The 144,179-nt window shown below is 42.6% G+C and overlaps 1 protein-coding gene across 1 annotated transcript; it reads left to right on the top strand.

Annotated features, from left to right (window-relative positions):
- The first annotated feature begins 67,509 nt into the window (after nt 1-67,509).
- Nucleotides 67,510-137,852, top strand: casq1b (calsequestrin 1b). Its single transcript, XM_060915932.1, has 11 exons — nt 67,510-67,892; nt 107,182-107,275; nt 122,426-122,526; nt 126,590-126,701; nt 126,853-126,926; nt 129,018-129,148; nt 133,839-133,884; nt 134,039-134,093; nt 135,273-135,373; nt 135,932-136,006; nt 136,710-137,852. Exons 1-11 carry the CDS (start codon nt 67,656-67,658, stop codon nt 137,058-137,060), a joined length of 1,377 nt encoding a protein of 458 aa, XP_060771915.1. The 5' UTR covers nt 67,510-67,655; the 3' UTR covers nt 137,061-137,852.
- The last annotated feature ends 6,327 nt before the right edge of the window (nt 137,853-144,179 follow it).

The following is a 144,179-nucleotide window of genomic DNA, read 5'->3' as shown; positions in this document are numbered from 1 at the left end:
CACTTCATAACCTAGCACTTTTGTATCTCTTCAATCTCATTCTCATCTGCCCACCTTCTCATACTCTTAGATCTTCTTCTGTTAATCTCATTACACCTCCTGCTTGTTTGAGTACTATGAGGTTTAGAGCCTTGAACCATGTTGCCCCTCATCTCTGGAACTCTCTTCCACATGACATCCATATGTAACAGTTCTACCAAGGGGCGGAGCACAGAGGACGGCAGGACAGAGATCAGGTTCGTAAAGCTCGGGTTTTTATTGCCACACTTTTCAGTGAACATAAAGTCAATACGACAGACACACACACAATCAGCGTCTGGTTCGGGGATGAGCTCCTCTGCTCTATGCTCTCCCTCCTTAAGTAGGGCGCGGTCACTGTGAAGACACACACAAACACAGGTTAATTGACATCAGGTGTAGTGATTCTGCCACTTACCTTCCCTGACTCCACCCTCCTGTCACAGACCGGCGCTTGACCACACACGCGCTGCCACATACCCCCACCACCTGACTCAGGCCGGGCGGCCATCCGGCCTGCAGCCAACTCCCCCCCTCCTTGACGGGAGAGGAAGTCCGCCACGACCATCTGCGCCCCCGGCCTGTGGACCACCTTGAATTTAAAGGGTTGGAGTGCCAGATACCAACGGGTGATCTGCACATTGGCATCCTTCATGTGGTGGAGCCACTGGAGGGGCGCGTAGTCTGAACAGAGGGTGAAAGGGCGCCCCAGCAGGTAGTAACGGAGGGCGAGGACTGCCCACTTGATTGCCAGGCACTCTTTTTCGATTGAGCTGTAGCGCCCCTCACGCACTGACAGCTTCCTGCTGATGTACAAGACTGGGCGGTCCTCCCCCTCCACCTCCTGGGACAAAGCCGCCCCCAGCCCTCTGTCCAACGCATCCGTCTGCAACATAAAGGGGAGAGAAAAGTCAGGGGAGTGTAAAAGTGGCCCCCCACACAGTGCGGCCTTTACCTCAGAAAAAGCCCACTGGCATTGCTCCGTCCACTGGACCGGATCTGGTGCCCCCTTTTTAGTGAGATCAGTCAGCGGGCTGGTGACGTCCGAATAATTAGGTATAAACCTACGATAATAGCCAGCCAGCCCCAGGAACTGTCTCATCCCCTTTTTGGTCTTGGGCCTCGGGCAGGCCGCAATTGCTGCGGTCTTGTTAATTTGGGGATGCACCTGCCCGTTGCCCAAGTGGAAGCCCAGATACCATACTTCCACCCGCCCAATCGCACACTTCTATGGGTTGGCTGTGAGACCCGCTCACCTCAGCAACCTAATGATGGCCCTCAGATGTTCGAGATGCCTCGGCCAGTCATTACTATAGATGATAATATTGTCGAGGTAGGAGGCCGCATAGGTGGCGTGGGGGTGGAGGACCCTGTCCATCAGCCGCTGAAACGTAGCGGGCGCCCCAAACAGCCCAAACGGAAGTGTGACGAATTGGTGTAAATCGAACGGTGTGGAAAAGGCTGTTTTTTCTCGGGATAGTGGAGTCAAGGGGATCTGCCAATATCCCTTCGTTAAATCCAGTGTCGAATAAAAGCGAGCCGTGCCTAGTCGATCGAGCAACTCATCAACACGAGGCATTGGGTATGCGTCAAATTTAGACACCGTGTTGACTTTTCTATCGTTCACACAGAACCGGGCCGACCCGTCGGCCTTGGGTACCAAGACCACCGGGCTGCTCCAGTCACTGTGGGACTCCTCGACGATGCCCATTTCGAGCATGGCCTCAAGTTCTTCCCAAACCACTTTTTTCTTGTGTTCGGGTAGCCTGTAAGGGCGGCTACGCACTACCACCCCCGGGGGCGTCTCAATGTGGTGCTCTATGAGGTTGGTGTGGCCGGGCAGGGGCGAGAACACGTCCGAAAATTCGGTCTGCAACTGGGCAACCTCCGTGAGTTGGGTCGGGGAGAGGTGGTCTCCACAGGGGACCGGAAAGGTATGCGATGTCAATGCACCTTTTTGAACCTCCGGCCCCAGCTCCGCCTTCTTCGGAACCACCGACACCAATGCTACGGGGACCTCCTCATTCCAGAGTTTGAGAAGATTGAGGTGGTAAATCTGTAGTGCCCCGCCTCTGTCTGTTCACCTCACCTCATAGTCGATGTCACTGACTCGCCGTGTGACCTCAAAGGGTTCTTTCCACTTGGCGACTAATTTAGAGCTCAATGTGGGCAACAGTACGAGTACTTTATCTCCCGGTGCAAACTCTCTAAGACGCGTACCCTTGTCGTACAGGCGGGTTTGCCGTTCTTGGGCCTGCCGCAAATTCTCCTGGGTTAGGTGCATGAGTGTGTGGAGTTTTGCATGCAGGTCAATAACGTATTGAATTTCGTTTTTACTTGGTGAAGGTCCCTCCTCCCAATTTTCTCGCAGCACATCTAAAATGCCGCGTGGCTTACGCCCATATAATAATTCAAATGGGGAGAACCCCGTGGAGGCTTGGGGGACCTCTCGCACTGCAAACAACAAGGGTTCGAGCCATTTATCCCAGTTATGTGCGTCCTCACTTAGGAATTTTTTAATTATGTTCTTGAGGGTGCGATTAAACTGTTCAACTAAACCGTCCATTTGTGGGTGATACACGCTGGTGCGGATTGGCTTAATACCTAATAACCCATACAATTCGTTCAGTGTTCGTGACATAAACGAGGTGCCTTGATCAGTCAGAATCTCTTTCGGGATTCCAACTCGGGAGATGACGCGGAAGAGCGCCTCCGCAATACTGCGTGCTGAGATATTGCGAAGAGGCACCGCTTCCGGGTATCGCGTTGCATAGTCCACCAGAACTAATATAAAGTGGTACCCTCGTGTTGACCGATCTAATGGCCCGACGAGATCCATCCCAATTCTTTCGAACGGGGTCTCGATTAACGGTAGAGGGCTCAAAGGTGCTTTTGGAATGGCTGCTGGATTTACTAACTGACATTCGCGGCACGCCGTACACCACCTATGGACATCGCCGCGAATCCCCGGCCAATAGAATCGGGCCATTATTCGGGCTAGTGTCTTATCCTGCCCTAGGTGTCCAGCCATGGGATTAAAGTTAGCCGCCTGGAATACCAATTCCCGGCGACTCTTCGGAATTAAAAGCTGTGTGACTCGCTCTTTAGTTTGATTGTCCTGCGTCACTCAGTATAATCTATCCTTCATAATCGCGAAGTAGGGGAAGGACGGGGTGGCGTTCGGCGGGAGCATTTGACCATCGATTACTCTCACTTGGTCAAACGCATGCCGCAGAGTCTCGTCTTGCCACTGCTCTAATGGGAAATCTGCGAGGGATTCCCCAACAGAGAGAGGAGGGGCCGGCGGCTCCTCACTCTGACACGGAGGTGACGTAGATGGCTCTGTGACAGCTGCTCCCGCCAAAGTGACACCGGGATCTCCCCCTGTTAAATGGCAGGACCCACTCTTTACTAGGTGTGTCATTAAATCCCGAAATCCCGGCCAATCAGTCCCCAAAATTATAGAGTGGGTAAGGCGAGGATTAACCGCCGGGTTCACTATAAATTTTTCCCCTCGGAAAAAAATGTGGACCGACACCAAAGGGTAGCTGTGAACATCCCCGTGCACACACAACACCTTCACCTCCTGTGCTCCCCCCAATGCCTCGTTTTGCACCAGGCTTTGGTGAATTGAGGTCTGATTACAACCAGAATCCACCAATGCCTGATATGTATCCCCTTGAATACTCACTGGTATGCGATATGCTCCGGCCCGATCGAGGGCGGCTCCTGGCGCGTCGGGGATCCGAACCACTGCGCCCACCTCCATTACCGTGCACTGTTGTTGGAGGTGGCCCAGCTCCCCGCAGCGCCAGCAAACCGGCCTGGGCTTCCTCTCCGCACAGGTGTTCTGGGGCTCACTCACCTGAGGGGGGGAGAGACAGACACAGAAGGGAGAAATGGGAGGGCACCGCGGGTGCGGTGGGCCGGCACAGGTGGCGCCGGCCCTCACCTCCGCGGTGGAGGAATGGGGCGAGGACGAGACACAGGAGGAGAGGGGGAGAGAGAGAGAGAAGAGGAGAGGAGAGAAGAGGCTGTCTGCTGTCCTGCCGCCGGAACAGCCACCATATGGTCCTCCGCCAGCTCGATTGCCTGATCCAGCAACGCCGGGCAGTGGCACTGGACCCACTCCATGGTTCCTGCTGGCAAGCGTGCGATGAATTGCTCCAGTACCACCTGGTCGATGATCCCCTCGGCGTCGCGGTTGTCGGCCCTCAACCACTGCCAGCAGGCGTCCCAGAGTTGCTGGCCAAACGTGAACGGCTGGCCGACTTCCTCCAAGCGCAAAGCGTGGAAGCGCTGGCGCTGCTGCTCAGAGGTGCGCCCCACGCGCTGGAGGATGGCCTGGCGAAGGTCCGCGTAGGCCAGATGGAGGTTGGCAGGGAGCTGTAGTGCAGCCAGCTGCGCTTCTCCCGTTAGCAGGGGGAGGAGGCGCGCCGCACGCCGCTCCATCGGCCACCCCGAGGTCTCCGCGACTTGCTTGAAGAGCATGATGAATGCCTCGGGGTCGTCCTGCGGGCCCATCTTTGTTAGGGTGAGGGGGGACGGGCCCACGGTGGGAGCATCGGTGGACCCCGCCAACACAAGGAGGTGCCGGAACGCCTGACGATCTTCTTGCTGGGCCAACACCAGGGCCTCGAACCGCTGTTCCTGCTCCTTTTGGAGGGTGACTAGTGCCTGATGCTGGCTTTGCTGGGCCGTGGCGAGGGCGTGGACCAGTTCGGTGAACGGGGAGGACTCCATGGAGCTGTTAGGCTTCTGCGCTCCAGATGTCCCGGGTTTCAGCACCACTATAACAGTTCTACCAAGGGGCGGAGCACAGAGGACGGCAGGACAGAGATCAGGTTCGTAAAGCTCGGGTTTTTATTGCCACACTTTTCAGTGAACATAAAGTCAATATGACAGACACACACACAATCGGCGTCTGGTTTGGGGATGAGCTCCTCTGCTCTACGCTCTCCCTCCTTAAGTAGGGCGCGGTCACTGGGAAGACACACACAAACACAGGTTAATTGACATCAGGTGTAGTGATTCTGCCACTTACCTTCCCTGACTCCGCCCTCCTGTCACAGACCGGTGCTTGACCACGCCCCCGCTGCCACACCATAATATGGACTTTCTTCCAATCTTCAAATCCTGCATTAAAACAGTCCTCTTCAAACTTGCCTATTCTATCTGACTCTAATGCTAATGGCTTTGATGTCAATGTAACAAGACAATGTCTTGTTACATTCCCGATTACTCCTGTATGATTGATTTTTTACTGTGTTTTGTAAGGTGTCCTTGAGTGCCTTCAAAAATGTGTAAATAAAATGCATGATTATTATTACTACTAGTGCATCTTAAACAATTAGAATATCATGAAAACATGAAATAATTTCTATCAGTTATTTAAGAAAGTGAAATTTTAATACATCGTAGACTTATTACATTTAAACTAAAATGTTTCTACCATTTTTCTATTTTAATTTTGATAATTATGACCTACTGTGCAAAAGTATTAAAAAAGATCCACAAGCAAAAGGGATGACCACAGCCTTGAGAAAATTGTCAAGAAAAGTTGATTCAAGAACTTGGGTGAGCTTCATAAGGAGTGGACTGAAGCTGGTGTCAGTGCACCAAGAGCCACCAGACACAGATGTCTTCATGAAAGGGGCTACAACTGTTACATTCCTAATATCAAGTCACTCCTGAACCAGAGACAACATCAGAAGTGTCTTACCTGGGCTAAGGAGAGAAAGAACTGGACTGTTGCTCATTGGTCCAAAGTCCTCTTTTCAAATGAAAGTAAATTTTGCATTTCATTTGGAAATTAAGGTCCTAGAGTCTGGAGGAAGAGTGGAGAGGCACAGAATCCAAGGTGTTTGAAGTCCAGTATGAAGTTTCCACAGTCTGTAATGATTTATCGTGCCATGTCATCTGCTGGTGTTGGTCCACTGTGTTTTATCAAGTCCAAAGTCAACACAATCGTCTACCAGGAGAGTTTAGAGCACTTCATGCTTCCATCTGCTGACAAGCTTTATGGAGATGCTGATTTCCTTTTCCAGCAGGACTTAACACCTGCCCACAGTGCCAAAACTACAACCAAATGGTTTGCTGACCATGATATTACTGTGCTTGATTGACCAGCCAACTTACCTGACCTGAATCCCATGGAGAATCTATGGGATATTGTCAAGAGGAAGATGAGAAACACCTAACCCAAAATACAGATGAGCTGAAGGCTGCTATCAAAGCAACCTGGGCTTCAATAATGCCTCAGCAGTGCCACAGGCTGATCACCTCCATGCCACACCTCATTGATGCAGTAATTCATGGTAAAGGAGCCCCAACTAAGTACTGAGTGTATAAATGAAGATACTTTTCAGAAGTTGGACATTTCTGTATTGTAAAACCTTTTTTGACTGATCTTAGGAAATATTCTAATTTAAAATACTGGATTTCCTGTTTTCATGAGCTATAAATCATAATCATCAAAATTAAAAAAAGGCTTGAAATATTTCACTTCACATCTAATGAATATAGAATATATAAAAATTTATCTTTTTTAACTAAATTATGAAAAAATTAACTTTTTCATGATATTCTAATTGTTTGAGATGCATTATTATTATTATTATTATTATTATTATTATTATTTTTTTTTTTATTATTATACACCACGACTCAGCTGAGAGTTATAGGAAATATAGTTGTGGCAGTGGGGGTGTGATCAAGCTTCAGCTGTGGGTGGCGAGGAGTCAGGTAGAACCAGCGAGTAGCACAAGATGAGTTTCACCTGTGCTCGATTACTGGCAATCTATTTATGTGTCTTTTGTGTTCCTTCAGAGAGAAGCCAGTAACCAGAGAGAGAGAGAGAAAGAGAGAGAGAGAGAGAGCTGAGCCATTCAATGCTGTGTGTGTGTGTGTGTGTGTGTGTGTGTGTGTGTGTGTGTGTGTGTGTGTGTGTGTGTGTGTGTGTGCATAGAGCAGAGTGAATCACTGAAATTGAAGTTTAAAAAATGCACTTTGAGTTGTCAAACCTGTCATTCATTCTCGAAGAGATTTAGACTGTTACACTGGTACCAAAACCCAGGAATTGAGGAAAAAATGCTGTCGTGGAGTCCCCACCAGTCGCCGAGTTCCTCTGGACCCTCGTCAGCAACCACAACATCAGGCCCTCATCATGCTATGTGCAGAGCAGGAACAATGCTTCTGGGCTCTGCTCCAGGCCCAGGCAGTGGACCGGCAGGTGCTCTGTGCTCTGGAGCCTGGTCCAGCTAGCAGGGTACTCCAGCAGCCACTCCCATGGATCCAAACCTCCCATTCTACTTCCCCCAACTTCCCCATTCCAGAGGAGTCCTCAGGATAAACTGGCTTTTGTGGAGCTGAAGTGAGCTTATGGCCAACCTTGCAGTGGGTGTTCTGTCTATTGCTGCTGCTGTCAGGGGAAGTCCAGCTCACAGCTCAACAGCTCCCAGCCGCCAACCTGCTGGAGTATCCAGACCTGAAGTGGGCTGTTTTGCATTGGGTTGGCCGCAACCTGGAACAGCATCATCTGTGCTTCCACATGCTGGCATACAGTCAGGTCAGCCACCCGTTCACCTTCATTCAACAGCTCCAAGATGCCTGCCAATTATGGTTGCTGACAGAAGAGTGTGATGCTGATGAATGACTGAACGGCACTGGAGCAGTTCATCATTCATCTGCCTCAAGGAACATTGTCCTGGGTTCAGTGCCACCGCACGGCATCACTGGAAGCATTTTGGCTGGCTGAAGACCATCTGGCAGCGTTTCCAGGAGCAGGCACCCTCGCCCCTTCTCTCTCTTTCTCATACTCCCTTTGTGTCTCATCACCCCTCCCTTGTCCCTGCACCACAGAAGCGGGGTCCAGTTCCCCCGAACCCTCCCCCTTTTCCCCTCACCCACTCCCCTTTTTCCCCTCACCCACTTGTGCCTCCGTGCCAATGCTGCTACTAGCTTCCTCATGTGGAACCAACTGTGCTCACCAAGAGCAGGACAAATCCCAGACAGGTCTGCAGGTATGGCAGGAAAGCTGGGCATTTCTGGGATCATTGTCCCCTTGAGGAGACAGGGATTCTGATTCACATTCCTGATGTGCCTCATGCTTCCCCTGATCGAGCAGGAGCATACTGAGTGGCAGTGAGTATTCAAGGGGGTATATATGAGGCCTTGGTGGACTTGGTCTGTAACTAGATCACAGTTCATTAAAGTCTGATTCAATGCGGAGCATTAGGAAATGTACAATTGGTGAAGGTAAGGTATGTACATGGGGACATTCATAAGTATACACTGGTGCCCATCACTATCCAATTCAGCAGCAAAAAATATAGTGTGGAGGTGGCAGTTAGTCCTCGCCTCACCCATGCACTGATTTTGGGAACCAACTGGCTAGGGTTTCAAGCTTTAGTAAAGTACTTATTTGTGGGTGGCTCCTGCTATAGCAAAACAAAGGGGGGGGGGGTTCTAGTGCAGCATTACCTGGGGAGGCAGTCCCAGGGCTCCAAGTCAGGGAGGCATGAAGGGTGGGGAGGGCTTCGCCCTTCCACTCTCCACAAGGATTTTTCTTTAGGATTTCCTGTTGGAGCAGCCACAAGACAAAACTCTGAGGCATGCTTTTGACCAAGTGAGAGTAATCGATGTTCAAAACCTCCAGCCAAACTTTGCACCCCCCTACCCCTATTTTTGGTCATTAAAGATTAATAATCTTTATATTGAGTAATGCAGGATACTTAAACAGGAAAGAAAATGACCCAGTTGTTGGTTCTGAAGAGCTACAGAGAACTTTTATTCCCTGTGGATCATCATAATCCCATGGCAGAACATTTAAGTCAGGATAAAACACAGAACCAACTCATGGTCTACTTCTATTGACCAGGCATCCGCGGCGATGTTCGCGGGTGGTGTGCAACATGTTGTGAATGTCAGCTGGTGGTGGCCATCCCAAAAGCATCATTGCACCTGTTTAACATTGATTGAGATCCCCTTTGAAAGAACTCTTCCACATTATCTCCTGAGTCAGGATTCTGAAAGAAATCCTGACTGATTTAAGTCATGCACACTTCGGTAACTGTATGAATTACTAGGGATTAAATCAATTTGTTCCAGTGTTTACCATTTGGAAATGGATGGCCTTGTCGAATGGTTTAATCAAACAATGAAAAGCATAAATTGTAAATTTGTGCAAGAGGACACTAAAAATTGGTACAGTTAGGTAGAACCCATCTTGTTTGCTGTACGAGAGGTCCCACAAGACTTCACCGGGTTTTCCCCATTTGAATTATTGTATGGTCGCAAGCCTGGTGTTGTCTTGGACGTCATTAGGGAAAATTGGAGGAGGGACCTTCTACTAGTAAAAATGAAATTCAGTACATTCTTGACCTGAGAGTAAAATTGCACATGCTGAGTCACCTAACCCAGAAGAATCTCAACAATCCCAGCTGTATAATAGGGCATAAAGTGCTCATTTTACTACCCACATCAAGCACTAAATTACTCGCAAAGTGGCAAAGACTCTTTGAGGTCAAACAAATGATTAGAGGTGATGCACTTCAGATTTATCACTTTAATCTCCTGAAACCATGGAGATTAAGGTGGTAAATTTAATGCAAATGAAATGTAAACACTGTTCATCACTGCATTCACAAAGGCAAGTTATATATAAACAATATATAAACAATCTCCAGAAACACTGCCACCTTTTTTGGGCTAAAGAGGAGAGGGAGCATCCAGCTTGTTATTAGCACACGGTTCAAAAGCCAGCATCAATGATGGTATGCGGGGGTGCTAGTGCACATGGCATGGGTAGCTTGCACATTTGGGAAAGCACCATTAATTTTGAAAGATATATACAGGTTTTGGAGCAACATGCTGTCATCCAGATGACATCTTTTTCACGGAAGGCCTTGTTTATTTCATCAAAACAATGCCAAACCACATTCTGTATGTATTACAACTGCATGGCTCCATAGTAAAAGAGTCCCAGTGCTAAACTGGCCTGCCTGTAGTCCATACCTGTCTCCCATTGAAAACATTTATAGCATTATGAAGCACAAACTATGACAGAGGAGACCCTGAACTGTTGAGCAACTGAAATTGTATATTAGGCAAGAATGGGATAATATTTCACTTTCAAAACTACAGCAACTGGTCTCCTCAGTTCCCAAACATTTACAAAGTGTTGTTAAAAGTAGTGGTTATGCAACACAGTGGTAAACATGCCCCTGTCCCAAATTATTTGAAACATATTGCTGACATCAAATTCAAAATGAAGATATCATCTCTCTCTCATTATCTCTAGCCGCTTTATCCTTCTACAGGGTCGCAGGCAAGCTGGAGCCTATCCCAGCTGACTATGGGCGAGAGGCGGGGTACACCCTGGACAAGTCGCCAGGTCATCACAGGGCTGACACATAGACACAGACAACCATTCACACTCACATTCACACCTACGGTCAATTTAGAGTCACCAGTTAACCTAACCTGCATGTCTTTGGACTGTGGGGGAAACCGGAGCACCCGGAGGAAACCCACGCGGACACGGGGAGAACATGCAAACTCCGCACAGAAAGGCCCTCGCCGGCCCCGGGGCTCGAACCCAGGACCTTCTTGCTGTGAGGCGACAGCGCTAACCACTACACCACCGTGCCGCCCCAAAATGAAGATATATTTTTCAGAAAACAATAAATTTTCTCAGTTTCAACATTTGATATGTTGTCTTTGCACTATTTTGAATGAAATATCAGATTTCCATGATTTGCAAATCATTGCATTCTGTTTCTATTTATGTTTTCAAGATTCAAGATTCATTTATTGTCATTCCTTATGCACTAGAGTACACAAATGAGTGAAATAACGTCCCCCTAACTTGGTCAATACTACACATAAATCATAAGTAATCTAAGCTTAAAAGAAGTTATACACAATAAATAACAATTAAAAACACAAGGACAAATAGGGTTAAAATGACAAAATGTAATGGGCAAATCCAGTGCCGTGCCAGAATAAAGTGCAGGTGTAATCAGTCCATAATAATAAATAGAACATGTACAGTATGTTTTCAAAGTGGCAATGGAAGGGGGCATAAACCATTCACTATTGTCAATGCTTGTGGGAAAAAAACTGTTGAGCATCCTACTGGTTCTAGAGGGGAGGCTCTTATACCTTTTCCCAGATGGCAAAAGAGTAAAGAGGTGATGGGAAGGGTGATGGAGGTCTCTGATGATACTGGTGGCCCTCCGGGCACACCGCAGCTTGTAGATCTCTAGCAAAGAGGGAAGAGGGGCATTGATGATTTTACTTGCCGTCTTCACAGTCCTGCTCAACTGTTTTTCTTCCTAAGCCTTACAGCTGCCAAACCATGAAATAAGGCCATATGACAGGACAGATTCTACTGTACCTCTGTAGAAAGTAATAAGATGGGTGGTAGAAAGGCCTGCCTTTTTCAGCTGGCAGAGAGAATGGAGCTGCTGGTGGGCTTTTTAATGATGGTGGAGGTGTTGGTTGAGAAGGTCAGGTCATCTGCCAGGTGACCACCCAGGAACCTCATCTTCTCAACTCTTTCTACAACAACACCATCAATGATCAGAGGTGTGTGGTGATGTGATGTCCTCCTGAAGTCTATCACCATCTCCCATGTTTTACTGACATTCAAATGTAGATTATGTGAGCTGCACCATGATGTTAATTCCTCCACCTCCTTCCTATATGCAGACTCATCATCACCTCTGACCAGGCCTACCACGGTCATGTCATCGGCAAACTTGATGATGTGATTGGTATCTGAACGCGCAACACAGTCATGGATGAGCAGGCTGAACAACAGGGGGCTCAAGACACAGCCTTGAGGGGAGCCTGTGCTCACATTGATGGTTTTTGAGATGTAGCTGCCCACCCTGACTCTCTGCTGTCTCTGCGAAAGGAAGTTGAGAACCCAATTACATATGCCAGAAACTAACCCCAGTGACCTCAGCTTCTCCACCAACTGTTGGGGGATGATAGTATTAAACGCAGAGCTGAAGTCAATGAAGAGTAGCCTGGCATATGAGTTTCTCTCCTCAAGGTGCGACAAGGTGAGGTGGAGAGCCATAGAAATAGCATCTTCTGTGGAGCGATTAGCCCTATACGCAAACTGCAAGGGATCTAGGTCTGCTAGCAGATGGTGTTTAATATGCTGTAGGACGAGCCACTCAAAACATTTCATAACTAATGGTGTCAGCACCACAGGACAGTAGTCATTTAGACAGACTGGATTTGACTTTTTAGGCACAGGGATGATGATGGCACTCTTATATGATGATAACATTCTTATATAATGATAACATTCCTGGTCGTGTCCTGAGAGACTGTGCCGAGGAGCTCACAAATGTCTTTACAGACATCTTCAACATCTCGTTGAGCCAGGCTGTTGTCCCCATGTGCCTCAAAACCACCACAATCATCCCGGTCCCGAAGAAGCTGTCTCCCTCCTGCTTCAATGACTACCGCCCTGTCGCACTCACTCCCATCCTCATGAAGTGCTTCAAATGGCTAGTCATGCGGCATATCAAGTCTGCCCTCCCCCCCACCCTGGACCCTTTCCAGTTTGGATATCAGTCCAACTGTTCGACCGATGACACCATCTCCACTGCTCTCCACTCAGCCCTCACCCACCTGGAGACAAAAGACTCGTATGTCAGAATGCCTTTCATAGACTTTAGCTCAGCATTCAACACAATCATTCCTCAGCAGCTCATTCATAAACTGGACCAGCTGGGACTCAACACCTCCCTGTGCAACTGGCTGCTGGATTTCCTGATGGGGAGACCACAGATTGTATCGGTCGGCAGCAACTCCTCCAGCACCATCACATTGAACATGGGGGCCCCCCCAAGGATGTGTGCTAAGCCCCCTCCTCTTCACTCTGCTGACCCACGACTGCACACCAACATCCAGCTCAAATCTCAACAAGTTTGCGGATGACACGACTGTGGTGGGTCTCATCAACAATGGCGATGAGACAATCTATAGGAGTGAGGTGAGCCGCTTGGCCATGTGGTGCAAGGACAACAATCTCTGCCTGAATGTGGAGAAGACGAAGGAGATTGTTGTGGACTTCAGGAGAGAGCACACCCAGCATGCTCCACTATCTATTGATGGTGCTGCAGTGGAGAGGGTGAGCAGCACCAAGTTTCTGGGTGTACACATCTCTGAAGACCTGTCCTGGAGCAACAACACCGCATCACTGGCCAAAAAAGCCCAACAGCATCTGTACTTCCTCCGCAAACTGAGGAGAGCAAGAGCCCTGGCCCCCATCATGCACACTTTCTACAGAGGCACCATCGAGAACATCCTGACCAGCTGCATCACCGTGTGGTATGGCACCTGCACCGTGTCCTGCTGCAAGTCTCTGCAGCGCATCGTGAGAGCAGCTGAGAGAATCATTGGTGTCTCTCTCCCTTCTCTAATGGATATTTATAACTCCCGCCTCACCCGTAAAGCCATCAGGATTGCAGGTGACCCCACCCACCCATCTCACAGCCTCTTCCGTCTGCTGCCATCGGGGAGGAGACTGCGGAGTCTCCGGGCCAAAACCAGCAGGCTCAAGGACAGTTTCTTTCACCAGGCGGTCAGGAGGCTCAACTCCCTCCCTGTTCTGCCCCTCCTCCCCCCTCTGCCCCCTGCCACAGATTCTGCTCGCACACCCCCCTGCCCCCCCTTCAGCATCTGACATGTCATCCTCACAGTTCCCCCCCCCCAAACACACACACACACACACACACACACACACACACACACACACACACACACACACATCCATCTCATCGTTCATTAACACACTGAACTCAGGGACCGCACATCTCACTTTACCTCGCTCATTTGCACTATTCCGCACTACCTCACCTTAACAGCTGCTAGTTTGTTTATACTGCTTATTTCATGTTTACCTGCTATACCTCAAGTGCCCTTGACTGTTTGTTTATTTGCACCAATTTACGTGTGTGTGTGTATATATACGGTATATATATATATATATATATATATATATATATATATATATATATATATATATATATATATATATATATATCAGTGGCGGCTGCTGGTTTTTAAAACAGGGGAAGCCCATTTTACGCATTCATCGTAAAACCTGTAGGCCGGATATCAAAGCATAGAAAGGTGTTGCCCATTAGCATAGTGAACTAGACAACCCTACCTAGTGGCAGAAAGTATTTTTGCTTGTACATTTCATGTTATAGTCTGGCTTGCCAGGCTAGTGCCTCATATCCTTAATCAAAAATATCAAACATCCAAAAATCACTGGCTATTCAATGAAGAGCCTTGAACATCATACCCTGATATGCAACACAGACTCTTTAACACAACACCCAGCTGTGCAACACATCCTTGAACATCTTCTGCAACACAGTCTGGAAATTCATAACCAGGTAGGCTATGCAACACACAGAACCTTGAATATTATACCCAGGTATAACCTATAACACAGAGCCCACCATTCTCTTAACATTACTGAACAATATACACACTTCAGATTCATGAACATTATATGATGCACACTATTTATACACAAATTCTGCCCTCTGCTCCTTTTCCAGAAAATGGTTTGTGACCCTGTCATACTAGCTGGTTGTGCTTTCCAGAGACTTCACCAATTTCTGTTAGCACCTAGCACTGCAGATCCAAATAAGGCTCAAGCTAGCCTACAACCAGATTGAACTACAAATGAAATAAACGAGTGAATTCACGAATGATCAAACTGATAGAATGGATGAAAGTTAACGGAGCACAACGAGTAATATTTACATTTATTTACAGAGTAATGTACAGAGACATCAATGAGAAGAAACGTTTATATGAAAAGTGTAATGACTACACTTTCTCGACATCCGCTAGGGACTGACTGATCATGCGCTTACCGTGTTCCTCGCTGACGCCGAAGTACAGAGCCCGCCCTCCTCATGTCTTTCAACACTACCTCCAATAATCCTTCATCAGCCTGGCTTCTTGTCCCTCCCACTGTCTCATTAGTCTCAGAGAAGCCCGGCTTCCCTGGAAGTGACGATTTTGTTGATTTTAACCAATAACAACTAGCCGAAATTGGCTGTTCAGAGCCCTCTCATAGACTGCAACGGATACCCGGCTGCCAGCCATAGAGCCCATTGAAATAAGAAAGGTTACAGCCAGTGTTGCCAGATTGGGCGGTTTTAAGTGCATTTTGGCAGGTTTTGAACATATTTTGGCTGGAAAACGTCAGCAGTATCTGGCAACGCTGGTTACAGCCTGGCAGCAAAGGTGATTCTCATAGCGAACTGCAAGTTCGTCAGACATCACTCAAATAAGTTACAGGATAGTTATGAACGTAAATACAATCTTGGGCATATATTATGTTATGCAAGTTATTGTTTTAATGAGAATTCAACGTCATAGATGCCGCAGTTTGGGGAGAGAATTTTAGGGGAAGCTCGGCTTCCCTTGTTGTCTCTGAGAAATCACCCCGATATATATATATATATATATATATATATAAAATCTCATTATCTCTAGCCGCTTTATCCTTCTACAGGGTCACAGGCAAGCTGGAGCCTATCCCAGCTGACTATGGGCGAAAGGCGGGGTACACCCTGGACAAGTTGCCAGGTCATCACAGGGCTGACACAGACACAGACAACCATTCACACCTACGGTCAATTTAGAGTCACCAGTTAACCTAACCTGCATGTCTTTGGACTGTGGGGGAAACCGGAGCACACCCATGCGGACACGGGGAGAACATGCAAACTCCGCACAGAAAGGCCCTCGCCGGCCACGGGGCTTGAACCTGGACCTTCTTGCTGTGAGGCAACAGCGCTAACCACTACACCACCGTGCCGCCATATATATATATATACTATGTATATATGTATGTATATACGAGTGTTTAGTCTACGCCTAGTTCTTATCTAGAGTGTTTATACTGTTTATATTGTCTGTTTATAAGTGTTTAGTCTTTGTCTAGTTCTTATCTAGTGTTTACACTGTTTATATTGTCTGAGTGTTTAGTCTATGTCTAGTTCTTATCTAGTGTTTATACTGTTTATTTATACTGTTTATATTGTTTGTCTGAGTGTTTAGTTCTTATCTAGAGTGTTATCTAGTTCTTATCTAGAGTGTTTATACTGTTTATATTGTTTTTTTTTCAATTATTCTATTTTTATTTTTATTTATTGCACTGCCTTTTTGCACTGTGGGTCAGAGAGGATTGAAATTTCATCTGTGCTATATGTCGAGCATGTATAGCATATTTGACAATAAAGTTGACTTGACTTGACTTGAGGCAGGTGGGTACAACCCCTTGACTCAGGGAAATGTTAAAAATGTCTGTAAAGACATCTTTAAGCTGCTCAGCGCATCCCTTCACCACCCGCCCAAATATGTTATCAGGCCCTACCGCCTTATGTGGGTTAGCGTGGGTGAAGACTTTTTCTACCTGGGAAGCTGTCATCTGGAGTGCTTGCTCATTGACAGTTGGTAGCTGGTAGTTCTGTAACTTACTACTATTCACCTCAAAGCATGCATAAAAATTGTTAAGTCTGTCCGGTAATGATGGATCATCATGATCAATTTGTGGGGGGATAGAGTAGTAGTCAGTGATCGTATTAAACCCTTGCCACAAACGTCGTACATCCTTATTGTCCGTAAAGTGACTACTGAGCCTCTGCCCATACAGCCTCTTCGCCTCCCTTATGCCCCAGGACAAATTTTGTCTTGCCTGTCTATATGCAGTTTCATCCCCAGACTTATAGGCAGCGTTTCGGGCCCACAATAGTGAGCGGATGTCACCAGTCAACCAAGGTTTTTGGTTAACACACTGCCTGATGAGTTTCATTTCTGTAACATCATCTGTACATTTATTTATATAGCCAATTACAGAGTCTGTGTATTCTTGTAAGTCAGCTATGTCATCCTTCATTGCTGCCTCCCTGAATATCTTTTTACATAGCTTCCCAATTTTTCTGGAATTGGGGTTGTATGTCCTATGTAGGATTCATTTGATTGCAACCAACTAAATTTCCCTCCATTACCCCTCCCTTTCTAAGCATGTATTAGAATGTACGGTGGCCGTCAAGTGCCTGTGGCGTACTTCCAATACTTACATTCACAGTCCATTGCTTTTTCTTATACTAAATAATAAGTATAATCCTCCATTTTTCAAAATTTGGGTTCTCAAACTTGTTCACTAGCACCAGCAGACACCAAGTTATCTTATTTCTTCTTCTTCTTCTTCTTCTTCTTCTTCTTCTTCTTCTTCTTCTTCCTTCCAGTGCTTACTTCCAAATTCATGCTGTCACTTGTAAAAATGTGAAATGCAGAAGGTGCTCTCTAGGTTTGTCTGTTTCTTGCCTAGTGTAGCAGAACAACTCTGTGGAAATCGACCAGTGCCCTGTTTAGATGTCAGGAATGCATGCGACAGATGGATGTAAAAGCAGCAGAGAGTATTATTAAAGGCAAGGCTGGCAGACAAATCCAACTCGTAGATCAAAGGCAGTGTCAATAAACAGGCAATGGTCAGGCAAGGCACAAACAGAATACCATAGGTGAAGACAGAGAGGGTTAACCAAAATACAAACTAAGTCAGTAACCAGATAAACAGCATGAGTACTAAGGCTTGGTAAAGTCAGGCAAGGGAACACTGAGCATTTACTTCACGTGGCAGATGTGAACTGAGAGTCTTTATATACACCGGAGTAATGAGACTGTGATTCGGAAAATGTATGAGTATTGATTAGTACTCCAGAGATTGAAAGTGGTGTGGTGCAATGTGGTTGCTGTAGTCCGTGGCGGTCATATTTGAAGGCTGCTATGAACTCTGAACAGGTGAAGACATGACATTAGATATAAAGGGCTCATTCTAAGGTTATGAAAATATAAGAATTCATAGTTACAGGCAATCATACAGAAATGAAAATATTCCATGTCTGCTAATCCCTAAGCCCCTTCCCATGCCAGGACCTGATCTTCCCAGGCAGTCTCCTGTCCCAGTACTAATCAGGCCCTTGAGGCGCATTGGGCAGTGCCGATCTCCATTTCAGTAGCCCTTGGCCTCTTGCCTATTACATAGCTGGGGTTACAGCGTGGGGCCAGTCCTCTGGTAACCATGAGGGTTTGACTCCCTACTCGCATCTGGATTGCGACATGCCTCACCAGATAGCAATAGGTACCATTTTACCATTTTGATGATGGTCTTTGGTATGACCCAACTGCAAGGAGAACTCATGATCTTCCGGTTGAGAGGTGGACATGCTAACCACTAGGCCAAGTCATGGTGATTTCTGCTAATAGAGTCCCCTAAATCCTACATAGTGGACCTTTAGCAGTATATATATATATATATATATATATATATATATATATATATATATATATATATATATATATATAAACCTGAATTATATGCCCATTTAAAACCCTCTACAAAATACAACAAAATTATTCCAGTTATTAAGTATGTCAGGGATTATTATTAGGTATGTCAGCAGTTGTTATTAAGTTATTATTACAATGCTAAATATTATTTGCTCATGCCTTTTGTGATGAGCAGTCAAGAAACAATGGGATCAGGAAAACAGCCACCAGAACAGATGCGCAGCTTGTGAACAGGCAAGGCAGGCAACTGCTTGGGGCCCCCTGGCCCAGGGGCCCCCCAAAAGTCGGGGCCTGAGAGCTTATTTATTTTGTTTTATATTGTTTTTATTGTTCTTTACCATTGTATTTTCACATTTGGAATTTAAAAAACTTTGGTTTCATACATTTTTTGTTGGTGTCAGATTATTTATAACATATTGGTGATGAACACTGGTCAGAAGGACCCCCTGGAAATTTTTGCTTGGGGCCACAACAGACTCTAGAATCGCCTCTGCACCAGAAGGCCTGAAACAGAAAGTACTGACATTTCACAGAACTGGAGAAGGGGATGAAAATAAGAATGTGCTTAGGGATTGAGCACCAAAAAAAAAAAAAAATTCCAGAACCAGATCTTGAAGTCTTTAGAGACAGGTGGGGGGAAATCACATTTATAGCATATTCAGAAATATTTGATTGCTTTATTATGCAAGGAAGTGAAGCAATCAAAGTTTGCTCTCATTTGTAGTTACAAGACCAAAGAAGAGTAACCTAAGCCCAAATATACATACAGCGCAAAGGTTTACCTACCTTGAAATTAGGAACCCTCCAGTAAGAAAATAACAGACGAGAAATTCAGGAGAGATTATCGCTACGTTCACACTGCAAGGCTTAATGCTCAATTCTGATTTTTTTGTGAAATCCGATTTTTTTGTGAGGTCGTTCACATTAACAAATATATGCGACTTGTATGTGATCCTCAGTATGAACGAAAAGCGACCTAAAAGTGTTCCGCATGCGCATTGCAGGATACGACGACGTCACACGCAGTGAGCATGGCCAGTGTTTACGGAAGTAAAACCGCCCGGTTGTGGTATGACCCATCCAATCTAGCTTGAATAGCTGTATCCCCCCAAATGGAAATCAGCTCCCTAACCTCTGCGTCCTTCCATTGAGGAGATTCAGAACCTTCACAGCCCGAAGCGTCCCTCGCATTGATGTCATGCGCAGGGGCGCAGATACGTTTTTTGAACTGGGGGGGACAAAGCTGCCAGCAAACCAACCCCAACCCCGATATGCCTGTCAGACTTGTTGTGGGTTACCATAGCAACCAAGCTCGAGCTCGCAACCTGTGCAGTCTGCGCAGCTCAACCAACCGAATATCAGTCTTTGTTTTATGTGAGTTGTTGCAACTATGTATACACTGCTGTGCACCTCAATAAACCGAATGGTAATTAGTCTTTTGATTTTTCCGTGAGGTTTGCCTTATGCAAAGAAAGACAGCATAGACGTTTTTTCCTCCCTATAAGTGGGGGGGACCGAACGAGGTGAATTTAAATCTGGGGTCTGCGCCCGTGATTATGCGCCATGTTGTTGTAACTTTTTTTGAGAGACCCGCCACCTACTTCAGCGCAGAATAGTGACGTTTGTGGCTTGTTGATGACGTGTAAGTCGGATGAATGCGACCTGGCGGTTCAGACTGAAGTCGCATATGAAAAGAGCGGATAGGAATCGGAATTAGGACCACATATCCAAACGGCCTGGGTCGGATTTGAAAAAATCGGATCTGTGTCGTTCATATTGTCAATAAAAGATCGGATACAGGTCACATATGGGCGAAAAGATCGGATTTGAGTCACTTCAGCCTGCAGTGTGAACATAGCCTATGAGAGATTTTGGTAAAGGGAAGTCAGGTCTTCTCCATCACACGATCATTTAATTGGCAGAAAGTAGAAGAAAGAACTTAAGACAATGCTGACAAGGAGATAGAAAACATGAAAAAGAGCATTCATATTCCTAGCTGAGAATATCTTAAAAGATAAAATAGGAATTTTTTTTATTTTTGGTGTGTATGTTTATTCACAATTTATGAGAAAGAAAAAAAAAGAAATTGGGGATGGGGCAAAAGACAGAGAGCATGAGAGCACATGCCTGTGTGTCATCTGATGTTCTGGAATGTTCCTCACACAGTCTGTGATGTCTCTTTCTCTGAAAGAACTGCTTGTTGTGTGCAGGCACGAATCTCTCTCTCTCTCCTAAAAATATGTCCATGGTGAAAGGATTACATGGAAATTGAAATTGGTGCTGTTTCAAAATTCTAAGCTTTAAATGGCTGAAATTTGTGTGCAGATTTTAGGTTAATCACAACATTAAAAACAACTTGTATACCTTATATTAAATGTCCCCACAAGGATAGAAATATCTGACAGTTTTGACCTTATAGGGACATGTGGTTGGTCCCCATAAGACTACACCATAAGACTTGGTTCCCTAAAAAAAATGCAGATTTTCTCTTTTCTTTTTGTTTTAAAGTACCAAAAGGTTTCCTTTTGGTTATTGAGGTTAAAGTTAGGCACAGCACTGATTAGCTACATTAATAGTTAGATATTAAAGTGGAAGGTGCTCATATGGATCGTAAGACAATTGTTTGTGTGTGTGTGTGTGTGTGTGTGTGTGTTTCTGAATGGGGAGTGAATCAACTGAAAAAGTAACAAAGAAAATGCAGAGTCATTTCAAACCCCCTTTGTCAGCTGCTAGTACAGCTTTCACTTCCTGACACCCAAGGGATTTGATGCAAAGAAGCGGAGTCACATGATGAATGTGATTTAGCACCATGTTTGTTTTCACACTTTTGGGTGTTTAATAGTTGTTACAGCATGAATCTTTTGTTTCAATTTAAATAACTAATAAAACACATCCACGACTTGTCCAAACTTTGATTTATATTTGACATCAATATGGAAACACTAATATCAGGCTAAACTTTAGCTGTAATCAGAAATGAGCTGTCACAAATATCACCATTTTGTGAATTTTAGTCATTTGTTCTTTCCTGTCAACTTCCTATTTCATTTACAGGACCCTCTGAAAGTTTTGGAATGGCAAGGTCAGTTTGTTGATTTTGCTACAGAAGCTTTGCACTATCATGTGACCCCATAGCAACAGTAACTAGGGCGCCATGACAGGAGGCACACTTGTAGTGTTTTATTCAGATGAGTTAGTTGTTATTGATCAGTATGGGAAGGTTTTGCTGTGTTTTTGGATGTGCAAATAATTTTGAACGAAACACTAGAGAGATTTCTAAACATAGAAGGGAAAAATGGAAAAAAAAACACTTGGTGGGACTCAGTTTTGAAAGGAGAGGTCAAAAACCATATATGGCCCTTTTCCACTACCCTTTTTCAGCTCACTTCAGCTCGCTTCAGCTCACTTCAGCCCGACACGGCTCGCGTTTCGACTACCAAAAACCAGCACGACTCAGCTCGTTTCAGCCCTGCTTAGCCCCTAAAACTCGCACCGTTTTGGAGTGGGGCTGAAGCGAGCCAAACCGTGCCGACTGAGGTTGGGGGCGTGAGCAGACACTCCCCTGTGCACTGATTGGTGAGGAGGAGTGTCCTCACATGCCCACACACGCCCCGCGAGCGCGCTGGGATCTGTAAACACCGCAAACCCGGAAGAAGAATAATTATGAATTACGAGAATTTCTGAAGCCTTATGCGCCTCGCCTCATCTATACGCTCTTGCCAGTATCTGTCCGCGTTGTCGGTGACAACAAGCCACAGAACCAAGACCAGCAACACTAACGACTCCATGTCCTCCATGTTTATTGTTTACTATTCGGGTCGTGAGACTACCGCTTAAAAGACCACTGAATCAGTGACATACAGAGCATCGTGGACGAGTTCGCGGAGCGCAAGGCTCGTCGTATGCCCTTCAAATAATGCGCGCAGTAGGCTATTGATGTTTTATTATGAGCCATGTACAGTATGTCGCCTAATGTTTTTTTTGTTTCTGAGTTACATGTTCGTTTGAAGGACTTAATGTACAAACTAACATAGTTGCACCCCGTAGTGTTGAAATTGGTAAACACAGTGCATTCAGTGAGGTTTGCACCGCCCTCCTTTTATTTCTGACTCTTCCTGTCAGCGTTGCAACCTCTGAGCGCTCATTCGTATGCCCTTCAAATAATGTGCGCAGTATAGGCTATTGATGTTTTATTATGAGCCATGTACAGTCTCCTAATGTTTTTTGTTTCTGAGTTACATGTTCGTTTGAAGGACTTGATGTACTAAATAACATAGTTGCACCCGGTAGTGTTGAAATTGGTAAACACCGCAGTTGCGGACATTTTGTAGCCTAAAATGATGTTATGATGAGCTTTAATAAAGGGCCCGGTCATTTGCCCCGCCCCCGGTCCGGCTCTGACTTGTTCCGCCACTGTCACTGATGTCACTGTTTGCGCTGCTTAACGGCATCACATGACGTCCACCCACTTTCGCTAACTCCACCCAATGTGTCCACCCACTTCCAGCCAGCACGGTTCAGCGCGGTTGTAGTCGAAATGCAACTCCAACAGCCCCGCTCAGCTCGACTCAGCTCGACTCGGCACGGCATGGCTCAGCCGCGTTTGTAGTGGAAAAGCGGCATTAGTATGCTCACTTCATTTCCACAAAGGTAAGAATAAAAAAATAATAATTTCACAACTGCAGCAAGGTGTTCATTCTTATACAGTGAAGTGTATATGAGCAGCACAGTGGCTCTACAGAGCCTCACCTTCACCAAGACTTAAAAAGTACAGTTACATTTGGGGATCCTTCAGAGTGCCAGTATTTTTCACTCAGACTTAAGTATTCATTTCTCCATGTAATTTACTTAGTTACCTTTAAAATCAACATTGACAACTACACACAACAGAGCCACCTGGCAGCCTGCCACTAATCCCATGCAAAATCCTTTGCCCTGTTGGTTTTTTGGTGTGTCTGGCTAAGTTTTGGCTGAGCTTAAGTCCTAGTTCGTCACTGTTAATACACACACACACACACACACACACACTCTGTCAGTCCTGCGCGCTGTGGCGCGTGCACCAAAAGGCGCGCCTCGGGCTGCACGTGTGCTGAGTGAGCTCCAGCACGCACACCGTGAACAAGGCGCACCTGTTCTCAATTCGTGAATGAAGTGTTGGGCTATTTAAGGACTGCGCTGATGCAAAGACATTGCGAAGTATTATTCTACATTCAGTGTGCATTACCGAGCCTTGTTTCCCGTGTTTGTGGTTTTCCTGGTTTCTCAGTTCCTGTTCCTGGTTCTAGTTCTTGTCCTCCTTTTGCCTACGACATTCTGTTTGTGCCTCGATCAACCCTTTGCCTGTTTTCTCGGTCATGACCTTACCTGCTGATTTGGACTGTTTGCTTTGTGTGTGTTTCATGCATTCTATGTATAAATCGCGCTGTATTATAATAAATACTACTGCACATACATCCGCCTCTCCCTTGCATCTGACAGAATACTTCACCCAAAATGGATGCAGTGGAAGTGTTTCAATATGCGATCCCATGCCGCTTCCGGGTTTCCCTGCCCCTGCCACTCACCTCATATTTTCGTCTGAAGATTGACTGGAGTCCCCTGGCAGTCTACTATGGGATATATCACCCTATGGGATTCAAGCTGCAGTGTGATCTCTTCTACGAGAACCTTCAAGAGCCCAAGCCACCCGAACCCATCTGGGTAAGCTTTGTACTGACATTCATTGCTGGACAAGCACGCAGACGGGCCAACTATCTGATCCGGGTTGAACACCCATGCCTTCGTAACTCTCAGACTTTCTTTGCCATGCTAAAGTTTATTTTTGAATCCTTAGTAAGGGAGGAACCCCATGAAAATTTTTGGGGAGGGGCAATCATGCCAGAGGCCAACCCAGCTGAGGAGGCCGGCACTCCAGAGCTCCATCCTGTGGTTGATGTAGTCGAGGAGGCTGTTGCTCTAGAGTGCCTCCTGAAGGCAACCACTCCAGTGGCCGACTCAGATAAGAAGGCCGTCGCTCCAGAGCTCTCCCTAGTGGCTGAAGTAGAGACAGCAGAGGAGGCTGTCTCTTTTGAGCTGGTTTCTCAGCCAAAGCCAGCTCCTGTTCTTGTTCCCATGCCAGCTCTTGTTCCTGTTCCTGTGCAAGTACCTGTTCCTGTTCTCATGCCAGCATCCACCATCAGAGGTGGAGCCAGCTCCATAGGCAGAGCTAGATTCAGCGCCAGTACCTACTCCCAAGCCAGAGGCGGAGCCAGAGTCAGCGCCAGTGCCTGCTCCCAAGCCAGAGGCGGACCCAGAGTCAGCGCCAGCTCCCAAGCCAGAGACGGAGCCATCTCCAAAACTCTAGTTCTTGGGGACAGGCTTGTAAAACTAATTTAAATAAAGTATTAATCCTACAAAAACGAGCTTTAAGATTAATCCATTTTATTGATAATAGAGAAAGTGCCCTTCCATTGTTTTCCAAAACCAATATTTTACCAGTGAATCTTCTTTTCTATGAATATATTTCTAAATTATTGTCTGACGTTGTTAATCAAAATGCACCCTCAAACATTTGTAAATTATTTTCTTCTATTTCTAGTATCCATTCTTATAACACTAGGTCATCTTTCTCCAAGAACTTATATACTCAGTATTCTCGTACAAATTTACAAAAGAACTCATTTTCCCATGTTGGTGTTAGGGTATGGAACCAGATTCCAACTTCTATAAGATCTTCATCTAAATTATCTTCAAGAAAAAAGTCAGACACCACCTTTCTTCCGATTTAAGTAGATATGGATATGATGTTGACATTTCCAAACTCTTTCTTTCTATGTAACTTTATTTCTATATATAATTAAGAGCTATAAATATTTATTTATCTAAGTTTTAACTTTAAATATTATTTAATACCATGCATGAATTATTATTATCAGTATGATAAGTATACCTCTCTCTCTCTCTCTCTCTCTCTCTCTCTCTCTCTATATATATATATATATATATATATATATATATATATATATATATATACACACACATTTTTTTTTCAGTGTTATTGAATTATATCAAATAACAAGTATTGTCTCCTCTTTTTCTTTTTGTTACCAAATAGTTGTTAATTTGTCAAGTATGTTTTATCTTTTTCATACATATTTAAGTATTATATAAATTCATATAAAATATTTTTTTCTTTGTAAACATGAGTCTGCCTTGATTAGCAGTGCGCTATTTGCAGACTTGTGTAGTCTATTATATGTTTATATGTAATTGAAATAAAAGACTGAGATTGAGATTGAACTCGAGCCCAAATCCAGTCCTGAGCCATCTCCAGAGCCAGAGCCCAAATCCAGTCCCAAGCCATCTCCAGAGCTTGAGCCCAAATCCAGTCCAGAGCTTGAGCCCTCTATATAGCCTGAGCCCAGTCCAGAGCCATCTACAGAGCTTGAGCCTGAGTCCAGTCCAGAGTCCACATCATCTGCAGAGCTCAAGCCCACGTCCAGTCCAGAGTCCACGTCATCTCCAGAGCCCGAGTCCAGTCCAGAGTCTTCTTCAGAGCCCAAGTCCAGTTCAGAGTCCATGTCAAGTCTCGCAATCGAGCCTACTCCTAGCCAAGAACCCAAGTCGTGTCCAGAGCCTGAGCCCGAACCCCCACAGGGGCCCCTTATGATGGATTTTCGCTCCTGGAGGGAGATCATTGGGAGGGGGTTCTGTCAGTCCTGTGCACTGTGGCGCATGCACCAAAAGGCACGCCTCGGGCTGCATGTGCGCTGAGTGAGCTCCAGCACGTGCACCGTGAACAAGGCGCACCTGTTCTCAATTAGTGAATGAAGTGTTGGGTTATTTAAGGACTGCGCTGATGCAAAGACATTGCGAAGTATTACACTACGTTCAGTGCGCATTACCGAGCCTTGTTTCCAGTGTTTGTGGTTTTCCTGGTTTCTCGATTCCTGCTCCTGGTTCTAGTTCTCATCCTCGTTTTGCCTACAACATTCTGTTTGCGCCTTGATCGACCCTTTGTCTGTTTTCTTGTTCATGACCTTGCCTGCTGATTTGGACTGTTTGCTTTGTGTGTGTTTCATGCACCTTTTGTATATATATCGCACTGTATTATAATCAACACTTCTGCACTTACATCTGCCTCACTTGCGCATTTCACACACACACACACACACACACTGGAGCATCTCAAACAACTAGAATATTGTGAAAAAGTTCAACATTTTCCATCAGTTATTCAAGAAAGTGAAAATTTAATATATTGCAGACTCATTACACATAAACTATAGTGTTTCAAGCATTTTTCTATTTTAATTTTAATAATTATGGCTTACAGCACAAAAAAAAATCTCATAACAGAGCATTTCATTCTGAGTTTCAGTAAAACAGTATAAATAACATGTCTCTCTTGGTCTAGTTCAGTACACACAACCACAATCACAGGGAAGACAGTTGTCCAGAAGACGATCATTGACACACTCCACAAGGAGGGTAAGCTGCAGAAAGTCACTGCTGAAAAGGCTGGCTGGAAAAGGTGTAGAAGCAGCAGAAGTGACCGCAGCCTTGAAAAGATTTTCAAGAAAACTTGATTCAAGAACTTGGGAGAGCTTCACAAGGAGTGGACTGAGGCTAGTGACTGTGCATCAAGAGCCACCACACACAGACATGTTCATGAAAGGGGCTACAACTGTCACATTCCTAATATCAATCCACTCCTGAATCAGCAACAACATCAGAAGCATCGTACCTGGGCTAACGAGAGAAAGAACTGGACTGTTGCTCAGTAGTCCAAAGTTCTCTTTTCAGATGAAAGTAAATTTTGCATTTCATTTGGAAATCAAGGTCCTAGAGTCTGGAGGAAGAGTGGAGACACACAGAATCCAAGGTTTTTGAAGTCCAGTGTGAAATTTCTGCAGTCTGTGATGATTTGTGGTGCCATATCATCGCCTGGTGTTGGTCCACTGTGTTTTATCAAGACCAAAGTCAATGTTGCCATCTACCAGGAGAGTTTTGAGCACTTCATGCTTCTATCTGCTGACAAACTTTATGGAGATGCTGATTTCTTTTTCCAGCAGGACTTAGCACCATGATATTACTGTGCTTGATTGGCCAGCCAACTTGCCTGACCTGAAGCCCATGGAGAATCTGTGGGATACTGTAAAGAGGAAGATGAGAAACACCCAACCCAAAAATACAGATGAGTTGAAGGCCACTATCAAAGCAACCTGGGCTTCAATAACACCTCAGTAGTGCCACAGGCTGATTACCCCATGCCATGCCACATTGATGCAGTAATTCATGGTAAAGGGGCCGCAACCAAGTACTGAGTGAATAAATGAACATACTTTTTAGAAGTTGGACATTTCTGTATTGTAAATCATTTTTTGATTGATCTTAGGAAATATTCTAATAATTTGAGATCCCCGATTTCTGATTTTCATGAGCTATAAGCCATAACAATCAATATTCAAACAAAAAAGACTTGAAATATTTTACTTTTGTCACATTATGCAGGTAGCTAACTGATGCAATTGCAAGAGAGAGAGCATACCATACCAGCGAACTGGCAAATAAGTACAAAATGTAATCCTCAGGCATAGTCAGGGTGAACCAAGGGTCAAGCAAGGAGTAGATAGAATGTCAGCAGCAGAGCAGGAATCAAGGTAAGTCAAAGGTGGAAGCTAGGTCAAAGCTAGTCCCCCCCAAGGTGCTTACTCTGGGAGGGCTATTCTTTTTGGGGTGGCCTCAGGCCCATGGGGCTGGCTTATCAGGGTGTGAAGTGAAACTCCTGCATGGGTAATGGGTCCAGGATGTCCCTGACTGGGACCAAACTGTGTTCTTTGGGGCAATACCCCTCCCAATCTCCCAGATATTTGAGTTTCCCCTGCCTGCAGCAAAAGTTGAGGATTGTATGTACCAAGTACACCAGTTGTCCTTCCAAATTGAGTGGCACAGGGGGTGATTGTGACTCTCCTCAGCAGGTGAGTAGATGATGATGTTGTCTATATACACAATGATGTCAAAGCTGAGCATGTCCCTGAAAACATCATTGATCAGGCATTGGAAAATGCTGGGCATGCAAGATAGCCCATATGACATTACAGAATATTCAAAGTTGCTAGAGGTGGTGCTAAATGTCATCTTCCACTCGTCTCCCTCATGGATGTGTACCAGGTTGTAGGCGCTTCTGAGGTCAAGTTTGGTGAACATCTGTACTGACTGTAATTGTTCCAGTGCAGAAGGAACCAGAGGTAGGGGATATGGGTATTTAATGCTGATCTGATTGAGGCTGTGGTAGTCAATGCAAGGTCTGAGGCCCCCCTCCTTTCTTCTCCACAAAAAAGAAACCCATGGACATGGGTGCTGTAGAGGGACGCATGTACCCCTGTTGCAGCACCTCCATGGCCCTTTGTTCAGTGATAGAGAGGGAGTAGATGCAACAGCATGGAGGCATGGTGCCTGATAGGAAATCAATAGCACAGTCATAAGGCCAGTGAGGAGGGAGCCCACTGGCCTTCCCCTTCCTGAATACCTCCCTGTATGCATGGTAGCTTGCTGGAATATGCACATTGTTGTTGGGGACAGGACTCTCCACCAAGGTGGAAGCTAGGGTGAGTTTGGAAAGATGGAGATATTGCTGCCTACAGGATGTGGACCATTGATGAATGTCCCTGTTCTACCATGATATCTGGGGATCATGGAGCTGTAACCATGGGAATCCTAGAATGATGGCCTGTTTTGGGGTTCTGGTGACAAAAAGGAAATAGTTTCTCTGTGCAAGGCACTGACCTGGAGTTCAAGTGGTTGTATGCATGTGGAGACAGATCCCTCACTGATAGATCCACCATCAATGGCCTTGATGCTTACTGGTTATGGGAGGTCTTGTGTTGGTATTCCAAGCCTCTGGATGACTTCATTGTCAAGAAAGTTGCCATCAGCCTGAGTCTGTCAGGGCAGAAAGAACATGGGACAAGTCTGAAATGTTTAACAGAACATCTAACTTAAGAAACTGGCAATGAGAAGGTGTAGTAGACTCACCAGGAGAGATGTGGGGGTGTTTGTTGTTCCCTTGGTTCTGGTAGGTCTCCTAGGGCCTCTGGGTTGGATAGAGCAGTGGGCTAGCAGGTGGTTGGCACCACCACAGTAAAAACATAGCCCATCCCTGTATCTATGCTTGCATGCAGAGCATGCCATACAGGTGTTGGAGATCTCCATGGATGTCAGGGTCATTGTGGCCAGAGTCAAGTCACGTCAAGTTTATTTGTATAGCACTTTTAACAATAAACATTGTTGCAAAGCAGCTTTACACAATTTGAATGACTTGAAACATGAGCTAATTTTATCCCTAATCTATCCCCAATGAGCAAGCCTGTGGTGATGGTGGCAAGGAAAAACTCCCTCAGAAGACATGAGGAAGAAACCTCGAGAGGAACCAGACTCAAAGGGGAACCCATCCTCATTTGGGCAACAATAGACAGCATGACTATAACATTAACAGTTTTAACAAGAAGTCAGTTTTGTTGATGTTATAAACTCTTCATTGATGGAAACTTGAGTGCAAAACTGTTCATGACAACTGCAGTCCTAAAGTTAGCAAGTCAACTGTAGTCCTCAGCCTGTGAGAGTTACTGTAAGAGTCCAGAGCATCCTCCAGATGTGACTTTCAACTGTACTCATGGGGCTGTCCTCCATAGGAGCGATGCGATGAGACTCCAGACACAGGGCACCAGGATGGATCAGGCAGGTCTGAGGAGCAGAAGAGGTCAGCATCTCGATCCCAGGACCAACATGTAACTCAGAGGGACAGATTTGGGGGGGGGGGAGAGAGGGAGAGAAAACACAGGTTGTTGGGCATGCCCAATGCCACCTGAATAAGCAGGAACAGTATACATATTGCACTGAGTACAAGCAGGGACTCCAGCAACTAACTATGACAGCATAACTAAAAGGGGAGAGCCAGAAGGTAACACAGGCATGAGGGAGCCCAAGGACATAAAGCAGCCAGCCACTACACCATCAACAAACTTGAGTGAGCAAGCGAGTGGGGACTGACAGCATCCATACATCCCAGTTTACCAAAACACTCTATGTCTGAGGACCCTCCAGATCTACACCTTTACCTCATAAACACCATTAACAAAAGGCTTGACTAAACAGATATGTTTTCAGCCTAGACTTAAACATTGAGACTGTGTCTGATTCCCGAACACTACTTGGAAGGCTGTTCCATAACTGTGGGGCTTTGTAAGAAAAGGCTCTGCCCCCTGATGTAGCCTTCACTATACAAGGTACCAGCAGATAGCCTGCACCTTTTGATCCAAGTAGGCGTGGCGGGTCATAGAGGAGCAGAAGTTCACTCAGGTACTGTGGTGCGAGACCATTTCATGCTTTAAAGGTCAATAGTAGTATTTTATAATTAATATGAAATTTGATTGGGAGCCAATGCAGTGTGGATAAGACAGGGGTGATGTGGTCATATTTTCTAGTTCTAGTAAGTGTTAGGGTTTTGCTGGGAATCGAACCCAGGTTGCTGGTGTAATGATCCAGCAAACCCCCATTAGGCCACCAGGGGAATGACTCAAGTGCAGAGGCGTGAGGCGAAAGTAGAAAGTAGCAAAAACAGTTTATTTAAACTATATACACTATATACAATCCAGGGCAAAAAAACAAAAAACAAAAAACAAAAAGTATAATCCAACACTGGGAAGACAAAGGGAAAAATAAAATATCCAAAAGTCCAAAGTCCCAAAAGGAAAAGGCAAAAATGCAAAACGCTCAGAAGATCAAAAAAGGTACAAAGTCCAAAGAAAGCAAAAAATATCAAAAACACAAGGGCACAGGCAAGATACATGAGACAGAGGAAACTAGCACAAGACAGCATAGCATAGGAAAAAGACTCCGTGACAAGGGAACAAACAGAGGGGTATTTATACACAAACTAATTAAGGACAGGGCGGGGCAGGAAACAGGCAATGAGACAAAAACAAAACACAGAACACAGTGGTGACCTCTAGAGGCCCAAAACAAACATGACCAGAAAAGGAAATAACAGTGGCCTCTAGAGGCCAAAAAAGTCCCAGTCCTAACAGGACCCCCCCCCCAGGAGCATCTCCTGATGTTCCCAGGACGATCAGGATGGGCCGAATGGAAGTCCCGACAAAGTTCTTTATCGAGTATGTCCCAAGCTGGGACCCAGCAGCGCTCCTCAGGGCCATAGCCCTCCCAGTCCACAAGATATTGGAGGCCCCCGCGAACCCAGTGGGAGTCCAGCAGGTGGCGCACGGTGAACACAGTCTGACCCTGGAAGATGCGGGGGGGATGGGGGGTTCCTAGGGGCAGGGGCATATGTGGATGTCAGTACGGGCCGCAACAGGGAAACATGGAATGTGGGGTTGATCCTTAGCGTACGTGGTAACTGGAGCCGGTAGGAGACAGGGTTAACTCTGCGTACAACCTTGAAGGGGCCAATGTAGCGAGGAGCAAGCTTGTGGTTCTCCACCCACAGCAGAAAGTCCTTGGTGGACAGCCAAACCCGCTGCCCAGGGCGGAAAGTGTGGGCAGGTCTCCTATGGCGGTTGGCCTGAGTCTGGTTGGTACTGGAGGTCTGGATGAGTGTCCTCCTGACCTTGCTCCAGGTCTTGCGACACCGTCTCACGTAATGGTTGACCGAGGGCACCCCAGCATCCTCCTCCTGGTCCGGGAACAGAGGTGGCTGGAACCCGAATTGGCACTGGAACGGCGACAGCTTGGTGGCCGATGACTGCAGGGTGTTGTGGGCGTACTCTGCCCATGGCAGCCAGGTGCTCCATGATGTCGGGTTATCCATAGCCAGGCCTTGCAGGGTGGTTTCCAGGTCCTGGTTGAGCCTCTCCGTCTGGCCGTTGGACTGGGGGTGGAACCCAGAGGAGAGGCTGGCAGTGGCCCCGATGCTCTTGCAGAAGCCGTGCCATACTCGGGAGAAGAACTGGGGCCCCCGGTCAGAGACGATGTCCTGAGGGAGACCAAAAACTCGGAAGACATGAGTGAACAACAATTTAGCAGTGTCAAGGGCAGAGGGGAGTTTGCACAGTGGAATAAAGCGGCAGGCCTTGGAGAATCTGTCCACTATGACCAATATGACAGTGTTACCTTGAGACTCAGGGAGACCCGTGATGAAGTCGACCGCCACGTGGGACCAGGGACACTGGGGAATAGGCAGAGGATGCAGGAGACCCTGGGGATGCTTTCGCGGGTTCTTGGTTCTGGTGCAGACCTCACAGGACAGGACAAATGACCTCACTTCCTTCTCCATGTTAGGCCACCAGAAGCATCTTTTCAGGAAGTCCAGGGTCCTCCGAGCTCCCGGGTGGGCGGTGAGAGGGGAAGAGTGACCCCACTGGAGAACCTTGGCCCAGACTTGACGAGGGACGTACAGGAGGCCCGGTGGCCCCATCCCAGGATCAGGGTCCCGGCGTTGAGCTTGTCGAATGGTCTCCTCAATACCCCAGTGGACAGGAGCCACAATCCGGGATATAGGGATGATAGGCCCAACTTCACTCTCCCTGTTAGTGGCAGAGAACAGCCTGGACAGTGCGTCAGGTTTGGTGTTCTTGGAGCCGGGGCAGTACGATAGGGTGAAGTCAAACCGACTGAAAAACAGGGCCCACCTAGCCTGTCGTGGGTTCAGTCTCTTGGCTTGCTGGAGGTACTCCAGGTTCTTGTGGTCCGTCCAAACCAGGAATGGATGTTGCGCTCCCTCCAGCCAGTGCCTCCACTCCTCAAGGGCCAGTTTGACCGCTAGCAGTTCTCGATCCCCCACATCGTACCGGGACTCTGCAGGACTCAGGTGGTGGGAGAAGTAAGCGCAGGGGTGCAGCTTTCCTTCCGAACATTGAGAGAGCACCGCACCGACACCACTGTCTGAGGCGTCCACCTCCACGATGAATGGTTGGGAGGTGTCCGGGAGGACCAGAATGGGTGCCATGCAGAAGCGGTCCTTGAGGTCTTTGAATGCCTTTTCCGCCTGAGGAGACCATACATAAGATCCACCTGTCCCTTTGGTGAGGTCCGACATGGGTGCTGCTACAGAACTAAAGTTCCTGATAAATTTGCGGTAGAAGTTAGCAAATCCTAAGAACCGCTGAACCTCTTTGACGGACTTGGGAGTGGGCCAGTCCCAGACGGCCAGGGTCTTGGCTGGGTCCATTTGGAGTTGGCCTGTCCGTACAATAAAACCCAGAAAGGAGACCTCGGGAACATGAAATTCGCATTTCTGGGCCTTGGCGAACAGATTGTTCTGTAGCAGCCTCTGGAGAACCTGGCGGACATGGTGGCGGTGCTCCTGCATGGTCTTGGAAAAGATAAGGATGTCGTCGAGGTAGACAAAAACGTACAGGTTAATCATGTCCCTCAAGACGTTGTTGATTAGGGCCTGAAAAACAGCTGGTGCGTTGGTGAGTCCGAAGGGCATCACCTGGTATTCGTAGTGCCCTGACAGGGTGTTGAAGGCAGTCTTCCACTCGTCTCCCTGTCAGATACGGATGAGGTGGTATGCGTTCCATAGGTCCAACTTGGTGAAGACGGTGGCGCCTTGGAGCAGGTCGAATGCTGTGGACATCAGCGGAAGGGGATATTGGTTGCGCACAGTGATCTTGTTCAGGCCCCTGTAGTCAATACATGGTCGGAGCCCCCCATCCTTCTTGCCGACAAAGAAGAAGCCGGCACCAGCGGGTGAGGTGGAGGGTCGAATGAACCCAGAGACCAGGGCGTCTTTGAGGTATTCCTCCATGGCCTTGCGTTCTGGCTGAGAGAGGGAAAACAGTCTGCCACAAGGAGGGGTAGTCCCAGGGAGCAAGTCGATGGCACAGTCGTAGGCACGGTGCGGAGGAAGAACGGCGGCCCTGCTCTTGCTGAATACCTCCTTGAGATCCCAGTACTCTGTGGGAACTTGAGATAACTCGGTGAGATCAGGAGGCTCGGCAGGAGACACAGGAGAGCTAGAGAGCAGACAAGAGGCATAGCAAGCAGGACCCCACTCCACAACCTGGCTAGTGACCCAGTCTATACAAGGGTTGTGGCGGGTAAGCCAAGGGAGACCTAGAATAACTGGGAACTCAGGTGAAGGAAACAGGTGCAGGGATATTTCTTCCTTGTGACCTTGAGACTGGAGGAAGACTGGAGAAGTTACTTGGGTGACTCTTCCGTCACCTAAGGCTTAGCCATCCAGGGCAGACACAGACAGTGGGACTTCAAGAGGTGCAGTCAGGACATTGATACTTTGGGCGAAGTGAATATCCATAAAGTTTCCAGCTGCCCCTGAGTCTAACAAAGCTTGACAAGAGTGGATGGACTCACCCCAGGAGATGGAGATCGGGATGTAGATTCCTTGGCCAGGGAGTCCGGGAGAGAGGGTAGGCCCCGTCACAACCCTCCCTCGGCTGGACGGGGCGGTCCTTTTCCCGAGAGTTCGGGACATGATGCTCGGAAGTGACCAGGTTTGCCACAGTAGATGCAGCACTTGTCCCTCCTTCTGCGCTCCCTCTCAGATGCGGAGAGGCGAGTACGGCCCACTTGCATGGGTTCTGGACAGTCACTGGAGGAGGTAGACGGGCTCCAGGTAGAGGCAGGGAAGCCAGGGAGGCTCAGGACTTGGCAGCATTCTCTCATCCTGTTGTCCAGACGAGTAGAATGTGAGATCAGTGTTTCGAGGTCACTTGGGCATCCGATAGAAGCCAGACTGTCTTTGATGGGGTCAGACAGACCATGGTGGAAGACTGACACCAGGGCAGTCTCGTTCCATCCACTTACTGCTGTGAGCATCCAGAACGAGATGGCGTAGTCTGCGACGCTTCCCCCTTGTCGGATGGACATGAGCTTTCTGGCTGCGTCTTTACTGATGTCTGCTTGATCGAAGACACGCAGCATCTCCTCAGTAAACAGCTGGAAATCAGAGCACTCAGGTCCCTGTCTCTGCCAGATAGCAGTAGCCCAGGCTCGCGCCTTACCAGCTAACAAGGTTATCAGAAAGGCAATCTTGCGGCAATCCGTAGTGTAGGTGGTAGGCTGAAGCTCAAAGGTGAGTTGACACTGGGTAAGGAACTCTCGACACTCACTGTGCTTGCCGTCATACCTCTGTGGTGCAGGAAGGCTGGGTTCACGAGGTGAAGAAGGCAGCATGGCAGGAGGCACTGGAGCAGGAGTGGATGGTGGAGCAGGAGCAGAATCAGGCGGAGGAGATGGGGGCAGAGAAGTCAGCTGTGCCAGGGTTCTCCCAATCTGCTGAAGCAGTACCTCATGGCGAGCAAGAGTCTCACGTTGGCTTGCGAGAGTCCGTCCATGAGTGTCCATGGTGGATCCAAGGCATGTTAACGCAGCCATCATTCCCTGAAGGTTGGCCGGGTAGACAGATGAAGAAGCCTCTGCTGAGTCGGTCATGACAGAGTCTTTCTGTTAGGGTTTTGCTGGGAATCGAACCCGGGTCGCTGGTGTAATGATCCAGCAAACCCCCACTAGGCCACCAGGGGAATGACTCAAGTGCAGAGGCGTGAGGTGAAAGTAGAAAGTAGCAAAAACAGTTTATTTAAACTATATACACTATATACAATCCAGGGCAAACAAAAAACAAAAAACAAAAAGTATAATCCAACACTGGGAAGACAAAGGGAAAAATAAAATATCCAAAAGTCCAAAGTCCAAAAAGGAAAAGGCAAAAATGCAAAACGCTCAGAAGATCAAAAAAGGTACAAAGTCCAAAGAAAGCAAAAAATATCAAAAACACAAGGGCACAGGCAAGATACATGAGACAGAGGAAACTAGCACAAGACAGCATAGCATAGGAAAAAGACTCTGTGACAAGGGAACAAACAGAGGGGTATTTATACACAAACTAATTAAGGACAGGGCGGGGCAGGAAACAGGCAATGAGACAAAAACAAAACACAGAACACAGTGGTGACCTCTAGAGGCCCAAAACAAACATGACCAGAAAAGGAAATAACAGTGGCCTCTAGAGGCCAAAACAGTCCCAGTCCTAACAATAAGGACTCTTGCTGCTGCATTTTGAACTAACTAGAGCTTGTTTATGCACTTATTGGAACATCCAAACAGTAAGGGATTACAACAATCCAACCTGGAGGTAATGAAAGCATGAACTAGTTTTTCTGCGTCTCGTAGTGACATTAACTTTCTTATCTTAGCAATATTTCTGAGATGAAAGAAAGCTATCCGGGTAATATATCTGTGAAGATTCTCAATCATCCAGGTCATAGTAAACTGTGGGTGGTAGAAAAGGGCAACTGGACTTGCTTGAAGATTCTTGAAAACGTTTCACCTCTCGTCCGAAAGGCTTCCTCAGTTCTGTCTGACTAATAGGGAGTATCAGATATTTATCCTCTCCTGGATCAGAATCAGAATTCTGATGACAAGCTCATCTAAGGTGTCGTTGAGGCATCATGTTGGTGTGGGTCACTGGAGGCTGGGTGTGAATGGCGAGTCATTAGGGTGATCAAGCTGACTCTCTCTGTCCTCCTGTGAGTCACTGAAAACAGCTGGGTCCTGGCGTACACACAGCCGTCTGGGAAGAGTGTCCAAGACCGCATTGTAGATGGTTGATAAATGATGTCTTAGACCCCCACCTCTGGGGGTCAACCTGGAACGGCCATCACTGAACAGAGGTGGGGGTCTAAGACATCACTTATCAACCATCTACAATGCGGTCTTGGACACTCTTCCCAGACAGCTGGGTGTACGCCAGGACCCAGCTGTTTTCAGTGACTCACAGGAGGACAGAGAGAGTCAGCTTGATCACCCTAATTACTCGCCATTGCCCTTTTCTATCACCCACAGTTTATCCGGGTAATGTTATCAATGTGAGTTTCAAATGAAAGACTGGGGTCTATAATCACTCCGAGGTCTTTTACTGCTGCACAGGAAGAAACAGAAAGGCCATCCAGAGTTACTGTGTAATCAGAAAACTTACTTCTAGCTGCATGTGGTCCTAGTACAAGTACTTCAGTCTTGTCAGAGTTAAGCAGAAGGAAATTAATAAGCATCCAGTGTCTAATGTCCTTTAGACATTCCTCAATTCTATTAAGCTGGTGTCTCTCATCAGGTTTTGCAGAAACATACAACTGTGTGTCATCAGCACAACAGTGGAAACTAATACAATGTTTATGAATAATATCACCCAGAGGTAACATATATAAAGAAAAAAGCAGTGGACCCAAGACAGAACCTTGTGGAACACCAAACTTTACCTCAGTATGTCTAGAAATATCACCATTTATATCAACATACTGATAACAATCAGTTAAATAAGAGCTGAGCCAGGAGAGGGCCGTTCCCTTAACTCCCACAACATTTTCTAGTCTATCCAGAAGAATGGAATGATCAATGGTATCAAATGCTGCACTAAGGTCAAGCAGCACAGAGCACTGTGATACCTTGCAGCGAGGGACAGTTCTGGAGGAGATTGTTCAGCCTAATGGCTAGTTCAATGAGGGAGTCTAGTGTTTGGTGTTCATAACAGCACACACACAGAATGAGGGGGTCGAGGCACTGGAGAAAAGTGGCTTTCAGGGTGAAGGCCTCCATGTCTGCTGCTGTGTTGGCCTCTGGAGTATCAGCCCTCAAAAAAAAAAAAATTCTAGTGGATCCTCCTTCCCTAGAGCCTGGAACAAGTGCATTAGCATAATGCCAAATGCTTTGGAGTTCTGGAGGCATTGGTGTTCCACCATCATTAGGTACTCAGCCCACTGGTGTGCTCACCCAGTGAGCCAGTATATCATGCAGCCTACCCTGACATGCTCTGAAGGCTTGGGCTCCACCAGGTCTGAATAAAAGACTACACATTGTAGCAGGAACCCAGTTGGGGGATACTCTACTCCATCATAGGGTGCTGGTGTGTCCAACCCTAGCTGCAAAAGAAAAATTATTGATCTGAGCTGAGGCATGGAAACGCAGGTGTGGCATTGAGCAGCATGCCTGCTCTCTTCTGCTACATCCATGCATAGGCGAAGTATTCTGTCATGTTGTGCAAACAGCAAATGGATGCAATTGCAAGAGAGAGAGAGAGAGAGAGCATGCCTTCAGCGAACTGGCAAATAAATCCAAAACCTAATCCTCAGGCATAGTCAGGGTGAACCGAGGGTCAAGTGAGGCACACACAGAATATCGGTGGCAGAGCAGGAATCAAGGTAAGTCAAAGGTGGAAGCTAGGTCAAAATCAGAAGTCAGAATAGAGTAATAAGGCTCAGTAAAGTCAGGTAGTGTGCACTAAGCGATACTTCACAATGATGCCGAATGACTGAGTGTCTTTAAGTAGTCTATGGTGATTGAGTACAATGAGGAACAGATGCAGCACAGATCAGAATTCAGGGGAGAGAGGGTGGTGCGGTGGCTGCTGGTGGTTGTAGTCCACAGCAGCCATGTTTCAAGGCTGTTGTGAACTCCAGGCTTCTGTGTCTTGGGCAAGAGTTTACAAGACAACTTTAAGTGCAATGAATATAGAATATATGAAAGTTTACCATTTTGAATTAAATTACAAAAAAAATAAATTTTTCATGATATTCTAATAGTTTGAGATGCACCAATATATATATATATATCATCTCATTATCTCTAGCCGCTTTATCCTTCTACAGGGTTGCAGGCAAGCTGGAGCCTATCCCAGCTGACTACGGGCGAAAGGCGGGGTACACCCTGGACAAGTCGCCAGGTCATCACAGGGCTGACACATAGACACAGACAACCATTCACACTCACACCTACGGTCAATTTAGAGTCACCAGTTAACCAAACCTGCATGTCTTTGGACTGTGGGGGAAACCGGAGCACCCGGAGGAAACCCACGCGGACACAGGGAGAACATGCAAACTCCACACAGAAAGGCCCTCGCCGGCCCCGGGGCTCGAACCCAGGACCTTCTTGCTGTGAGGCGACAGCGCTAACCACTACACCACCGTGCCGCCCAATATATATATATATATATATATATGTGTGTGTGTGTATATATATACACACACAGTGGTGCTTGAAAGTTTGTGAACCCTTTAGAATTTTCTATATTTCTGCATAAATATGACCTGAAACATCATCAGATTTTCATACAAGTCCTAAAAGTAGATAAAGAGAACCCAGTTAAACAAACAAGACAAAAATATTATACTTGGTCAGTTATTTATTGAGGAAAATGATCCAATATTACATATCTGTGAGTGGCAAATGTATGTGAACATCTAGGATTAGCAGTTAAATTGAAGGTAAAATTAGAGTCAGGTGTTTTCAATCAATGGGATGATGATCAGGTGTGAGTGGGCACCCTGTTTTATTTAAAGAACAGGGATCTATCAAAGTCTGAGCTTCACAACACGTTTGTGGAAGTATATCATGGCACGAACAAAGAAGATTCCTGAGGACCTCAGAAAAAGTGTTGTTGATGCTCATCAGGCTGGAAAAGGTTACAAAACCACCTCTAAAGAGTTTGGACTCCAACAATCCACAGTCAGACAGCTTGTGTACAAATGGAGGAAATTCAAGACCATTGTTACCCTCCCCAGGAGTGGTCGACCAACAAAGATCACTCCAAGAGCAAGGCGTGTAATAGTCGGCAAGGTCACAAAGGACCCCAGGGTAACTTCTAAGCAAGGGAAGGCCTCTTTTACATTGGCTAATGTTCCTGAGTCCACCATCAGGAGAACAATGAACAACAATGGTGTGCATGGCAGGGTTGCAAGGAGAAAGCCACAGCTCTCCAAAAAGAACACTGCTGCTCATTTGCAGTTTGCTAAAGATCATGTGGACAAGCCAGAAGGCTATTGGAAAAATGTTTTGTGGACAGATGAGATAAAAATAGAACTTTTTGGTTTAAATGAGAAGCATTGTGTTTGGAGAAAGGAAAACACTGCATTCCAGCATAAGAACCTTATCCCATCTGTGAAACATGCTGGTGGTAGTATCATGGTTTGGGCCTGTTTTGCTGCATCTGGGCTAGGACGGCTTGCCATCATTGATGGAACAATGAATTCTGAATTATACCAGCAAATTCTAAAGGAAAATGTCAGGGCATCTGTCCATGAACTGAATCTCAAGAGAAGGTGGGTCATGCAGCAAGGCAACAACCCTAAGCACACAAGTCGTTCTACCAAAGAATGGTTAAAGAAGAATAAAGTTAATGTTTTGGAATGGCCAAGTCAAAGTCCTGACCTTAATCCAATCGAAATGTTGTGGAAGGACCTGAAGCGAGCAGTTCATGTGAGGAAACCCACCAATATCCCACAGTTGAACCTGTTCTGTACGGAGGAATGGGCTAAAATTCCTCCAAGCCAATGTGCAGGACTGATCAACAGTTACCGGAAATGTTTAGTTGCAGTTATTGCTGCACAAGGGGATCACACCAGATACTGAAAGCAAAGGTTCACATACTTTTGCCATTCACAGATATATAATATTGGATCATTTTCCTCAGTAAATAAATGACCAAGTATAATATTTTGGTCTCATTTGTTTAGCTGGGTTCTCTTTACTTTTAGGACTTGTGTGAAAATCTGATGATGTTTTAGGTCATATTTATGCAGAAATATAGAAAATTCTAAAGGGTTCACAAACTTTCAAGCACCACTGTATATATAAAATTCCCCACTCGCCCCTCCTTTGGGCGGTCTTTTTCCCTTAAGCTCTGGTCCTCTACCAGAGGCTTGGTACTTTGAGGATCCTGTGCAGTATCTTAGCTGTTCCTAGGACTGCACTTTTCTGGACAGAGATCTCAGATGTTGTTCCTGCTATCTGTTGGAGCCACTCTCCCATTTTGGGGATCACTGCACTGAGGGCTCCTATCACTACAGAGACCACTGTTGTCTTCATCTTCCACATCTTTTCTCGCTCTTCTTTCAGCCCTTGATACTTCTCGAGCTTCTCAAGTTCCTTTTTCCTAATGTTATTGTCACTTGTTATTGCCACATCTATCACTACAGCCTTGTTCTCCCGTTAGTCCACCACTACCATGTCTGGTTGGTTAACCATTACCAGTTTATCCATCTGTATCTGGAAGTCCCACAGGATCTTATCTTGGTCATTCTCAACCACCTTCGGAGATGTGTCCCACTTTGACCTTGAGATTTCCATTCCATACTCAGCATAGATGTTTCTGTACACTATGCCAGCCATGTGGTTATGGTGTTCCATGTACCCTCTTCATGCAAGCATCTTATACTCTGCTGTTACTGTATGTGCTGGATTGTCTCGGGGGCATCTTTGCACAGTCTGCACCTGGGGTCCTGCCTTGTGTGGTAGACCTCTATCGATCTTGTGCTGAGGGCCTGTTCCTTTGCAGCTATGATTAGTGCCTCTGTGCCATCTTCCAGTCCAGCTTTTTCTAGCCACTGGTAGGATTTTTCAATATCAGGCACTTATTCTATCTGCTGGTGGTACAGTGTCTTGCAAAAGTATTCATCCCCCTTGGTGTTTGTCCTGTTTTGTTGCATGACAAGCTGGAATTAAAATGGATTTTTTTGGGGGGGTTAGCACCATTTGATTTACACAACATGCCTACGACTTTAAAAGTGCAAATTGCTTTTTTAATTGTGACATGAACAAAAATTAAGATGAAAAAAACAGAAATCTGGAGTGTACATTGGTATTCACCCCCCAAAGTCAATACTTTGTAGAGCTACCTTTTGCTGCAGTTACATCTGCAAGTCTCTTGGGGCATGTCTCTATTAGATTAGCACATCTAGCCACTGGGATTTTTGCCCATTCCTCAAGGCAAAACTGCTCCAACTCTCCAAGCTGCTATCTCTGTTCCAAGTTGCCACCACCATGCTTCACTGTAGAAATGGTGTTCTCAGGGTGATGGGAAGTGTTGGGTTTGTGCTACACATGGTGTTTCCCATGATGGCTAAAAAGTTCGATTTTAGTCTTATTTGACCAAAAAATCTTCTTCCATGTGTTTGGGGAGTCTGCTACATGCTGTTGGACAAACTCCAAACATGTTTCTTATTTTTTTTTCTTTAAGCAATGGCTTTTTTTCTGGCCACTCTTCCATAAAGCCCCTCTCTGTGAAGTGTATGGCTTAAAGTGGTCCTATAGACAGATATTCCCATCTCCCCTGTGGATCTTTGCAGGTCTTTCAGTGTTATCTTTGGTGTCTTTGTTGCATCTCTGATTAATGCCCTCCTTGCCTGGTCTGTGAGTTTTGGTGGGCGGCCTTCCCTTGTCAGGTTTGTAGTGGTGACATATTCTTTCCATTTTGGTATAATGGATTTAATGGTGCTCTGTGGGATATTCAAAGTTTGGGATATTTTTTATTGCCCAACCCTGATCTATACTTCTCAACAACTTTGTCTCTGACATGTTTGGAGTGCTCCTTGGTTTTCATGTTGCTTGCTTAGAAGTGTTACAGAGTCAGGATCCTTCCAGAACAGATTTATGCAGACATCATGTGACAAATCATGTGAGACTTTGATTGCACACAGCTGGATTTTAATCAACTAATTATGTGAGTCATAAAGTTAATTGTTTGGACCAGCTATTAGTTAGGGTTTTCATGTGAAAGGGGGTGAATACATATGCCCACTCTAGATTTCTGTTTTTTCATCTTAATTATTGTTGTCTCACAGGAAAAACAAAATAACAAAAAACAATTTGCATCTTTAAAGTGGTAGGCATGTTGTGTAAATTAAATGGTGCTCACCCCCCAAACATCCATTTTAATTTCAGCTTGTAATGTGACAAAACAGGACAAACACCAAGGGGGATGAATACTTTTGTAAGACACTATACATCCCTTGCAGTGGTTTGTCTTTCCATGATGGTTCCTCTTGCACTTCCTTCTCGGGTTTCTGCTGCCTGAGGTATTCACTAAGCACTTCATCATTCAGGCCCATCTCCCTGATGTACTCATGAATCTTTGTTGTTTCATCCTGGATAGTGGCTTTGACACTCACTAGTCCTCTGCCTCCTTCATTCCTCTTAGCATACAGCCTCAGGATGCTGGATTTGGGGTGAAACCCTCTGTGCATTGTAAGGAGTTTTCTTGTCCTAATGTCAGTGGCCTCTATCTCCTCCTTTGGCCAGCTTATTATGCCAGCAGGGTGTCTGATGACCAGCAGGGTGTAAGTGTTGATGGCCCAGACTTTGTTCTTCCCATTCAACTGACTTCTCAGGACTTGCCTTACCCTCTCTAGGTATTTGGCTGTTGCTGCTTTCCTAGTGGCCTCTTCATGGTTGCCATTTGCCTGAGGGATTCCAAGGTACTTGTACCTGTCTTCCATGTCTCCTATTATGCCCTCTGGTAGCACCACTCCCTCTGTTCTGACTGCTTTCCCTCTTCTTTTTACCATCCAGGCACATTTATCTAGTCTGAATGACATTCTGATGTCGTTGCTGTACATCTTGGTGGTGTGGATCAGTGAGTCAATGTCTCGCTCAGACTTGGCATACAGCTTGATGTCATCCATGTAGAGGAGGTGGCTGATGGTTGCTCCATTTTGCAGTCTGTATCCATAGCCGCTCTTGGTGATGATCTGGCTAAGGGAGTTCAGTCCTATGCAGAACAGCAGCGGGGACAGGGCATCTCCTTGGTATATGCCACATTTGATGATGACCTGTGCTATTGGTTTGAAGTTGGCCCCTAGGGTTGTTTTCCACAGCCTCATTGAGTTCTTGATGAGAGTTCTGAGAGTCCTGTTGATGTTGTACAGTTTGAAGCATTCCAGGATCCATGTGTGGGGCATCAAGTCATAGGCTTTCTTATAGTTAATCCAGATGGTACAGATTGGTATGTCTGGTTCTGCAGTCTTGAGCTACTGCACTGTCTACCAGTAGCTGATGTTTTGCTCCTCTGGTGTTCCTACCAATTCCTTTCTGGGCCTCGCTCATGTATTGAGTCATGTGCCTACTCATCTTATCTGATATGATGCCTGACAGGAGCTTCCATGTTTTGCAGAGGCAGGTTATTGGGCAGTAGTTGGATGGGACTGCTCCTTTCTGGGGGTCCTTCAGCATCAGGACTGTCCAGCCTTCAGTCAGCCATCCTGGTAAGTCCATCCATGAGCAGCTGGTTCATCTGTGCTGCCAAGTGCTCATGTAGTGAAGTTAGCTTCTTTAGCTAGTAGACATGAACCATATCTGGGCCTGGTGCTGTCCAGTTCTTCATTTTTGAGACTCTTACTTGGATGTCTGCCACATTGATGGTTACTGGGTCTTGTTCAGGGAGATTGCTGTATTTGGCTTTCAGGTCTACTAGCCATTGAGCACTATCGTTATGTAAGTTTTCTTTCTCCTATATCCCTTTCCAGTATTGTTCAGTCTCCAGCCTTGGTGGATCTGGAACCATGTTGTTATTACCCTGCCACTGGGTGTACACCTTTGATGGTTGAGTGAAGAACATTCTATTTATTCTCCTGGCTTCAGTTTTGCTTGTATACGTCCTTAGACTGGTAGCCAGGGCTGTGAGTCTTTGTTTGGCAGTGTCTCAGGTATGGCAGCTTGCTGTATTTCTGAAGGAGCCCTTTCCTTGTCATACCTTTCTGGAGTTCTGAAAGCTGGCTAACTTCTCTCCAGGTCACCTTGATCTTAGCCTCTAACCTTCTCTTCCATGGTGGATATTGCACCTTATGGTAAGTGTCCAATGTCCATCTTGTAGCCAAGCATTTCCAGGATCACTGTTGCTGTGATGTATATTAGCTTGTTAGTCTCAGTCATGGTCATAGCAGGGATTGTTCATATTGCTGCATTCACATCTTCTAGGACAGGGGTGTCAAACCTGATCCATAAAGGGCCGTGTGGCTGCAGGTTTTCATTCCAGCCATGCAGCAGCACACCTGACTTGGCTCATTCAATCAATTGAACTGTCTTCACACAGTCAAATACTTGCAGCCACACCCACCCTTGATTAAAGGGTGGGTGTGTCAGTTGATTGAATAAGCCAAATCAGGGTGCTGCTGCATGGCTGGAATGAAAACCTGCAGCCACACGGCCCTTTATGGATCAGGTTTGACACCCCTGTTCTAGGAGACTTTCAGGAAGTACTTCACACAGTTTTGGTAGTCAGGCATGGTGGTTCCAGGTGTTCAGCTTTGTTACTATCTTCAATTTCAGGTTAGCTGCTCATGCATTAAGCTCTTGCTTGCAAGGGTGTGTTGCTAGGGGGTTCCCAGTGTCAATCTCCAAGTGTGGGGATGATGATACCCCCCCACCTGATATCCTGACTCCTCCTTGCCATAGCATTTGTGATGTATCTCATCAATGCAGCACTTACAACTGGCATCAGTTGTGATAGCAGTTGCTGTTCATGGATATTGGAACATTGAGTTACTAGTTGTTTTGGTGTCACTGTAGATGTTGGGTATCGAAGCATCCATTGTTCCCACATCTTTTGTATGTAACCCCTCTCACTGGGGTTACTTACATAGTAGCATTCCAACAGTTCAGTGTTCTCAGCTCTTGTCCATGAGTGTCTGACACTTGTGTGTGTACGCTCACACACACACACACACACACACACAGAGTGTGGGAAATAAGGAAATTAAGCAGACTGTCACAGGACAGACAAGTCTGAAATGTTGTCTGTCCGTCAAATTTTAGCCTGTACGAATGACGGGCCAAAGGCCCAGAACAATGCGGCCGGAAGCTGAAGGGCTTTAGATGCCTGGAGATGGCTTCTCAGCTATTTCCAGGCACATTTTTATTGTTAAAATCTGTTGTTAAAATTGCTAAATAAATGAATTTGAATTTAATTGAATTGTATGCATATTATCACTGGAAAAAGCATCACAAAAGAAGAATGCAACAGTTTGGTGATGTCACTGAGTTGCTGGCTTGATGTATTTCTCGAAAGCAAGGGATATGCAACCAAATGTTAAGTGTTATTTACTTAAGACGATCTACTCCAATACTTTTGAACACCTAAAACTTGAGTGGTCTTTCATGAAAGGTGCCATGTTCTAAGTTATGGATGTAAATATCTGGAAATGAAAGCTGAAATTCTGATCAATTTTCTCATATTCATCTCAAATGCAAAGTCTTCAGTGAATAACAAAAACAAAATAATTAACCTTGCCTTTCCAATACTCCCAGAGGGGACTGTATTATATAAAGCCCAAGCATACAATGGTTAAATGTGAAGTCTTGCCTTTCCCTTGAGCTGGGAAAGGGAAAGGTGAGCCCTATAAGCCTCACTTTTCTCTTTGTTTACTGTTCCTTGATTATTTTACTGCAACCTGTTTCATTATTCTTTTGGTTTACCTTGTTGGTTTGATGCCATTATTGTGTATGATCACTGCCTACTTAAAGTTTATGATTTTGGACTGTGATTTAATAAACCTCTGCATATAGATCCTAACAACACTGCTGAACATCGCTCATTACATCCATATATAAAGTATGTGTGTGTATGTTTGCTAGGCTTATGAGTGTATCCTATTGTCAATAAGCTTTTCAGGCATGTTCTCCAAGTTCCGTATTTACCGGACTATAGAGCGCATCGGAATATACGCCGCACCCACTAAATTTTAAAAGAAAAAACATTTTTACATTACATTAACCGCACCAGACTATAAGCCGCAGATATATACATTGTGAATGAGATATTTACACAGAAAGATTTTGTAAATGTTTATTTACATACTGTGATATCCCGAGAGGCTGCGTCATCGAGGGGTACTACGTCACGCGCAGATGGCTCCAACTTCTGGCAGCTATAACTCCATCTGGTGGTGGAGTTAGGAACTGCACCCCTCAGCACACCACACGGCAGCACACCTGTGGCCAATGAAGGCCTAATGTGCAAGAGGGCTTTGTGAGAGCTCAAAAGCTCTCAGGGTGAAGGTGGAAGGGAGAGGAGAGAGATTCATGGACTCCCGTTGCTGAGTGGAACCTGCTGGGCAGAGTATTTGTTGGAAAGCCTATCTGGAATTCTTACCTGAAGGATTTTGCACTGAAATACTTCCCTGTGTTACGGATGCCTGCTACTGGGCTGCCACCGGGCTAAAGACTACAGGGATTGTTGACTGGACTTAAAGTAAGGCAGAAGATTTTGGTTGTTCTGGGAAAAGGATATTGGACTGAAGGAAACCTGCCTATAATTTTGTTGTTCTAAAGCCAGAGACATTATTTGAGTTTGACTTTTGGGAATCCATCTTCATTTGAACATTGAACTTTGAGTTACCTTTCCTGTTTAATTTCCTGGCATCACATTAAAAATCTTGATTTATTTTAACCTTTTGTGTCCTTGCACTGATTGAAGGGTCCCACCGAGAGTCAGCCCACCTCTCGTGATATCACATATGGTGGAGAATGTGGGCATTTCAATCATCCAGAATAGTGCATGTATGAGGAGGACACTGAACATTTGCTGCTCAATTTTCCCAGTTAACCATAGGCCCTCTGCACAACAAGATGGAGGAAATTTTGAAGGCTTTTATTGCAGGCCAGCAAGCCCAAATGCAGGTGAGCGCAGCCCTCCTGGAGGAACAAAGAAAAGCCAACCAACTGAAGGCAGAGGAATTGCAACTACAGAAGAAGATGGCTGTTTGGAGCGCTGGCTCAATAAAGGCAAGTGATTTCATCGCCAAAATGGGGGTTACAGATGATATTGAGGCATACTTGCACACCTTTGAAGCCACGGCCACTAGGGAAGGATGGCCCAAGGCACAGTGGGTTGGACTGTTGCCCCCATTCTTATCGGGAGAATCGTTGAACGCTGTCCAGGACCTACCCCCCGACAAGACCACGAACTATGATGCGCTAAAGACTGAGATCCTCAGCAGACATGGGCTCACCAAGTTTGGTATGGCTCAACGCTGCCACAGCTGGACCTTCCAAGCAGACCAGGCTCCCTGTGCACAGATGCACGAACTTGCCAGAATCGCGAGGAGATGGCTGGAACCTGAGAAAACCACAGCGGCTGCAGTAGTGGAGGCCATTGTTGTGGATCACTACATTTGAGCCCTGCCATACGAGGCGAAGTGCTTCATCAGCCAACAAGCCCTAACCACAGCTGAACAGACTGTTGAAGCGGTGGAAAAGTACCAGGCCACAACAGAAATGCTCCGTGCTTCCAGGAGGGACCCCAGGATTGTGCCCCCACTGCTGACAGAGGGAGGCCACCCCAAAAACCCCAAGGGGCCCAGGCTCCCCCTGATGGACCGAGGCGAAGCAGAAAACCATCCCAAGGTCCGACGAATCAGAAGCAGAAACCCCCCTTCAAAAATCATGGACACCATGTCCTCCAGCCCAGCCACAGCAGGACCTGGCTATGGTCCAGGGGGAGCCAGAAGCCAGCCGGGTCCGGTTAGGATTCCTCGTGAAGGTGACACCCGACAATGCTTCCGGTGTGGGGGCAGGGGACATCTGTCTTGGCAGTGTGGGAACCCGGTGGACGAGCCTATGCCCACTGCCGGGTCCTCCAGCTCACCATCCACCCAGCTGTTTGCATCACTCGTCGGGGCTGCAGACGGGCCCCCAGACCGACCCCCCCACATGCCCACTGACTGTGAATTGCTGTGATGTCGAGGCATTGTTGGATTTGGGTAGTCGGGTCACCTTGGTGCGTAAGGACCTGGTGGATCCATCGTGGCTGACCACGGACAAAGTTCTCCCAGTTTCCTGCGTCCATGGGGACACCAAAGAGTACCCCACCACGGAACTCAAAATGACCACCTCCAGGGGGACTATACACGCGAGGGTGGGAGTAGTTGATTCCCTCCCAGTTCCTGTTCTGATTGGGCGAGATTGCCCAACCTTCCACCTGCTGAGGAGAAAGGCCCAGCAGAGGCCAGCCTGGGTACCCCGCAATCAGAGAGATAAGACTCCTCCTGGATCCACACAAGCGCAACCCACACAACCCCGCACCCCCGCTTTTGCCCTCGCAGGGATGACAGACACCCAGGTTGGCCCAGAGACTGAAGAAGAGAATGGGGCCCTGGAAAGCTCTCCGAGCTCCGACAAGGAAGACACCCCAGGCATGGAGGAGCTTCCCCCTCTCACAGGCCAGTATGGCACTGCCCAGTTGCAGGATCCCACACTTGCAAACGCCTTAAGAAATGTGCAGGTGCTAGAGGGTGTGCTGGTAGGGGGTAGAGCAAGCCCTACATACCCCCATTTCGCCATTATATGGGGCCTACTGTATCAGGTGGTGAAGAAAGATGATAGTGCTTGAACAGCTCAATCTGGCACACACACATCCCCTGGGGGCCCACCTAGGTGTAGAGAAAATGAAAGAAAGGATCTTACAGCATTTCTTCTGGCTGGGAGTGCACAAGGAAATGGAGAATTACTGCCGTAGTTGCCCAAAATGCCAGAAGGTGGCGCCTAAACCTCCATACCATAGCCCGCTCATCCCCTTGCCAATTATCGAAACTCCTTTTGAGAGGATTGGACTGGATATAGTTGGGCCTTTACCAAAAAGCTCCAGGGGGCATCAGTACATTCTGGTCATCCTGGACTATGCAACCCGGTACCCTGAGGCCATCCCCCTGAGGAAGGCTACCTCCAAACAGATAGCCAAGGAGCTGTTCGTCCTCTCCACCAGTCTGGGGATTCCGAAGGAAATATTGACTGATCAGGGCACTCCATTCATGTCTAGGGTGATGAAAGAACTGTGTGCCCTGTTGAGAATCAAACAGTTGCGAACATCTGTCTACCATTCCCAGACAGATGGCTTGGTTGAGCGGTTTAACCGGACTCTGAAGTCCATGCTGAGGAAGGCGACAGAAGAGGATGGGCAGAACTGGGACCAGCTGCTGCCATACCTGCTGTTTGCAGTAAGAGAGGTACCCTAATCTTCTACTGGCTTTTCACCTTTTGAATTGTTGCTTTCTTACAGACCAATGTCCTTGGACATTGCCAAGGAGGCTTAGGAGGAGCAACCCTGCAGGCAGCGGACCCTGATCGAGCATGTCGGGGCCATGAAGGAGAGAATGAGGACCATCTACCCGATAGTGCGTGAACACATGGAGACTGCTCAATGGCAACAGCAGGCCTCCTACAACCGACCTGTCCAGCCGAGAGAGTTTAAGCCGGGGGACAGAGTGCTGGTCCTGGTACCGACTGTGGAGTGTAAGTTCCTGGCAACCTGGCAAGGACCATATGAGGTCATCGAGCAGGTAGGAGAAGTCAAATCAAGTCAACTTTATTGTCAAATATACTATACATGCTCAACATACAGCACAGATGAAATATCAGTCCTCTCTGACCCACGGTGCAAACTGGCAATGCAATAAATAAAAATAGAATAATTGAAAAAACAAACAAACAATATAAACACTCTAGATAGGAACTAGACAGAGTAAACACTCAAACAATATAAACAGAATAAATAAACAGTATAAACACTAGATAAGAACAAGACAGACTAAACACTCAGACAATATAAACAGTATAAAACACTCTAGATATGAACTAGACTAAACACACACACACACACACACACACACACATAAATTGGTACAAATAACCAAACAGTCAAGGGCACTTGAGGTATAGCAGGTAAACATGAAATAAGCAGAATAAACAAACTAGCAGCTGTTAACGTGAGGTAGTGCGGAATAGTGCGAATGGGCGAGGTAAAGTGAGATGTGCGATCCCTGAGTTCAGTGTGTTAATGAACGATATGTATGTATATGTGTGTGTGTGTGTGTGTGTGTGTGTGTTGGGGGGGGAAACTGTGAGGATGACATGTCAGATGCTGAAGGGAGGGCAGGGGTGTGTGTGAGCAGAATCTGTGGCAGGGGGGAGGAGCGGCAGAACAGGGAGTTGAGCCTCCTGACCGCCTGGTGAATTATAAAATGAGACAGCCTGATAAAAGAGAACCTGAGCAAATATATCACATTAACCTCTTGAAAAAATGGCATGCCAGAGAGGCGTTGTTCAGTTGTTTGCCCCCGACAGAGTCCAAAGAACCCGCCAGAGAGGAGGTTCAGGTGGGGCCAGGCCTATCCCCACACCAGCGGCAGATGACCCTAGAGTTGGTGGACCGCAACCGAGATGTCTTCTCCTCACTCCCCGGGCACACAGAGGTGGTCCAACACGAGATCCGCACCATCCCGGGCCGAACAGTGACCCAGCATCCCTATCGTGTGCTGGAGGCTCGCAAGGTGGCTATCCAGGAGGAGGTGAGAAAGATGCTAGAGCTAGGAGTCATCGAAGAGTCCAAAAGTGCCTGGGCAAGCCCCATCGTCCTGGTTCCCAAACCAGATGGGTCGGTGAGATTTTGCAATGATTATCGCAAATTGAATGAGGTGTCGAAGTTTGATTCATACCCCATGCCCCGTGTTGATGACTTAGTAGACTCCTTAGGACACGCCCGGTTCCTCACCACTCTGGACCTTACCAAAGGCTACTGGCAGGTGCCCCTGACCCCGGCGTCAAAGGAGAAGATGGCCTTTTGCCACACCAGAGGGTCTCTACCAGTACACACGGCTCCCCTTTGGTCTGCATGGGGCGCCGGCCATGTTCCAGCGCTTAATGGATCGGGTCCTGGCTCCCCACAAGAGGTATGCAGCGGCATTTTTAGATGATGTGGTCATTCAAAGTCCGGATTGGGAGAGTCATTTACCCTGTGTACAAGCTGTGCTTGATTCCCTCAGAGATGCAGGCCTGACGGCAAACCCCAAAAAATGCAGACTGGCTTTTAGTGAAACCAATTACCTGGGGTACACCGTTAGCCGGGGACTAGTCAAGCCCCAGGAAGCGAAGCTGCAGGCCATACAGGACTGGCCACAACCCATCACCAAGAAGCAGGTGAGGTCATTTTTGGGCCTAGCCGGTTACTACCGGCGGTTTATTGCCAATTTTGCCTCCATTGCTGCACCCCTGACAGATCTGACCACCAAATGGCACTCAAGGATGGTGAAGTGGAATCCCGTGGCGGAAGCAGCCTTCATCAACCTTCATCAACCTGAAGCAGGCCCTCTGTTCCAGTCCGGTTCTGGTGGCACCCGACTTCAAGAGGGAGTTCGTGGTGCAAACAGACGCTTCAGAGGTGGGGCTGGGGGCTGTACTCGCGCAAGTACATGAAGGTGAGGAACATCCCATCCTGTATTTAAGCAGAAAGCTACTCCCCAGAGAGAAGAACTATTCTACAGTTGAAAGAGTGTCCCACCATTACCTGGGCCCTGGAATCCCTGCGGTATTACCTCCTGGGCCGGCGGGTCACGGTGATCTTGGACCACGCCCCTCTGCAGTGGATGGCCAAGAACAGAGACAAACAGTAGGGTTACCAGATGATTTTTAAGCTTACAAGCGTTTAACTTCTCTGTTGTTCACAGGGCTGGCAGGCACCATGGCAACGCGGATGCCCTGTCCCGGCAAGATGTCCTCTTCGCAACCTTCAGCCCAATGAGGACGTCGGTCCCGAGGGGGGGGGGATGTGTGATATCCCGAGAGGCTGCGCCATCGAGGGGTGCTACGTCACGCGCAGATGGCTCCAACTTCTGGCAGCTATAACTCCATTTGGTGGTGGAGTTAGGAACTGCACCCCTCAGCACACCACACGGCAGCACACCTGTGGCCAATGAGGGCCTAATGCACAAGAGGGCTTTGTGAGCGCTCAAAAGCTCTCAGGGCAAAGGTGGAAGGAAGAGGAGAGAGGTTCATGGACTCCCGTTGCTGAGTGGAACCTGCTGGGCGGAGTATTTGTTGGAAAGCCTAATTGGAATTTTTACCTGAAGGATTTTGCACTGAAATACTTCCCTGTGTTACGGAAAGAAACCTGCCTATAATTTTGTTGTTCTAAAGCCAGAGACATTATTTGAGTTTGACTTTTGGGAATCCATCTTCGTTTGAACATTAAACTTTGAGTTACCTTTCCTGTTTAATTTCCTGGCATCACATTAAAAATCTTGATTTATTTTAACCTTTTGTGTTCTTGCACTGATTGAAGGGTCCCGCCGAGAGTCAGCCCACCTCTCGTGATATCACAATACCTTAATTGTTTCCAAACGGTGCCTGTAACACGGCAGTAAAACGGCTGATCGAACAAAACAGAAAAGTCATTAATGTTTTTATTCATCCTCCTCCTGTGCACTGAAACCACTGAAGTCGTCTTCTTCAGTGTCGGAGTTGAAGAGCCTCAGAACATCTCTGTCACACACCTTTTCAGTCTCTCTGTCGGTGTCGCTCTCAATGTCACTTTCATCCTGAGGCACAGTTACCGATAAAGTTGCGCTGTTCTCTCCACGCAGCAGTCCAGCCTTTCGAAACCTCTTGGTGATCGTGGATTCTTTCACACTGCTCCACACTTTTAGGATCCACTGGCAGACCTCAGAAAAAAATGCTCTTCGCATGCGGCCAGTTTTTGTGAATGATTTCTCGCCGCTGGTCATCCAAGCTTCCCACTCACTTCAGAGTGCCGCTTTAAATGCACGATTCACACTGATGTTGAGTGGCTGCAAAAACTTAGTTGTACCTCCAGGAATCACAGCTGGAATTGAGTTTGTTCTCTTGATGGCTGCTTTCACAGAATCTGTTATATGGGCCCTCATACTGTCCAAAACAAGCAATGATTTTTTTCCGGTGAAAAAATCCTCCCGGGTGCTTACTGTAGCACTCCGTCAGCCATTCAGTCATTAGGCTTTCTATCATCCATCCTTTTTTGTTAACTTTAATGACTATGCCTTTCGGAAGTTTTTCTTTTGGCATAGTCATCCGCTTGAAAATCACCATCGGTGGAAGCTTCTGTCCGGATGTGGTACAGCTCAAAACACACATTAAATGCATTCTCTCGTGGCCAGTTGTTTTCATCATAATGGATGACGCTCCTGTCTTGTTAACAGTTCTAGTTAAAGGCAGGTCAAACGTTAAAGGTACTTCATCCATATTTATGATGTTGTCTGGTCCGATGGAATTCTCAGCTAGTTTTGTTTCAATAAATTTGTGGAAGTTTGCAACTTTTTCTTCGTAGTCGGGAGGGAGTTGCTGACAGACAGTCGTCCGTGCCCTGAGGGACAGATCTTTTCGTCTCATAAATCTAAAACACCATGATGGTCCACCTTTAAAATCTTCAATACCCATTTTGCTGGTGATTGTTTTAGCTTTCAGTCAGATTTGCATGGTGGATACACCCCGGCCGTCTGCTCTCTGTGTGTTCACCCAGTCCTCAGAACATTTTCAAGTTTAGGCCATCTGCTTTCATGACCTCTGAAAGCCTTTGTTGTTCTTTGGCATTGAATCAGTTCTTCATGCTGCCATCTCCAACATCTCACCATTGATTCATTAACGCCAAGCTTACGTGCAGCAGCTCTATTTCCTTCCTGGATAGACAGATCGATAGCTTTCAACTTAAAAGCTGCATCATATGCTTTTCTTTGTGTACTTTCCATGATGAGGGTGTGAAAAATATTTTGCGTTCGTGCGTGTTGTGCTGTTTGTGTCTTCTTCTTTATATTGACCTCTTGCGTCTGTCATGTTTTTGCGCCCCCTGAAGGCAGTTAGCGAAGAAAAATCTATAGATAAGCCGTGTTGTTGTACAAGCCGCAGGGTTCAAAGCGTGGGGAAAAAAGTAGCGGCTTATAGTTCGGTAAATATGGTAAACACACCTAGAAGTGGACAAATAGGTCTTCCTGTGGCATCTTACCATGCTAATAGACTAATCAACAGCCTTTCCCAATGTCTAGTTAATTATAGTTTCTCTGGATATGTCATACCATAATTACAAAGCGAATTAGATTGTGAAGCCATGGTGCTTTGCTCTGACACCCTGCTCTTAAGCTCACTGAGCTATATGGACCATGAGCAAAGTTACAGTTGTTACTCACATTTACTTTCCAAATAGCTGCAAAATGCATGCAACCAATCTTTTGACAATAATGAAAAATCACATAATATTGACAGAGCTACTGGAAGCCCAAGACTGATGTGTGTAAAGTGGGACAAACAAATTGGGACAGATTTGAAGTACTTATTTGAAGTAGCTATACAAATCTGTAAACACGAGCATGTAAAAAAAAAATCCTCCACATTTATTCATCTCCCATGGATTGCCATCTACTCGGGCTGCAGTTGCTCGGCAACGGGATTATTCTTGAAATACTGACAAAGAATTATAAGCAGAATTTATCTTAGATTAAGTATTCAACTAAAAACCTTCTGAAAGCTTTTTTGCTGCATTTTAGCCCACATCCCTCTCATCCTGGCATAAAAGCTTGTCAACAGCTTGTCTAGGCCCCAAACACTGAGCACCCCAGACATCTCTTAGCGCCTGTTTGGCTCTCATAAGGCCAGTGGGCGACTGGCAGAGGGTGAGCAAGGATGAACGCCAGGTACCATGAGACATTTCAGGCATCAACAAGCCCCAATATGTACTGCTGCCATGTGCAAGTTCCGCTTCCCCCCTGCAGCTTGGTTCAGAGCAGAAGTGTAGCCTACCAGAGAGTGAATTAAGGGTAACAGAAGTGACATGCTTTCATTTTTTGGCTTGCCATTTGTTAGTGGTAGTGACTTTTACTTGAGTAAAAGTAAAATATTGAAGCTACAATTTGGCAGCCTTGCTGTGTGGGTGCAGCTTTCATTTTCCCTTGGCAATAGACCTGCTAGAAGTGTTATACAATATGATAAGGACTGATAAAACTAATAATTAGTGAATCTATAATTGATGTAGAACTCTCAATCAGGTTTAGTGGTGATGGAACAGACCTAACAGCAGATAAGGAAGAAAGCTATGGGGAAAAACAGCATAGGTAATACATATGGCTAAATTAACACGAATAATTTTGGACATGGATGACCTGATTCAATCAGGCCCTCAAAAATGATGATCTTCAGATTTGTTCCTGATGATGCTAGAAATTGGAATAAGACATTAGGAGAATGAAGCTTCAGACAGCAAAAATTAAATTCAGGATATTCTGGACCCGAGGGCAAAATTCCACACATTCGTTCATTTAAGTCAAAACTTGCTGTAGAGGTGTGGTGGTCAGTTGTCCATATGCTTTTGGCCATATTGTATACCAGCCATGTAAAGCCCTAGAGAGAAACATTTGGGACAGCTTGGGACAGGAGGTAAATCCTAATAAAATCCCATAATACTCCAGTTTCCTGTGGAGATCAACTTTCATCCTCATATCAGTTTTCTTATAAGTTTTCTATCTGGTTTCACTTACATAGAAGACTACATTTAAATGGGAAATGGCTGTACGCAGTCACCCCCATTGATTACCTGAACACAAAAAATGTTATTCAGGCAGAGCTCCAGGGTATGACTGACACGGGAGTAATCAAGGAGTTCCATAGAGATTGGAATATCCCTGTGGTCTTAATTTTCAATGTGAACTGGCCCAAATGACTTTAGAAAAGTCAGTGCAGTTTGCAGTTTGATGATTTCCATCATCAGTGCTGTACATTGATGAACTGCTTAATCAGTTGGGCACTGTCCTCTTTTATTTGACACTGGATTTGAATAAAAGATACTGGCAGATTCCTTTGACAATTTTGACTGCAGTATTATGTCAAATTGGATTACACCAAATTGTCTCAAATCTTTCTGTTTGTTCATGGTCCCAGCAACATTTCATCAGATCATGGACAAAATTCCCCACCCTCATCATGTATGCTACTGTCTTTTTAATAACATAATCATCTATCACAATGGCTGGCAGTGGTACATGCAGCATTTAGGAGCTCTCCTGAGATCCCTGAGATGGGCCAACCCCACAGCAAACCCTTAAATGCCTTTGGCTGGGTAGAAGGATCGTGTCAGGGCTTACAATTGGAATATGGACAGGCACATTCTCAATTTAATAATTGCAGCCTTCTTGAGGCCCAAGACCAAAAAGGAGGTTAGACAGTTCTTGGAGCTGGCTGTGCCAATTATTGCAGACATTCGCATCTATGGGCAATTTATAGAATCCTGGTAACCTAATCCACATGCCTTTGATCTGTGGGAGGAAACCAGAGTGCCCAGAGGAATCCAACACTATCATGGGGAGAACATTGGGCTCCGATGTTTGAACCCACAACCTTCTTGCTGTGAGGCAACAGTGCTAAAACCACTGCAACACTGTGCCACCCTTGTGGATCCAATAAATAGATAATTCATTTCCATTTTACGGACAAATAACATGTTATCCTTTTAAATAACCAATAATGACAAAATGGCTTTACAAAAACCCAGGGCCATCCCTACTGTGCCTACTGAGGTTGGAAGAGAAATTACAATTAGAAATGAAATAAATGTATGATTACAATAGAAAACAGATGTGTGAGGTAAACCAATTGCCAATAGTAAAGATTTACCAAGGATCTGGTTGATTTTCCTGGATATGTTAAAAAAAAATAAATTAAAGTATGTTAAGCATGTCATAATAATAGGATTTTATATTTATTTATTGATAAGCATTTTTAGGAAACTATGTGTTCGATATTTTATAAAAGCAAAGATATAAGAGAGAACATTCTGGTACAAACAGAAGCTATCTCCCAGGAGCTCAAATGCAACATCATGGTCACGACTATTGATTCGCTTAATAAGCTCTTTGGTTTCTCGGTGTGCGATCTCTCTCTCTCTCTCTCTCTCTCTCTCTCTCCTGCTCACATGCTCACTCTTCCTCTTGCTCTGTTTCTCTGCACCTGCAGTCAGGTACAGTAATTTTCATTGCTTTGGTGCTATTTGGCCTTAGTCCACAGTACACACTCTATATGCAGCGTCAGTGCAAGTGCTGGTCTTAAGAATAAACAGAGATGAAAATGAAAAATGCTGCAACCAAGAAAACACAACACCCACATAACCACCTCCTCACAAATGCGTACACACACACACACACACACACACACACAATCAGATACACAAATATAAGTTGGAGAGTGGTTTGTTTTGGACTCTACCATGTGAGGGCGCTGTAGTGTGGGCCTGCACATTTCATGTTTCCAGATTAAATACTGAAGCAGACTGTAGTTGCTTCCTTGATTCTTTTTCATGCATAGTATAGAGATGGAAACAAGGTCATGGATATCAATCATGCCTACTCATCATTTTTACAACACACTGCATGATACATAGCATGTGGGTGTAGGATTGTGGAATCAGATTTTTTTTTTTTGTATGCAGCATATTTATAATCATGTAAACATTGTACAGCAGATCAGTTAAGGGATTTAAATTCCACTTTCCACATTTTTCCACTGTTACTTCTGTGTATCTGATAAAATGAGAAAAGCACGGGCGGCATGGTGGTGTAGTGCAGGGCTATTCAAATAATTTGGAATTGGGGCCAGTTCATGAATCTGAGGCAAAATAAGGGGCCGGAGAATATAAGTAATCACAGTAACAAATAAAGAAATTACAACAACATACTGAAGGAGTCGATATATTTTATAAATGCAGAACAACATATGGACATAAATCCACACATGGACTGCTACTGTAATAACTTTTGTCTATTTTGAACATAAATCAGACATCATAACAGTCTATTGGTCCAGGTCAGCCATATCACAGATACTTAAGATTGCACTCGTTTAAGTGAGAGGCACCATCAAATTTATCTCCACCAACAAAAATAAAACCAAAGTGCATACTGTAGTATGGTACAGAAAAGAATTATAACAACATTACAGTGCGTGGTATTTTATCAAGGCAATATATTTCAAATTGCACCCAGTTTAGGTGAGCCATATCAGTTGTTTACATTTTCATTAATTTAACTGACAACTTAAACAACTTAAATTCCAAGTGCATCAACAAATAGAAAACTAAACTGCCATGACAGAGTCCATGGTCTCTTTTAACTCACCACTGAGTTTGGCACACAGGAGGCTTTGGTGGATAAGGCATTGTAGCGATCTCATCTGTGGAGCCGTGGCTGCCATCCTCGCGGCCAGCCCCTGATCCCTTCCCACCATGGAGAGTGCACCATCCGTCACCAGCATGTTGACGCGCACCAAATCCAAGTTGTTCTCCTCAAAGAATGCAGAAATTTTGATGTATAAAATCTCGCCGGTGGTCTGCCCCTCTGGGGGAATTAAACCAAGCAGATCTTCGCAAAAACATTCTCCATCAAAAAATCGCACATAGAGACACAGCTGCGCAACATCACTGTTATCTGTCGACTCATCCACGGCCAAAGACATCACCTCAGCTTGTCCAAAAGCGTCTCGAAAACATCCGATGCAAGGGACTCGACTCTCCTCATATTTGACGTGTCAGATATTGGAATTTGCTTGATCGACTCTTTTTCGTGTTTTCTCATCTGTTACCACCTCATCAATGGATGCCAGCATACACTCCTTGACTGTCTCCGAGTCAGTAAATGGCTTTTTATTTTTCCCCAATATCCATGCCACTCGTAACGATGCCACCGTTGCTCTCTCTTGATCCGTACAAGTCCGGAACAATAGCCGAAGTCTTTGCTCATAACAAAATGTAAGCCCTGATATCTTCTGCTTCCGAGCGGCAGAGCCCGGCGGGAAAGTAGTGTTAAAGTTAGCATGCGTTGTGTTGAAATGTCTTCTCAAATTATACTCTTTACACACGGCGAGGCACTCGTTGCAGATTAAGCACACAGGCTTCGCATCGACAGCAGTAAACACATATTTCTCCGTCCATTCATTGTTGAAGTGCCTGTTCTCTGAGTCAATTTTTCTTTTCTTTAAGGTAGAGAGAGACATTTTGTCTCGTTAGCTTGTCTTCTTGCTTGAAAGAAAGTCAGGGCGGTCAGAGCGTTGCACTAGACCGCGCCGCGAATGGCGATTTTCGAATCAAAAATAGCTATTCGCGGAAGTCGTTAGGTCCCCCAAAATATATGCCCAGCTAAAACAGCTATATTTTACCTGTTTTTCCACCATGACTTAAACGTGCACGCATACTGCATGTGCTACAGTATATGAGACTATCCATATGTAATAATTACAGTACACTCTAAGGGCCAGTACAAAATTCCTCAGGGGCTGGACCCGGCCCGGGGGCTGCCAATTGAATAGCCCGGGTGTAGTGGTTAGCACGGTCGCCTCATGGCAAGAAGGTTCCGGGTTTGAACCCAGCGGCTGGCAAGGGCCTTTCTGTGTGGAGTTTTCATGTTCTCCCTGTGTCTGCATGGGTTTCCTCCGGGTGCTCCGGTTTCCCCCACAATCCAAAGACATGCAGTTAGGTTGATGTGGGGTGGCCTTGGGCTGAGGTGCCCTTGAGCAAGGTACCTGACCCCTGACTGTGTGCTCTGGTGTGGCTGCCCACTGCTCTGTGTGTGTGTGTGTGCTTCAGATGGGTTAAATGCAGAGGATGAATTTCAGTGTGCATATAAAGGTTTAAAAAAGAAGATGGGCTAGATATGTACTTTCTACGTGTTCTGCATAGTCTCTTATGTATTGACATGCAATTAATGCATTAATAGAAGACTGAAAGTCAGTACTTGCCCCAAAAAAGATATTTCCTTGATGTTTGTTTTTGAGAATGTTTCAGTGTAGTCTTCCTTTCATCACATGATGCATTGCTTAATGTTGGTGTTGCACACATTTAGGAATAAGATGAAACTAAATAAGCAAAATAGCATTTCTTGTAACATTATGCATAGTTTAAAGCAGTGATGGCTGGTCATGATATTAAAATCTATTATCTATCAATAGCTTGACAGTGAACTAGTAGGGGTGAGTAATGCATTCTGTGAAGAGATCTCATTGCTGGCATAAAGAGGATTATTTGTGGGGAAAACTATGACAGATACATGCACACCTAAAGACAGACAGGTGCATTCAATAAAATTAGATTTATAATAGTCTTTTTCAAGTCATTAAGCCTGACTGAGATTCCTCCAAATACTACACATGTTAAACATGTAATTTGTATGTTACTTGAAAATATGTGCTCAGACAATCTACAAAGGATCACAATCTAACTAATTAGTTAGAAACAATCTAACTAATTCACATTCATTTCACCTGCAACTGTGTTTCACATACAATGCCTTGAAAAAGTATTCATACCCCTTGAACTTTTTCACATTTTTCCACCTGACAACCACGAACTGAAAAGTTTTTTATTGAGATTTTATGTGATAGACCAACACAGAGTAGCACATAATCGTGAAGTGAAACGAAAATGATAAATGGTCTTCAAAATTTTAAACAAATAAAAATCTGAAAAAAGTGGTGTGCATTAGTATTCAGCCCCCTGTACTCTAATACAGTGGTGCTTGAAAGTTTGTGAACCCTTTAGAATTTTCTATATTTCTGCATAAATATGACCTAAAACGTCATCAGATTTTGCCACAAGTCCTAAAAGTAGATAAAGAGAACTCAGTTAAACAAATGAGACAAAAATAATATACTTGGTCATTTATTTATTGAGGAAAATGATCCAATATTGCATATCTGTGAGTGGCAAAAGTATGTGAACCTTTGATTTCAGTATCTGGTGTGACCCCCTTGTGCAGCAATAACTGCAACTAAACGTTTCCGGTAACTGTTGATCAGTCCTGCACACCGGCCTGGAGGAATTTTAGCCCATTCCTCCGTACAGAACAGCTTCAACTCTGGGATGTTGGTGGGTTTCCTCACATGAACTGCTCGCTTCAGGTCCTTCCACAATATTTCGATGGATTAAGGTCAGGATTTTGACTTGGCCATTCCAAAACATTAACTTTATTCTTCTTTAATCATTCTTTGTTAGAACGACTTGTGTGCTTAGGGTCGTTGTCTTGCTGCATGACCCATCTTCTCTTGAGATTCAGTTCATGAACAGATGGCCTGACATTTTCCTTTAGAATTCGCTGGTATAATTCAGAATTCATTGTTCCATCAATGATGGCAAGCCGTCCTGGTCCAGATGCAGCAAAACAGGCCCAAACCATGATACTACCACCGCCATGTTTCACAGATGGGATAAGGTTCTTATCAGGGACGTCACTAGGTTTGAGAGACAGGGGTAGCTTAGCACCCAGAGGAGAAAAGGTATTGTGCGCGCGCAGCGCGCGCCGAACATTTTTCAGAGCACCTACTAAAGCTGTCAATCAATTCATTATTTCAAGAGCATCACACCTTGGGGACACACTTCCCACCATTTCTATTCTATTTTAAAATTGCTTTCATCATTTAATTGCTTGCTGAAGCAACTTCACCAGCTAAACTACAAAAATGTGAAAAAAAACAATGGTAGGTGTCATGCATTCCTGCGCAAACTGAAGAGGGCAAGTGCTTCACAAATCATCATGTAAACATTCTACAGAAGACTCAATATAGCCTAGGTAAAGTTAAGCAAATGCAAACCACTGACATCAAATTACAATCTCACCGTGTGTGTCTGCAAATGAAAGCATAGAATTCTGACTCTCTGCAAACCCAACTCAATGGAAGCCCGCACCGCGCCCGCTGCAGAATGCCCGCGTAGTTTTTTAAGTCCTACTAGCCTACCACTCGACATGACGCTTGACACAGAGCCAATGAGGAGGAATCAGAACGATATTAATAATATTGCATTAAACAATAAATAAGCAAGCAGAAACTGTTGTTCGGATTAACTTGCGTTCTTGATGGCTCATGTTCAGTGCTTTACTGCCTTTGGTTTTTTTTGGGAAAAAAAATAAAAATATAAATAATTTTAAAAAAGGGCAAAAAATATAGGGTGGCTTTGCCATAAGATAGGGTGGCTGGAGCTACCCTAAAATGGGTCTGGTGACGTCTATGGTTCTTATGCTGGAATGCACTGTTTTCCTTTCTCCAAACATAACGCTTCTCATTTAAACCAAAAAGGTCTATTTTGATCTCATCCATCCCAAAACATTTTTCCAATAGCCTTCTGGCTTGTCCACATGATCTTTAGCAAACTGCAGACGAGCAGCAATGTTCTTTTTGGAGAGCAGTGGCTTACTCCTTGCAACCCTGCCATGCACACCATTGTTGTTCAGTGTTCTCCTGATGGTGGACTCAGGAACATTAACATTAGCCAATGAGAGAGAGGCCTTCAGTTGCTTAGAAGTTAACCTGGGGTCCTTTGTGACCTTGCCAACTATTACACGCCTTGCTCTTGGGATGATCTTTGTTGGTCAACCAATCCTGAGGATGGTAACAATGGTCTTGAATTTCCTCCATTTGTATACAATCTGTCTGACTGTGGACTGCTGGAGTCCAAACTCTTTAGAGATGGTTTTGTAACCTTTTCCAGCCTGATGAGCATCAACAACACTTTTTCTGAGGTCCTCAGAAATCTCCTTTGTTCATGCCATGATACACTTCTACAAACATGTGTTGTGAAGATCAGACTTTGATAGATCCCTGTTCTTTCAATAAAACAGGGTGCCCACTCACACCTGATTGTCATCCCATTGATTGAAAACACCTGACTCTAATTTCACCTTCAAATTAACTGCTAATCCTAGAGGTTCACATACTTTTGCCACTCACAGATATGTAATATTGGATCATTTTCCTCAATAAATAAATGACCAAGTATAATATTTTTGTCTCATTTGTTTAACTGGGTTCTCTTTATCTACTTTTAGGACTTGTGTGAAAATGTGATGATGTTTTAGGTCATATTTACGCAGAAATATAGAAAATTCTAAAGGGTTCACAAACTTTCAAGCACCACTGTACCTCTAAATACAATCCAGTGCAATCAATTGCCTTCAGAAGTCATCTAATTAGTTAATAGAGTCCTACTGTGTGTAATTTACTCTCAGCATAAATACACTTGTTCTGTGAAGGCCTCAGTGGTTTGTTAGAGAACACTGAAGAACAAACAGCATCATGAAGACCAAAGAACTCACCCGACAGGTCAGGGATAAAGTTCTGGAGAAGTTTAAAGCAGGGTTAGGTTATAAAAAATAATCCCAAGCTCTGAACATCTCAAGAAGCACTGTTCAATCCATCATTCAAAAATGGAAAAAGTATGGCACAACTGCAAACCTACCAAGACATGGCCGTCCACCTAAACTGACAGAGCGAGCAAGGAGAGCACTGGTCAGAGAAGCAGCCAAGAGGCCCATGATCACTCTGGAGGAGCTGCAGAAATCCACAGTTCAGGTGGGAGAATCTGCGCACAGGACAACTATAAGTCATACACTCCACAAATCTGGCCTTTTTGGAAGAGTGGCAAGAAGAAAGCCATTGTTGAAAGACAGGCATAAGAAGTCCCGTTTGCAGTTTGCCAGAAGCCATGTAGGGGACACAGCAAACATGTGGAAGAAGGTGCTTTGGTCAGATGAGACCAAAGTTGAACTTTTTGGCCTAAATGCAAAGCGCTATGTGTGGCGGAAAACTAACACTGCTCATCACCCTGCACACACCATCCCCACTGTGAAACATGGTGGTGGCAGCATCATGCTATGGGGATGCTTTTCTTCAGCAGGGACAAGGAAGCTGGTCAGAGTTGATGGGAAGATGGATGGAGTTAAATACAGGGCAATCCTGGAAGAAAACCTGTTGGAGGCTGCAAAAGACTTAAGACTGGGAAGGAGATTCACCTTCCAGGAAGACAATGACCCTAAACATACAGCCAGAGCTACAATGGGTTTAGATCAAATAATATCCATGTGTTAGAATGGTCCAGTCAAAGTCCAGACCTAAATCCCATTGAGCATCTGTGGCAAGACTTGAAAATTGCTGTTCACAGATGCTCTCCATCCAATCTGGCTGAGCTTGAGCTATTTTGCAAAGAAGAATGGGCAAAAAATTCAGTGTCTAGATGTGCAAAGCTGGTAGAGACATACCACAAAAGACTTGCAGTGGTAATTGCAGCAAAAGGTGGCTCTACAAAGTATTGATGCAGGGGGGCTGAATACTAATGCACACCACATTTTTCAGATTTTTATTTGTTTAAAATTTTGAAGACCATTTATCATTTTTGTTTCACTTCACAATTATGTGCTACTCTGTGTTGGTCTACCACATAAAATCTCAATAAAAAACTTTTAAGTTCGTGGTTGTAAGGTGGAAAAATGTGAAAAAGTTCAAGGGGTATGAATACTTTTTCAAGGCACTGTATGCTGTCTCAATCACTGCTACTGAAATTGAAATATGAAATCAAATTTCAGGGGCATTTCACTCTGTGTCATCACTCTGAGGCTAGAAAGAAATCAGCCTCAGCTTCGCTTCTTTAAAAATTCTGTGTATTTTCTTAATGACCATTAGTGCTGATTTGTCATCATGCTGTACTCGAAGTGGTGAGACATACCGTATGAAGTGTGGATTTGCGATCTAGCCATAAACATGGATAAGATGAGTATGAATTTACTCTTTTACTGCATTATTTTAACCCAACAATATTATGATTATTACCACCTCCTTTGCAAGGACTTGCTAGTATTTCCTAATCAAACATTCTGATGATTGGGCAGTTGAGAAACTGTGTAAAATGGAGAAAAATATCCTTGGGCCTGTGAAAAGTTTGAGGCATGGTGGCACAGTGGGTAACTTAATCAAACATTAACTGCACAGCAGCAGTGTCACTAACATACCCATCAGTGTTAGCCTACCTCCTATTACAGGTGCTGAATAAACAAATATTAACTGAGGCTGTAGTCTCTGTTGATTGGGTTTTTATCCTTGTCCTCAATAACCTTAGTATTGTGTCATGAATTTGAGTTTTCTTTGAAATGTGACTCGAAACAAAATCTGATTTTCTGCTTGTTAATATTTTTGGGTAGCATCTCTGCTTTTGTAGCTGTAGTGTACACATCCTTGATCGTTGCTCAATGTATTGTTGAAATTATACATTTAATCATCAGATTAATTTAATATATTATTAAAAATATATGTTTGCCACAGCCTCTTTAAAGCTACTGCTACAGTATGTCTAGGAAGCATAGCCACCACACCAACTAGCCCACCTTCCTGTGCCTATGAATATCTTCTAAATGAGGGGTTCTCAAACTCTTGTCCAGCAAAGGAAGCCCTTAAGGTCAAAAAATTTTACAGGCCCTCTCAGTATAGATTCAATTTTATTTTAATTTTATTAACTATTCAAGTTGACATTTTTTAAAAAGTTAATATAATTTATATTATTTTAGGCCTACTTTTTTTTGTAAGTTATTAATGATAATAGTATTGTTATAAGGTTAAATAAACCTATGAATTAAACCCATTCAAGTAAATTGTCAAATAAGCTAATATCTGCAGTATAAGAGCTCAATTATAAATGTAACTTGAATAAGTGTGGACTGTGATTTCCAGTACTTTTTATACATTTCATAAAATAAATTAATAAATCACAGATTTATTCTATGCTTCATGGACACCACTTTGAGAACCACAGCTCTAAATGACATTTGTCAAAATATAGATGGTGCAAAAGTAAAGAATCAGAGCTACTCATGTTCCACTGTTATGACTTTTATCATATCTTTAATACAAAATGTGAATACATGTACATTAAGCTCACAGACACATACAGTACCTTATTCCAAGCCCCTAATCTTCTTTCAAATGAATAAATTAAGTTTTGGCTACTTTGTCCACCTCTGGCTATGCTCGACCGCTTTCCCTGCCTGACCTCTCCCAATGCTATGATCTGTTTGAGTCAACAGAATGAAAGAACAGAGGTCATATGTCAAACTTATTAATAACTCTAGTCTCCAGTTACACTCTGTAAATTTGACACTACCTGATCTATCTGTCTGAGTCTGTATATACATGTGTGGCTTAAGCTCACATACACAAACACTCCATGGTTAAGATTTGGATAAGTATATATCATTTAAATTCAACATACACTTTTTTGTATTGCAATGGGAATAGAGCCAAATTAATTTGTGAGCCAAATGAATATATAATAAGCATGAGCAGGAAAGCCACAGACTTCCCTATTTTCACTGTCCAAGCAAGCTCTTATTTTTAGTGAGGGTTGAAGCCCTCATCAAAACTTAATATGGAAATGGAATCTTATAGCCTTGCTCTCTGGCTCAACTGTACCTACCTCTCTTTGAGGAAGCATATCAGTGTTCATCTCACTACCCCACTAACCCTCTGCTGGTTGAAACAGGTGCTCAGATTTGGTCCCACCTACTTTGACTTGTCACACCCCTTCCCTATTCAGGTTGTCCAATCACATCTTGGTCTGATTTTGTGCTGCTAATACCTTCATCATGTTGCCTATGCACATCCAACTTCAGTCCAACAAATTTACTACAGGGCTACCCCCTCCTCATCCTCACCCCTCCCAGAGTCATCAGGAAGATTTGTGCATATGTGTGTGTTTAAAAAGACATGTGAATTATCAGTCCTGCTCTTTTCAGGGTGGTAGACACATGGACTGGACCTTGTTCCTAACTGTTTATGTGACCTGCCGTTAGGAACAAAGCAAAAATAAAGAAAAAGATAAGGAAACTATTTTGATTTTTATTACTGACTGAAGTGTCAAGAACATGAAGTGGAGCTTGTGGCTTGGAGTCATTCTCCTCACCTGTGGAGTTCTGTGCTGGGGAGTAAAGATCCTGGATATCCCTGAGCATGATGGCAAGGATCGTGTCCATGAGCTGTCCAACAAAAACTACAAGGCTGTGATGAAGAAGTACGATGTCATGGTGATCTACTATCATGAAGCTGTTGGGAACAACCGCATGGCCAAGAAGCAGTTTGAAGTGGAAGAGCTTGCTTTAGAGGTGTGTTCAAGGGCTACATTATATTTGTTAGAAAGAAAGAAAAAGAATTAAGTAAAAGAATTAAGTACATGGGAGATGGATATGTAGTCAAAAATAAATATCAAGGTTTGACTAGATTGGCCCTTAAAAGGCAAGAAGGCATTATGTTTCAGCAAAGAGAAGCTCAAGATGTTAGCAGTTCACGTTTCAGTTGATGACCAATATGGTGGAATAGTGGAATCCATCCAGTGTTCCGTTTCACATTTCCATGCCATACCCTAACAAGGCTGAAATGAGATCCAAGTGGTTTTAAGAGGAACTTGTCTATGTATGTAGTATCTTTACCAGATGGATATCTGGTAGCTTGTGATAGCTCCCATTGCTAGCCTGTCAGCAGAAAGTCCTGCCTAACCTTTAAGTTCAACCAGATAGTCTGTCACTAAGCCTCTTAATTTGCAAGATAAGTGTTTAGTGATGATAGAGAAGTGAAGACAGATATTCCAATGAATGCTTTAATGAACAATAAAGGATGAATTGGAGCCTATCCATTCCAGTCAGTGAAAGAAAGTACTTTGCTGGTTTGTCCTCAAGTTGCTGAATTCTAACCAACTCATAATTCACTTGATTACCAGCAAATTCACAGTATAACCTTGATTTCCTGGTCTTTGATTGTTTTGTAACCAAGTAATTGAATGCCATATTTACTAGAACTACATATGAATGTTGAATCCAGTTAATATCACCTAAAGCGAATGTTTCATTGCCTGAAAACAAAAATAGTCGAGTGAAAAGTTATACAGCAGAAATGTCCTCTTACATGCTATGCTAGCTGACGTAACCTTAGCAAATAGACCTGGTCAACAGTATAGAGAGAAAACCATGAAGATAAAAGTTGTAACTCACCCAACTTGTCTCATTCCAACCCTTTCTGTTTCGACCATCTTGCACCTACTTCAGGAATCAATTCCATAAATCACATGCATTTATGTCTGCCTTTTTGATTCAAATCAATTTTGTTGTTTTTAGAGCTTATTGATTTAACTCACTTCCAATTTAAGCTCCTGGCTCATAGCAACACCACTCCTGCTGTCTATAAACTGATGACTTTGCAAAAAGCTAGCATTTCCATCTCTCACACTGAAGATTTGGAACAGATATGCATAAGTAGTTTCGGCAAAAAAAACACTTTAACTTCTCTTTGGTAGAATGGATCTTCACAAAGATTTGAGAAAATGAGTGTATTATAGTCTATATAATATATATCAAGGGTCATCAACTGAATGCAGAACCAGCAAAATATTTCTTGCTGACCAAAACCAAGTATTTGGAATATATATAAGAAAGTAGCCTATATTAAAAAAAAAAAATCAGTTTGAGAAAATATCTGATGGAACCCATAATCATCATTACACATCATCACACATCATTACTTTCATCATAACTATTTGGCAACTTAAGATAATTTGTTGTTCAATTTGAAAAAAAAAGTCCCACAATTATCCTGGATAAACTTAAGATTACTTAAAAAGTTTTATGAATATGGAAATGAGTTTCTCGAATTAGGCTTGCTACTTGCTTTCTTAATTTGAACTCATACCAGACTTTCTACTCAGCTAACAAGAAGCTTTAGGAGTTTCATTCTATATTATGAGATTAAAGTAGAGCCCAGTAGGGCAGTGTGTTTGCTGCCTCTCACTGCTGGTGTTACAGCCAGTCTCGAGCTTCATTATCTAATCTATTTGATTTGCCTTCTCATTAGTTGTGTTCAAAAGTCCCATAAAGGAAGTCCCTTAAGCTATTGCAGGCCTGTCATGGTAACCACAACATGATTACTATATGATAGCTCTTTGCGAATGTTTTTTCTCTAAAAGGTACCAGAGACTTCACTTTCTGGGAGACTTTTATTAGCTGCCATGATGGAGCAGAGCACAGAGATAAAAATAAATAAATAAATAAATAAATAAGAGAAAAAACTAATTAACATAAAATGTGTTAAAGTTGGCTTGAATCACATTGTGTATATCTGAACTAATCTTAGATTTGGCAATAGTATGCTATTTTCTTTTTTATTATTATAGGATTCAGAAAGAAAACAAAGGTAACCAAAAAGATAATCAGAATCTGTGGAGTATCACAAATGAAAATAATATCCCTTCAAAAATATCTACTTCATGCCTAAATAAAGTGGTTCACCTCGTATGATTGTGAATCCAAGAATCCTTGTCAAAGTCCATTGCAGGGATCAGAACACAGCTAAATAGCAACAAACTATGAGGATCCATATTCATTACATGGTGAAAACAGGGTGAGGTTCAAAACTAGGAAGTACTACACTTAGAACAGGGACTGGAAAACAGTGCCTGAATACAAGAATTCGCAACACTGAACAGAAACAACAGGGTAGAAATAACAAAAAATAATCAAGACATGGAACAGGTGAACACATTAGGTAATCAAGCAATGTCATGACAGGGCAGAGACAGGACTAGGATAGGAACAAAAGAACATAGCAAATGCAAACAAGAACCCATTTTACTCCAGACCATGCTGGCAGGGGCAGTTAAATAAAACAACTGTAGGCAATATAGCGCACACACACACACACACACACACACACACACACACACGAGTTATACTGTATATAAAATAACTACTTTATTAAAATCAGTGGACAGTACAGAGGAATAATTTCAGCATGGAGTAGTTGGTTGGGGTTAGTCCTGATGACTAAGAGTTTGGTCAGCATTCTCCTCTCTACCATTATCTACACTGAGTCCCAGGACTAAGCCCCTTTCCCAATATTGCTGTTGAGTCTGTTGGTGTTTTTACTATTTAAGCTGCTACCCGAACACACAGAAGCATATTAGATGATACTTGACACCACTGACTGACTATGCACCAAAGGACCCTTTTTTGCCCTGTCTGAAAAAAAAAATGTTCAGTGTTTCCACAACTATCCCAGCATATCATCCAAGTGTACACTTAGATATTTGTAGGTCTGCAGCATCTCAATATCATCACCCTGTATGGTGACTAGGGCTGGATAGGATTTCATCCTGAAGTCCACCACACTCTCTTTTGTTTTTCTTGCATTCTGCCCAAGATGGCTGACACCACTCCACACAGTTGTTGATCACACTCTTGTGGTTGGAGCTTGAATACATCCCACCACAGTCATGCAATCTGAGAACCTTTGCATTTGGTATGTCTCAGAGTTCTACCTGAAATGTGCGGTGTTAAAAGTGAAGAGGAAGGGAGCCAGAACAGTCCCCTGAGGAGCACCTGTGCTACTAATAGCCGTCCACTGCTTTGGGACCCTTTCCAGTCTCAGACTTATGTTGTATATGTTCTGTAGCATTCGGCATACCTGGTCAGAGCACATCTTTATCACTTTAGAGCTGACACCATCAGACCCCATTGCCTTCTCCATGTGGCTCTTCAGGTCTCTCCTTGTCTGGACACTTGTGATGATCATACTGGGGGAAGGAATGGATGGAGGAGCAGTGAAGGGTTCTCATTGCTGTGTGCTGGTTGGGATGATGAAACACAACTACCAGTGAAGTACTGGTTTGGGACTGCCCAGGGGGATGAGTGGATATGTGGGAGCTGTAGGCTAGTTGAGAGGATGTGTAGTGGAGGTACCCTGGATGATGACGGGTGAAAGGGGACCTAAATCAAATCTATTAATTAAATGATTTTGTTCATTTGCTTTTCCAAACACACCTGTCTTTGAGCAGAATTTGTAACCTGAGATTTTCTTCATCCACTTCAATATCTCTCTGATCATGACCTTTTGCAGATTACCCTCCAATTTCCTTCTGTAGACCTCATTATTTCCCTGAGTTTAACCTGAAGCTCCCATTGCACACAGTTCACTTCCCCTTTGTCATCTACCTTAAAGGCCCTTTTCTCTTCATTCATGAGGGCCTTCAAATCACTGGTGACCCAGGGTTTATTACAACCCCGATTCCAAAAAAGTTGGGACAAAGTACAAATTGTAAATAAAAATGGAATGCAATAATTTACAAATCTCAAAAACTGATATTGTATTCCCAATAGAACATAGACAACATATCAAATGTCAAAAGTGAGACATTTTGAAATTTCATGCCAAATATTGGCTCATTTGAAATTTCATGACAGCAACACATCTCAAAAAAATTGGGACAGGGGCAATAAGAGGCTGGAAAAGTTAAAGGTACAAAAAAGGAACAGCTGGAGGACCAAATTGCAACTCATTAGGTCAATTGGCAATAGGTCGTTAACATGACTGGGTATAAAAAGAGCATTCTGGAGTGGCAGCGGCTCTCAGAAGTAAAGATGGGAAGAGGATCACCAAGCCCCCTAATTCTGCGCTAACAAATAGTGGAACAATATCAGAAAGGAGTTCGACAGTGTAAAATTGCAAAGAGTTTGAACATATCATCATCTACAGTGCATAATATCATCAAAAGATTCAGAGAATCTGGAAGAATCTCTGTGCGTAAGGGTCAAGGCCGGAAAACCATACTGAGCGCCCGTGATCTCCGGGCCCTTAGACGGCACTGCATCACATACAGGCATGCTTCTGTATTGGAAATCACAAAATGGGCTCAGGAATATTTCCAGAGAACATTATCTGTGAACACAATTCACCGTGCCATCCGCTGTTGCCAGCTAAAACTCTATAGTTCAAAGAAGAAGCCATATCTAAACATGATCCAGAAGCGCAGACGTCTTCTCTGGGCCAAAGCTCATTTAAAATGGACTGTGGCAAAATGGAAAACCGTTCTGTGGTCAGACGAATCAAAATTTGAAGTTCTTTATGGAAATCAGGGACGCCGTGTCATTCGGACTAAAGAGGAGAAGGACGACCCAAGTTGTTATCAGCGCTCAGTTCAGAAGCCTGTATCTCTGATGGTATGGGGTTGCATTAGTGCATGTGGCATGGGCAGCTTACACATCTGGAAAGACACCATCAATGCTGAAAGGTATATCCAGGTTCTAGAGCAACATATGCTCCCATCCAGATGGCATCTCTTTCAGGGAAGACCTTGCATTTTCCAACATGGCAATGCCAATCCACATACTGTATCAATTACAGCATCATGGCTGCGTAGAAGAAGGGTCCGGGTACTGAACTGGCCAGGCTGCAGTCCAGATCTTTCACCCATAGAAAACATTTGGCACATCATAAAATGGAAGATACGACAAAAAAGACCTAAGACAGTTGAGCAACTAGAATCCTACATTAGACAAGAATGGGTTAACATTCCTATCCCTAAACTTGAGCAACTTGTCTCCTCAGTCCCCAGACGTTTACAAACTGTTGTAAAGAGAAAAGGGGATGTCTCACAGTGGTAAACATGGCCTTGTCCCAACTTTTTTGAGATGTGTTGTTGTCATGAAATTTAAAATCACCTAATTTTTCTCTTTAAATGATACATTTTCTCAGTTTAAACATTTGATATGTCATCTATGTTCTATTCTGAATAAAATATGGAATTTTGAAACTTCCACATCATTGCATTCTGTTTTTATTTACAATTTGTACTTTGTCCCAACTTTTTTGGAATCGGGGTTGTATTTGGTAGCAGCATACAGTCTTTGATGGTACTGCAATATCCATACCGAAGCTGATACTGTATAATCTTCTATTTGTCTACTTGTATATAATTCTTCTCAATTTCTGATTGGCTGAGCAAGAGAACAAGCAAGTGATTGGCAAAGTGTAAAAGCTAGCAAGGGTATATAGCTACAGACTTTGTGGAGACAAAAGTCAGCTGTTAGAATACAACTTATTTATCCCACAAGGCATACTAGTGCATTCCAAACAATTAGAACATTGTGAAAAAGTTCAATATTTTCCATCAGTTATTTAAGAAAGTGGAAATTTTAGATATTCTATTTTAGGTCTTTTAATTTTAGATATTCTACATGTCAACTAAAATGTTTCAAGCATTTTTCTATTTTAATTTGGATAATTATGGCCTATAGTGCAAAAAAAAAAATCTCAAAATATGAGAATATTTCATTTGGTGTTTGAGTTAAACAGTATAAATACTGTGTATCTCTTGGTCTAATTCAGTACATGCAACCACATGGGGAAGACTGCTGACTTGACAGTAGTCCAGAAGATGATCATCAACATCCTCCACAAGGAGGGTAAGTCACAGAAGGTCATTGCTGAAAAGGCTGGCTGGAAAAGGTGCACCAGCAACAGGGATGACCGCAGCCTTGAGAGGATTGTCAAGAAAAGTTCATTCAAGAACTTGGGAGAGCTTCACAAAGAGTGGACTGAGACTGGTGTCAGTGCATCAAGTGCCACCACACACAGATGTCTTCAGGAAAGGGGTTACAACTGTCACATTCCTAATATCAGGCCACTCCTGAACCTGAGACAAGGTCAGAAGCGTCTTACCTGGGCTAAGGAGAGAAAGAACTGGACTGATACTCATTGGTCCAAAGTCCTCTTTTCACATGAAAGCAAATTTTGCATTTAATTTGGAAACTGAGGTCCTTCAGTCTAGAGGAAGCATGGAGAGGCACAGAATCCAAGGTGTTTGAAGTCCAGTATGAAGTTTCTGCAGCCTGTGATGATTTAGGGTGCCATGTCATCTACTGGTGTTGGTCCACTGTGTTTTATGAAGTCCAAAGTCAATGCAGCTGTCTACCAGGAGATTTTAGAGCACTTGATGTTTCTATCTGCTAACAAGCTTTATGGAGATGCTGATTTCCTTTTCCAGCAGGACTTAGCACCTGCCCAGAGTGCCAAAACTACTACCAAATGTTTTGCTGACCATGATATTAATGTGTGTCAGCCCTGCGATGACCTGACAACTTGTCCAGGGTGTAGCCCGCCTCTCACCCATAGTCAGCTGGGATAGGCTCCAGCTTGCCTGCGACCCTGTAGAACAGGATAAGTGGCTACAGATAATGGATGGATGGATGGATGGATGGATGGATGGATATTAATGTGCTTGATTGGCCAGCCAACTTGCCTGACCCATGCAGAATCTATGGGGTATTGTCAAGAGGAAGATGAGAAACACCTGACCCAAAAATACAGACGAGCTGATGGGTGCTATCAAAGCAACCTGGGTTTCAGTAACACCTCAGCAGTGCCACAGGCTGATTGCCTCCATGCCATGTTGCATTGATACAGTAATTTGTGGTAAAGGAGCCCCAACACAGTATTGAGTGTATAAACGAACACACTTTTCAGAAGTTGAACATTTCTGTATTGTAAATCCTTTTTTGATTGATCTTTGGAAATATTCTTATAATTTGAGATACTGGAGTTCTGATTTGGTGGTGTAGTGGTAAGCACTGTCGCCTTACAGCAAGAAGGTCTTGGGTTCGAGCCCAGTGGCTGACAAGGACCCTTCTGTGTGGAGTTTGCATGTTCTCCCCGTGTCTGTGTGGGTTTCCTCCGGTTGCTCTGGTTTCCCCCACAGTCCAAAGACATGCATGTTAGGCTAATTGGTGGCTCTAAATTGGCTGTAGATGAGAATGTGAGTGCAAATGGTTGTTTGTCTCTATGTGTTAGCCCTGCGATGACCTGGAGACTTGTCTAGGGTGTACCCCACCTCTCGCCCATAGTCAGCTGGGATAGGCTCCAGCTTACCTGTGACCCTATGCAGGATAAGCAGCTACAGATAATGGATGGATGGATTTCTGATTTTCATGAGCTATAAGCCATAGTAATCAAAATTCAAACAACAATTGCTTGAAATATTTCACTTTCATTCTCATCTCATTATCTCTAGCCACTTTATCCTACAGGGTCGCAGGCAAGCTGGAGCCTATCCCAGCTGACTACGGGCGAAAGGCGGGGTACACCCTGGACAAGTTGCCAGGTCATCACAGGGCTGACACATAGACAACCATTCACACTCACACCTACGGTCAATTTAGAGTCACCAGTTAACCTAACCTGCATGTCTTTGGACTGTGGGGGAAACTGGAGCACCCGGAGGAAACCCACGCGGACAACATACAAACTCCGCACAGAAAGGCCCTCGCCAGCCACGGGTCTCGAACCCGGACCTTCTTGCTGTGAGGCGACAGCGCTAACCACTACACCACCGTGCCACCCATATTTCACTTTACATGTAAGAAATATAGAATATATGAAAGTTTACCTTTTTGAATTAAATTATGAAAAAAATAACTTTTTGACAATATACTAATTGTTTGAGATGCACTAGTATTAGCAACTACTTTTAAGGCCTTTACACACCAGGGGTGTTTTTTTCATGCAATTAATTTGCACATTCATATATATTTTTCAAACTGTTGTTTTTTTATCATGAATATTTTCACACAGAACATGAATATGACATAGCGAAAATGTGACATGTATATTTTTCACATCAAGGTCTATTTTTCTGAGCTTTCACACCATGAATAAAGGCATTAACCAGTCCTGTTGTGCAGAACAGATGTCAAGTGGTGATGTAGGAGACAGCTGGCAAAACACCCTCAAATGTAGCAGCAAGCCTCTGCTATGCACCGGCGTCACTCATGTCCAGGAGCTGAGAGGCTATATTTCTCTGGAGCTTTATTCTCATCGTTAATCAAGAGTGTTGGCTTTCAAATTGGGAGCAGTATTTATTCATCTCACATTCAGATTTTACAGTGTTTCTCCCCTCTCCCAAATACCCCCTGCTTGCACTCAGACTGCTTTGTGTCCTCGGAAATCTGCTCACAGATTTCTGTCCTCTCTCTCACTTATTTTCTTGTTCTTAATAAATGTTATTCCAAATTATTTACTTATGAATAAACAACTCAGGGAGCATTGCTTTCTTTCTTGTTGGCCAACATCCCATCTCACAGCTTCAACTCTTTCATGAGATTATGAAAGTCTCCCTTTTGTCATTTGTACCCAAGACTTTCAATTTCTTGAGTGCATGTCTATAATTATTGTCTTCATCACTGCTAGACGACTCCTTCATTCACTCAGGATGCTAATGACCATCGTGTTGCGAAACCAGTGTGATAATAGCATAAAATAGGACACGACATATTTTTAAAAATTGCATTGAACTCGGAATGCATACTTTCTATGCAAAAATTTCATGCACAAATTTTTTCACATTTTTGCAATCTCATGTTCTATCTGGTGTGTAAAGGCCCTTAGCCTCCAGAAAATTGTGTTTCCATAAAATTATTTTGAGCTAACCCCAGCATCCATCAATTAATGTTGTCCCTCAAAGGAAAGGAAAGTTAATCATTGAAAATAAATAATTCAGCATGAATAGAAGTGTAATTATGGAACCTCCCTGAGAACTAGATCATGCAGATGTATTATGTAGGCTCATAAAATATAGCACATTAGTTCAGTGGTGTCAGACACCCAGAGAGGTACAGATCATTGCACAGAGTTTATGTACCCTATTTAGCACACCTGATTTACTCATTAGCTAATTACCAAGGTTTTTAAAAGAGGGAACACACAAATCTCAGCAAGGTTGTGACTAAACTCCAGGACCTGATTTTGATACTCCTGCTGCTGCATTAAAACATTAAACCTAGTGACCCTCTGGAAAATCAGCTAATCCATCCAGAGAACATTTGTCAAGGAAAACTGAGAAATTGCCCAAGCCTATACTTTACAATCATAAACATTCTTCGGATTTAGTGTCATGATCAATGTGATGTGCTTCTCCTCCCATAATTCTGCAGTCCTGCTTGAGGAGAACCTGTGACTTGTGCATGTCAGCAGGTTTTAAGAGCTGCCAAAATACTTCTACATGCCAGAATAGCTCATGCTGGACATAGCCTGGAGACTGTGTGGCAGCCAGTTATTTTAGCCTCTATTAATGCCTCTTCAAAGCCCCTGACATTCCTCCCCTGTGTACCTTCTACTGTGGAGAATTATGTCTTTAGCAAAGTTTTTTTTTTTTTTTAAATCCAATACCAGCACATCTTATGCACTGATATTGGGAACTAGATGGCTATTACTGTAAAGCTGGGTCTTGCTCTGACTTCACAGCCAAGGAAAATTTCTTGTAAGTGAAATATTCACTGGCTGAGTAAGTAATAAAACAACATTCTGTTATGTTAAAGTACAATAATCAAAGACAGGGTGAGGGTGGGTATGGGGTGGAGATGTGGCACAATGTAAAGTGGAGTTACTGTTACCATCACAAAGTTGATTATTTTCCTGTAACCGCATAAGCCACCTTTTATTTTTCTTATGCCACAGCAATTTGCCACAGATTACATTTTATGAATCTATTAATGAATAACAGACTTTTTAGCCAATTATAGTTAAAGTTAAAGTTGTGGAATGTCAGTGAGACAAGTTAATTTCTGTTATCACTTACATTATAGCAGCTACAGTCATTCCCTCATGTTTTTTTCTTGAGAGTGAAGTTAATAAGACAGGAAAATGGAAAAGTTATAGAATTGTTATCTACACCTTCTGTCCAATTAGACTCCAGAATTCATCACTGTGGTGGTATAATGAATAAATTATATATATATATATATATATATATATATATATATATATATATATATATATATATATATATATACAACCCCGATTCCAAAAAAGTTGGGAAAAAGTACAAATTGTAAATAAAAACAGAATGCAATGATGTGGAAGTTTCAAAATTCCATATTTTATTCAGAATAGAACATAGATGACATATCAAATGTTTAAACTGAGAAAATGTAACATTTAAAGAGGAAAAATTAGGTGATTTTAAATTTCATGACAACAACACATCTCAAAAAAGTTGGGACAAGGCCATGTTTACCACTGTGAGATATCCCCTTTTCTCTTTACAACAGTCTGTAAACGTCTGGGGACTGAGGAGACAAGTTGCTCAAGTTTAGGGATAGGAATGTTAACCCATTCTTGTCTAATGTAGGATTCTAGCTGCTGAAAGGTCTTAGGTCTTTTTTGTCATATCTTGCATTTTATGATGTGCCAAATGTTTTCTATGGGTGAAAGATCTGGACTGCAGGCTGGCCAGTTCAGTACCCGGACCCTTCTTCTACGCAGCCATGATGCTGTAATTGATGCAGTATGTGGTTTGGCATTGTCATGTTGGAAAATGCAAGGTCTTCCCTGAAAGAGATGTCGTCTGGATGGGAGCATATGTTGCTCTAGAACCTGGATATACCTTTCAGCATTGATGGTGTCTTTCCAGATGTGTAAGCTGCCCATGCCACATGCACTAATGCAACACCATACCATCAGAGATGCAGGCTTCTGAACTGAGCGCTGATAACAACTTGGGTCGTCCTTCTCCTCTTTAGTCCGAATGACACGGCGTCCCTGATTTCCATAAAGAACTTCAAATTTTGATTCGTCTGACCACAGAACAGTTTTCCACTTTGCCACAGTCCATTTTAAATGAGCCTTGGCCCAGAGAAGACGTCTGTGTTTCTGGATCATGTTTAGGTACGGCTTCTTCTTTGAACTATAGAGTTTTAGCTGGCAACGGCGGATGGCACGGTGAATTGTGTTCACAGATCATGTTCTCTGGAAATATTCCTGAGCCCATTTTGTGATTTCCAATACAGAAGCATGCCTGTATGTGATGCAGTTTCGTCTAAGGGCCCGAAGATCATGGGCACCCAGTATGGTTTTCCGGCCTTGACCCTTACGCACAGAGATTCTTCCAGATTCTCTGAATCTTTTGATGATATTATGCACTGTAGATGATGATATGTTCAAACTCTTTGCAATTTTACACTGTCGAACTCCTTTCTGATATTGCTCCACTATTTGTTAGCGCAGAATTAGGGGGCTTGGTGATCCTCTTCCCATCTTTACTTCTGAGAGTCGCTGCCACTCCAAGATGCTCTTTTTATACCCAGTCATGTTAATAACCTATTGCCAATTGACCTAATGAGTTGCAATTTGGTCCTCCAGCTGTTCCTTTTTTGTACCTTTAACTTTTCCAGCCTCTTATTGCCCCTGTCCCAACTTTTTTGAGATGTGTTGCTGTCATGAAATTTCAAATGAGCCAATATTTGGCATGACATTTCAAAATGTCTCACTTTCAACATTTGATATATTGTCTATCTTCTATTGTGAATACAATATCAGTTTTTGAGATTTGTAAATTATTGCATTATGTTTTTATTTAAAATTTGTACTTTGTCCCAACTTTTTTGGAATCAGGGTTGTATATATATACACAACATTTAGATCTGGTCCACAGATTTGATTGTTTAACCAGTGTTCCAAGAGCACTGAAATTTTGCATAAAGGCACTGGGATGTTTCACTGTGTGTATCACACCACTGATCCGTGTCCTGCACATAAAATTCCACTTCCTATTTCGAAATGGTTAGGTGTTAACAAGATCATCAGAGGACATGCCAAATGATACTTTTCAGGAATATAACTGTGGCAGCGGGGGCATGGTCGGGCATCGGTTGTGAATGGTGAGGAGTCAGGTTAAACCAGTAGGTAAAATGTGATGAGGTGCACCTGTGTCTGATTACTGACTGTCTATTAATCTGTGTCTCTGTGTGTCTTTCAGACAGCCAGGATTGAGAGAGAGAGCTGTGACACCCCGTCGTGTGTGTGTGTGTGTGTGTGTGTGTGTGTGTGTGTGTGTGTGTGTGTGTGTGTGTGTGTGTGTGTGGTGTGCTTACATAATAGTTTAATAGTCACTGAAATGTGTGGAAATAATAAACACACCCGTTCTGAAGTCTGCTCCGAGTTCCTCTGTTTCCCAAACATTAGAGAGTTATTACATTGGTGCCGAAAGTTGGGACCGCCTCTCCAGCTAATGTTGCATCAGAATTCCCCTGTGACATGCCACTGCAGGACCCACCCACTACTAACTGTTTCATTAATGTTTTAAATCCTGGCCAATCTTTTCCCAGAATCAGTAGGTGAGTGAGGCTTGGACTAACCACTGCCTCCACACTATGTTTTTCACCCTAGACGTAAATAGTGACAGGCATTAGTGGATATTTTTGAATGTCCCCGTGCACACACTTGACCTTCACCAATCGTGCATTTCCCAGTGCCCTGCACTGAATCAGGCTTTGATGCATGGAGGTCTGATTACAACCAGAATCCACCAAAGCCTGATGTATACCTACTTAAATACTCATAGAGACTCTGTACACCCCTGCTCAATCAGAGGAAGCCTGGGGTGCATCAGTAATGTGAATCAGTAGCCCCACCTCCTTGCGGAAGCCCTGATTCCCTACCTTCCCTCCCTGCTGACAGACCTGCCCGGGCTCACTCCCAGTTCTGGTGGGCATGGATAAGTCCACCTGTGGAGAGAGAGATAGGGTTAATGGCAGCACAGACACAGAAGGAGAAGGGAGAGAAGAAATATGAGGCCAGACATGAGTGTGGGGAGTGGGTTTCAGGGGAATTGGCCCCTGTTTCTGTGGAGTTGGGGTAGGGGAAGGGAGAGGATAGAGAGAGGGAGAGGAAGGGGGAGAAAGTGACAGTGAGAGAAAGAGAGAGTGGATAAGCAGTTGTGGGAGTGCCTGCTCCTGTAAACACCGTCAGACCAGCCGGACCGCCTCCTCCAGCGATGCTGCTCAGTGACACCGGCTGCAAGTTGACGTCTCGCTTGGCAGTTGGGCGACAAACTGCTCCAGTGTCACTTGCTCGATGATGGACTCGATCTTGTACTCACATCCCAGAGTGGTTGTGCAAACATAAATGGCCAGCCCACTTTGCCGTATGTCAGCGAGCAGAAGCACTGGCATTGCTCTTCTGGGCCGCGGCTGACCCACTGTAGGATGGCCCACTTCAGTTTGGGGTACTCCAGAATGCTGGTGGATGGGAGTTGCCAAGCCGCAAGCTGGGCTTCCCCTGACAGGAGCGGCAATAGGCGAGCCGCCCACTGCGAGGTTGGCCATGAGTTTGCCTCCGCAACACATTGAACAGCTCAAGGAAGGCTTTGGGGTCATCCTGTGGCCTCATCTTGATCAGCTGGATGGGCATGCTGGCCGCAGGGACAATGGCTGGAGCACCCGTTGACTGGACCCAGCTCTGGATCACCTGCCAGTCTTCTGCCTGGGCCTCAAGCAGAGCCCGGAAGTGCCACCCCTGATCCACTGACAGTGCAATAAAGGCATGCTGCTGGCACTAGAGGTTATTGGCAAACATCTGGAGACGTTCTCTGACTGGTTCAGACTCCATGACAGTGTTTGTTCCTTAGTCCCGGGTTTCAATTCTCTAATGTTTGGGAAACAGAGGAACTAGGAGCAGGCTTCAGAACAGGTGTTTTTATTATTTGCACACTTTTCAGTGACTGTTAAACTATTATGTAGGTGCGTGCACACACACACACACACACACACACACACACACACACACACACACACACATATGACAGGGTGTCACAGCTCTCTCTCTCTCATTCCTGTCTGTCTGAAAGACACACAGAGACATAGGTTAATAGACAGCCAGTAATTAGACACAGGTGCACCACATCACATGTTACTGTACATACTGGTTCAACTTGACTCCTCACCGTTCACAGCTGACACTTGACCATGCCCCCACTACCACAATAACTTTTGACTTAAATATGAAAGCTCATTAGATGAAAATGAAAAAGAAGAAAGGATGCCAATTTTACTGGAAGCACCCTCAAGAGGAATGTGCAAATCAATGTAAACTAACTAGCCAGCAAGTCAATGTGGTATAAAGTGAGTGTGGCTCCTTTGGGATCTATTTCTGTGAACAGAACAAAATAAACAGAATATGTAGCCATATTGTGTTCAAAGTTTCACTAACTCAATATTAATTTCTTGTTTATAGAACTGTAATATACAACCCCAATTCCAAAAAAGTTGGGACAAAGTACAAATTGTAAATAAAAACGGAATGCAATAATTTACAAATCTCAAAAACTGATATTGTATTCACAATAGAACATAGACAACATATCAAATGTCGAAAGTGAGACATTTTGAAATTTCATGCCAAATATTGGCTCATTTGAAATTTCATGACAGCAACACATCTCAAAAAAGTTGGGACGGGGCAATAAGAGACTGGAAAAGTTAAAGATACAAAAAAGGAACAGCTGGAGGACCAAATTGCAACTCATTAGGTCAATTGTGTGATGACCCCTTGGGCCCCCTTCAGGCACCAGTCTGCCAGTGCACAGGTAGGTCTGGGCCTGACTGATTAGGCTAGATCATTAAGTACACCTGTGTAGGTGGTACGGCCTATAAGGTGGGTCTCTCTCCCTCTCTGGTAGGCACTTTTATTCTTTGTGTGGGCACTCTTTGTTGTCCTCCTGTTTTCTGGCTTTTTGCTCTTTTTCTCCCCCCTCTGTTTTTCTTTGCCTCAACATTTACCATATACTGACACAAACACACAGCCACTCAGGCACGACCATCACTACATTCATACCCTAGACCAGGGGTCTTCAATCCTATCCACAAAGGGCCAGTGTGGCTGCAGGCTTTCATTCCAACCAAGCAGGAGCTACACCTGATTTCACTTGTTTAATCATTTCACCCTCGTCTCCAGTCAACAATCAAGTGAGCCTCCAATTTGGCTGTAATGAAAGCCTGCAGCTACACCAGCCCTTTGCGGATAGGATTGAAGACCCCTGCCCCAGACACTTTTTAGTTGTTATGTTTTGTATTGGTTAATAAACTTATTTTTGTTTGAACTTTAAACCCTTGTGTTGCATCACCCTTCTTATGTTGCGGTGTGTGAACGAGCCCATGCCGTAACAATTGGCAATAGGTCATTAACATGACTGGGTATAAAAAAGAGCATCTTGGAATGGCAGCTAGCCTGGCTAACGCGACTTCAAAGCTCTCCGAGCTATTGGTCTGGCCAAGATATTAAGCCCAACCATTTCCCAGAGCCCGTGGTTGACCCGCCTCCCTGAAATGCCTCAGTTTGCTACTGGTCGAAGCCAGAAAAGGCTGTGACGAAGCTTAAACCAGTCACATCACTCTTTCCTCTGATGTATGCGACGCGACGGGGCTAACTGGTAGATTAAACTCTTACCGAAGCCAGTTGGGAGCAAGGCAAAAACGTCCTTCCTTTCAATAAATACCTCCAGGGCTGCTCTTTGCTCCGTTTTCAATGAGAACTTCCCGTTGAATGCTTTCAATACAGCATCTATGCGTAATAGATGCGGAAGCGTGAATGAAGCGCTTCCAGCATAGATTCTGTAAACAATCTATGGCTTCCGGTCGCAGTTCTACTACGTCAGTGCCTTGAACACGCCTCTACCCAGGCCCGTTGGAGATGCTCAAAGTTGATTGGTTCCCAATTTTTCGGGAGCTTGGAAGAGCTGTAGATAGCTTGCCTGGCCAGACTAAGCTCGCAACAGGCCCTCGTGTTGTGTCACGCTTAGGATGGGCAGGCCCAGGCTAAATGGCAGCGGCTCTCAGAAGTAAAGATGGGAAGAGGATCACCAATCCCCCTAATTCTGCGCTGACAAATAGTGGAGCAAGATTAGAAAGGAGTTCGACAGTGTAAAATTGCAAAGAGTTTGAACATATCATCATCTACAGTGCATAATATCATCAAAAGATTCAGAGAATCTGGAAGAATCTCTGTGCGTTAGGGTCAAGGCCGGAAAACCATACTGGGTGCCCGTGATCTTCGGGCCCTTAGACGACACTGCATCACATACAGGCATGCTTCTGTATTGGAAATCACAAAATGGGCTCAGGAATATTTCCAGAGAACATTATCCGTGAACACAATTCACCGTGCCATCTGCTGTTGCCAACTAAAACTCTATAGTTCAAAGAAGAAGCCGTATCTAAACATGATCCAGAAGCGCAGACGTCTTCTCTGGGCCAAGGCTCATTTAAAATGGACTGTGGCAAAGTGGAAAACTGTTCTGTGGTCAGACGAATCAAAATTTGAAGTTCTTTATGGAAATCAGGGACGCCGTGTCATTCGGACTAAAGAGGAGAAGGACGATCCAAGTTGTTATTAGCGCTCAGTTCAGAAGCCTGCATCTCTGATGGTATGGGGTTGCATTAGTGCGTGTGGCATGGGCAGCTTACACATCTGGAAAGACACTGTCAATGCTGAAAGGTATATCCAGGTTCTAGAGCAACATATGCTCCCATCCAGATGACGTCTCTTTCGTCCACATACTGCATCAATTACAGCATCATGGCTGCGTAGAAGAAGGGTCCGGGTACTGAACTGGCCAGCCTGCAGTCCAGATCTTTCACCCATAGAAAACATTTGGCGCAGCATAAAACGGAAGATACGACAAAAAAGACCTAAGACAGTTGAGCAACTAGAATCCTACATAAGACAAGAATGGGTTAACATTCCTATCCCTAAACTTGAGCAACTTGTCTCCTCAGTCCCCAGACATTTACAGACTGTTGTAAAGAGAAAAGGGGATGTCTCACAGTGGTAAACATGGCCTTGCCCCAACTTTTTTGAGATGTGTTGTTGTCATGAAATTTAAAAATCACCTAATTTTTCTCTTTGAATGATACATTTTCTCAGTTTAAACATTTGATATGCCATCTATGTTCTATTCTGAATAAAATATGGAATTTTGAAACTTCCACATCATTGCATTCCGTTTTTATTTACAATTTGTACTTTGTCCCAACTTTTTGGAATCGGGGTTGTAAAAGCAACATCACTATAACTGAATCAAAGCCATGCTGATATTCAGTGCAACAGCACTCTCTCTCATGTGACATTATTTAAATAAATTCCGATTTTGAGGACTCAAATTTTTAGTAGTTCTCTGTAGTGCATGTCAAAAAATTAGAATATCATGAAAAAGTTCAATATTTTTCATCAGTTATTTAAGAAATTGAAAATATATATTTTAGACTCATTACACATAAACTAAACTGTTTCAATCATTTTTCTTTTGTAATTTTGATATTTATGGCCTGCAGTGCAAAAAAAAAAAAACATATCTCAAAATATTAGTTTCATTTTGAGTTTGAGTAGAACAGCATAAATACCATATATCTCTCGCTCTAGTTCAGTACACACAACCACAATCATGGGGAAGATTGCTGACTTGACAGTTGTCCAGAAGATAATCATCAACACCCTCCGCAACGAGGGTAAGTCACAGAAGGTCATTGCTGAAAAGGCTGACTGGAAAAGGTGCTCAAGCAACAGGGATGACTGCAGCCTTGAGAGGATTGTCAAGAAAAGTCATTTCAAGAACTTGGGAGAGCGTCACAAAAAGTGGACTGAGGCTGGTGTCAGTACATCAAGAGCCACCACACACAGATGTCTTCAGGAAAGGAGCCACTTCTGTGACATTCCTAACATCAGGCCACTCCTGAACCTGAGACAAGGTCAGAAGCGTCTTACCTGGGCTAAGGAGAGAAAGAACTGGACTGTTGCTCAGTTGGTCCAAAGTCCTCTTTTCACATGAAAGTAAATTTTGCATTTCATTTGGAAATCAAGGTCCTTGAGTCTGGAGGATGAGTGGAGAGGCACAGAATCCAAGGTGTTTGAAGTCCAGTATGAAGTTTCCATAGCCTGTGATGATTTGGGGTGCCATGCCATCTGCTGGCATTGGTCCACTGTGTTTTATCAAGTCCAAAGTTTACCTTTTTCAATTAAATTACAAAAAACTAACTTTTTCATGATATTGTAATTTTTTGAGATGCACTAGTATTTGTCTGTAAGATACAGTGGTGCTTGAAAGTTTGTGAATCCTTTAGAATTTTCTATATTTCTACATAAATATGACCTAAAACAAAATCAGATTTTCACACAAGTCCTAGAAGTAGATAAAGAGAACCCAGTTAAACAAATGAGACAAAAATATTATACTTGGTCATTTATTTATTGAGGAAAATCATCCAATATTACATATCTGTGAGTGGCAAAAGTATGTGAACCTTTGCTTTCAGTATCTAGTGTGACCCCCTTGTGCAGCAATAACTGCAACTAAACGTTTGCGGTAACTGTTGATCAGTCCTGCACACCGGCTTGGAGGAATTTTAGCCCATTCCTCCAGACAAAACAGCTTCAACTCTGGGATGTTGGTGGGTTTCCTCACATGAACTGCTCGCTTCAGGTCCTTCCACGACATTTCCATTGGATTAAGGTCAGGACTTTGACTTGGCCATTCCAAAACATTAACTTTATTCTTCTTTAACCATTCTTTGGTAGAACGACTTGTGTGCTTAGGGTCGTTGTCTTGCTGCATGACCCACCTTCTCTTGAGATTCAGTTCATGGACAGATGTCCTGACATTTTCCTTTAGAATTTGCTGGTATAATTCAGAATTCATTGTTCCATCAATGATGGCAAACCGTCCTGACCCAGATGCAGCAAAACAGGCCCAAACCATGATACTACCACCACCATGTTTCACAGGTGGGATAATGTTCTCATGCTGGAATGGAGTGTTTTCCTTTCTCCAAACATAACGCTTCTCATTTAAACCAAAAAGTTCTATTTTGGTCTCATCCATCCACAAAACATTTTTCCAATAGCCTTCTGGCTTGTCCACATGATCTTTAGCAAACTGCAGACGAGCAGCAATGTTCTTTTTGGAGAGCAGTGGCTTTCTCCTTGCAACCCTGCCATGCACACCATTGTTGTTCAGTGTTCTCCTGATGGTGGACTCATGAACATTAACATTAGCCAATGTGAGAGAGGCCTTCAGTTGCTTAGAAGTTACCCTGGGGTCCTTTGTGACCTCGCTGACTATTACACACCTTGCTCTTGGAGTGATTTTTGTTGGACGACCACTCCTGGGGAGGGGAACAATGGTCTTGAATTTCCTCCGTTTGTACACAATCTGTCTGACTGTGGACTGGTGGAGTCCAAACTCTTTAGAGATGGTTTTGTAACCTTTTCCAGCCTGATGAGCATCAACAACGCTTTTTCTGAGGTCCTCAGAAATCTCCTTTGTTCATGCCATGATACACTTCCACAAACATGTGTTGTGAAGATCAGACTTTGATAGATCCCTGTTCTTTAAATAAAACAGGGTGCCCACTCACACCTGATTGTCATCCCATTAATTGAAAACACCTGACTCGAATTTCACCTTCAAATTAACTGCTAATCCTAGAGGTTCACATACTTTTGCCACTCACAGATATGTAATATTGGATCATTTTCCTCAATAAATAAATGACCAAGTATAATTATTTTTCATCTCATTTGTTTAACTGGATTCTCTTTATCTACTTTTAGGACTTGTGTGAAAATCTGATGATGTTTTAGGTCATATTTATGCAGAAATATAGAAAATTCTAAAGGGTTCACAAACTTTCAAGCACCACTGTATTTCCTGATTACCATGAAAATGAAAATTGATTTACCAATGAAGTGAAGTGTGTGCGTGTGTGTGTTATTTATTTCTGCTCCAGAATTTTCCCACTAGAAAACCCCTTAGCATTTGTTTACCATCAAGATTCCATGGTATAATCAGAAACAGAAAAAAAAAATACTGGCAAATTCTTCAAGCTTCTTTTAAATTATAGTTCACATGGGGTTGAAACCATAATCTGACATGATCAAATGTGATGGTCACCTTGAAACAAAGAAGTAGAAGTGTGTGTGTGTGTTTGCTGACTATTACATAACCAACCACTTTATTTTAAAATATGAACCCTCCACTGCTCTGTGAGATGAGTGAGTGGAAAAAGAAATTACAGATGACATGATGGAATGGAATATACCAATTTACCTTAAAAAAGCCACTGAGTCAACTCAAAATGGCAATGTATGCAATGATTAATACATAGTCTGCTGAAAGTATAATGAATGGACATATTATTACTTCATAGCCATATTTAAAAAATGTCATATAAATCCGAGAGGAGCAAAAGTGTCATGAAGTATTTCTCATTTTGAAGAAGAAGAACAATTTTATTCATCACACGCTTGTGAAATTTCTCTCTGCATTTAATCCATCTGAAGCAGTGAACACACACATGCAAGCAATGAGCACACACACACCCCCAGAGCTGTGGGCAGCCATGCTTACAGCACGCGGGGAGCAGTTGGGAGTTAGATGCCTCGCTCAAGGGCACCTCAGCCCCATATTAACCTGACCACACATCTTTGAACTGTGGGGGAAACCGGAGCACCCGGAGGAAACCCACACAGGGGAGAACATGCAAACTCCACACAGAAAGGCCCCCCGCCAGCCGCTGGGCTCGAACCCAGAACCTTCTTGCTGTGAGGCGACCATGTTAACCACTTACACCACCATGCCGCCCACATTTTGGGTTTCTTGCTGAAATCTTACACAAGATCAATTTCAAACAATGGAACAATGAGTACCAAAGACACTATAGTGACAAAGTAAGAACATATAGTTAGTTTAAACTGATTTGTCATATTTAAAATTCTGTATTTAAAATTTATATTTACATTTAAAAATCTAGTATTTGTGTTTGTGCTTTTTTTTAATGGGAATGATGTCACATAACCATTTAATAATCCAAAAGACTCTTGACCCCCAGCTTGTTCATCATTCAGCCAGTGCTCAGTTGGTCCCAGCTGTGATGAGAGCCTAAGCCTTGATCTCAGATGAGAATGCACTCACTCTGTGTCAATAAACACCTGAGCTTAGCATTTGAATTCAGTGTGCATGACTATGCATTAGGTCTGAAATTAGGCCAGCATCCCATTTTCCCCCTCACTAATGACAATCCCAAATCATAAAAGATTGGGACAGTATGGAAAATGCAAATAAAAAAATTAAGCAGTGATGTCTAAATTTACTTTAACTTTTATTTCATTGCAGACAGTATGAGCATAATATATTTCATATTTTGTCTTGTCAAATTCATTTCATTTGTTAATATACATCCATTCCTGTGTTTCAGGCCTGCAACACATTCCAAAATAGTTGGGATGGGGCAATTTAGGGCTAGTAATGAGGTAAAACAACTAAATAATGATGTGATTTGAAACAGCTGATGTCAACAGGTGATTGTAATCATGATTTGGTCCAAAATCAGTGTCCAGGAAAGGCCTAGTTTTTGAGGTGCAAAGACTAGGCCTTTGAGGTGTCAACAAGATACAAAGGGATCTGGTTATTTCACCCTCTATAGTGCACAATATCATTAAACAATTCAAGGACTCTGGAGGAATTTTGGTGCATAAAGGGTAAGGGCACAAGCCTAAGCTGAACACCCGTGATCTCCAATCTCTCAGATGGCACTGCATCAAGAGCCGTCATTCATCCATAGCTGATATAACCACTTGGGCTTGAGATTACTTTGGTAAACCTTTATCAAGCTCTACAATATGGAGTTACATCTACAGATCCCAAAACTTTACTGTGCAAAAAGGAAGCCTTATGTTAACTATGTCCAGAAGCACTGTTGACTTCTCTGGGCTTAGAGGCATCTGGGATGGACCATCACGCAGTGGAAACATGTATTGTTGTCAGACAAATCAGTATTCCAGGTCTTTTTTTTGTAACAAATGGACACCATGTGCTCTGGACCAAAGATGAAAATGACCATCCAGACTGTTACCAGCAACAAGTCCAAAAGCCAGAGTCTGTCATGCTATGGGGTTGTGTCAGTGCCCTAGACAAAGTTAACTTCCACTTCTGTGATGGCAGCATTCTCATCTCATCTCATTATCTCTAGCTGCTCTCTCCTGTTCTACAGAGTCACAGGCAAGCTGGAGCCTATCCCAGCTGACTACGGGCGAAAGCTAGGGTACACCCTGGACAAGTCGCCAGGTCATCACAGGGCTGACACATAGACACAGACAACCATTCACACTCACATTCACACCTACGGTCAATTTAGAGTCACCAGTTAACCTAACGTGCATGTCTTTGGACTGTGGGGGAAACCGGAGCACCCGGAGGAAACCCACGCGGACACGAAGAGAACATGCAAACTCCGCACAGAAAGGCCCTCGCAGGCCATGGGGCTCGAACCCAGACCTTCTTGCTGTGAGGCAACAGCGCTAACCACTACACCACCGTGCCGCCCGATGGCAGCATTAATGCAGAAAAATACATTGAAATTTGGAGCAACATATGCTGCCTTGAAGATGACATCTTTTCCAGAGATATTTCAACAAGACAGTGCTAAACCACATTCTGCACACATTACAAAGGCGTGGCTGTGGAAGAAGAGGGTACCTGTCCCCTCTGTCCCCAATAGAGAATATGTGGTGAATTTTGAAACAAAAACTATGACCACAACGACCCTGTACTTTTACACACATTAAGACCTGCTTGCAAGAAGAATGGAACAAATAACACCTGATATGCTTCATCAGTTGGTGTCTTCAGTCCATAAACATCTAAGTATTGTGAGAAGGAAAGTGATAAATGCTTTACCATCCCAACTTGTTTTGAAATGTGTTGCAAGAATCTGAATTGAAATGAGTGTGTATTTTGAACAAACAAACAAACAAACAAAACAATAAAATGAATGAGGTGCAACATCAGAAATGTGTTGTTGTATTGTTCTGAGTGCAATACAGGTCAAAGATTATTCACAAATCATTGTTTTCAGATTTATTTCAATTTCAACATACCGTTCCAACTTTTCTGATTTGGGGCTAGAAATGTGTTAAGCTTTTCTAAGAGCGCCTGTGATTTATTAGCAATAGATATTAAGGCCCGGTCACACAGCACTCCGCGTCTATATCACGTACAAAAAGATACAAAAATCTGGTGGACGTGGTCGTAAGTGGTAATTTTTGGTCAATTTTGGCTTTGCCGTGCTTTGTACGGGATATGGCCGTCGGCGGCTGTTTCACTGCTGCAGCACTGCCAAATCACGGGTAACCGCGGCTCAGCGTCGTTGGAAGAGCGGCTTGCTGCGCATATAAAAGCGGTAGGATATGTTGAGCCTGTATCAGTTGGTTCTGTTGGTGCTGGAGCATTAAGATGAGGACATCACAGCGTTGAGGGTTCATGTTCACCCCTTGACATCTAGACTGCAAGTGCCGAGGTCTCAGAAAATTACGGTATTTACATGCCGCAAATCAGAAGTGATGCAGAAGTGATTAGACAGTGATCAATCGAATTTAGAACTTGTTTGAGACGTCGTTTAACGGGCTTAGACAGTGCTATGTACGCGGAAAAATCCATTTCTCAGTGATAAGCCGCTAAACACACGCTATATCCCGTGATACCAACGCGTAACACCCGTCCGATGACCGTGCTCTGCCCGTGATAGACCGCCAAACTTTCGCGTCTTACCACGTCTCCCCAAGTTTTAATAACGGCCGGGACACTGATTATCACGTGTTTTTCACCTGTGTTGCACGTCTTTACCACGCGTGCCGGCCGTGGTTGTCCGCGGTCTTAAGTTTTGAGCAGTCCAAAACTTTTTGCCGCGTCCGACGCCGTTCCGATTTTCCCCTGCGTCCTGTCACGTCTGTATATCGACTGTAACACGTCTTAACTTCGACATCAACACGAACAACATCGTCTGCTTCACGGGAGAGCACTTTTGGACGGGTTTTGGCCGTGATAAAGCCGTAAAGCGCTGTGTGACCGGGCCTTTAGTTTGTGATGAAGTGCAAATCTTAGAATGCATCGTTAAAGGTATGCAGATCTAATGCACATTTTCTCATCGCTTTTTCACTTGAAAATTGTCAATATTATGTAGAGAATTTATGCAAATTTGCTTATCTCAGCAAACTCATTTCTTTAATTAGTTTCACTGGTTAATTGTCAGAAGTAAATATCATTGTTCATAAAAAAGGCATACATTCACCAATCTCTTACTAAAGGAGATGAAGCAATTCTTTGTTTCATATTTCCTAAAATAGATACATTTCTGGAAATGAAGCTGATATGGAACCAAACAGCAACAATGTTCTGTAATCAGCTAGACTAAGTACATTTGTCTATTGCCGCTTTTCCACTACAAACGCGGCTGAGTCGGGCTGAGCCGTGCCGTGCTGAGTCGAGCTGAGTGAGGCTATTGGAGTTGCATTTCGACTACAACCGCGCTGAACCGTGCTGGCTGGAAGTGGGTGGACACATTGGGTGGAGTTAGCGAAAGTGGGTGGACGTCACGTGATGTCGTTAAGCAGCGCAAACAGTGACATCAGTGATCTTTTAAGCGGTAGTCTCACAACCCGAATAGTAAACAATAAACATGGAGGACATGGAGTCGTTAGTGTTGCTGGTCTTGGTTTTTTTTTTTTCTTTTTATTGGAAGTTTCAAAGGTTTACAGAGCATTAAGGCAAATGTATGTCTTTTTTACAGAACCTTGTAGGAACATAGCACACATAGTACACATATCAAGAAATTATAAAACATAAGAGGAAAAAAATAAATAAAATGATAAAAAGAAAGAAAGAAAGGAAAAAAGACACTCGAAAGAAAGTAATGGGGGGTACATTATAACAAATTGAAGCTGTCTATTATTGATATAAGTTCGTTACTCCTCTTAGTTTTTAAATATCTGACTGTTGCTGGTCTTGGTGCTGTGGCTTGTTGTCACCGACAACGCCAACAGATACTGGCAAGAGCGTATAGATGAGGCGAGGTGCATAAGGCTTCAGAAATTCTCGTAATTCGTAATTCTTCTTCTTCCGGGTTTACAGTGTTTACAGATCCCAGCGTGCTCGCGGGGCGTGTGTGGGCATGTGAGGACACTCCTCCTCACCAATCAGTGCACAGGGGAGTGTCTGCTCACACCCCCAGCCTCACTCGGCTCACTTTGGCTCGCTTCAGCCCCACTCCAAAACGGTGTGAGTTTTAGGGGCTAAGCAGGGCTGAAGCGAGCTGAGTCGTGCTGTTTTTTGGTAGTCGAAACGCGAGCCGTGTCGGGCTGAAGTGAGCTGAAGTGAGCTGAAAAAGGGTAGTGGAAAAGGGCCATAAGTACATTTGTTCTGTTAGCACCCATTCTGCGTCATCAATGACCATATAAATGAATGCACAGCTCAACGCTATTATCCAGGCTTCTCCAGTCTGGTCTGGTTTCTCCCACCATCTATGACATGCTGGATAGCAGCAGGGGACTCAAGTATGCCATTCTTTCAAGGACATGATGTCCTACTGTGACAAGCCTGAGTGTCCATTGTACTGCATATTATCTGCAGTCATATATAGAACTCGCATCTTGAAATCCAATTATCTCATCTCATTATCTCTAGCCACTTTATCCTGTTCTACAGGGTCGCAGGCAAGCTGGAGCCTATCCCAGCTGACTACGGGCAAAAGGCGGGGTACACCCTGGATAAGTCGCCAGGTCATCACAGGGCTGACACATAGACACAGACAACCATTCACACTCACATTCACACCTACGGTCAATTTTAGAGTCACCAGTTAACCTAACCTGCATGTCTTTGGACTGTGGGGGAAACCGGAGCACCCGGAGGAAACCCACGCAGACACGGGGAGAGCATGCAAACTCTCGCCCTCGCCGGCCACGGGGCTCAAACCCGGACCTTCTTGCTGTGAGGCGACAGCGCTAACCACTACACCACCGTGCCGCCCCCAAATCCAAGTATTATTATTATTATTATTATTATTATTATTATTATTATAGTCTTACTCTATTATATACTGTATACTACTATGATATATCCAAATCATAAATTGTAGACCATACTATACACTACTGGGTAGCAATTTGAAATAGTTTAAATTAACATTATAATCACAGACCTTGTGATTAGCATGACTGTTTAATACAACCAATGTGATAAACTTCTGCTCATAACCAAATGTAAAAGCAAGCATCATGGGAAGCATTAGTGCAGCCAGACTGACTCACATTTCCATGTTGGAAGAAAATTGATTTTCAAAGCAGTTTTATTAACTAATTTGCCTTTTGTTTCATAGAAACATTCAGGTATTTCTGGGATGCATCAAGCAACATGACTTTAATTTTGAATCCATAATTTTGAACACCAAATAAGTCCCATGGTCAATTGGATAAAGCACATTATACACTAATCAGCCATACATTTAAAAACATTGATAGGTAAATGATTATGTTGTTACAATGGCACCCGTCAATGGGTGGGATATATTAGGCAGCAAGAGAACAGTCAGTTCTCAAAGTTGATGTGTTGGAAGCAGGAAAAATGGGCAAGTGTAAGGATCTGAGCAACTTTGACAAAAGCCAAATTGTGATGGAGAGATGACTGAAGAAGAGGATAACTTTATTTGACTATGAACACTCTGTATCTTCATGAAAACAATCCCTTTTGATGCTGGAGATGTAGGTGGATGGATAAAACCTTGTCACAAGTCATCCATCTCTTTGGCTTCTTCTTTTGATAGAAAGTTCTGGGTGGAGTACATTCCTAGAAACATGCAACTATACAATCCTTAGCTTGATGTGGCAGGACTTCAGTGGTTCAGTTTTCCTGAACACGTCACTGAAAAATGTAATACAACAATTTCATCAGAGGAATCTGGACTCTGAACAGAATGGGGGAACATTGACTGCTGATTGGTATGCGTAGGCATCTTCCTCTGCAGGACTTGGACCAAGAAACAATAGCTTTGTGCTCCCAATCTATAGTGGGATTGTGCGTTTGCAACTAGGGTAAACCAAGGATGATTTAATATGTTGGGGAATGAATGAAGATGAATAGTGGGTGGCACCTTCCACTATCTGTGGAATTGGTTATATTGCTATTTCCAATATTCATGCATCACTGGAGGAGTGCAATGGATGGAGGTTTGCAGCTCATTCATTAGCTCTACAGCTGTGAAATTCTCTACTGTATCTGAGTCTGGTGGGAAATCATAGTGATCACTGTGATCATAAATGAATGTATCACCTACAGACTGAAAATTGAGAAGAGCTTACTCTTATGTTTTGTATTGAAATCTTAGGAAGACAAGCATTTAGGTCATTCTTTAAGAAATGACCAGCCAATAACTGACAGTGCCCAGTCTTTTCCTTGTTTATAAGTTCTCAGTGGGCAACTGTGATGAGCCTTACTGCATTGGTTATTCTCTCTATCTGATGCATCTACTATCTTTCAGCATATTATTTGATTTAATGAGACCATTTAGGGTGAGACCTACTGTACCAGTTTTCTTTGAACATCCACCTTTAGGCCCTGTCCACACGGCAACGGATTCAGGTGACTCCGATACAATTGCTTATCGTTTAGGCCTGGCGTCCACACGGCACCGGTGTTTTGGGTGCCCAAAACGCAATCTTTTTGAGAACGGGTTCCGGAGTGGAAAGATCTGGCAACGTTGCCGTTGTGAAGTCGTCTGGATGAGTAGAACGGATTTGTTTACGATGACGTCAGAACCACATGACTGTGAGTGCTTCATGCCGGGTAGAAGTGTAACGAACTCGATGCGAGTTGTCAACAAATCCTATAACTTGGTTCATGAAACGTGCTTACAAAATATTTTCACTGTGAATATTTATTGTGTAATGGTGCAAAGTGAGAGAGAGAGAGAGAGAGAGAGAGAGAGAGAGACTCTGCCCTTAGGGCAGAGTCAATCCTGCCAGCAAAAATAGAGAAAAAAAGGAGCAATCTCACCTCTTCAGATGTTGGTTTAAATCCTACAATACATTCCTCAAAAAGGGCGTAGAAGAGCAAATTAATCCATCAACGTGTAGCATTCAATTTATTCTGGACCATTAAAGACGCCGCCTTCCGTGTAGAATCATACGTCATCCTCGCCGCCATATTGGATAGGTCAAAGCGGAGAATAAAGATTCATGTGCTGCGTTTAACTGTACCAACAGGTTTACCGTCCAAACGAGATCACATGGGATTACCTTTCACAGGTGAGAAACAACAAATTAATCCATCAACGTGTAGCATTCAATTTATTCCGGACCATTAAAGACGCCGCCTTCCGCGTAGAATCATACGTCATCCTCGCCGCCATATTGGATAGGTCAAAGCGGAGAATAAAGATTAGCTGCATTTAACTGTACCAACAGGTTTGCCGTCCAAACAAGATCACATGGGATTACCTTTCACAGGTGAGACTGGAAAAATACTTTTCATTGTATTTGGTCATTATAATGTAATTTTACGAACAGATTTTCCTGACTTTGTGGCTAATATGAAGTCTCGTGCATAATAGTTTATGCGCATGCGTCCTTACTTCATCTATTGTTCTGGTGTCTCCGAAGGGACCGTCTTACAGCGCCCCTAGAGGTGTGGCATGTGTATTGCATCGTTTTCAGCAAGCGTTGCGTTGCCATATGGACCTGATATTTTACTGATCGTTGCCCATTTGGACGCGATATATTTTTAAATAACATCTCATTGCCGTTGTCGTGTGGATGTAGCCTTAGGCTCTTAAAGAAGAGTACAGAGAACCAGCTCATTCCATTCACTTAAGGTTGTAATGGTGTGGAAACTTAAGATCTAATCAGTGACTGGATTTGTGCCTTGGGAAAGTACATGACTTTCTTACGGATTCAGGTGACTCTGATACAATTGCTTATCGTTTAGGCCTGGCGTCCACACAGCACCGGCGTTTTGGGTGCCCAAAACACAATCTTTTTGAGAACAGGTTCCAGAGTGGAAAGATCTGGCAACGTTGCCATTGTGAAGTCGTCTGGATGAGTAGAACGGATTTGTTTATGATGACGTCACAACCACATGACTGTGAGTGCTTCACGCTGGGTAGAAGTGTAACGAACTCGATGCGAGTTGTCAACAAATCCTATAACTTGGTTCATGAAACGTGCTTACAAAATATTTTCACTGTGAATATTTATTGTGTAATGGTGCAAAGTGAGAGAGAGAGAGAGAGAGAGAGAGAGAGTCGATCCCGCCAGCAAAAATAGCGAAAAAAAGGAGCGATCTCACCTCTTCAGATGTTGGTTTTAGTCCTACAATACATTCCTCAAAAAGGGCGTAGAAGAGCAAATTAGTCCATCAACGTGTAGCATTCAATTTATTCCGGACCATTAAAGACGCCGCCTTCCGCGTAGAATCATACGTCATCCTCGCCGCCATATTGGATAGGTCAAAGCGGAGAATAAAGTTTCATGTGCTGCATTTAACTGTACCAACAGGTTTACCGTCCAAACGAGATCACATGGGATTACCTTTCACAGGTGAGAAACAACAAATTAATCCATCAACGTGTAGCATTCAATTTATTCCGGACCATTAAAGACGCCGCCTTCCACGTAGAATCATACGTCATCCTCGCCGCAATATTGGATAGGTCAAAGTGGAGAATAAAGATTAGCTGCGTTTAACTGTACCAACAGGTTTGCCGTCCAAACGAGATCACATGGGATTACCTTTCACAGGTGAGACTGGAAAAATACTTTTCATTGTATTTGGTCATTATAATGTAATTTTACGAACAGATTTTCCTGACTTTGTGGCTAATATGAAGTCTCGCACATAATAGTTTATGCGCATGCGTCCTTACTTCTTCTATTGTTCTGGTGTCTCCGAAGGGACCGTCTTACAGCGCCCCTAGAGGTGTGGCATGTGTATTGCATCGTTTTCAGCAAGCGTTGCGTTGCCATATGGACCTGATATTTTACTGATCATTGCCCATTTGGACGCGATATATTTTTAAATAACATCTCGTTGCCGTTGTCGTGTGGATGTAGCCTTTGTGTTGCTGAAATAATGAGTTGTTGAAGATGCTTCAGGAAGTGGAGCATCTTCTCTGAGATGGACAAGCTTTTGCTGATGATCTCTGAGCAGTTATCCTTGCTCTGTGACTGTTTGCAGTGCTCAGATTCCTGATGACTATCCAGTTCTTGGTGATTGGCAGTATCCATCTCAATCGAAAGGTTCTTTGCCACAAGCAAGCAAAAATATATTGTAAAAAAAACAGGTATATGCAATTGATGGTGCAGTTCTTCAAAAGTACTGTAATTAGGCATATCAGACGCTCACTGGCCGTGCTATGAAAATTGTACATGTAGATGCTCATTTAAGTTTCCAAATCTGTCATTGCTTAACTCTTGAATATTTTCTATCATTTCATTAAAAAGCTTATAATCTCTGTTTTCCAAAGAAATTCATCTCGTTAAGGTCTGTTCAGTACTTTGGGAGTAACAGCAGGTTGAAGTTGGTACAGCAGAGTGCACTCTGTATTTGTGTGACATCGGGAAACTGCTGGTGCCTTTGGAGTCATGGGAAAGTTGTCAGGCTCTCTCTCTTCTGATCGGTTTCTGACTGGATTACTCATGAATGTTAATCAGATGTTAACCCCTATATGGATGTTCTCTAGCTCTCACTGTTTCTGATGAAGTATTCATCAAAATTTTTCGTCTGCTAGTTTTGATGTTATGATTCACGGGAGACTTTGAAGTGAGTTTTCATAGCTTTACCTACTTATTTTTTTCCAAATCAAACTGACTCATGTAAATAAATAACTATTTTACAGTATAACTGTAGTTGTTTTCATGAAAAATCATGATATTTTAAAAACCCGGAAGTCAGAAACATGAGTGTAAATTTCAATTCAATTAATTAGAATTGTTTACTGGATGTGGCTCGCACAGTTTTTTCGAGGTTAGCCTTGAAAGCTGTGAATATTATTCGAAATAATTATTTATATTCTTTCATTTTAACATTAGTAGGCCTTACTTAGAAATACAAAGCCCTACAGAGCACAAAGAGGGTATTAGAAATATTCTTTTATTACTTTTTTATTTTGATAGAGAATGTTAGATGTGAATGACATTTAGTGCTTATTTATGCATATTTTATAATTGTATTTGCAGTTTGTAATTGTAATTAACATTGGTTTCTCCTTCTTTGTGATGTATAAATGAGAGTTAAGATCAGCTTTATATTGCACAAATAAAGCCATTTGGTGAAACTTTGAAGAAGAGAGTGTACCGATTTAATGTTTTTACCTAATTAACATAGTAAATACTAATTAAATACTAGTTTGCATAATTTGTTTTTATTAATTTTTTAAACTTTGCATTCAGTATACAAACATCTATGTGCCTGCCAATCTCCATGTAAATATCTTGAAAAATAAAAAAAGTTACTAAGAAAAAACATTTGATCTCATTCTTTAATGAGGCCCATTTTGGACCATGTTATCCTAATACATAATATTATGTCAGTTTTCTAAAAATTAAGCTGTTTTTTCAATCTTTGATTTGTAATATCTCAAGAACGGATAAACATATATGTTGTTCTTCATTCAATTCTGAATTCAGTGAGACCAGTTTCAAGCAATTTGGATTGAATTTGAATTTTCACCTGATATGCCTACTGTAATGACTATCACAGTGATTATTAGTAAATGCTTTGTTCTTTCATCTTTCAGTTGAACAGTCTCATTGATAAACAGCAGTTTAAAATGAAGGAGCTAAATATTTGACATGCTTGATAGATGAATAAAAATGCTAATTTAATGGTGCAGTGGGGATTATATTGAATCTGTAAGGAAATGATATCAACAGTAGTAGTTGTACAATATTACCTGAAAGAAATTAAGTATTCCTGATCTTTCACGTTGTTGTTTGCAGACATCGGGCAAAAGTCAGATTCTGTAAAGTGAAGGCAAATTTTTCCATGTCCATGATTGCTGCAATATCATTTTGAGAGAAAGGAACAGGAAAATGTCAATAATAGATCAATATATAGCAGTGCTGCCCTCATACAACACTGTCCTTTGAGTCAGAAAGAGAAGCAGCAGCAAGCTGGATCTGAGATGATGCCAGAGATGGCTGAGTCATGTGTGTAACTGGATGGTGGTGGGGTTAAGAAAATATGTGTACTAGTAATGGAAGCTTGATAAATGCTTAGAATCAAAACAAGAAAATATTTACATTTATTCATTGACAGACACTTGCAGGCAAGGCAGGTGACAATCCAATCATTTGGCTATTAAAATCAATGCAGAGTGTCATGCTAGCTACACTACCCATCATCCCCTACACATGACCCCACTGATCATAAATGCCTGTTCCTGATCGCACATAATGAAGACTATATTTAACCCTGTTTTTTGTATTTTCATTTATCTAATGTTTGTCATGGGTTATCTGCTGTCTCTGCGTTGATTGTCCCATTTTCATAGTTTATGTTTCATATCAATAGATCATATTTAGCCCCCTAGGTTCTGTATTGTGTATGCTTGTTTGTGTTTCGCTTGTAAATAAACTGCTTGCACTTGCATCTGAATTCCCTGACAGAACACTAGATACAACAATGGCTGCAACAAATATGCTAGAACTTGTGAAGGCCCAGAACTGCTTATTCATGAAATAAAAGCAGCAGTTCAGTAGGCTCGATGCCATTCTGGAACAACACCTGTCAGGAATTTTTTTGGGGGGAGAGGGCTCCCCCCTACCCTGCAGAGAACCCAGCAGAGGTTGTCTCCCCACCTCCCTACCCCACAGAGCTCGTCGCTGTGCCTCGTGGCTCTGCAGAGGATGTCTCTGTCTGTCCCTTGTAAGCAGGCCTCTTGGCTCTGCTCAAAATGTCACTCCACTCTCCGGCTGTGCTGAAGATGTCTCTACACTGCCTGGCTCTGCTGAGTACATCACTCCACTTCCTGGTTTGCTGATGTCACTCTGCTTCCATGCTCCACTGAGGACATCTCTCCCACCTCTTGTCTTACAATGTATATAGCTCCCCCCTCTGGTTTCACAGAGAATATTGCTCCCTCCTCAGGCTTCATGGAGGGCATCACTCCCCCCTTTTGCTCTGCAGTGGACAAAGCGCCACCTTCTGGCACCATCATGCCTGTTGCACCAGCCCTTAGCTCTGCTGAAGACTTGGCTCAGCCTCAGTACTCAGCAGAGGACACCACACTTCTAATGTGCTCTGCTTGGGGTATCACTCATTTTGGACCTCCTTGGCCAGTGAGCCTCCATCTTGGACATTTTGCCTCTTGGCCCAGGACCCCCCATACCTATAGGTTCTGTCAGATTTCCTGACACAAAGATACGAGTTCTACAAGACAAAGCTTCCGCCAATGGACCAGAAACATGCACACATTAGTTGTAGGAAAAACAGGGAGAGCCATGACTGAACATGAGGTGCTAGTATCCAAATATTATATAAATTAATTACAGTCCTCAAAAAAAAAAAAAAAACGTGTAACTCAAAGCAGTGTTGAGGATGGTGGATCTTGTTTGTTCTTGTTCTTTCTGTGTGGAGTTTGCATGTTCTCCCTGTGTCTGCATGGGTTTCCTCTGGGTGTTCTGGTTTCCCCCACAGTCCAAAAACACACAGGTTAGGCTAATTGGTGGCTCTAAATTGTCCATAGGTGTGAGTGTGAGTGGTTGAGAGGAGAAAACCTCTATAATAATCCAGTAGAAGGCAATGGGAAACCACTACTGTAATGTTCCCTAGATACTTTGATGGCTGAAGCCGTCAGAGCAGCCATGACACTGTAGTGATATGCCAAAATGGATGGATGGATTCATATTAGATGTGATATCAAGGCATATAAGCACTAACCAAAGTGCATACACACATGAAAACAGATGCAGTGTTATGTTGTCAAGCCACTCATGAGTGCTGCTAACGTCTTATAAACTCTTACAGCTTTTTAAGAACACTGATAGGACTACCTGAGTGCATAAATATAAGGTGTAAATGTGCCATATTTTAATGAAGTCATACCCTTCACAATGACAGTGGTTATGTATTGTGAATTGGCAATATGATAAATACTGAATAAAAACTACCCACTATAAACAATTAAGACCTGAAACAGCTCTGACCTTTTGTACACTTTGAAGCATTTAGCAAATGTCTTTTATTGCAGAACTTTAGTGTTTTCATTTTCTCCCTCCACTAACCCATTCAGTGGGATGTTCTCATTTAAAATTATGCTAATTTGAATATTTATACCTGACAAGAGGCTTTTTTTAATAGCAAGATCAGGCAAGGGTCATGAGTGATTCATCCTCACACATTCATCCACAGGCAGAATTACATTCATTTCCTTTTTGACATTTATTTCATTTCCTTTGTCCTGGGAGACTGTGAACAGAAAAATTCTACCACCGTTATTAAACTTTTAGACAGACAAGTGCTGTTTTCCTGCTTTGTGGGCAGTGTTTAAAACAGATGGTCTGTGTTTCTCTGTCACTTGCTGAATGCATGCTGGTGGCTGTTGCTCATGTGTGAGTCATTTAATCTGTCATCATTTTTTCTAGTGCCATAAGGAACCAAACCTAACTTCAAAACAACAACCAGTTGGTTTGTTCAAATCTGTTTAGAACCAAACTTCAAGGCAGTGCCATTTGGGGCCATAGTTTTTCATAACCAAATTTAACTTGTCATAATGTGAAACTATATAAAGGCAGAACAGTTAAAGATTATTTGGATTGTAGATTCATGAAAATTTTAAACCACTGTGTCAAAATCTGAACAGTATAGATAATAACATCTTCCAGATGCACTATGTCCCTTAAATTATGTTGTTTAATGCTGTGTAGGGTTGTATAGTTGTACCACTGTGACTTTTCATATTCAGTATGAATTGGAATTAATTCAAATGCAGCATTATCTAATGAAACTACAGTATTGTGCAAAGAAGCCTTTGACTATTTTTAAAACAATGCTGTATTATGGTATATGTCCACATGGAACCTTTCCATGGCAAAAGTTCAGTGAAGCTCAACTCATTTACATGGTTATTTTATCATTAGTCTTTGCCTCAGACACTCTATGAGCAGAGTTGTAATCATTTCAGGGCACAAGCTTTCATAATCTTAAGGTTATAATCTGATGCCTAATTGCACTTCTGTGTATATGTACAAACACACACATATATATTGTGATGACCTGGCGACTTGTCCAGGGTGTACTCTGCCTCTCGCCCATAGTCAGCTGGAATAGGCTCCAGCTTGCCTGTGACCCTGCACAGGATAAGCGGATAATGGATGGATATGTATGTATGTATGTATGTATGTATGTATGTGTGTGTATACTGTGTGTGTATATATATATATATATATATATATATATATATATATATATATATATATTTTTTTTTTTTCACAAATAAAGAAGTTAGTGGTGAGTAAAGGTACGGTAATATTCTTGTTTGTATGGATCCAATAAACCATGCATTTGTCATGCTTAAAGCACTAAAATATCTAGCAAAGTTACACTGACGAATCAATGCCACATACTGTCCTAATCATGAAAATATATTGTAGCTAACAAACCACAGTTATACAGGCACTATTACTTTGTGTATAGCTCAGGAGCTTGGGGGGTATTTAAACAGAATCTAAGACTTAAATGACAAAACACAAACAACATTTTGTGAGATATGATATCAATATGATTATTATTATCAAATTTCCTTGTGGTTAGACATTTACATTACTTTAATAGCATTTACCGTAGCAGACACTCTTTTCCAGAGCGACTTACAACATATCATTTTCCCCCACTTCTTTTTATTGAGTTTTAGTATAATCTGCATTACAAAATAACTGCACTTGTAAATTATACATTAGGTGTATAAATGACTTATAACATATCCAGAGCAGCCTGGGGTTAGGTGCCCTGCTCAAAGGCACTTCAGCCATTCCTGCTGGTCCAGGGAATTGAACCAGTGGCCTTTTGGTCCCAAAGCTGCTTCTCTAACCATGGCCATGACTTACCCATTTTCCCCATATTTCCAAAATAATGCAGCTTTTCAGCTAACAAGCTACTTTCCCATCAAGTAGCAGTGGAGCATGACAAAAGGCTACCTTTTCAAATAACTAGACAGACTCTGGTTATGGAGTACTCAACTGCATTCTTTAAAGATATAGATGAGAAACAGCAGAGAATGAGATTGTACAGCAATAAATGTGTTCATAATTTCAGTCAGTGAAATTTCGTTTCCTGATTGTTGTTGCACGTATATTTAATTTAAGGACACATTTCAGACAAAGAGTATAGGAGAAATAAAGTCATGTTGTTGCTGTTGCTACAATTTGCCATAAATCCTGCATGTACCTTCCTTGTTAACGGTTCCATTATCATGTGTGCTTTTTTCTCACTATCTATCTGGCCATATTTATTCATTATGTAAAGAGTCGTGGATGTGGGCTGCATATACTGTACTTGCATAGCCTTTAGGAGTTTTATGTTCATGAATTTTTTGCATAATGTTGTCAAATTGAGTAACTACAGTATGCATTTATTTGCTTCAACAACCCTGCTTCTTCTTGGCTGTATTGTGGGCCATGTTTGCTGTCTCAGTTCACTTGGTTACCTTGAGCTGCAGTGTCCTGAATAATTCTGTATTATGCTGACTGCGCCTTTCTGTTCTTTGGAGTAAAAAGACTCTTTTATTGGTTGTCCTAATCTAAAGAGTCCCCTAACTTCTCTCTGCAGTTGCTAACAAGCCCTGCTGCCCTCACCTATCAGGTATGTCCAGGCCCTCATCTTGTTCCCCCTTTTCTTTTTCCAAATTTCTCTGATTTTTTAAAATAATTGTCTTAAAGCCTGGCAAATTACTAAAGCTTGATCTGGAAAAAAAATCTGAATGGCATCCTCCTTTCTGTCTAGGAATGCTTTTTTTGGACTACTTTCATCTGTTCAGGTATTTTCTGATGTATTACAGTATATAGTTGTGAAATATGGAAGGAAACGGAGAGTGATGCTATTGGAGATTTTTTAAATGTGGCTTCTGGAATGTCATAAAAAGAAGCCAAAAATATGTCACTGTTAACCAATAAATCCATCCACCACTCCATCCATCCATCCATTGACTTATTTATGGATTTTAATTTATATTGTCCCATTACCACTAGATTGAGATGGATATATTGGTAGCAGTTAAATCTGAATTATACCACAGCACTGTAGAAGTCTCAATTCTCAGTAATTTCTGCTATACAGGTTTTTATTGTTTATATATGTGCTAATTCTAATAAGGCATTATTTTTATAGTAACGACATACACAGGGAATTATATGTCAGATGCTCCACATGCGTAATTGTTGATAAAATTATATTGGTTTATTCAGTGTTTTGGGAAGGAGTCTCCAGTATCAGTGCATTGTAAGAGTCAGAAGTAAAGCTATTACTTTATATTTTCAGACACTTGAAAGGGGTAAGACTTTGTGTTTTCTTTGCAATATGACTAGCTATGTTTGTGCAGGTATTAACTAACTTGCTTTTCAGATGTTCAACACCATTAAGTCTAACTATAAACTTAAAATTAAAATGTACAACTTGCCATTCTTTAATGAACAAAAAATTGTAAGTATTGGAAAATTGCTGTGGTATAAGAGGAATAAAACACTTTGGGCCAAGCTGTTATTGGAAAATAATTGGGTGATTATTTTTCTATAATGGCACATCTCAGGCTTTATTCCTTACAGAAAATTTTGAATTGTCTGACCTCTTATAAAATGTGCAAGAATTCAAATGTGCAAAAAAAGCAAATCTACGGGATTTCATACAAGTTAACCACTAACACAACTCCTATCTCTAACTTTCACCTTTTATTTGAACTGAGTGATGCAAATAAACAAATCTGAACCCAAATGTGAGACAAGATGAGATTTTTTATTTATTTATTTATTTTTTATTGTAAGATGAATTAAAGCCTGGAGTCCTACTGATGCTGGAGTTTCTTTGGCTGAAGTGAATAGATGACAGCGTCACACAGGAAAAAGTTGTGATAGTAAACATATTCTGTATGCAATAAACATTGATATTCATATTCAGGGGACTAAGGTGCATTCAAAAACAGGACAAAACTGGTCTTATATGAATAAGGGCCTCCGTAATTGGGGGGGGGGGGGGGGGGGGAGCAGGACAAAAGGTGTAGAGTTAAAGAAAAACATTGGTAATAAATCCACTGCCTTGCACCATGTTCAGTTCAAATGATGTGCTTGTTTGTCTCGACATACATGCCTACACATGTGTACTTTCCACAAGCTACACACTATCCCTTGTCCACCTGTCTCCATGTCTCCAGTCTTCAACACCTTCAAACAAATCTCACCCTTCAACCATGTGAACAGTCAGTCTTAGCCAAGAGGCTCTGGTATTGGTCAGAGCAACTGTCAATCAATGTTTCTAATTTTACAGTACATGCAGCCAATATTTGCCTGAATGGGTCCGACATCAGAGTAACAACTGAAAATGCAGTGTCTTGGTCTCAGTGTTGAGTTTATTATGGTATGGTGTCACACTGGTTTTTAGGAAGGCAGCATGTCATTACAAATAGTTGGAGTTGGGTGTGCTGTTGTCTTTATGGTGACCACAGGGCATGTGTGGTCATCACAAAATGCGATGATCGGGCTGTGTGTACAGTATATGTATCATGTGAATGGAAGGATGGAGAAACCAAACATGTAATGTTCTGCAGTAAAATATTTTGGGAGAAACATTCAGAAATGCACATGAACACAATTGTGAGTAGTTCAATAATAAGATGTCCCTCCTGTAAACCAGATTCCACATATTAGTTGTTAGTGGTGTGTTTTTGTGTGTCTGCCCAAATGTCAGTGTTACATTAACTCTCTGTTTTTGTGCAGCTTGCCGCCCAGGTGCTTGATGACTTTGACGATGAGGATATTGGATTCGGGCTGGTAGATGCAAAGAAAGATGTTGCTGTCGCCAAGAAGTTGGGTAATGTGTTCCTACCAGATCCACTAAACCCCAGCACAATTACACCATTATCAATTTACATACTCAGTCATTACCCTTTCCTCTCGGGTACATATTAGAATATAACAACAATATTAAAGAAATTACTCTTGAACCTTTGAACATTCCCAAAGTTAAAGAGCTGATACTGTATATAATGCTATGTTCATCACATGACATGGTTCCAGGGTTTTTTTTTACATTTTTTAAATTTTCATTTATTTATTTATTTATTTTTTGGTCGTGTTGCGAATCAAGAACTTAGTTATTTGGATTTATACAGTATGGTCCAAAAGTGTGGGAATTTTTTGACTGGAAAATTTAGAATATTGAAAAATGCATAACAAACTAAGGAAACTGAATTTCAAAGTTCAAGATTCTGCGGTATTTCTAGGTTGGTCATTAGCTCCTTTGTACAGGATTTAACAAGGTCAAATTTTCCTTGAGTCTTATCCCTTTCAGCAAGTATTCATGTAACACACCAATGGATTTGATATAAGACTGATCGTCAGGTTTTACACAAATTGATGGAGTCCATTTTGTGTTGATTGATGACATATGATCACAATTGAATCCATTTAGTTCCTGGGTGTAACAGTATAAAATTTTCAAGGGGGAGTAAATACTTATGCAAGTCACTGTATAAGCAGGGCGGTGTACTTTGTAAACAGAGTTGTTACATTTGGCTTAAAGCAGTATACTACCCTCTAGTGGCAGGATGACGAAACACAGCATATGTACAGTTGAACCAGGAGCAGGACAGCAATATCTTAACAATATGACTAAGTTGTCTAGTTCATAAGACTAAAACTCCTTTTTATCTGTAAAGCTTTTTATCTGCAAAGCTCCTTTTTATCTGTATTAGACTTTGGTGATGTGATATATATGCATGCAGCCTCTTCCATGCTTAAAAAGCTGGATTCTCTGTATCATGCTGCAATACATTTTGTAACAAATGCAGGTTCACGAACACATCACTGCACTTGATATGAATCTTTAGGTTGGCCATCTCTATATCAGAGGCAAAAATGGCACTTGTTGATTCTTACTCTCAAGGCATTGCTAGGTAAACTGCCAGTCTATATCTCAAGACTTCTAACTTACCACACAGGCACCTACAATACTAGGCGAGCAGCAAATAGGATGCTCCTGGATGTTCCAATGGTACAGTCAGAGCTTGGAAAAACTGCCTTCTCCTTTTATGCACCATCAATATGGAATGAGATGCAGGTTATCATTACATTAGAAGCACTTCCTACTGTAAATGCCTTCAAAGGAATGTTAAAATCTGCCCTACAGGAAACATGTAGCTGTTTTACCTGATGTGACTGTTGACTGTGACAACTTCATTTCTCACGTTCTTAATATTGTGTTGATTTTATGTATGATGTATGTATTTTACTGTACAGTGGGGCAAAAAAGTATTTAGTCAGCCACCAATTGTGCAAGTTCTCCCACTTAAAAAGATGAGAGAGGCCTGTAATTTTCATCATAGGTATACCTCAACTATGAGAGACAAAATGAGAAAAAAAAAATCCAGAAAATCACATTGTCTGATTTTTAAAGAATTTATTTGCAAATTATGGTGGAAAATAAGTATTTGGTCAATAACAAAAGTTCATCTCAGTACTTTGTTATATACCCTTTGTTGGCAATGACAGAAGTCAAACGTTTTCTGTAAGTCTTCACAAGGTTTTCACACACTGTTGCTGGTATTTTGGCCCATTCCTCCATGCAGATCTCCTCTAGAGCAGTGATGTTTTGGGGCTGTCGCTGGGCAACACGGACTTTCAACTCCCTCCAAAGATTTTCTATGGGGTTGAGATCTGGAGACTGGCTAGGCCACTCCAGGACCTTGAAATGCTTCTTACGCAGCCACTCCTTCGTTGCCCGGGCGGTGTGTTTGGGATCATTGTCATGCTGAAAGACCCAGCCATGTTTCATCTTTAATGCCCTTGCTGATGGAAAGAGGTTTTCACTCAAAATCTCATGATACATGACCCCATTCATTCTTTCCTTTACACGGATCAGTCGTCCTGGTCCCTTTGCAGAAAAACAGCCCCAAAGCATGATGTTTCCATCCCCATGCTTCACAGTAGGTATGGTGTTCTTTGGATGCAACTCAGCATTCTTTCTCCTCCAAACATGACAAGTTGAGTTTTTACCAAAAAGTTCTATTTTGGTTTCATCTGACCATATGACATTCTCCCAATCCTCTTCTGGATCATCCAAATGCTCTCTAGCAAACTTCAGATGGGCCTGGACACGTCTGGCACTGCAGGATTTGAGTCCCTGGTGGCGTAGTGTGTTACTGATGGTAGCCTTTGTTACTTTGGTCCCAGCTCTCTGCAAGTCATTCACTAGGTCCCCCCATGTGGTTCTGGGATTTTTGCTCACCGTTCTCGTGATCATTTTGACCCCACGGGGTGAGATCTTGCGTGGAGCCCCAGATCAAGGGAGATTATCAGTGGTCTTGTATGTCTTCCATTTTCTAATAATTGCTCCCACAGTTGATTTCTTCACACCAAGCTGCTTACCTATTGCAGATTCAGTCTTCCCAGCCTGGTGCAGGTCTACAATTTTGTTTCTGGTGTCCTTTGACAGCTCTTTGGTCTTGGCCATAGTGGAGTTTGGAGTGTGACTGTTTGAGGTTGTGGACAGGTGTCTTTTATACTGATAACGAGTTCAAACAGGTGCCATTAATACAGGTAATGAGTGGAGGACAGAGGAGCCTCTTAAAGAAGAAGTTACAGTCTGTGAGAGCCAGAAATCTTGCTTGCTTGTAGGTGACCAAATACTTATTTTACTGAGGACTTTACCAATTAATTCATTGAAAATCCTACAATGTGATTTCCTGGATTCTTTCCCCCCATTCTGTCTCTCATAGTTGAAGTGTACCTATGATGAAAATTACAGGCCTCTCTCATCTTTTTAAGTGGGAGAACTTGCACAATTGGTGGCTGACTAAATACGTTTTTGCCCCACTGTATGTATGCAATTTATGTTAATATCTGTGTGCCATCTTGGCCAGGACTCCCTGGAAGAAGAGATCTTGTATCTCAATGGGACAATTCCTGGATAAATAAAGGAGAAAAAAAACTGTTAAAAATCATTATATATAATCTGTGACAGGCGGCACGGTGGTGTAGTGGTTAGCGCTGTCGCCTCACAGCAAGAAGGTCTGGGTTCAAGCCCCGTGGCCGGCGAGGGCCTTTCTGTGTGGAGTTTGCATGTTCTCCCTGTGTCCGCATGGGTTTCCTCCGGGTGCTCCGGTTTTCCCCACAGTCCAAAGACATGCAGGTTAGGTTAACTGGTGACTCTAAATTGACCGTAGGTGTGAATGTGAGTGTGAATGGTTGTCTGTGTCTATGTGTCAGCCCTGTGATGACCTGGCGACTTGTCCAGGGTGTACCCCGCCTTTCGCCCGTAGTCAGCTGGGATAGGCTCCAGCTTGCCCGCGACCCTGTAGAACAGGATAAAGCAGCTACAGATAATGAGATGAGAGATAATCTGTGACATTTGTAATCCATGACAGATCTGTGACGCATGCAAACACAACCATTGTGGAAGAATGGTTCTCAAACCAGTCAGGCCACCAAACAGTCCACATTTTTGCAAAACATGGGCATAGAACAAAAATGTGGAATGTCTGTCGGCCCTGAAGACTGGTTTGAGAACTGCTGCCATAGAGGATATTACACAATGGTGCAAAAATATGAAGTTTATCTTCGAGTGGTGAAAATATTTCACGAGTGAGCGTAGCGAATGAGTGAAATATTTTTCAACACAAGAAGATGAACTTCACATCTTCAAGCCACCGTGCGATATTCTTTTTTTATTTTAGAGACACATCCACAAAAATATGCAAGTTAATCAAAAGAATTTTAATTTTGAACCAGTTTGCCATTTTGACAATGCGTGTTAAGGCAGCAGGAAAACCTTGGAAGTGGCATCACTGATATCCTCAAGAGTGAAGATATTGGAAAATATGTCACTCAGGTCCAGGGTGTATTTCATATGACAACTACAATTTTTTCAACACGAGAAGATAAATTTCATATTTTCAAGCCAATGTGTAATTTTCTTTTAAGCCTCACTCACAACCTGCCGTACATGCTACTACGGGCAGGCTACGACAAAAAATTTGGCAAAACCGTGATTGAGACTTGGGCGACACTTGCGTGTGTTCAGCGCCGTAGAAGGTTACAGACTGCCCGTGGAGACTTTTGGTCCTGCACATGCAAATTCTACAGGTCTTGCGACAAATCAAGAATGCATAGACTATGTACAGGACCCGTACTCCTTTTGTATGCCTGAACCAAGTCAGCAGCATGGCTAGTAGGGGCTTTTTGCGATGACAGTAAGACTCATGAGTGACGCATGATCATTGTACGAGTGATGTGCCTGAGAAATGCTACACAAGTATTCCACACTTGCTTCAGTGCCTTGAAAAAGTATTCATACCCCTTGAACTTTTTCACATTTTTCCACCTTACAACCATGAACTTAAAAGTTTTTTATTGAGATTTTATGTGATAGACCAACACAGAGTAGCACATAATTGTGAAGTGAAACGAAAATGATAAATGGTCTTCAAAATTTTAAACAAATAAAAATCTGAAAAATGTGGTGTGCATTAGTATTCAGCCCCCTGTACTCTGATACCTCTAAATACAATCCAGTGCAATCAATTGCTTTCAGAAGTCATCTAATTAGTTAATAGAGTCCTACTGTGTGTAATTTACTCTCAGCATAAATACACTTGTTCTGTGAAGGCCTCAGTGGTTTGTTAGAGAACACTGAAGAACAAACAGCATCATGAAGACCAAAGAACTCACCAGACAGGTCAGGGATGAAGTTCTGGAGAAGTTTGTCCGGAGTTTTTTTTGTTTTATTTTATTTCTTTTTCTATTTTTTTCTGTGTGTTTGTGTAGTTTGATGTTTGTTTGAGTGTTTTCTCCACCGGTTGTGGTGTAGCTCCGGACCTAGTTTTGGGCGTCGGTTCCCTCCAGGCCTTGGTTCGCCGTGGGCGATGCCTGCGCTCCCAGCTGTGGACTGCAGTGAGCTCGTTGCTCATTTTACATCATGGTTGTCCAGCGCTCTGCGCTTTAACGCTTGGCGTGATGTTCCAAGCGATGTTGCTTGGTGGTGTCGCGGCGGCTGTGCAGGCGGTTTGGGACACACCAGCGCTCTGCGTGGCGGAGCTTCTCTGCTCGCTTTGTGGATCCATGGCGTGGTGTTCTGAGCAATGTTGCTGACGGCGTCGCGGCGGCGATGCTGGAGATGTGGGACTTGTTTTCATGCGCCTTTTGGTGGGACTGTGGCTGCTACACCACGGGAATTACATCTTGACCCCTACTTGGTGGACTTTTTGCTTTTTATTTTTTATTTATTTTTTTCTTATTATATTTTTTATTTATTTTTTTCTTTCTTTGTCTATTATTGTAAAGCGTCCTTGGGTTTCTTGAAAGGCGCTATATAAATTTAACTTCGACTTTGAGTTTAAAGCAGGGTTAGGTTATAAAAAAATATCCCAAGCTCTGAACATCTCAAGAAGCACTGTTCAATCCATCATTCAAAAATGGAAAAAGTATGGCACAACTGCAAACCTACCAAGACATGGCCGTCCACCTAAACTGACAGAGCGAGCAAGGAGAGCACTGGTCAGAGAAGCAGCCAAGAGGCCCATGATCACTCTGGAGGAGCTGCAGAAATCCACAGCTCAGGTGGGAGAATCTGTGCACAGGACAACTATAAGTCGTACACTCCACAAATCTGGCCTTTTTGGAAGAGTGGCAAGAAGAAAGCCATTGTTGAAAGACAGGCATAAGAAGTCCCATTTGCAGTTTGCCAGAAGCCATGTAGGGGACACAATAAACATGTGGAAGAAGGTGCTTTGGTCAGATGAGACTAAAGTTGAACTTTTTGGGCTAAATGCAAAGCGCTATGTGTGGCGGAAAACTAACACTGCTCATCACCCTGCACACACCATCCCCACTGTGAAACATGATGGTGGCAGCATCATGGTATGGGGATGCTTTTCTTCAGCAGGGACAGGGAAGCTGGTCAGAATTGATGGGAAGATGGATGGAGTTAAATAAAGGGCAATCCTGTAAGAAAACCTGTTAGAGGCTGCAAAAGACTTGAGACTGGAAAGGAGATTCACCTTCCAGCAAGACAATGACCCTAAACATACAGCCAGAGCTACAATGGAATGGTTTAGATCAAAGAATATTCACTTGTTAGAATGGCCCAGTCAAAGTCCAGACCTAAATCCCATTGAGCATCTGTGGCAAGACTTGAAAATTGCTGTTCACAGATGCTCTCCATCCAATGTGGCTGAGCTTGAGCTATTTTGCAAAGAAGAATGGGCAAAAATTTCAGTGTCTAGATGTGCAAAGCTGGTATAGTAGAGACATACCATACCACAAAAGACTTGCAGCTATAATTGCAGCAAAAGGTGGCTCTCCAAAGTACTGACGCAGGGGGGCTGAATACTAATGCACACCACATTTTTCAGATTTTTATTTGTTTAAAATTTTGAAGACCATTTATCATTTTCGTTTCACTTCACAATTATGTGCTACTCTGTGTTGGTCTATCACATACAACCCCGATTCCAAAAAAGTTGGGGACAAAGTACAAATTATAAATAAAAACGGAATGCAATAATTTACAAATCTCAAAAACTGATATTGTATTCACAATAGAACATAGACAACATATCAAATGTCGAAAGTGAGACATTTTGAAATTTCTGCCAAATATTGGCTCATTTGAAATTTCATGACAGCAACACATCTCAAAAAAGTTGGGACAGGGGCAATAAGAGGCTGGAAAAGTTAAAGGTAAAAAAAGGAACAGCTGGAGGACCAAATTGCAACTCATTAGGTCAATTGGCAATAGGTCATTAACATGACTGGGTATAAAAAGAGCATCTTGGAGTGGCAGCAGCTCTCAGAAGTAAAGATGGGAAGAGGATCACCAAGCCCCCTAATTCTGCGCCGACAAATAGTGGAGCAATATCAGAAAGGAGTTCGACAGTGTAAAATTGCAAAGAGTTTGAACATATAATCATCTACAGTGCATAATATCATCAAAAGATTCAGAGAACCTGGAAGAATCTCTGTGCGTAAGGGTCAAGGCCAGAAAACCATACTGGGTGCCTGTGATCTTCGGGCCCTTAGATGGCACTGCATCACATACAGGCATGCTTCTGTATTGGAAATCACAAAATTGGCTCAGGAATATTTCCAGAGAACATTATCTGTGAACACAATTCACCGTGCCATCCGCCGTTGCCAGCTAAAACTCTATAGTTCAAAGAAGAAGCCGTATCTAAACATGATCCAGAAGCGCAGACGTCTTCTCTGGGCCAAGGCTCATTTAAAATGGACTGTGGCAAAGTGGAAAACTGTTCTGTGGTCAGACGAATCAAAATTTGAAGTTCTTTATGGAAATCAGGGACGCCGTGTCATTCGGACTAAAGAGGAGAAGGATGACCCAAGTTGTTACCTGTGCTCAGTTCAGAAGCCTGCATCTCTGATGGTATGGGGTTGCATTAGTGCGTGTGGCATGGGCAGCTTACACATCTGGAAAGACACCATCAATGCTGAAAGGTATATCCAGGTTCTAGAGCAACATATGCTCCCATCCAGATGACGTCTCTTTCAGGGAAGACCTTGCATTTTCCAACATGACAATGCCAAACCACATACTGCATCAATTACAGCATCATGGCTGTGTAGAAGAAGGGTCCGGGTACTGAACTGGCCAGCCTGCAGTCCAGATCTTTCACCCATAGAAAACATTTGGCGCATCATAAAACGGAAGATACGACAAAAAAGACCTAAGACAGTTGAGCAACTAGAATCCTACATTAGACAAGAATCCTATCCCTAAACTTGCGCAACTTGTTTCCTCAGTCCCCAGACGTTTACAGACTGTTGTAAAGAGAAAAGGGGATGTCTCACAGTTGCAAACATGGCCTTGTCCCAACTTTTTTGAGATGTGTTGTCATGAAATTTAAAATCACCTAATTTTTCTCTTTAAATGATACATTTTCTCAGTTTAAACATTTGATATGTTATCTATGCGCTATTCTGAATAAAAAATGGAATTTTGAAACTTCCACATCATTGCATTCCATTTTTATTTACAATTTGTACTTTGTCCCAACTTTTTTGCAATCAGGATTGTAAAATCTCAATAAGAAACTTTTAAGTTCGTGGTTATAAGATGGAAAAATTTGAAAAAGTTCAAGGGGTATGAATACTTTTTCAAGGCACTGTATTTGTGCGGTGCGCAAGACAGAAGTGCATTTCACTTTCTACCCCTATGTATGGTGTGCACGCAGCGCACGTGACCTGCACGCAGCGCACGTGACCTGCACGCAGCGCACGCGATCTGCACGCAAGGCACACGGCCTGCACGCGACATGAGGGGCAAGACTCTGGGTATATATATTGGGGAGGAACCAAGGAACTGATCATGTAGCGTGTAGCATTGTAGAAGGGAAGAAGACCACCTCATTTGCTGTTTTTATTTGAGTACAGTGGTGCTTGAAAGTTTGTGAACCCTTTTGAATTTTCTATATTTCTGCATAAATATGACCTAAAACATCATCAGATTTTCACACAAGTCCTAAAAGTAGATAAAGAGAACTCAGTTAAACAAATGAGACAAAAACATTATATTTGGTCATTTATTTATTGAGGAAAATAATCCAATATTACATATCCATGAGTGGCAAAAGTATGTGAACCTCTTGGATTAGCAGTTAATTTGAAGGTGAAATTAGAGTCAGGTGTTTTCAATCAATGGGATGACAGTCAGGTGTGAGTGGGCACCCTGCTTTATTTAAAGAACAGGGATCTATCAAAGTCTGATCTTCACAACACATTTTTGTGGAAGTGTATCATGGCACGAACAAAGGAGATTTCTGAGGACTTCAGAAAAAGTGTTGTTGATGCTCATCAGGCTGGAAAAGGTTACAAAACCATCTCGAAAGAGTTTGAACTCCAACAATCCACAGTCAGACAGATTGTGTACAAATGGAGGAAATTCAAGACCATTGTTACCCTCCCCAGGAGTGGTCGACCAACAAAGATCACTCCTAGAGCAAGGCGTGTAATAGTTGGCGAGGTCACAAAGGACCCCTGGGTAACTTCTAAGCAACTGAAGGCCTCTCTCACATTTGCTAATGTGAAGGTTCATGAGTCCACCATCAGGAGAACACTGAACAACAATGGTGTGCATGGCAGGGTTGCAAGGAGAAAGCCACTGCTCTCCAAAAAGAACATTGCTGCTCATCTGCAGTTTGCTAAAGATCACGTGGACAAGCCAGAAGGCTACTGGAAAAATGTTTTGTGGATGGATGAGACCAAAATAGAACTTTTTGGTTTAAATAAGAAGCGTTATGTTTGGAGAAACGAAAACACTGCATTCCAGCATAAGAGCCTTATCCCATCTGTGAAACATGGTGCTGGTTGTGTCATGGTTTGGGCCTGTTTTGCTGCATCTGGGCCAGGACGGCTTGCCACCATTGATGGAACGATGAATTCTGAATTATACCTGTGAATTCTAAAGGAAAATGTCAGGACATCTTTCCATGAACTGAATCTCAAGAGAAGGTGGGTCATGCAGCAAGACAATGACCCTAAGCACACAAGTCATTCTACCAAAGAATGGTTAAAGAAGAATAAAGTTAATGTTTTGGAATGGCTAAGTCAAAGTCCTGACCTTTATCCAATCGAAATGTTGTGGAAGGACCTGAAGCGAGCAGTTCATGTGAGGAAACCCACCAATATCCCACAGTTGAACCTGTTCTGTACGGAGGAATGGGCTAAAATTCCTCCAAGCCAGTGTGCAGGACTGATCAACAGTTACCAGAAATGTTTAGTTGCAGTTATTGCTGCACAAGGAGGTCACACCAGATACTGAAAGCAAAGGTTCACATACTTTTGCCACTCACAGATATGTAATCTCATCTCATTATCTCTAGCCACTTTATCCTGTTCTACAGGGTCGCAGGCAAGCTGGAGCCTTCCCCAGCTGACTACGGGCGAACAGCGGGGTACACCCTGGACAAGTCGCCAGGTCATCACAGGGCTGACACATAGACACAGACAACCATTCACACTCACATTCACACCTACGGTCAATACAGAGTCACCAGTTAACCTAACCTGCATGTCTTTGGACTGTGGGGGAAACCGGAGCACCCAGAGGAAACCCACGTGGACACGGGGAGAACATGCAAACTCCAGATATGTAATATTGGATCATTTTCCTCAATAAATAAATGACCCAGTATAATATTTTTGTCTCATTTGTTTAACTGGGTTCTCTTTATCTACTTTTAGGACTTGTGTGAAAATCTGATGATGTTTTAGGTCATATTTATGCAGAAATATAGAAATTTCTAAAGGGTTCACAAACTTTCAAGCACCACTGTATATGTTAATTTACCATGCAAATGCCAAATAATAAAACATGAGTATAAGGGAATAATGCATTTTATTACACTGTAAAAAAAACCCCAAACTAAATAGCCCAAGAGTTTGAGCACTGAAACACACTCTGACTCTGAGCTACTGTCCTGCTCCTACTCCTGCTGAGTGGTGGGATGGGGTGCCGGGATGTCCTTGTCCTTATCACTGAGCATGGCACAATGGCCTGACAGCAATGATGGGATTGCAATGTCCTCACTTCTGGGCGTCGTTAGCTGAAACATACAGGAAAATCAGCATATATAATATTAATTACATAAGCATATAGATCCTGAAATGAATGCTTAAAACATGTGTGAAAATCCCTCTGGCGGGGTGCTGTGCCTTCTGCCAGCTTGAAGGTATACTTCTCCCTGTCCTTGCAGGGCTCGTCGGTGCTGCTACCATCATCATCAAATTCTTCCTCCTCCTCCTCTGCTGTTTCAGGCTGGGTTACTTCACTTTTGTTCGCTTCTTCTTAGGTCCCATTTTCTAAACTTTAAACTGAAATTTAAAAAAATGTTCCCACAAAATATCCAATGTTCTTCAGTCGAAAGACAGATGCAGAACGCTGCAGACACGCTGGTTTTATACCCACTCCTGGCTTGCATCACACGCAAGTTATGAGTGATTGTAATGTGCTAATCACATGCGTCACACATGCTTCACAAGTGCAGCCTGAATTCGTAGCGCAGGAAACTGGTAAAATGCAAGTCTCACACACTCCACACTCACTGAACACACACTGATCACATGCGTCAGACATACGCTTTCCACGAGCTAACGGTGCGATTTTTCCCACGCCTCGAGGAAGTCAGGTGTGCAACCTGTACTTGACAAGTACTTTGCCCGTACTCCTCCCCCAAACTTTCCCCTGGGTTCACCGCAACCCTGCGGCATGGCTGCAAGCTACCAAACTACCAAACTACGAGCTACCAAACGTGCCCAAAACACTTACAGCGGGTTGTGAGTGAGGCTTTAGACACATTCACAAACAAAAAATATGCAAATTAATCCAAACAATTAATTGATATTCTCACAAGTGAGGATATTGGAAAATATGTTACTCAGTGTCCCAGATGTTGTTTGCATGAAAAATATGATTGGCATATTTCCCAGTAAAACACTCATGTCAATATAATAATGTAAAATATAATCCAATCAGATATATTGCATTTGGCTGTGTGTTGCCACAAGTGAGGCAAAACTAAATGTGAAGTACCTTACTGCATTTCTCCAAATATCATTATGTTCTTATTCTTATCTTGCTTGTCAGTCGTGCATGTCTCCAGGGCAAGACATGCAGCACATTCAGTCTTGCCCTTCAAATTAAGACAACCCTCAAAAGACAAGCTTGTTCTTGGTTATGGACTAATTACTCAGTCATAGGTTGGAATTCCTCAGGACCAAGATTATCCCTACACTGTTGATTGAAGAGATACAACTTAGCAATTAAAAAAAAAAAAAGTTTTTCACTTTCCAACATGACACAATCAATATCTGGTGGAATGTATTCAATTCTGCTGGTGTTCCCAGTATGCAGTGGTTCGTACCAAAAGTGGTCCAAGGAAGGACAACTGATGAGCCAGTGGCAGGGTCACGGGCAGCCAAAGCTCACTGATTCACATGGGACACAAAGGCTAGCCCATATGGTCCAATCCCACAGCAAAGCTACTGTCGCACAAACTGCTAATAAAGTTAATGCTGACACCTTTCTGTTAGCCATATATATATACACACACACACATATATAACACACACACACACATATATATACATACATACATACATACATACATACACATTATCTCTAGCCGCTTTATCCTTCTACAGGGTCGCAGGCAAGCTGGAGCCTATCCCCATTGACTACGGGCGAAAGGCGGGGTACACCCTGGACAAGTCGCCAGGTCATCACAGGGCTGACATATAGACACAGACAACCAGTCACACTCACACCTACGGTCAATTTAGAGTCACCAGTTAACCTAACCTGCATGTCTTTGGACTGTGGGGGAAACCAGAGCACCCGGAGGAAACCCACGCAGACACGGGGAGAACATGCAAACTCCACACAGAAAGGCCCTCGCCGGCCCCGGGGCTCGAACCCAGGACCTTCTTGCTGTGAGGCGACAGCGCTAACCACTACACCACCGTGCCGCCCACACACACACACACACATATATATATATATATATATATATATAAAAAACAGTTATTCCACGAAATCAAGTCGTATATGAGCTCATAGCCAATGAGGCGTGGAGCGCCAAGTTGGCTATAAGCCACACAGCAAAAGCCCCAGTGTTGAATTAACACCCAGAGTGTTGATTTAACACCCTACTGTGTTTATATAGGTCCAATTGGACACAAATTAACTCTAAAAGTGTTAATTCAACATTGAGGAATTTGCTGTGCATGTACGATGAGATTGAGTGGAATAACTGTTTTATTATATTAACATTCACTGGACACACATGAATCATGCCATGTACAAGGTTATCCTGGAAGAAAATGCGCTTCCTTCTGCTCTGACAATGCTCCCTGAGGATTGGGTTTTCCAGCAGGACAATACTCCATGCCACACAGCCAGGTCAGTCAAGGTGTGGATGGAAGATGACAAGATCAAGATTAAATTTCAAGCCTTTTTTGTTTCAGTGTTGATGATTATGGCTTATAGCTCATGAAAATCAGAAATCCAGTATCTCAAACTGTTAGAATATTTCCTAAGATCAATCAGAAAAGGATTTACAATACAGAAATGCCCAACTTCTGAAAAGTATGTTCATTTGTAAACTCAGTACTGGGCTGGGACTCCTTTACCACAAATTACTGCCTCAATGTGGCGTGGCATGGAGATGATCAGCCTGTGGCATTGTTGAGGTGTTACTGAAGCCCAGGTTGATTTGATAGCAGCCATCAGCTCATCTGTATTTTTTGGTCGGGTGTTTCTCATCTTCTTCTTGACAATATCCCACAGATTCTCTTTGGGCTTCAGGTCAGGAGAGTTAACTGGCCATCAAGCACAGTAATATCATGGTCGGCAAACCATTTGGTAGTAGTTTTGGCACTGTGGGCAGGTCCTATGTCCTACTGGAAAAGGAAATCAGCATCTCCATAAAGCTTGTCAGCAGATCAAAGCATGAAGTGATCTAAAATCTCCTGGTAGACGGCTGCGTTGACTTTGGACTTGATAAAATACAGTGGACCAGCACCAGCAGATGACATGGCACCCAAATCATCATAGACTGAGGAAATGTCACACTGGACTTCAAATTCCTTGGATTCTATGCCTCTCCACTCTTCCTACAGACTCTAGGTCCCTGATTTCCAAATGAAATGCAAAATTTACTTTCACCTGAAAAGAGGACTTTAGACCACTGAGCAATAGTCCAGTTCTTTCTCTCGTTAGCGCAGGTAAGAAACTTCTGATGTTGTCTCAGGTTCTAGAGTGGCTTGATATTAGGAATGTGACACTTGTAGCCCCTTTCCTGAAGATGTCTGTGCATGGTGGCTCTTGATGCACTGACACCAGCCTCAGTCCACTCTTTGTGAAGCTCCTCCAAATTGTTGAATCGACTTTTCTTGACAATTCTCTCTAGGCTGCTGTCATCCCTGTTGCCTGTGCACCTTTTCCAACCAGCAATAACCTTCTGTGGCTTACCTTCCTTGTGGAGGGTGTCAATGATCACCTTCTGGACAACAGTCAAGTTAGCAGTCTTCCCCATGCTTGTGGTTGCATGTACCGAATTAGACCAAGAGAAACATAGTATTTATATTGTTTTACTCAAACTGGGAATGAAATGCTCTTATATTTTTAGATTTTTTTTTGCACCATAGGCCATAATTATCAAAATTAAAATCGAAAAATGCTTGAAACATTTTAGTTTACATGTAATGAGTCTAGAATATATTATATTTTCACTTTCTTAAATAACTTATGGAGAATATTGAACTTTTTGAGGATATTCTAATTGTTTGAGATACACTAGTATACGAGCTCAAAGATTCCCACAGATACATGCCATCCCAGGATGGAGAGCAGCAGTTTTTCCAGAAGTCTTGCCACAGTTTCAAATGACATGTGGACTGAGCTTTGACTGGGCCATTGGAACACTAACAACAATTAGGTTCTTGGTTTTGAACCACCTGAGTGTTGCTTTGGAAATATAGTTTGTGTTCAATTTTAGGATATTTTATAACCAAACCTTGACTCGTGCTTAGAAAGAACTATATCCTTCACTGACCATTGTTTCTTCCCTCTACAACTGGTTATCACTTTATTAAATCATGCTGTGTTTTGTGCAAAAGCTAAAAAGAGAATGTGACAGGTGTCAGGCAGTGGTATTCTTAGGAACTTGATTTGGTATTGGCTTGGGTACATATTTCACATTTTCCACTGTAGTGATTGCATTTGAATGTGGCACAGGTTCTTCAAAATTGTATTAAAAAAAACACAGTTCAGAGCTCAATCCTGGAATTAATGTATGTTGAGCAAATTTTATATTTAAACTTGGTCATTGATTGCTGAAATTGGAGGACATCAGAGTAATGCAGATGTAAAGATATCATGAAAGATGCTTTTCACTTTAGTTTTTGTGTAAATTATAATTCTGCTACTAAGTATACCCCTGATTTTGGACAGGTTTGGATGAAGTCAACAGCATTTATATCTTTGCTGATGATGAGATAATTGAATATGATGGAGAGATGGCTGCAGAAACACTTGTGGAATTCATCTATGATGTAAGTCATGTTGATCTTAACTTGTAACATACCACTTTTTTATTTTATTTAATGTTGTACAGTGTAGGTGCAATAGGCTTATCGAATCAGTCTCATGTAAAAAGGGATCAGTCTCATAAATTCATTAATCATTAATTCAAGTGTCTAATAGTTTATAGCTAAACTATTAAAATCAATGGAATAACTTAGTGGTGATGTTGCTATAGTTTTAGTGAGTATTGTAGTTCTAATATAATACATTTACTCTAGATCTATAACATTCATATAACAACCAAATGGGCGAAGGCAATTAGAATACTTGTTTGGCAGAGGTTGTCACTCAGTGAATGTTGTAGCAATAGACAGGACACAGTTTATTCCAAAGATACCATTTATTGAAATACCTGACACGAATTAGCAAACTAATACTGATCAGATCTAGCAACAATGGCAGCCAAGGAATAATTCAATATACATGGTGATATAATGTATACAGGTAATAATCAGTAGTGTATAGAGCAATAGTCAGTAGTAAGTGGAATAATAACCAGTAGTAAACAGAGTAAGAAATCTGCAGTGAATATGATGATAACTAAGGCACTAATGGTGACCAGAAGTCATAGGCTATATGCAAGTTTACAGTGTAGGGGTGAGTGGATGTTAAAATGTGAGAGGGAAATCATGTGTTTATGTGTGTCTGTGTGAGAGTGTGTGTGTGTAAGCGTGTGTGTGTGAGTGTGTGTGTGAGTGTAGGCATGTGTGTGTGAGTGTAGGCATGTGCGTGAGTGTACGCAGCTGCGCACTAATGAGATGAGGAGGAGCTAGGGAGAGAGGGTGTGCGCAGGAGCATGACAAGGAGGAGGGGAGTGAGGCTGTGCGCACGCGCGGGTGAGATAGGTATGGTATGTGAATGTAATGCGCGAGCCTTTGTGCTAGGCCTCACCTAAAGGGGGATGGGCAACAAGGAGAGCGCACAAGGGAGAAACAAAAGATCTGTAGCTTAAAACTAGTCCAGCTAGGCCTTAAACCCCAAACTTCTGCTCAACCCTTAGCTACTCCTGAAATCCCAATGTTGAGGGGTGTAGTGCGATGGAGGGAGTTAAAAGAGAAAGAGAGAGAGAGAGAGAACGCATGCACGATCTAACTGAATACAGATAGTAAACAAAGCAAATCAAACAACACGCGGTCTAAGGCTACATCCACACGACAACGGCAACGAGATTTAAAAAAAATATATCGCGTCCACATGGGCAACGGATCAGTAAAATATCAGGTACATATGGCAATGCAACGCTTGCTGAAAACGATGCAATACACATGCCACACCTCTAGGTGCGCTGTAAGACGGTCCCTTTGGAGACACCAGAATAATAGAAGAAGTAAGGACGCATGCGAATAAACTATTATGCGCAAGACTTCATATTAGCCACAGTCAGAAAAATCTGTTTGTAAAATTATGTTATAATGACCAAATACAATGAAAAGTATTTTTCCAGTCTCACCTGTGAAAGGTAATCCTATGTGATCTCGTTTGGATGGTAAACCTGTTGGTACAGTTAAACGCAGCACATGAATGAGGCATCTTTATTCTCCGCTTTGCCCCATCCAATATGGCGGCGAGGATGATGTATGATTCTACGCGGAAGGCGGTGTCTTTAATGGTCCGGAATAAATTGAATGCTACACGTTGATGGATTAATTTGTTCTTCTATGCCCTTTTTTGAGGAATGTATTGTAGGACTTAAACCAACATCTGAAGAGGTGAGATCGCTCCTTTTTTTCCCTATTTTTGCTGGTGGGATTGACTCTGCCCTAAGGGCTATTCTCTCTCTCTCTCCCTCTCTCACTTTGCACCATTACACAATAAATATTCACAGTGAAAATATTTTGTAAGCGGGTTTCATGAACCAAGTTATAGGATTTGTTGACAACTCGCATCGAGTTTGTTACACTTCTACCCAGCGTGAAGCACATGTGGTTGTGACGTCATCATAAACAAATCCATTCTACTCATCCAGACGACTTCGCAACGGCGCCGTTGCCAGATCTTTCCACTCTGGAACCCGTTCTCAAAAGATTTCATTTTGGGGCACCCAAAACACCGGTGCCGTGTGGACGCCAAGCCGAAACGATAAACAATTTTATCAGATTCCCCTGAATCCGTTGCCGTGCGGACAGGGCCTAAGACCGACTTTCATGTGAATCAAAATGCGTACATTTAAACCATGAATTAATTCAAATAAACAACACTCTTCACATTAACTAGCCACAACTAAGACTAACAATTGCCCAGATGTCAGCCTTACTTGAGATCGCTCTTGCTTGGTGACTGAAAGTGTGCCGTCTGTTATCCGAAGACAGCGCAGAGCGCAGATCCAGGGAGAAAACAGTTCTGTTCCTTTTACTTTTACAGCTTGTCAGCTGAAGATCTTTGGTGTCCCGTCGGTCATCCGATGATCTGGAAGGAATCTTGTTTGTAGTTCGTCGACGTTGCAAAAGGGAAAAGGGATCCGGTCACCTTTTCTCTTTAAAATACTGCGTGGGCTGCAGTAACTAACCGGTTCAGTTATTATTACAACTATGTGAAGATCAAATACATTGAACTTTGGCTAAAGGTCCGGTATCAATAGCTCGTTCTTTGTCCTTTGTTCTCCTGTAGCACAGATGCAACGACATCTCTTTCACACGTGGAAACCCACCGCCAGAGAGAAAGGATTTCTTTTATGCCGCGGGTTTAAAGCACAGTTGTGACATCACTGTATTTGGCATCTGGTATCATCTCTATATCCAATACCATTACAGGGAGTCAGAAGAATGGGCGGAGATAGAACATGGCATCGAGTACAGGGATTTTTGTGTTCAATGCTGTACAGTGGAAGGGAGAAGATGGTTCATAAAGTGAAGCAGGGAATTGGTTACTATGGCTACGGCATGGCAGCCCCCCCTACAACAGTGTGTCTTTTTCTTTTCGCATGTCTGATAACTTGCTGCTGTAACATAACAATTTCCCAGCTTGGGATCAATAAAGTAAATCAATCAATCAATCAATCAATCTATCTATCTATCTATCTATCTATCTATCTATCTATCTATCTATCTATCTATCTATCTATCTATCTATCTATCTACTTACAGTATGTTGTATAGTCAAAGAAATAATTGACATTTATACCATAGCGTCATTGAGTTATTGATTCTGAGTGGTCAGGAAAATTTTCTGGACATTGCACTCTGCAGTGTCTTGATAACAAGAACTGCAGTTTTTGTCTTATTAACTGAATAATAGAGAAAAAAGAGAGCGACTAGTGAGGGAACAACTGTTTATACTGTAGCTGCTATGACATAAGTGATAATAGGAAATAACTTGTTTCATGGATGTTCCACAACATTAAACATGCTGTAACTGTAAAAGGATGCAAGTATAAACTGATGTTGGCAAATTGCTTTGGTATAAAAGAAATAAAACATTGTATTAAAAAATAATTCCCACTTGTTGTTACATATTTTCCCATAACAGCACACCCTGTTGTGTTTTATTTCAGTTTATTATATACTTGAACTATTATTGCTATCTGTGACAGAATGAAGTTCTACAATCACATTACAACATCCTCTCCTTGTGTACAGCATCTCTGTGTTCCAGTAGTATTTAAAATAAGCCCTTATCACTTTGTCCCATTGGCATCACTTAAGGTCATACCAATTTGAAACTGAAAGAAAATAAAAATTTGTTTTATATAGCACTCCATCTGTAAAGGGCAGTTGATATAGAGTTTATTCTGCTAGCTAGTTAGAAAAAATAACTATTTAGGATTCCAGATAGTATCTATGTAGTTATTAAGCAGAAGTTGCTCTAATGTGACATAATGAAAATGAACTAAACCATATAAATCATACTCTTGCTGTTCCTTTCACTTCCAATATATAATAAGGACTTTAGTTTCAAAAACATTATTGTGCTTTAATACCTGCCACAAGCCAATGGTCAGACCATGTCATGAGACCCTGAACAAATCAAGTGGAAGTAAATGTCTTTGAAACCTTCACTGATTAGTGATAGATGGATTGTTCTCTGTTCTCTCAGGTTATTGAGGATCCAGTGGAGATCATTGACACTGAAGGAGAGCTAAGAGGCTTTTTTAACCTCGAGGAGGATGTCAAGTTAGTGGGATACTTTAAGAATGAGAATTCCCGATGTAAGTATTGCCCAGTGACTGTATTTCCTGTGCTGTGTAATTACTCAGGTCTGTTTAGTTCAGTCTTGTGTCTGTCCAATCCAGTCCATGTAGCCAGTGTTTGATACTATATGTAGTGGTCCCTATATCCCATATGTTCTTGATGTTTCAGATTTTATTGAATATGATGATGCCGCTGAAGAGTTCCATCCCTTCGTCAAGTTCTTTGCCACTTTCAATTCAAAAGTAAGCAAAATCCAAACATTACAATGCATTGCTGTTTTTGTCTTATTTACATTTTCAAAACATGCTAGTTAATACTCAACCATGGCAAGTGAATTCCAAATTATTTATGTGGGTAAAAATGTACAGTCTATAAATAATATTTACTACCATAACTACTATCATATCTACTACCTTCTATATCAGTAGACAGGTTTCATAATTGGAACACTACACTGTAAAAAAAAATTAGTCAAGCCAACTTAAAAATGTAATGCAACCTGCTGCCAAAGGATTTTGAGTAAACTCAACTCCAGGCCAAATAGTTGTGCTGACTTGCTCTTTTAAGTCGACACAGATGAGTATTTTATGTTGACCTTACTTTATTTAGCAAGTTCAGTGCATTCAAATTGTGATGTTGAAATAAATTGAAATAATCATTCCAATTAACTTGGAAAAGCAAGTTGGCACAAAAAACATTAAGTTATCCTTTTTAAAGATTTTTTTTAGGCTTTTTCCACCTTTATTGGATAGGATAGTGTAGAGACAGGAAATGAGCGGGAGAGAGACGGGGAGGGATCGGGAAATGACCTCGGGTCAGAATCAAACCCGGGTCCCTGGATTTATGGCATAGAAGTTCAGTCCAACAAATTGTTTAGTTGAAATAAATTGAAATAATAATGCCAATTTACTTAGAACAGCAAGTTGGCACATCATGGTTCTAAGTTGAGTTTATTCAAAATCCTTTGGCAGCAGGTTGCGTTACATTTTTAAGTTGGCTTGACTATTTTTTTTTACAATGATTTAGTGTGCATTACATTTTTTAGTTAACACAAACCTCTCAACACTTAAGTTCTACTTCACTTTGCCTATTATTACACAAACAGAAACAAATACCGACATTCAACGAGGGAATTCCCTGTCCTCTGTTGAGGAAAGCTTAGTCTAGACTCCTATACAACGTCTCGTGTCAGTTTCCATGGACTTCTCACTCCACCCGACCGTTGAAACTTTCGAACTTGTGAAGTGCGCATGCGCAGTGGCATCGGTTAAGGGGCGTCAGTCAGCACTTGAATATATAAGTTCACTTAACTTAATTTTCCAATTCCTATGAACTTGTGGCGAGGGAAAGGCATCTCAACTATTTTTTTTAGTTACTTGAACAATTAGAAGGGAAATTTGTTCATTCAACTTAGAATCCTTTTTTCACTCAACAATTTTGCAAGTTACATTTTTTACAGATCAGTATAACTGCTGTGCTGAAAATGATCCACCATACAAATAGGGTCAATAGTCAATATATTGACTATTGACCCTATTTGTATGGTGGATCATTTTCAGCACAGCAATGTGCTGATCTGTATATCTGTATAACGTCTGTATAACAGACGTACACACATAAACATGCCACTACCAGATCAGTATAACTGCTGTGCTGAAAATGATCCACCATACAAATAGGAAAATGATCCACCATACAAATAGGGTCAATAGTCAATATATTGACTATTGACCCTATTTGTATGGTGGATCATTTTCAGCACAGCAGTTATACTGATCTGGTAGTGGCATGTTTATGTGTGTACGTCTGTATGTGCATGTGTGTGTGTGGCACCAGGTGTGTTAGTGTTAATGGGTTTTTTAATTATCGAAGTAATTGCTGAGGTATTGTAAACACCCTAGACAAGACACATAATTTGAGCAAGCCTGATACAACACGTCTTGAATTCTGTCCAGTTATTCATTCATTCATTCATTCATTCTAAATAGGACAACACCTAACCTTCATAATGATTGTGGCATTTGCACTGAAGGGACAATGGCAGCTGCTAGTAAACAAATCAAAAATGAATGTGAAATGAATCGTTAACATCAATCAAATCCACTGAAAAATCATCTAAATGACTTCCCTAATTGTTTGTATTTGTTGAAAATTTTACCATTCAACCACATTGTAATGTGGATCACAATGTCAACAAATCCAGAAAATCTAGCATGCCAGGTTAAAAAATAGTATGGAAATAGTCAGGTTCCACTAGGTCTAGACTGTCTACAGTATACCTCTGTCTCAATTCTGAATGCTTCCTCCCTGTCCTAACTACTGCATCTGTGCAGATTGCCCAAAAACTAAAACTGGAAATGAATGAGGTGGATTTTTACGAGCCCTTCATGAAGGAGCCTAGCACAATCCCAGGCAAACCTCACACTGAGGCTGAGCTGATTGACTACATCGAGGAGCATGAAAGGTAAGGCCTCATAACAGGCATCTTTTTATTAAATGGGAAAGTAGGATTATATAACAGAACTATATACAACCCCAATTGCAAAAAAAAAAACTTTGGACACTGTATAAAACAAATAAAACCAGAATGTGAGGATTTGCAAATCATGGAAACCCTATATTTCATTGAAAATTATACAAAGGCAACATACAGCGCCCTCCACAATTATTGGCACCCCTGGTTAAGATGTGTTAAAAGCCTTAAAATAAATTCAATTTTTATTGCAGAATCATAATCTCACACTGAAAATTGTAGAAAAATGTAACCCTTAACTCAAGTGAATTAAAAAAAAAATCCCTGACTAAGAAATAATTATTTTTCATAAAATCACCTGTTCCACAATTATTGGCACCCATAACAATTCCTAGAAAATAAATGTAATTGAAGCATTTCTGTCATTTCTACTGTAGTTTATAATGTTGATCAGAGTATCTAGGAACCTTTAATTAGTAATTCATCACATCCTGTTTCCCTGGGGTATAAATATGATGTGACACAGAGGCCTATTTCTCTTATCCACTCTTCAACATGGGAAAGACAAGAGGACACACCATTCAAGTAAGGCAGTTGTGTGTCGACCTTCATAAGTCAGGCAATGGCTACAAGAAAATAGCCACTCGCCTACACCTGCCCATATCTACAGTCAGAGGACTCATCAAGAAGTTTAAAACAACTGGAACAGTGGCAAACAAGCCTGGATGAGGATGCAAGTTTATCTTGCCACCACGCACAGTGAGGAGGATGGTAAGAGAAGTAAAAAGTTCTCCAAAGCTCACTGTTAGCGAATTGCATCAAAGAGTAGCATCTTGGGGTCACAAAGTCTCCATAACAACCATCAGGCGCTATCTACATGCCAACAAGATGTTTGGGAGGCATGCATGGAAAAAGCCTTTTCTCACTTACAAGCATAAACGTAAACGTCTGGAGTTCGCTAAGCGGTACTGGGACTTCAACTGGGACTGTGTGCTTTGGTCAGATGAGACCAAGATAGAGATTTTTGGCAACAAACACTGTAATACATCACAAAAGATGAGTATGCAGAAAAGCACCTCATGCCCACTGTGAAGTATGGGGGAGGCTCGGTGATGCTGTGGGCCCATTTCTCTTCCAAAGGCCCCAGGAACCTTGTTAGGGTGCATGGCATCATGAACTCTTTGAAATACCAGGACATTTTAAATCAAAATCTGGTGGCCTCTGCCCGAAAGCTGAAGATGGGTCGTCACTGGGTCTTTCAGCAAGATAATGACCCTAAACATGTGGCCAAATCTACACAAAAATGGTTCACCAGACACAAAATCAAGCTCCTCCCATGGCCAGCTCAGTCCCCAGACCTCAATCCAATTGAAAACCTGTGGGGTGAGCTGAAGAGGAGAGTGCATAGGAGAGGACCCAGGACTCTGGATGATTTAGAGATTGTGCAAAGAGGAATGGTCGAATATCCCTCTCTCTGTATTCTCCCATCTTGTGAAATGTTATAGGAGAATATTAAATGCTGTCTTGTTGGCAAAAGGGAGTTGTACAAAGTATTAACATCAGGGATGCCAATAATTGTGGCACACATGATTTCATGTAAAATAATTATTTCTTAAAATGGGATTTTTTCCCCACTGAATAAATGCACTTGAATTAAAGGTTGGATTTTTCTCTTTTTTTACATTGTTGTCCTATATTATTTAAAAAAAAAGAATTTATTAGAAGCCAATAAGGTGCCAATAATTGTGGAGGGCACTGTATCAAATGTTGAAACTGAGAAATGTTATTGTTTTTTGAAAAATATATACTCATTTTGAATATGATGTCAGCAACACATTACAGAAAAGTTAGAACAGGGGCAACAAAAGACTGAAAAAATTGTATAATGCTAAAACAAAACAAAATAAAACAAAAAAATCTAATTTGGTTAATTGGCAACAGGTTAGTAACATGATTGTGTATAAAAAAGAGCATCCCAAAGAGGCTGAGTCTCTCAGAAGTAAAGATGGGGATGGGTTCACTGCTCTGTGAAAGACTGCATGGGCAAACAGTGCAACAATTTAAGAATAACATTCCTCAATGTAAAATTGCAAAGAATTTGGGGATCATGCTATCTATGGTACGTAATATCATTAAAAGATTCAGAGAATCCGGAGAAATCTCTGTATGCAAGAGACAAGGCTGAAAACTGACAATGGATGTCTGTGATTTTCAGGCCCTCAGGCAACACTGCATTAAAAGTAGACAAGTGTATGTAGTGGAAATCATTATATGGGCTCGGGAACACTTTGGAAAACCATAGTCTGTGAAAACAGTTCATTACTGCATCCACAAATGCAAGTTAAAACCATATATGATGAACTAAATTTCAGTGTACATTTGTGCAATGACAACAAAGGCATCCTATTCTATTCTATATAAACAATATCCAGAAAAACTGCCACCTTCTCTGGGACCGAGCTTTTTTATGATGGACTGAAGTGAAGTGCAGTCGGCATGGTGGTGTATTGGTTAGCACTGTCGCCTCACAGCAAGAAGGTCCTGGGTTCGAGCCCAGTGGCCAGAAAAGGGCCTTTCTGTGTGGAGTTTGCATGTTCTCCCCATGTCTGCATGGGTTTCCTCCGGGTGCTCCAGTTTCCCCCACAGTCCAAAGACATGCAGGTTAGGTTAATTGGTGGCTCTAAATTGACCGTAGGTGTGAGTGTGAATGGTTGTTTGTCTCTGTGTCAGCCCTGCAATAACCTGGTGACTTGTCCAGGGTGTACCCCGCCTCTCACCCATAGTCAGCTGGGATAGGGTCCAGCTTGCCTACGACCCTGTAGAACAGGATCAGCAGCTACAGATAATGGATGGATGGATGGATGGATGGATGGATGGATGAAGTGAAGTAGAAAATTGTCCCAAGGTCTGACAAATCAAAAGGAGAAATGATTTTTAGAAATCATGGACACCACGTCCTCCAGGCTAAAGAGGAGAAGGACCATCCAGCCTGTTATCAGTGCACAGTTCAAAAGCCAGCATATGTGATGGTATGAGGGTGTATTAGTGCACATGACATGGGTAGCTTGTACATCTGGGAAGGCATCATTACTGCTGAATGATTTCAGTGCAATATGATGCCATCCAGACAAAATCTTTTTTCAGAGAAGGCCTTCCTTCTTTCAGCAAGACAATGCCAAACTGCTTTCTGCATGTATTAAAACTGCATGGCTCCATAGTAAAAGAGTCCAGGTGCTAAACTGGCCTGTCTGCAGTCCAGACCTGTCTCCTATTTAAAACATTTGGTGCATTATAAAGCACAAAATATGACAAAGGAGACCCCGAACAGTTGAGCAACTGAAATTGTATATCAGGCAAGAATGGGACAACATTTCTCTTTCAAAACTACAGCAATTGGTCTCCTCAGTTCCCAAATGTTTACAGAGTGTAAACAATAAGGCAATGATCAGACATAGCAGCAGAAGGGCAGTAATGTGCAAATATGTGCAAACAATGCAACCAGATGTAAACAGTCAAGGAACAGCAGCAAAAAGGGCAGTAATGTGCAAACAAATGTAAACAGATGTAAACAGTCAAGGACAGTTTACAGGGAGGTAGCCCATGGTTATAGACTCCTGTCAGCTGTTCAGGAGTCTGATGGCAGTGGGAAAGAAAGAGTTCTTTTGTCTGACTTACATTTCACACTTCTGTGCCTCCGGCCTGAGGGTAGGTGTGTGAACAGTCCATGCTGGGGGTGGGTGGGGTCTTTGAGGATGGAGGCAGCTCTTCTGTGGACTCTGCAGTGGTAGATGCTCTGCAGAGAGGGCAATGGAGTTTTGGTGATCCTCTCAGCAGTCTTCACTACCCTCTGCAGGTGTTTGCGGTCCATTGCTGTGGTGCTGCCATACCACACAGTGATGCAGTTGGTCAGGATGCTCTCAATCACACAGCTGTAGAAGTTGCTGAGGATCTTGGGTGACATACCAAACTTTCTCAGCCTCCTCAGGAAGTACAGTCGCTGTTGAGCCTTCCTAACCAGCTGTGTGGTGTTAAGTGTCCATGTGAGGTCCTCACTGATGTGAACACCCAGGTATTTGAAGCCGCTCACCCTCTCCACCTCAAGCTCCTGGATGAACAGTGGCCGATGAGGTCTCCTCTCCTTCCTCATGTCCACTATCATCTCTTTCGTCTTGTCCGTGTTGAGGGTGAGGTTGTTATCCTCACACCATGACACCACACTGGCCACCTCCCTCCTGTAGGCCGTTTCGACACCGCTAGTGACGAAACAATAAAATTTCTCAGTTTCAACATTTGATATGTTGTCTTTGCACTATTTTCAGTTAAATGTAGCATTTCCATGATTTACAAATTATCGCATTCTGTTTTTATTTAGAGTTTACACAGCATCCCAACTTTTCTGGAATTGGGGTTGTAACATTATTATTACAGGAATAGACTTGGTCACTTATTTTGTAGGATAATGAAGTCTTATGGCCTTTTCCAAGAGCAGTGTTCAAGCAATGTGATACAGCTTAATGTTTACCTTGTTTTAATATGCCTTATTCAGCTGAGGAGAAAAAAGGAGGACATCTTTGGTCCTATAAGACTATTAATTTGGTTGTGTAAAACTGTTTTTTTTTTTTTTTTAGTATTTAAATTACTAGCTGTAAGTGGAAATCTGTGTTGCTTCTCTTTTCTCCAGACCGACTCTAAGAAAACTAGAACCCTATAGCATGTATGAGACCTGGGTAAGCTTTCATAGCAAGAGAACTGCACACATATTATCATATCTCATGTCTTTTAGAATTAAGATAATGATCTATCTATCTATCTATCTATCTATCTATCTATCTATCTATCTATCTATCTATCTATCTATCTATCTATCTATCTATCTATCAGGAGGATGACATTAATGGACAACACATTGTGGCCTTTGCTGAGGAATCTGACACTGGTAAGCTGAATGCATAAAAATGGATAAGATCTCAAGGCAGTTAAGTCTTCTTACAATGTCTAAGCAGTGTTCTTACAGGTGTCGTTGCCTCGTAGCCACGACATTATCGTACATACGGTATAAGAAAATGCACAGGTGAGGCTTCTAACCTGTGGGTCTTGTTTACTATCACTCTCTCTCAAAATATGCCAACTAACTATGGCAACTGTACTTGTTTCTACCAATGGCTACTGGTTGTACAGTCACTTACTCCCTACTAGCTGTGTTTACAGTATGACTGACACACAAGACTGTTAGTTAAGCAACACTATCACTACACTGCAATTAGCCCAAAATAACACTCTGGTATAGCCTTGGCAATTCCAGTTGACTAGCCTATTACTGAGTAAAGGCCTGGACTGGCTCAACACTAAATTTATCTGTTATTGTTACAAAAATCACTGAAGCCAACAATACCAAGCCTCACACAGGAGAAGCATAGCTAGAAGAGCACATCTCATAACATTGCTATGTAGCTACAATTATAAGTAGAAACAACTTGTAAATAATGTTTTAGCTTCTGCTACTTGCCCTTACTACCTTTGCTTGTGCTACTAGCTTTGGTAAGTTTAGATCTCTAAGAGACTTCTGGAAGAGTATAAAGTGAAACTAAACCTCTGGAAACTGAAGGCAGTGAGACATGTACACCGTATGTTCTGTTCATAAGTTGTGTGTGCATGAAAATCTTTTCACAGGCTCCAGTTAAATTTATTATCTGACTTTTAGATGTATCAAATCATGCAGTGGCCATTCTTACAGTGACTTTCAGGCCTAGTAAATGAATAGCAGTAATTCTGCTCATACTGAAAGACACAATGTGTCATAGACCCGCTTAGTAACAGTTTACACTTTTTTTTTGTAATCAGTGTACACACTTTTTTGTGGATATTATCATGTTTGCATGATAATATGATAATATTTAAGGTTTTCACACATGAAAACCTTAAATAAATAATTATACATCATTACTACTTTAACAATTTTCAGATATTAGGACAGATTTTATGCAGACTAGCCTTCGGAAAATTTCTTAATTCGACTGTTTTTGTAGTTAGAATAATATAAACGTATTAATTCTCAAATTTTGGAGAGAGCATGTTTTTTAATATTTTTCTATCGTCTTACTCAACCTCCAATTAGATGGTTTTGAATTCCTGGAGATTCTGAAGGAGGTATCCCGTGAGAACACTGAAAACCCTGATCTGAGCATTATCTGGATTGACCCAGATGACTTCCCCCTGGTGAGAGTCTACATAAATCTAATACTGACCCCGAATCCTTAGCTTTAACATTGAACCTAAACTGGATTACAGTTCTCTGAAGCTCACCTGTGAGCTTCTTACACAATTGCTACTATAATAACATTAGTAAAATCATTTATGAGGTGCATAATTATGTTTTCCTCAACTATTGAAGTGACAGGCAAAGTTAAACAGTGATCATGAACTGTATGAAGCAAGCCTAATTATGTTAGGCATATAGATTTTAAAATGTTTCGAAAAGATCAGAGCTTTAGTGAAATCTTTACTCCTGTAAACTCCCAGAACTCATTCATCAGAACTACATTCCTCACTCTCATAACTGCTTATCTTTCCATTTTCCTATGTAATTACTAAATAATTCATATCAGTTCCTGAATAATATGCTTCAATATGCATAACTGAATAAAGTGTCACCCTATCCAAATATTCTTGAGCATTACTGTGATCCTCAGACTTTTTAGAGCCTGCATACTGAATTATACAAGTCTCATAAATGCATAAAGATCTTATGATTATTCCTGTGTCTATTTTATTCAGTTGGTGCCCTACTGGGAAAACACTTTTGGCATTGACCTTTCCTCTCCGCAAATTGGTGTGGTGGATGTGAAGGATGTAAGACCATCGCCAATGTTAACAAACCCGTCTGTTGCCTGAAGGGCTGTGATAAGATGCCTGTTCAATGCCTGAAATGCTCAGCTATGTTCTGTAAGAGTTTGTGAGTGTTGTCTCTAAGTTGACTACCTGTCTTAAACACTCAGAATGTATCTCCGAGCCTGCCTGCCTGACTGCTTGTTAGAATTTGTCTCTCTCTGGCTTTCTATTTTCCTGTAATTCTATTTTAGTTTGTTTTTATCTATTGCTTTTAACTTGTCTACCTTTCTTCTCTTAATTGATTAATACTATACACTTTTATATTAACAGTCAAGGTTCCTTGTTCTGTTACTTTGCTTTGCTGGGATTTAATATGTCTAAAGATGATTTTTTTTCCCCTAAAATCTCAGCATGCCATTTCTAAAATGTGTAATGCTATAAATTCTAAACTCCCCTACCCTGCACAGTTAGAAGTTCTCCCTTGCCTTAACATACCAGGCCAAACTCATTAAAGTCATAACAAATAACTGATGAGCTGGATCAAGGCATGGTAGCAGTGGGGAACACGTTAAACTGTGCAGAGCAGGGGGTCCTAAGGACCGGAGTTAAGATCTCTTGTTGTATGTGCTTCAGGCAAAAAAAAAAAAGAAGAAAAAAAAAACCTTTTGTCTTTTTCCTCCCCTTTTGTCTCTCTCGAATTCTCTCTTTTGTATTTATTGTACAGGCTGACAGCGTTTGGATGGAGATGGATGATGAGGACATGCCCACTTCCTATGAGCTGGACACCTGGATTGAGGATGTGCTGGCAGGCAAAATTGACCCTGATGACGACGACGACGATGACGACGATGATGACGACGATGATGACGACGACGATGACGACGATGATGATGATGACGACGATGATGATGATGATGATGATGACGACGACGACGATGATGACGATGATGACGACGATGATGACGATGACGACGATGATGACGACGATGATGACGATGACGACGACGATGACGACGACGACGATGATGATGATGACGATGATGATGATGATGATGATGATGATGACGATGAATAAATTCCTTCCATCATCTCAGGGATTTCATCATGTTGACTGGCACTAGCCCAAATACTTTAATGACCATGAATGTGAAGTTCAAAATTCATCCAAGGTTTTAGCGTCCACACATCACGGTCATCACTTCCTGGTTTTGGAAGCTTTTTGCCTTTCCAAGGCAGGAATCCGTCTGAAACCCTTGACACTTCAGGGGCACATCAGCGTTATTTGACTGGTCTTTTTATAATGCCCTTGGGGTGTTCCCTCAATTTGTAAATGTTTATCTTGTCCAAGATCAAATTCTCAATGTTGCTTGTTGATGCTTATTTAAGAGTGTTCTCTGAAATAAATAAAAAAAGGGGGGACAATCCTGGGGGTATTCACCCGTTTACGATAGCTACATAGCTACACATTTTAACAAAGCATTAGTAATTTATGTGTATACGCACTGTCTTTTTATATGTGTACCCTTATAAGAGAAATATTTCTTTGCCATGGAGGTGGGTTTCTTACCCTGCCATTTTTAAAAAGAAGCTATTTTTTGATTGGGTGAAAATTTCAATTTCAGTCTACTAATGTGAACATATATTAAACCAGCAAAAAGCGCATTATTTTTGTTATTTGTTCAGATGTGAGGCTGTGTTCACGAATATGTCTTAATTTGACAATTTCTTGTAAAAAGCAAGAGATGTACAACAAAAGTAAAAGAGCAGATTTTCTCCAATGTTGGAAACATGTAAAGACAAGAAGAACAAGTAACCAAAACTGTTTTCTGTCGTCTTCATTTCAGTGTATGTGCATGTTTGTGAGAGTGTGAGAGAAATGTAAACACACAAGTTACATTTTTGAAATGAAAAGAAGTAAACACAAACAACCCAGCGAAGTATTAAAATATTTTCTGCAAATGTTAATGCATAGTTACTTTATATTTGATGAACTTAAAAAGATAAAAATGAAAATGAAAAAAGCAATTATAACCTGCAAAAGTTTGGACAACATTCCAATTGTAAAGTTTCAGAACTTAATTCACTTCTTTGACCTTAATTTACTTAGGACTCATTCGGCAGGTCAAGAATTGTCATTAGGAATTGTCAGCTGATGACAATTAGAGAGCAAAATAAATTATCTGGCTGCATCTCAGTATGTACTAATGATGGTTAAGTATCTACTACACAACTGTAACTGCAGTATATTCAATGAGTATGCGAGTGAGTAGTAAGGACACAATTCAGACCTACACTGCTATTTTACCTGTCATCTGGCCCAGATGTTCACAGATGATGTATACACACATATACAGTGGTGCTTGAAAGTTTGTGAACCCTTTGGAATTTTCTATATTTCTGCATAAATATGACCTAAAACATCATCAGATTTTCACCCAAGTCCTAAAAGTAGATAAAGAGAACCCAGTTAAACAAATGAGACAAAAATATTATACTTGGTCATTTACTTATTAAGGAAAGTGATCCAATATTACATATCTGTAAGTGGCAAAAGTATGTGAACCTCTAGGATTAGCAGTTAATTTGAAGATGAAATTAGAGTCAGGGGTTTTCAATCAATGGGGTGACAATCAAGTGTGAGTGGGCACCCTGTTTTATTTATTTGATCAAAGTCTGATTTTCACAACACATGTTTGTGGAAGTGTATCATGGCACAAACAAAGGAGATTTCTGAGGAACTCAGAAAAAGCGTTGTTGATGCTCATCAGGATGGAAAAGGTTACAAAACCATCTCGAAAGAGTTTGGACTCCACCAATCCACAGTCAGACAGATTGTGTACAAATGGAGGAAATTCAAGACCATTGTTACCCTCTCCAGGAGTGGTTGACCAACAAAGATCACTTCAAGAGCAAGGCGTGTAATAGTTGGTGAGGTCACAAAGGACCCCAGGGTAAATTCTAAGCAACTGAAGGCCTCTCTCACATTGGCTAATGTTAATGTTCATGAGTCCACCATCAGGAGAACACTGAACAACAATGGTGTGCATGGCAGGGTTGCAAGGAGAAAGCCACTGCTCTCCAAAAAGAACATTGCTGCTTGTCTGCAGTTTGATAAAGATCATGTGGACAAGCCAGAAGGCTATTGGAAAAATGTTTTGTGGATGAATGAGACCAAAATAGAACTTTTTGGTTTAAATAAGAAGTGTTATGTTTGGAGAAAGGAAAACACTGCATTCCAGCATAAGAACCTTATCCCATCTGTGAAACATGGTGGTGGTAGTGTCATGGTTTGGGCCTGTTTTGCTGCATCTGGGCCAGGACGGCTTGCCACCATTGATGGAACGATGAATTCTGAATTATACCTGCAAATTCTAAAGGAAAATGTCAGGACATCTGTCCATGAACTGAATCTCAAGAGAAGGTGGGTCATGCAGCAAGACAACGACCCTAAGCACACAAGTCATTCTACCAAAGAATGGTTAAAGAAGAATAAAGTTAATGTTTTGGAATTGCCAAGTCAAAGTCCTGACCTTAATCCAATCAAAATGTTGTGGAAGGACCTGAAGCGAGCAGTTCATGTGAGGAAACCCATCAATATCCCAGAGTTGAACCTGTTCTCTACAGAGGAATGGGCTAAAATTCCTCCAAGCCGGTGTGCAGGACTGATCAACAGTTACCAGAAATGTTTAGTTGCAGTTATTGCTGCACAAGGAGGTCACACCAGATACTGAAGGCAAAGGTTCACATACTTTTGCCACTCACAGATATGTAATATTGGATCATTTTCCTCAATAAATAAATGACCAAGTATAATATTTTTGTCTCATTTGTTTAACTGGGTTCTCTTTATCTACTTTTAGGACTTGTGTGAAAATCTGATGATGTTTTAGGTCATATTTATGCAGAAATATAGAAATTTCTAAAGGGTTCACAAACTTTCAAGCACCACTGTACCACAAAATTTTATATATATATATATATATATATATGGGGTACACACCTTTCGCCCGTAGTCAGCTGGGATAGGCTCCAGCTTGCCTGCGACCCTGTAGAAGGATAAAGCGGCTAGAGATAATGAGATGAGATGAGATGTGGGGTACACCCTGGACAAGTCGCCAGGTCATCACAGGGCTGACACATAGACAACCATTCACACCTATGGTCAATTTAGAGCCACCAATTAGCCTAACCTACATGCCTTTGGGGGAAACCAGAGCAAACCCACGCGGACATGGGGAGAGCATGCAAACTCCACACAGAAAGGCCCTCGCCAGCTGCAAACCCAGGACCTTCTTGCTGTGAGGCGTAAGTGTTAACCACTACACCACCGTGCTGCCATATATATATAAACAATTCTTCCTGATTCATTTGTGCACAGGCATCTTTCGTTCAACTTTTCCCAGGGGAATTCTTCTTCTTCAATTATTCCGATACTCCAGCTGAATTATGTGACATCGTAGTGTAGTGTAGTGTAGTGTAGTGTGATATTTTTGCATACTACAAATGTATTAGATCATCCAGGTCTCTAAACAGCTGACTGAGAATCTGAAAATGAAGGTAATTAATGTCTACAAAGTAGGAAAGCTATAAAAAGCTCCCAAAGAGCTTCCAGTTTTCCACTGTCTGAACTGAGATTAAGAAATGGCAGTTAAGGAAACCTGTGGAAGGCAAGACAAGATCAGGAAGAACAGACAAGCTCTCAGAGAAAGTTTCCTGCACGGATATGCAGGAAGGTTTATGAAAATATATGCAAAACAACATCTAACAAAGCCAGAGGCATTTTGGAAAGCCAAAGGTTTTTGAAAAATTTCCAAATGTGAAAAAAAGAGCAGCATTTGATGAAAGAAAAAAAAAACACCTTGTCAACTGTTAAACATGGGAGTGGATATTTTACGCAATCTGTGGGTAGGTCTCCAACACGTTGTGCATGTAAGATGACCCAAGCATACTTCAGTACTAGAAAAATTCTGCCAGGAATAGTGACTGAATCATCTTAAAACAAAAATAGAAAATCTCCTAGCTGGCAACAAAAAACATTTCAAGTTGTGATATCTGCCAAAAGGTGGTGTTAATGAGTACTGACATGGTAGGATCTACATATTTTTTGCACATGCAATAATTGTTATTTTTTCCTCTCTCTCTCTCTCTCTCTCTCTCTCTCTCTCTTTTTAAAAGTTCCTCAAATATAAAGTAACTGTCCAATAACATTTGCAAAAAATGTATTCATTAAAATTGCTTGCTGTAGAGATTGTGTTTATATCTTTGTATTGTGTTTGAGCTTCCATTAGTAGGCTTAAACCTACTGGAGTACTAATAAAATCTGTCTTGAATAAAATTACAATATAATTTTGGTATAAAAAATGAAAATAATAAGTTGTAATATTAAATGGTAGCATATTAAAGCTTTTACATTTTTGAAATGAAAAGTAGAATATTGCAGGGTTGAAAATATTCCTGTATAGAAATAAATGAGAATTTAAATATTATAAGGTTAATTAATTAAATCAATAACAAAATAACTTTAAAAATCATCTGAAACCTAAAATAAAGTTGTTTATGCAGCATTAATTATTAATTTATGTATCAGTTTAATTATGTTCATATATTTATTAATACATTCAGCAGTATAATTAATAAATTAATTCTTTATGACATAAATGACATACATTTATGTCATAAAGAATTAAGTAGGTGTGAGATAGGCTTATGAACACTGCCCTTAAGTAAAGTGTTACAGTAGAACTATGATAAGAAAATATAGTTAAAATCAGTAGGTAAACTGATTGGTATGATTGTAAGTGCTATTGTATATGATATTAAATAGACCCCAGATGTTCAGGGAAGCAAAAACAAGCAGAAGTCGACTCCAAAGAAGCTCTAAAGATGAATTTCCCCGTAACAGATACCTGATGGCTCTGCAGATTTCTAGCAGAATCCCTTTCCTTGTTTCCTGATTGTGATACCTAGAAAACTCTAGAAATCAAATAGTTACTTCACTACTTCTTCAATGTAGACATTGTAACCACTGATTATGATGTGTCAGCACATCTGCAGTCTCATCTCATCTCATTATCTCTAGCCGCTTTATCCTGTTCTACAGGGTCGCAGGCAAGCTGGAGCCTATCCCAGCTGACTACGGGCGAAAGGCGGGGTACACCCTGGACAAGTCGCCAGGTCATCACAGGGCTGACACATAGACACAGACAACCATTCACACTCACATTCACACCTACGGTCAATTTAGAGTCACCAGTTAACCTAACCTGCATGTCTTTGGACTGTGGGGGAAACCGGAGCACCCGGAGGAAACCCACGCGGACACGGGGAGAACATGCAAACTCCACACAGAAAAGCCCTTGCCAGCCCCGGGGCTCGAACCCAGGACCTTCTTGCTGTGAGGTGAGAGCGCTAACCACTACACCACCGTGCCGCCACATCTGCAGTATAATAATAATTTTAAAATGATCAAAGTAGGAAACATACAATTGTCTAAAATGTTTTTTTTTGTATGCTGTAGCATTAAGATTTTGTTTCACTAAGAAATGAAAGCTGACATTCTGATATATCATCTCATATTCCTGTTCATCAACTCAAACCCAAATGTCTTCAGTGAGCAACAAAAATAAAAGACTTACTGAATTGCCTTGTCATTCCAATGCTTTTATGGGTGATTCTGATAAAAGCAGATTATTATAAGACCCTACATGACTTAACACAAGTTCCTCACATGCTTTTCTTGAGAGATTCGTGATTAAGTCACTTAAAGGGCATTACTCCACAGGGGCATTACTCCACTCTTTCTGTATTATCTTATGCCTGTGTGTGCAGATTTGGTACACACAGGAGAACACTGAACAACAATGTTGTGCATGGCAGGATTGCAAGGAGAAAGCTACTGCTCTCCAAAAAGAACATTGCTGCTCTTCTGCAGTTTGCTAAAGATCATGTGGACAAGCCAGAAGGCTATTGGAAAAATGTTTTGTGGATGGATGAGACCAAAATAGAACTTTTTGGTTTAAATGAGAAGTGTTATATTTGGAGAAAGGAAAACACTGCATTCCAGCATAAGAACCTTATCCCATCTGTGAAACATGGTGGTGTTAGTATCATGGGTTGGGCCTGTTTTGCTGCATCTGGGCCAGGATGGCTTGCCATCATTGATGGAACAATGAATTCTGAATTATACCAGCAAATTCTAAAGGAAAATGTCAGGACATCTGTCCATGAACTGAATCTCAAGAGAAGGTGGGTCATGCAGCAAGACAACGACCCTAAGCACACAAGTCGTTCTACCAAAGAATGGTTAAAGAAGAATAAAGTTAATGTTTTGGAATGGCCAAGTCAAAATCCTGACCTTAATCCAATCGAAATGTTGTGGAAGGACCTGAAGCGAGCAGTTCATGTGAGGAAACCCACCAATATCCCAGAGTTGAACCTGTTCTGTACGGGGGAATGGGCTAAAATTCCTCTAAGCCGGTGTGCAGGACTGATCAACAGTTACTGGAAATATTTAGTTGCAGTTATTGGTGCACGGGGGGGGTGTTACACCAGATACTGAAAGCAAAGGTTCACATACTTTTGCCACTCACAGATATGTAATATTGGATCATTTTCCTCAATAAATAAATGACCAAGTATAATATTTTTGTCTCATTTGTTTAACTGGGTTCTCTTTATCTACTTTCAGGACTTGTGTGAAAATCTGATGATGTTTTAGATCATATTTATGCAGAAATATAGAAAATTCTAAAGGGTTCACAAACTTTCAAGCACCACTGTAGCTCCAGACCCAGTATTGAGCACTGGTTTAGCCAGACCTTGGTCCTCCATGAGTAATGCATGTTTTTAATGCATTTCAGGAGACCTTCTCAGTCTCCTGAAAGCTATGGGTAGGTCTCAAACATGCTGTGCATACAAGATGGCTCTAGCATAACTCAGAACTAGAAACATTATCCCAGGAATAGTCATTGAAACATCTTAAAACAATAATCAAAAGTTCCCTAGCTGGGCGGCATGGTGGTGTAGTGGTTAGCATGGTTGCCTCACAGCAAGAAGGTTCTGGGTTCGAACCCAGTGACTGGCAAGGGCCTTTCTGTGTGGAGTTTGCATGTTCTCCCTGTGGCTGTGTGGGTTTCCTCCGGGTGCTCTGGTTTCCCCCAAAGACATGCAGTTAGGTTAATATGGGATGGCCTTG

The sequence above is a fragment of the Neoarius graeffei genome, chromosome 3 (assembly GCF_027579695.1).
Source record: "Neoarius graeffei isolate fNeoGra1 chromosome 3, fNeoGra1.pri, whole genome shotgun sequence".
NCBI classification, from domain to species: Eukaryota; Metazoa; Chordata; class Actinopteri; order Siluriformes; family Ariidae; genus Neoarius; species Neoarius graeffei.
Note: the sequence above shows the minus strand (reverse complement) of the source record. Positions and strands in the feature narration are given on the sequence as shown.

Bases quoted from the DNA above. Each gene is read 5' to 3' on its own strand.
- casq1b (XM_060915932.1), top strand. From the start codon at position 67,656: ATGAAGTGGAGCTTGTGGCTTGGAGTCATTCTCCTCACCTGTGGAGTT. The intron at 126,927-129,017 runs GTAAGCAAAATC...GCATCTGTGCAG, and splicing joins TTGCCACTTTCAATTCAAAA to ATTGCCCAAAAACTAAAACT. The intron at 134,094-135,272 runs GTAAGCTGAATG...ACCTCCAATTAG, and splicing joins TGCTGAGGAATCTGACACTG to ATGGTTTTGAATTCCTGGAG.